The sequence below is a fragment of the Triticum urartu genome, chromosome 7A, assembly GCF_056163025.1.
Source record: "Triticum urartu cultivar PI428250 chromosome 7A, HENAU_Tu73, whole genome shotgun sequence".
Taxonomy (NCBI): Eukaryota; Viridiplantae; Streptophyta; class Magnoliopsida; order Poales; family Poaceae; genus Triticum; species Triticum urartu.
The window spans coordinates 730,943,810-731,087,988 of NC_141879.1; the positions used below are offsets into that span (position 1 = coordinate 730,943,810).

Below are 144,179 nucleotides of genomic sequence, written 5' to 3' on the forward strand. Positions count from 1 at the left end.
TTATGAAATGAACGAGGATACTTGAGAGAATTTAGATACAAGTGAACGAAGGGAGCCCGAGCTGATTTGAGAATACTTGAATGATGCACCGGTAAGATTTAGAGAATGAGAGCGGAAAGCTGAGAATGACTAATTATGAGATGATGGCCTCCAGAGAATCAAATTGAAAAGACTCCTGAATTACACCGGATGGGTGAAAAGGATTTGATGATCGAAAACAATTATGAGAGGATGGCCTCGAACTAGAACCACGAATCTCTGAGAGAATGGATAAGATATGGAGGTAAAACTCTTCTTCGTTCTTCAAATTCTGAGAATGACGATGAGAAGCACCACCATGAATTATTTAGACACTCCGGAAGAATCAAAAGCAAAGAGGTTGAGCCAACGATGAAAAGAATTTAACCAATCTTGGAGAAAGACATTTGACTGATGATAAATCATTCTTACGTCAAACTTTAGAAAGAATTTGAGAATAACTCCGGAAAGATTAGAAGAGTCAGGTAAGATACTGGGAAAAGACCTGTGGGTTAGGCCCACTCAAAAGAAACACCATTGAAAAGATTTAAAGAGAGGTTGCACCGGTTGAATTAAATGACTTGAATGAGATAACAACCTCGAAAGATCTTGAATGAAAGCATAGTGGAAAACACGAATCTTTGAGATATCTTGAGCACTCCGGAACAATTAAATAGAGAGAAGTGAATGAATATGAGGTGCACCGGCATGAGAAAGTACTTGAAACGAGGAAAAAGGATATGATCAACACCAAAAGCATGAATTGAATCCACCGGAGAAGAAAAGGAATGGGGAATGACGAACTAGTAGAACATCTTCTTGAGAACCACCGGGTAAGAATATTGACGGAAAAGAATGGAGAGACTTCTCATGACTAAAAGGATACTTGATTAAGACATCTGAGTCCTTGAAGAAAAAGGGTGGGTGGGAGGGAAAACAAAGGCAACTTGGGGACGGATGAAACAAACACCATTGAGAAGAACTGATAATTGATCTTGTGAATGTTGACAAGATTGGATCCACTTGAAGAGAAACACGCCGGTTAAAAAGGATTGACAAAAAAAATCTTGATGATCCAGAAGGATTGGTATTCACATCGGAGTATGAGAACACCATTTGGGGAAGGTATGGAATCAACATTTGACATTGAAGCAACTCGAATACCACAACTCAAAACAAAACAAAGGATTGGCTTGCAGAATAAGCCGGAACAAACATATGATAGAGATTTCGTCCGAAGTTTTCGTGGTGGGGCCTACACGGGCTCGATTGTACAACACCATCATGTACAAGGCAGTGCACATGACATACGAAGCGTCCCCGAGTCGGCATAGCCAAGGACTCTTTAAGACACAATGAGACCACTGTAAAACCAACCGTGGATAGGCGGACCACTAGACGTCGAACCCCAATTTCAAATCATACATCTGTCGGAAAGATATCCTAAGAGCTACTTGAATTCCCACTTATAAACTCCCGAAATTTTCCGGTTATGCAATCAGGTGTTGGGGATACAGGCGAAGCATAAAATCTCACCTAAAACTAACAAATCCTACATCCAGCTGTATCCATCCTTCAACACATAACCAAGAAACCTTTGAGAATCATCTACCTCAACCTTCGAAAAGCATCCGTTATACGAGTTATGGCAATACTCCCGAACTCCCTCCCCAGTACTGGGTGGCGTCGAGGTTATCTCACCAACAACTGCATAAAAGAGATTTTCGATGTCGGCGAACTAAACTCAGCTATTCCAGAACTGTAATGATAAAATTGTGATGACAACACCTCAGAGCTCAACTCCCCGGGACACTGCCACAACCCCTAAATGACAGGAGGCACCAAGAACAATGTTCTCGTCACAAATCGATCGAAACGATTCCAAGATACCCGCATGATCCTAAAAAATATTTAGTGAAATTTGAGAAGAGAAGAGCCAAAACTCTATGTCAGGATGCCTTACCAGAGCGATGAAGGGACTGGGGAGTAAAAAGAATTCCTAAACTCTCTGATATATAATTCCTAAATTACTCAAAACATTTTTTCTAGACTCAACAACGACAGCTAATTCGATCAAGCAATGGGGGCTCCTAAGGTCGGGGAAGGCTCTGATACCAACTTGTAACGCCCTCGATGCGGCTATATCTCCCATGTGTCAAAGCACGACTTAGAGGCATAACCGCATTGAAAGCAATGTCGCAAGTGAGGTAATCTTCACACAACCCATGTAATACAATAGGGTAAAAGATACATAGTTGGCTTACAATCGCCACTTCACACCAATACATAAATAAAGCATTACAACATCCAAATACAATCAAGGTCCGACTACGGAACCAAAATAAAAGAAGACCACCCCAAATGCTACACAGATTCCCGATCGACCCCAACTGGGCTCCACTACAGATCAGCTGGAATGAAACAACACAAATGACAAGATCTTCATCGAGCTCCTCCTGAGCTTGGTTGCATCGTGTGCACGGACTCAACGGCACCTGCAAGCTGGTTTTGGAAGTATCTATGAGTCACGGGGACTCAGCAATCTCGCACCCTCGTGATCAAGACTATTTAAGCTTATAGGTAAGGTAAAAGGTATGAGGTGGAGCTGTAGCAAGCGACTAGCATATATGGTGGCTAACATACACAAATGAGAGTGAGAAGAGAAGGCAAAGCACGATCGAGAAACTATGATCAAGAAGTGATCCTAGAACAACCTACGTCAAGCATAACTCCAACACCGTGTTCACTTCCCGGACCCCGCCGAGAAGAGACCATCACGGTAACACACGCGGTTGATGCATTTTAATTAAGTTAAGGTTCAAGTTATCTACAATCGGACATTAATAAATCCCCATCTGCCCATAACCGCGGGCACGGCTTTCGAAAGTTCAAATCCCTGCAGGGGTGTCCCAACTTAGCCCATGACAAGCTCTCACGGTCAACGAAGGATATTCCTTCTAGCGAGAAGACCCGATCAGACTCGGAATCCCGGTTACAAGACATTTCGACAATGGCAAAACAAGTCCAGCAACACCGCCCGAATGTGCCGACAAATCCGGATAGGAGCTGCACATATCTCGTTCTCAGGGCACACTCAGATTGTCCAAACTTCCGGTAGGCTAGCCCAGAGTTGCCCCTGGTGGCCACCGGCGGCTGACAGTTTGGACCAACACTCAGAGGAGCACTGGCCCGGGGGGGGGGGGTTAAAATAATGATGACCCTTGAGTCTGCAGAACCCAATGGAAAGAAAAGACTAGGTGGCAAATGGTAAAACCAAGGTTGGGCATTGCTGGAGGAGTTTTATTCAAGGCGAACTGTCAAGGGGTTCCCAATATTACCCAACCGCGTAAGGAACGCAAAATCCGGGAACATAACACCGATATGACGGAAACTAGGGCGGCAAGAGTGGAACAAAACACCAGGCATAAGGCCGAGCCTTCCACCCTTTACCAAGTGTATAGATGCATTAATTAAATAAGACATATTGTGATATCCCAACAAGAAAACATGTTCCAACAAGGAACAACATAGCCATGTTCCAACAAGGAACAAACTTCAATCTTCACCTGCAACTAACAACGCTATAAGAGGGGCTGAGCAAAGTGGTAACATAGCCAATCAACGGTTTGCTAGGACAAGGTGGGTTAGAGGCTTGGTTCAACAATATAGGAGGCATGATAAGCAAGTGGTAGGTATCGCAGCATAGGCATAGCAAAAGAGCGAGCAACTAGCAAGCAAAGATAGAAGTGATTTCGAGGGTATGGTCATCTTGCCTGAAATCTCGCAAGGAAGAAGAAGGAGTCCATGAAGAAGACAAACGGACGTAGTCGAACGGGTCCTCACAAACGCGACGTTAACGGAACTAACCTGAAGATGCAACACCGGAAAGAAGCAAACAACATGGTAAACAACCGTCACATAAACATGGCATGATGCACAACCAAGAATGATGCATGTCCGGTTTAAATATGCATGGCCTGGCAAAGAGCACAAACAACTCTACAAGTTAAGTGGAGCTCAATATGCAACGAGTTGCATATTGACGACATACCACATCAAATATTTAGTTATCTCTCAGTTAGATACTCAACAAATTTAAATGTTGGTTAACATGGCAAGAGGTGAAGCATATGAAAACAAACTAACTAGGCAAGTTTAAATGAGGCCGGAACAACAAACAACAATTCCGGAAAATCCTCATATGCATTTATTAGGTTTGGTCATGTTCTGCCCTAAACACAATTTTATAGTTGTTAAACATGCAAAGTGATGCCACCATGTTAAACTAGGCAAAATTCTACCCCATTTACATATAAAGTTTGTTTAAAACCGAGCTACGGTTAATTAGTTATGAATTAAACCGTTTTAGCATGGCATAAGGACAAAGTTACACAAACAGCATTTTAAACATTTTAAACATGCATTAAAATGACATATTAATAAACTAGATGAAAAACTAAGCAAGTTTCATATACAAAGTTTTTACATGTGATGCTTAGTTTGTGAGATATTAAATGCATGAAGGCTAAGGGGTTTTCTGTAAATCTGCAAATCCCTGGAAATTAGTAAATTCGCAGAACCAAAAAAAACATCCACTGGGCCGAAACTGAACTGGCCCAGCAGTAAGAAAAAAAAGGAGGGGCGCTTGGGGTGGCCTCACCGATGGGCTTCGGCCCGTTCGAGGAGGAGGGGTAGGCCGGCAGGGCACGCATCTGGCCTCGGGCGCTTGGCAGGCCGGCCCACTCGGGCGCTGGATGGATCACCCCTGCCGATCCCACTGGATCGAGGCAGGGATGGACGCGGTCAACGAGCGTGTTCTGCTCGCTACTCTGAAGAAAAAAAGGAACAGCAGCAGGCGCAGCGAGACTTGCAGCGGCAGGTTCATTGCAGGGGCGAAGCAAGGAACTTGACGGGCGACGCGGGCGACCTCCGGCGAGGGACTTGGCGCGATCCCGACAATGTGAACAAGGTGAGGAGGAGCGGATCCAGGCGGGGGCGTCCGGGAAAAGGGGCACGGGCACGGACGAAGCTCAGGCGTTGTGCTCAGCCATCCATGGCGGCGGGGTCTCCCTGTTCGAGGAAAAGGAGAGCGACAGAGAGATCGTGAGCGAGAGAGCACCAGAGAGGAAAAATAAGCAGGGAAGAGATAGAGGGAGGCGCATGTGAGGATGCGGGAGGCAGCTCGCAGCATAGGGGCGCTCGGGCCGCGTGCGTTGCAGGAAGTCAAGGGCGGCGGCGCTGGTGCTTCCGGTGACAAAAGACGGCGGGACGACCATTGGATGCGGGGCGAGACCGACGGGAACCGATTCCCGACAGTGGGCGGTGGATCCGGCGAGGCAAGGTTCTGGCGGCGGCGAACTTGTTCCTGCAGGCGCCATGGCTGACGAAAGAAGCTCCTGCGAGAGAGAGAGCGATGCGAGAGAGATAGAGAGAGAGAGAGAGAGAGAGAGAGAGAGAGAGAGAGAGAGAGAGAGAGAGAGAGCTGGAGAAGAAAAGACGGGTAGGAGGGACCGAGGGAGAGGGCGCTGGAGTCCTGGCCTGGTGCTCTGGTGGCCTGGAGCTGTGGTCGAAGATGCGGAAACTGCTGCCGCTTGTGGGGGTGCTCCAGGCAGGGGCTTGAGGACGGGCGAGGCAACGAGAAGGAGGAGGCCGGGAACGAGCCTCCTGCTCGATCTGGAGGCGGGCGCGAGGATGGTTCGAAGGGAGGAGGTGGAGGCTGCTGGCTAGCTGGCTGTGCAAGAGGAGGAGGTAGGTGGTTGGATGGATCGGGAGGGGATCCCGATGTGGAGAGGACAAGGGGGGTGGCGGCGCAATGGATGGGATGGATGGATGGGACAGGAGGCCTAAAAACTAGGGTTTAGGCTGATATATATACCCAAGGGATTAGGGTAGGGTTATCTGCACCCTCCGATCATAATCGGACGCCCTGGGTAAAATAGGCTAGGACGGTCTAACAAAGAACCAAAGATATTTAGGGGATGTTTGGGGATGATCCGGACCCATCGGTGATGACTGTTCGGGTCGGGTCCGGGACAGATTTCGGACGCGCGGGGGAGGAGGTCCGCGGACTGACGAGAGAGGTTAGGTAGGGCCTGGCGGTGAGAGGTAGATTGTGCAGACGGTCTCGAGCTGAGAGAAGAGAAGAGAGGGAGGCCCAGCGACTGTTTCCGAAGACCGAAAACGTCCGACGTTAGACCGGCTATACTGCCGCTATAGTTATCCGTTGGGGCATCAAACGATTTCCGAATGCGATGAAACTTGACAGGCTGTCTATCCACACTATAATAAGACCACACGTCAACTCTCATCCCATTCCGAGAACATCTCCCGACCACTTCTAAAATAATATTCGGACGTGCCGCGGGCGCGTGCAAGTGTGGTTGAGCTCAGAACGGACAACGGCCGGAACTCGAAGAACCCAGACGAATGCAAGTTTTAAAACATGATGATGCAATGCACATGATGACATGATAAGATGCAACATGCAAGCAAAAGACATGACAACGATAGCGAATAACTGGAAGACACCTGGCACATCGGTCTCGGGGCGTCACACCTCATCAAGTTCTACTTTCCTCCCACTCACTTCTTTCGAGAGAAACTCCTTCTCTAGAAAGGATCCATTCTTAGCAACGAATGTTTTTTCTTCGGATCTGTGATAGAAGGTGTACCCAACAGTCTCCTTTGGGTATCCTATAAAGACACATTTCTCCGATTTGGGTTTGAGCTTATCAGGTTGAAGTTTTTTCACATAAGCATCGCAGCCCCAAACTTTCAGAAACGACAACTTTGGTTTCTTGCCAAACCACAGTTCATAAGGTGTCATCTCAATGGATTTCGATGGTGCCCTATTTAACGTGAATGCAGCTGTCTCTAAAGCATAACCCCAAAATGATAGCGGTAAATCTGTAAGAGACATCATAGATCGCACCATATCTAGTAAAGTACGATTACGATGTTCGGACACACCATTACGCTGTGGTAATCCGGGTGGCGTGAGTTGCGAAACTATTCCGCATTGTTTCAAATGCAAACCAAACTCTTAACTCAAATATTCTCCTCCACGATCAGATCGTAGAAACTTTATTTTCTTGTTACGATGATTTTCAACTTCACTCCGAAATTCTTTGAAATTTTCAAATGTTTCAGACTTATGCTTCATTAAGTAGATATACCCATATCTGCTTAAATCATCTGTGAAGGTGAGAAAATAACGATATCCGCCACGAGCCTCAACATTCATCGGACCACATACATCTGTATGTATGACTTCCAACAAATCTGTTGCTCTCTCCATAGTACCGGAGAACGGCGTTTTAGTCATCTTGCCCATGAGGCACGGTTCGCAAGTACCAAGTGATTCATAATCAAGTGGTTCCAAAAATCCATCAATATGAAGTTTCTTCATGCATTTTACACCGATATGACCTAAACGGCAGTGCCACTAATAAGTTGCACTATCATTATCAACTCTGCATATTTTGGCTTCAACATTATGAATATGTGCATCACTACTATCAAGATTCATCAAAAATAGACCACTCTTCAAGGGTGCATGACCATAAAAGATATTACTCATATAAATAGAACAGCCATTATTCTTTGATTTAAATGAATAACCGTCTCGCATCAAACAAGATCCAGATATAATGTTCATGCTCAACGCTGGCACCAAATAACAATTATTTAGGTCTAATACTAATCCCAAAGGTAGATGTAGAGGTAGCGTGCCGACCACGATCACATCGACTTTGGAACCATTTCCCACACGCATCGTCACCTCGTCCTTCGCCAGTGTTCGCTTAATCCGTAGTCCCTTTGTTCACCTTGCTATCCTTCTTATCCGACAAATACTTGGGACAGTTCCGCTTCCAGTGACCAGTCTGCTTGCAGTAGAAGCACTCATTTTCAGGCTTAGGTCCAGATTTGGGTTTCTTCTCCTGAGCAGAAACTTGCTTGCTGTTCTTCTTGAAGTTCCCCTTCTTCTTCCCTTTGCCCTTTTTCTTGAAACTAGTGGTCTTGTTGACCATCAACACTTGATGCTCCTTCTTGATTTCTACCTCCGCAGCCTTTAGCATTGCGAAGAGCTCAGGAATTGTTTTGTCCATACCTTGCATATTATAGTTCATCACGAAGCTCTTGTAGCTTGGTGGCAATGATTGGAGAATTCTGTCAATGACGCAATCATCCGGAAGATTAACTCCCAGTTGAATCAAGTGATTATTATACCCAGACATTTTGAGTATATGCTCACTGACAGAACTGTTCTCCTCCATCTTGCAGCTATAGAACTTATTGGAGACTTCATATCTCTAAATTTGGGCATTTGCTTGAAATATTAACTTCAACTCCTGGAACATCTCATATGCTCCATGATGTTCAAAACGTCGTTGAAGACCCGGTTCTAAGCCGTAAAGCATGGCACATTGAACTATTGAGTAGTCATCAGCTTTCCTCTGCCAGACGTTCTTAACGTCGTCAGTTGCATCAGCAGCAGGCCTGGCACCCAACGGTGCTTCCAAGACGTAATTCTTCTGTGCAGCAATGACGATAATCCTCAAGTTACAGACCCAGTCCGTGTAATTGCTACCATCATCTTTCAACTTTGCTTTCTCAAGGAACGCATTAAAATTCAACGGAACAACAACACGGGCCATCTATCTACAATCAAACATAAACAAGCAAGATACTATCAGGTACTAAGTTCATGATAAATTTAAGTTCAATTAATCATATTACTTAAGAACTCCCACTTAGAAAGACATCTCTCTAATCTTTTAAGTGATCACGTGATCCAAATCAACTAAACCATAACCGATCATCACGTGAAATGGAGTAGCTTTCAATGGTGAACATCACTATGTTGATCATATCTACTATATGATTCACGCTCGACCTTTCGGTCTCAGTGTTCCGAGGCCATATCTGCATATGCTAGGCTCGTCAAGTTTAACCTGAGTATTCTGCGTGTGCAAAACTGGCTTGCACGCGTTGTAGATGGACGTAGAGCTTATCACACCCGATCATCACGTGGCACGATGAACTTTGGCAACGGTGCATACTCAGGGAGAACAATTTTATCTTGAAATTTAGTGAGAGATCATCTTATAATGCTACCGTCAAACAAAGCAAGATAAGATGCATAAAAGATAAACATCACATGCAATCAATATAAGTGATATGATATGGCCATCATCATCTTGTGCTCGTGATCTTCATCTCCGAAGCAACGTCATGATCACCATCGTCACCGGTGTGACACCTTGATCTCCATTGTAGCATCATTGTCGTCTTGCCAATCTTATGCTCCTACGACTATCGCTACCGCTTAGTGATAAAGTAAAGCATTATAGGGCGATTGCATTGCATACAATAAAGCGATAACCATATGGCTCCTGCCAGTTGCCGATAACTCGGTTACAACACATGATCATCTCATACAATAAAATTTAGCATCATGTCTTGACCATATCACATCACAACATGCCCTGCAAAAACAAGTTAGACGTCCTCTACTTTGTTGTTGTAAGTTTTACGTGGCTGCTACGGGCTTAGCAAGAACCGTTCTTACCTACGCATCAAAACCACAACGATAGTTTGTCAAGTTGGTGATGTTTTAACCTTCGCAAGGACCGGGCGTAGCCACACTCGGTTCAACTAAAGTTGGAGAAACTGACACCCGCCAGCCACCTGTGTGCAAAGCACGTCGGTAGAACCAATCTCGCGTAAGCGTACGCGTAATGTCGGTCCGGGCCGCTTCATCCAACAATACCGCCGAACCAAAGTATGACATGCTGGTAAGCAGTATGACTTATATCGCCCACAACTCACTTGTGTTCTACTCGTGCATATAACATCAACGCATAAAACCTGGCTCAGATGCCACTATTTGGGAACGTAGTAATTTCAAAAAAATTCCTACGCACACGCAAGATCATGGTGATGCATAGCAACAAGAGGGGAGAGTGTTGTCCACGTACCCTCGTAGACCAAAAGTGGAAGCGTTATAACAACGCGATTGATGTAGTCGTACGTCTTCACGGCCCAACCGATCAAGCATCGAAACTACGGCACCTCCGAGTTTTAGCACACGTTCAGCTCGATGACGATCCCTGGACTCCGATCCAGCAAAGTGTCGGGGATGAGTTCCGTCAGCACGACGGCGTGGTGACAATCTTGATGTTCTACCATCGCAGGGCTTCGCCTAAGCACCGCTACGATATGACCGAGGTGGAATATGGTGGAAGGGGGCACCGCACATGGCTAAGGAACGATCACGAAGATCAACTTGTGTGTCTTGGGGTGCCCTCTCGCCCCCGTATATAAAGGAGGGAGGGGGAGGTGCGGCCGGCCCCTAGGGGTGCGCCTGGAGGAGTCCTACTCCCACCGGGAGTAGGACTCCCCCCTCTTGCCTTGTTGGAGAAGGAAAGGGGAAGGGGGAAAGAGCAAAGGGGGGCGCCGCCCCCCTTCCTTGTCCTATTCGGACTAGGGGGGAGGGGGCGCGCGGCCTGCCCTGGCCGGCCCTCCTCTTCTCCCTTCCGTCCCATGTAGGCCCATTAACCCCCGGGGGGGTTCCGGTAACCCCCCGGTACTCTGGTAAAATCCCGATTTCACCCGGAATGATTCCGATATCCAAATATAGGCTTACAATATATCAATCTTTATGTCTCGACCATTTCGAGACTCCTCGTCATGTCCGTGATCACATCCAGGACTCCGAACAACCTTTGGTACGTCAAAACATATAATCTCATAATGAAACAATGATCGGGTGCCAAGCTAATGGAATGGGTCATGTCAATCACATCATTCTCCTAATGATGTGATCCCGTTTAATCAAATGACAACACATGTCTATGGTTAGGAAACATAACCATCTTTAATTAACGAGCTAGTCAAGTAGAGGCATACTAGTGACAATCTGTTTGTCTATGTATTCACACAAGTATTATGTTTCCGGTTAATACAATTCTAGCATGAATAATAAACATTTATCATGATATAAGGAAATAAATAATAACTTTATTATTGCCTCTAGGGCATATTTCCTTCAGGTTGCTGCATCAAAGCGGACACCGCTGTTTTGGTTGGTGCTATTTTGATCTTGGGCGATCATGTAAAATGTATTCCCATTTATCTCCTATCCTTTGTAAGTCAATACAATCGAAGATGGTTCCCTGGACAACGAGTATAGCTCATCACAAACAGTGTTGTCACCTCTGAGACGTGTTTCCAACCAACTGCTGAAAGGCCTGATGTGTTCACATGTAATCCAGTAGTCACACTGCTCCGGGTGTTTGGAGCACAGACTGTTCTTGTGTTCATCGACATACGGGGTCACGAAGGTAGAGTTATGTAGGACTGTGTAGTGTTCTTTAGACCAAGAATGCCCGTCCCTGCATATTATTGAGTCCCCTCCAAGCGTGCTGAGGGAGTCCTGGATTAGGGGGTGTTCGGGTAGCCGGACTATACCTTCAGCCGGACTCCAGGACTATGAAGATACAAGATTGAAGACTTCGTCCCGTGTCCGGATGGGACTTTCCTTGGCGTGGAAAGCAAGCTTGGCGATGTGGATATTCAAGATCTCCTACCATTGTAACCGACTCTGTGTAACCCTAACCCTATCCGGTGTCTATATAAACCGGAGGGTTGTAGTCCGTAGGAGATCAACTCCGTATACAACAATCATACCATAGGCTAGCTTCTAGGGTTTAGCCTCCTTGATCTCGTGGTAGATCTACTCTTGTACTACCCGTATCATCAATATTAATCAAGAAGGAGTAGGGTATTACCTCCATCGAGAGGGCCCGAACCTGGGTAAAAACATCGTGTCCCTTGTCTCCTGTTACCATCCGGCCTTGACGCACAGTTCGGGACCCCCTACCCGAGATCCACCGGTTTTGACACCGACATTGGTGCTTTCATTGAGAGTTCCTCTGTGCCATCACAATCAGGAAGGATGCCTCCTCCCGTCTTTAAAGACGGTGCCGTTGCTAAGGGAGCCTTGGCTGTCGGCCAAACTCTCCGGCTAGGTGGTTTCCTCATGACCGCCTGTTCGGCTGTTGCGCCGACGGTGACCTCTCGGGTCATCAAAAGCAACCTACACGTCAGCTCGGAGCTCGTCGAGCAGCTAAATCCAATGGATCTCTCTTCCATAAACGAGCTCTTGGATCGCATCGCCGCCCTGGGGGTCGCTACGGATTACGACCAGGTTGGGCTTAAACCCGATCTAAAAGAAATTAACTCTCCCCAAGCCACCCACCACGTTGCCGTGGTAGAGGCGCAGTGCGGCGACCCTTCATCTATTTTAAGGACTAGCTACGTCCGAATTCCCGACTCCTCCAATCCGGATACCTACGGAGGGGAGGATGTAACTCAAGACCTGAGCTTAGGATCAGGCAACGGGCTAGATTCATTGGACAACATCCAAGAATCCGAACTTCAGAGTTCGGAAACTCTTCGGCCTCCGAATCTTGGATTGGGTGAGGTTTCAGATTTAACAACACCCGCCCACCCGAACATAAGCGATCTCTCCCAAATTAGGCAGAGGCCCGAGGAAACAGTACATCATTACTGGGCCAGATTCCTCCTGGTTATGAACAGGATAAAGGATTGCCGCGAGGAAGACGCAATCTCAATTTTCTGCAGTAATTGCACGAACGAGGGAATCCTTAACGCCGTAAGTCGTCGTGATATTACACGCTTTGCTGACTTGGCGTCCATAGTACAAAAATACTATGCGATGGAAAGCGCCTGGAAAACCAATATAAAATTTTGGGATAATCCGGCCTTGAATAGTAATCCCGTCCGAACTAAGAGGGTGCATCATCATAGGACACCCGGGATAAACACCAAAAAGCCAAAACCCTCTATAGGGCATGGAACTGTACTAGAAAGGTGGCTTGATGGACCCTGTAGAATTCATAGTACAGAGGACGCCACACCAACTCACAGCCTTAGAGCATGTTGGATACTCCGGCAGGTGGCCAAAATTGGCGAGGACCTCCTAATTCTGGAGGCCGCAGAAAGCCAGCCCGAGGACACCAGTACCGTTCTCACAGTCTTCGAGACTTTCGCGTCAAACAATATGCGAAAAAGAACACTCCATAGCCTCGCCGAAGTCTATCAAGTTGCAACAATAAACCCATGGAGCGACACTGCTATTACCTTCAACGCAAGTGACGAACCTAGATTCCGAACAGCCCGAGCACCAGCCGCATTGGTCCTCAGTCCCATAGTGGACGGCTTTCGCCTCACCAAGGTGCTCATGGATGGAGGCAGCGGACTGAACCTCATTTATGAGGAAACCCTTCAAAAAATGGAAATAGACTGGAACCGCATCGAGCGAAGCAACACAACCTTTAGAGGAATAATCCCCAGTCGGGAAGCGCGCTGCACAGGAAAAATCACACTAGATGTGGTGTTCGGCACGCCGGATAATTACAAGTCCGAAGAAGTCACGTTTCAAGTGGCCCCGTTCAAAAGCGGATATCACGCTTTACTAGGGCGGGAAGCATTCACAAGCTTCCAAGCAATACCCCATTACGGGTACATGAAGCTTAAGATGCCCGGGCCGAACGGAATTATCACTCTAGCTAGTGATCCAGACATAGCACTCCGCGCCGAAAACAAGACGGCCGCATTAGCCCTTGAGGCACTATCCGAAGCCTTAGCGGCCGAGGAACTGACTGCGCTGCGCTCCACGGTTAACAGGGATGATGTGATACTCGACGAGAGATCCAAATCCACATCCTTCAAGCCAGCTGACGAAATAGTCAATTTCCAGGTCCATCCAACGGACCCCAATAAAACAGCTTCCATCGGGGCACGAATGAACCCTGATGTAGACGCCGCACTGCGAGAGTTCCTATGAGAAAACTGGGACATTTTCGCCTGGCACCCTTCAGACATGCCAGGGATCCCACGCAGGCTGGCCGAACACAGCTTAAATATCCTAAAAGGATTCAAACCTGTCAAACAAGCCCTTCGGCGTTTTTCCGAACGCAAGAGACAGGCTATGGGAGAGGATCTAGCCAATCTATTGGAGGCCGGATTCATTAGAGACATAAAACATCCAGACTGGCTAGCAAACCTGGTGATGGTACCAAAGAAGGACAAATCCTGGCGCCTGTGTGTCGATTTTAAAGACCTTAACAAGGCTTGCCCAAAGGATCCCTTCCCCCTCCCCCGTATCGATCAAATTATCGACGCCACCGCAGGACACGATTCGTTGTGTTTCCTCGACGCATACTCCGGTTACCATCAAATCAAGATGGCAGAATCAGACCAAGCCGCAACAGCATTCATCACACCATACGGCCCATTGTGCTTCAACACAATGCCCTTCGGGCTGAAAAACGCCGGCGCAACATATCAGCGCATGATCCAGACATGTCTGGAAAACCAGATCGGCAAAACAGTGGAGGCATATGTGGATGATGTGGTCGTCAAATCAAGACATGTCGAATCTCTAGTTGACGACTTGAGGCTTACATTCGATAACCTCCGAAAATATGACATCAAGCTCAACCCGGAAAAATGCGTCTTCGGCGTTCCAGCCGAAAAGCTCTTGGGCTTCATTGTATCCGGTAGAGGAATTGAAGCAAATCCAGCCAAGATCCGAGCTTTGTCACAATTGGATATCCTAAAGGACCTCAAACAAATACAAAAATTAACCGGATGCGTGGCGGCTTTAAGCCGCTTCATCTCCCGCTTGGGAGAAAAGGCACTACCCCTCTATCGCCTCCTTCGGCGCACCGAACACTTCGAGTGGACGGATGCCACCACGGCTGGACTCGATGAAATAAAAGCCATATTGGCAACAAACCCAGTCCTGGCCACGCCGAACACCGGCGAACCAATGTTATTGTACATTGCAGCAACACATCAAGTTGTCAGCGCAGTGCTCGTTGTCGAGCGGGAAACGGATGGACACAAATTCCCCCTTCAAAGGCTGGTCTACTACGTGTCCACTATCCTCACTCCATGCAAATCATGGTACCCCGCATTATCAAAATATTGCATACGCGGTATTCATGGCATCCTTGAAGCTACGACACTACTTTCAAGAGTGTTCCATAACAGTAGCCTCGGAAGTACCACTCAACGATATTATAAACAACCGCGATGCAACGGGCCGGATTGCAAAATGGGCCATCGAGCTTCTCCCGTTTGATATAACCTATAAGCCACGGCGAGCTATTAAATCGCAAGTTTTGGCCGACTTCGTCGCAGAATGGACGGAGGCCGAGCTCCCTAAAGAGTACGACACATATTCAAACTGGATTATGCATTTTGACGGCTCCAAAATGTTGGCCGGACTGGGGGCTGGCGTCGTCCTGACGTCCCCCACAGGAGACACAGTCCAATACGTGCTCTAGATCATGTACACGGATTCCAACAATGCACCCGAATATGAGGCCCTCCTACATGGTCTCCGGATAGCAGTATCCATGGGTATCCAGTGCCTAGAGGTACGCGGGGATTCAAACCTCGCGATATCCCAAATAAATGGAGACTTCGACGCCAAGGACCCAAAAATGGCAGCTTACCGCAACGCCGTCCTAAAAATGTCAGCTCGGTTCGAAGGGCTGGAGTTTCACGATATAGCCCGAGAAAACTATCAAGCAGCGGACGTCCTGGCACGCATCGGAGCAAAACGCGATGCAGTCCCCCCCCCCCCAACATCTTTTTGGAAAGATTGTTCAAACCATCCGTAGCATGGGAGGGGGAACCCGCAAATAACAGCCCGGACCCAGCCGCACCACTCGACGCCGAACAATCTGAAATAATTGGAGGCTCTGCCAATGAAATTACACCTTCAGCCCACGTAATAATGGCGGTTATCGCCCCGTGGACACAACCATTCCTAGCCTACCTTACTAGGCAGCAACTCCCGGAGGACCAAAACGAGGCCCGCTGCATAGTGCGGCGATCTAAAGCCTATAGAGTCCATGAGGGAGAGCTTTATAAGAAAAGCACTACCGGAGTCCTTCAAAGTGCATCTTCGAAGAGGAAGGGCGGAACCTTCTGGCTGAAATTCATGCCGGACTCGGTGGTCACCACGCCGCTGCTCGGTCCCTTGTTAGCAAGCCTTTCCATACAAGCTTTTATTGGCCGACGGCCCGGGCAGATGCTCAGGACCTAGTCCGACGATGCGTTGGTTGCCAACTTTTTGCCAACCAAAGCCATATGCCACCCACCGCACTCCAAAGTATACCCATCACCTGGCCTTTTGCGGTCTGGGGGCTTGACATGGTCGGACCCCTTAAAGGTGGGACCCATAGGAAAAAATACTTACTGGTCATGGTGGATAAGTTCACCAAATGGATAGAAGCCAAGCCCGTTAAAACGGCCGAATCCGGACCTGTGATAGACTTCATATCCGGGGTTGTACACCGTTATGGCGTCCCCCACAGCATCATCACCGATAACGGTACAAACTTTACCGCCGACGAGGTAAAACTCTGGTGCAAAAACATGGGCATCAAGCTCGATTATGCTTCCGTCTATCACCCACAAACCAACGGCCAGGTCGAACGTGCAAATGGTCTTATCATGAGCGGCATTAAACCCAGACTGGTGCGGTCCCTCAAGGAATCTAACACGCACTAGGTAGAGGAGCTCGACTCCGTGCTATGGGGGATGCGGACCACGCCAAATCGCACCACCGGATACACACCATTTTTTATGGTGTATGGCGCAGAGGTAGTTCTGCCCTGCGACATAATTCATGACTCACCTAGAGTGTGCATGTACGAAGAAAGAGAAGCTGAGCTCGATCGGCAGGACAACTTGGACGCCTTGGAGGAGGAGCGTGACGTGGCAAAAGCCCGTTCCGCATTTTATCAACAACAGGCCTGAAGATATCAAAGCAGAGAAGTACGGGCCAAAAATTACAATGTTGGCGAACTAGTTCTACGCCTGCCGGATAAGAAAAAGGACAAACTCAAGCCCAAGTGGGAAAGTCCATTCATAATCGACCAAGTCCTGACTAGTGGGGCGTTCCGCCTGCGAGATGCGTCGGATAACCGACTCGAGCCGAACCCGTGGAACGCCACCCGTCTCCGAAGATTCTATGCCTAGCGCCGGACTCTATGTTCGTCTCCTTCCTCTGTCCATTTTTTGCATTTTTCTGTCTTACATTTCTCTCCTTCCCCTCTTTTCTTTTATAGCCCTTAAAGGCTCATCTAGTGACGCGCCACTCGCGCTCATTAAACCTGGGGGCTTCTTTAACAGAAGCTTATTTATACGGGCTTCACGCCCAACACATGCGTCAAACTTCCGCATGTACCTTTTTCTTCACCATTATATGCATCGATATGACTTAAGTTTTGGCCAAGCTGGGTTGCCTGGCTCTTGTGCTTACCCCTACGTTCCCGATTGTTCGGCTAGGCGGTAAAGGGAGCACCTCTGCGATTGTTACTGCCGGGTCAGCCAGATGTGTACCTCAGACTGGGTGAAGCCGAAAGCTAGCGTTCTTAAGGGAATATTCGGTCGGTGAAATAAAAGATGATCTTTTTACTCATTTTATGCGCCCGCAGATGCTTTTTCTGCGTCTTTTCACGCAGTCCGGACATGCACTTTAGGGCATGCCTCCCAGCGAAAGGAACCCCTAACGGAACTATTCTCTCTGGAAGATGTTTCTTACTAACCATGTAATATAACATAACTAGTTGGGCACTTGTCTAATAAAGCACTAATGACCCCTACGCCTGGTCTCCACGCATACCCCGGTTCTTATATAACCGCTATGGTATTCGGACACACTCCGGACTGTCAGGTCCCGAGGTTGAAGCGAAAAGGTCGGCAACGACAAACGATCTACAATCCGGCTAGAAGGCATTACATATGTCAATTCAAAATTACATAGTCATTCTGACTGATTGTATTCCTCTTCTATACCATCTAACAGGCTGTCTAATTTACAGTCCTGCTGGGAATACTTCGCGGCCAACTCTACTTGGCCGTATACTAAGCTTACAGGGATCTCCTTCCCGTCAGGCCCCACTGGTCCGACCTCGGCCATGTGGTTTGGGTCAGACTTCGTAAAACGGGTCTTCACCATGGCCCAGGCCTCCCTAGCGCCTTGTTGGCAGGCCGATATCTTCCACAACCGGAAGCGCCGGCGAGCTCCCTTTAGCTTCTCCGCAAGCTCTCCAAGGCCCTCGGGCATGGAGTGGGCAGGCCATAAGGCTTGGGCAATGCCTCGCATCGCCTGCCGAATTCGCTCGTGCAGTTGCAAGAGTTCGGGAAGAAGGTCACCCGTAGAACCGGGCATCTCCTCTGCAGGACGACCTGTGAGTATACCTATAGACATTACTCTGTTAATCGACTTCCTCGCCGAACTCTTTTTTTCAAAGTTCGTTCAAGCACTTACTAAATATGCTGCGTCGAAGCCGCTGATTCTCCTTCGTGGAGTCCGACAGCTGGCCACGAACATCTTTAAGTTCGACGTCCAGCTTGGTGTTGGCATCCTGAAGATCATTCTTCTCTCACCTCACCTTTGTCAACGTACTCTCACCGGCCTTTAGCCGGCGTAAGAGTTGTTGCTTTTCCGGATCGAGTCCGGCGCCATCTGCAATATGATTTGTCAGATTTGCACCCACACTGCACAATACTAATCTTTCGAAGTGTATCTTACCTGAGGGGGTCTCTTTGGGCTCCCCTGCTGTGGCTAGTGCGGCCTCTAGTTGGGCCTTGCACTTTTCCAGCTCCTGGGACAGTACGGTATTCTTCTCTGTAAGAACCTGCATATTAAATGATCCTTAAATCAGTTGCTCTAACTGTTTCAAGTCTCGGGGGCTACTGGTATATATATATATTTGACCAAAATTTTCTTACCCGTATGTCTTTTACATACTGCTCCGTGGCTCTGGCTAAACCATTTTGAGCGGCACGGAGGTACGCATCTCCTGAATTAAAGGCATCTAAAGCCTCTTGGGAGAAACAAGCGTCGCGTAGAACTGTTCGACGACGCCTGTGGTTCATGGCACTCTCCACTTCAGAATTTGTGGCAGACAGCCTGTCCGCATCCTCTGTCGGAGGAGCGTCCGGTGCGCGCCTTGTGCTCGCCTCCGCTTCCTGGCCAGACGTTGGAGCCTGGCTGGTGGAGGCACGATTGGCAACCTCTCCGGACGTAGTCCGGCGAGGTCTCTTCGTTCTGAAGATAGCACGAACGTTAATATGCCCTGACAGAATAACACCAGGGAAACAGAGGGTACGCTATACCTTTGCGCGAGCATCTCAGTCCGGACTACATTCCTTTTTGCCCCACGGGGCCCTGCGGCCCCTCGTTGGCTAACCGCCGCAGGTTCGGCCTCCCGCCTTGGAAATCTCCCCTGCAAAACACGGTTGTCATCAGAAACACCGGAATACGTGAGAATGGAATCTCTCTCAAGGGAATGAGATTCCGGTTTCTGTCACCTGGGAGGCCGGGATTAACCCTGGGTAATCAGTCGTAATGGCTACCAAGGTATTGTCCTTGCTTAGCTGATGGAACACCCCGTCGATAAGCTCCACCGATATGTCCGGATCCTCTTCGGAGTCCAGATCGAGGGACCGTTCTGGGTCCTCGGTCTGTGGAGGGCGGCTGTTTATATCCTTTACCTCCTGTCGCAGTTCCTGCATTGAAGTCGTTAGACTACATATCCAACCGTGGGACTATAAAACAAACGGGCAAGCGCAATACCCAACTTGGAGGATCGTACATAGTAAATCCGGCCCGCGGGTTGACGCGGAGGAATTCCTCCTTTTCTCCCTTGTACAAAGAGGATAAGATCTTTAATAGGGCGGCGGCTAAGGCCAGCCCCTTACGACCGTAACGGGTGGCGTCATCCTCCCCGTTGAAATCCCACATGGGGTGGCCTCTATATTGAAGCAGCTGCACCCCCCGCATAATGCATGCGGCCATGACTCCAATCATGGTTAGTCCGGAATGAGCCAACAGTCTTATCCGGCCCATCGGGTAAAGGACGTCTCTGTCGCTTTCTCTCCGAGAGCTCCGCGGACGCCAGCTCAAGCGTTTCTTCAATGGAGCACTGTTTAACTCAGGGAGACCGACCCGGATAGGGTCCGGTAGTGGGACGTCATCTATGTAAAACCATTCTGAAGGCCAGTCCTCGGACGCCTTCTTTGGGGTTCCGGATAGGTATCCGGTCCCGGCGATGCGCCATACTTCGGCTCTGCCCACTTGGTATATAGACCCCTCTTCAGAATGGGGCACTAGGCAGAATAACCTCTTCCACAGCGCGAAATGAGCCTCAACGCCTAAAAGTAGCTCGCAAAGGGCGACGAAACCCGCAATGTGTAATACGGAGGCGGGCATGAGATTGTGCAGCTGGAGGCCGTAGAACTCCAGAAGCCCGCGGAGAAATGGAGGAATTGGAAATCCCAATCCCCTCATTAGATAGGGGACGAGGCACACCCGCTCTCCTTTAGAAGGATTGGGGGTGCTCTCTGCTTGTTTTCCGCCATTGTAGGTGGCGAGACCGGCTCGGACCGGGACCATGTATGCCTGAGGGAGAAATCCCTTGGCCTGAAGCGACACTAACTCGCTATGCGGGATGGTGCAACTCTCCCAGTCCTCGGTTTTGGGACCGAAGGGGCGAGGGGAGGAGCTGCGACGGCTGGTCATGTTGGAATGGACCTTTGCTGGAAGCGCTCTGATGATAACTCGCGGAGAGGAGAAGATGTGGTTTGGACCTAAATCCCCATCCCGTTAAATAGGCGGCTCGTTTATACGGCTAGGGGTGTGGATGTAAAAACGCCCCGGCTTTTCGCATTCGTTTGACACGTGGAAGACGGCCATTATCAGGCATGGAAGCCGAGGAGCACTACATTACAAAAATCGGACATTATTCCTACAGGTACACAGGATTTGGAGAAGAACCCGCCTTGCAATGCCGAACAATCTGCGCGCCGGACTCGTCGTCATTGAAGCCTGGTTCGGGGGCTACATTGGGAGTCCTAGATTAGGGGGTGTTCGGGTAGCCGGACTATACCTTCAGCCGGACTCCAGGACTATGAAGATACAAGATTGAAGACTTCATCCCGTGTCCGGATGGGACTTTCCATGGCGTGGAAGGCAAGCTTGGCGATGCGGATATTCAAGATCTCCTACCATTGTAACCGACTCTGTGTAACCCTAACCCTATCCGGTGTCTATATAAACCGGAGGGTTGTAGTCCGTAGGAGATCAACTCCGTATACAACAATCATACCATAGGCTAGCTTCTAGGGTTTAGCCTCCTTGATCTCGTGGTAGATCTACTCTTGTACTACCCATATCATCAATATTAATCAAGCAGGAGTAGGGTATTACCTCCATCGAGAGGGCCCGAACCTGGGTAAAAACATCGTGTCTCTTGTCTCCTGTTACCATCCGGCCTTGACGCACAGTTCGGGACCCCCTACCCGAGATCCGCCGGTTTTGACACTGACACGTGCCCTTTCCGGTCAGTCTCCCCTCATACCACGATTTAGGGAGATCTATCTTCTTAAGGCCAGGAATGAAGTCAACACAAAACCCAATTACATCCTCTGTTTGATGGCTCATGGAGATGCTTCCTTCTGGCCTAGCGCGGTTACGAACATATTTCTTTAGGAATCTCATTTACCTCTCAAAGGGGTACATATTGTGTAGAAATACAGGGCCCAGAATGACAATCTCGTCGACTAGATGAACTAGGACGTGCGTCATGATATTGAAGAAGGATGGTGGGAACACTAGCTCGAAACTGACAAGACATTGCACCACATCACTCCTTAGCCTTGGTATGATTTATAAATCGATCACCTTCTGAGAGATTGCATTGAGGAATGCACATAGCTTCACAATGGCTAATCGGACATTTTCCGGTAGAAGCCCCCTCAATGCAACCGGAAGCAGTTGCGTCATAATCACGTGGCAGTCATGAGACTTCAGGTTCTGGAACTTTTTCTCTGGCATATTTATTATTCCCTTTATATTCGACAAGAAGCCAGTTGGGACCTTCATACTGAGTAGGCATTCAAAGAAGATTTCCTTCTCTTCTTTGGTAAGAGCGTAGCTGGCAGGACCTTCATACTGCTTTGGAGGCATGCCGTCTTTTTTGTGCAAACGTTGCAGGTCCTCCGTGCCTCAGCTGTATCTTTTGCCTTCCCATACATGCCCAAGAATCCTAGCAGGTTCACACAAAGGTTCTTCGCCACGTGCATCACGTCGATTGAAGAGCGGACCTCTAGGTCTTTCAAGTAGGGTAGGTCCCAAAATATAGATTTCTTCTTCCACATGGGTGCGCGTCCCTCAAAGTCATTCGGAACAGCTAGTCCGTCGGGACCCTTTCCAAAGATTACGTGTAAATCATTGACCATAGCAAGTACGTGATCACCGGTACGCATGGCGGGCTTCTTCCGGTGATCTGCATCGCCTTTGAAATGCTTGCCTTTCTTTCGACATTGATGGTTGGTCGGAAGAAATCGACGATGGCCCAGGTACACATTCTTCCTACATTTGTCCAGGTATATACTTTCGGTGTCAGCTAAACAGTGTGTGCATGCGTGGTATCCCTTGTTTGTCTGTCCTGAAAGGTTACTGAGAGCGGGCCAATCGTTGATGGTTACAAACAGCAACGCGCACAGGTTAAATTCCTCCTATTTGTGCTCATCCCACACACGTACACCGTTTCCATTCGACAACTGTAAAAGCTTTTCAACTAATGTCCTTAGGTACACATCAATGTCGTTGCCGGGTTGCTTAGGGCCTTGGATGAGAACTGGCATCATAATGAACTTCCGCTTCATGCACATCCAAGGAGGAAGGTTATACATACATAGAGTCATGGGCCACATGTTGTGATTGCTGCTCTGCTCCCCGAAAGGATTAATGACATCCGTGCTTAAACCAAACCATACGTTCCTTGGGTCACCTGCAAACTCAGCCCAGTACTATCTCTTAATTTTTCTCCACTGCGACCCGTCAGCGGGTGCTCTCAACTTCCCGTCTTTCTTACGGCCCTCACTGTGCCATCGCATCAACTTGGCATGCTCTTTGTTTCTGAACAGTCGTTTCAACCGTGGTATTATAGGAGCATACCACACCACCTTCGCAGGAACCCTCTTCCTGTGGGGCTCGCCGTCAACATCACCAAGGTCATCTCATCTGATCTTATACCGCAATGCACCGCATACTGGGCATGCGTTCAAATCCTCATATGCACTGCGGTAGAGGATGCAGTCATTAGGGCATGCATGTATCTTCTGTACCTCCAATCCTAGAGGCCATACGACCTTCTTTGTTGCGTACGTACTGTCGGGCAATTCGTTATCCTTTGGAAGCTTCTTCTTCAATATTTTCAGTAGCTTCTCAAATCCTTTGTCAGGCGCAACATTCTCTGCCTTCCATTGCAACAATTCTAGTACGGTACCGAGCTTTGTGTTGCCATCTTCGCAATTGGGGTACAACCCTATTTTGTGATCCTCTAACATGCGATCGAACTTCATTTTCTCCTTTTGACTTTCGCATTGTGTCCTTGAATCGACAATGACCCGACGGAGATCATCATCATCGGGCACATCGTCTGGTTCCTCTTGATCTTCAGCAGCTTCCCCCGTTGCAGCATTACCGTATTCAGGGGGCACATAGTTGTCATCGTCCTCTTCTTCTTCGTTGTCTTCCATCATAACCCCTATTTCTCCGTGCCTCGTCCAAACATTATAATGTGGCATGAAACCCTTGTAAAGCAGGTGGGTGTGAAGGATTTCCCGGTCAGAGTAAGACTTCGTATTCCCATATTTAGGGCATGGACAACACATAAAACCAGTCTTCTTGTTTCCCTCAGCCACTTCAAGAAAATTATGCACGCCCTTAATGTACTCGGAGGTGTGTCTGTCACCGTAAATCCATTGCTGGTTCATCTGCGTGCATTATATATAATTATGTGTGTCAAAAGTAAGAAAATTAGACAAGTATCTATATAAAGTAAGATTTGTTTTTCTTTCGGAAAGAAGATAAGAACAAGAGGTTCACCACGATGGTGCCGGCGACGAGATCGGCGCGGGCGATCGATGGTGGTGAAGACGGGGACGGGGCGTGACAGACCGCTAAACCTAGACAAATCTCGGGAAAAATGGAGCTCGGAGGTCGAGCTTCGAGAGGAGAAAGCTTAACTAGTATGGCTCGGGCATTTTATCGAACACCTCATGTGCATAGGAGGTGAGCTAGAGCGCCCAAATGCGCTCCCCTCGCCGGCCAGAAAAAAGAGAGCACTGTGGAGTGCTCTGCCACGGCGACGGGGTATATATAGGCAACTTATTTGTCCCGGTTTGTGGCTGGAACCGGGACTACAGCTCCCCCTTCTGTCCCCGTTCGAGTCAAAAACCAGGATCAATGGCTGTGGGCCAGGAGCGCGGCCCATTGGTCCCGGTTCGTGCCAAGAACCGGGACAAATGGGCCCAGACGAACCGGGACCAATGCCCACGAGGCCCCGGCCGGCCCCCTGGGCTCATGAACCGGGACGAATGCCCCCCATGGGTCCCGGTTCGTGCAGAACCGAGACTAATGGGTTGGCCAAGCCCGAACCAAAGCCCTGTTTTCTACTAGTGTTCTCATAATGGGGCTGCACGCAAGGAAGAAATCAAGATTAGCAAGAGTTGCTTTTCAAGATTATGAGAAGATTCTCAAGATTAGCAAACAAAACCAAGTAAAAAAAAGTAAAACTAATCAGTCCACTTCCATGCATGGACCAAACCATTGAAAATAAGAACCTAAGACAACAAATGATGCTATTTTTTATATTTGCAATGCTTCAATGACTGTATTACTGATTGGATATGACTATGCCCAACAACATCGTTGTCGGGTGCAGCAAGCCGCACTTCCTACCTTCTTATTCTACTGCCCCTAAGCCCAAAAGAATGAGTAAGAAATACATATATCCCAGGAAAATAGGATTACACATCTGAAGAAAATAAATCTGTCTGATAAAATTCCATGCGCGACTTGCAAAAGTATTTCTCTTCCCTTTTAGAATTTCAGAGTGCACGAGTAGGATGTCTTGTTTATTGCGTTTTATGCCATAGATTTAAATTTAATTTTCAATCAGTGTTTTAATAAGCTAACCAAAAAAAATATAGTTCGTGAAGCAACGCTGCATTTATTTTTTATTTCAACTAGTAGAGAGAGAGAGAGAGAGAGAGAGCAGGACACAACTTTTTTTATCTAGTTGTGTTTCACGATGTCAGCTAGTAACACAGAGATAAATGTAGTAGGACGCAACCGTTTATTTATTTACATAGAATAAGTGAGCCTCTGCAGTAAAGATATATACTTTGCAGGCTCTTATTTATTTTATACTATTATTACTACTAGTCGTCAACCCGTGCAACCGCACGGGCTAGCAAATTTATTATTTGAGATACTATTTTGTAAAAAACCAAAATGTCAAACAATGATATGAATATGTGATGTAGATTATTATTATAACACATGCATGTGTACCTTGGTTGGACATAGGGTGTAACGAAGCTACATTGCTTTGACATTTTTGTGATTAGAATGTTTACATCCAATAATATGAATATTGTGATGTTGATTATTATAATAACACATGCATGTGTACCTTGGTCGGACATAGGATCAAGCGGAGGTACATTGCTTCGACTATTTTAGCATATATCTTCCTTTCTTATACCCTACCTAAAAATATAGACATCTACCGTTTGGTAATGGAAGCACCATACAATTATAGAGTATGTTTCTATATACACAATAATGGACACATGCATGCACGGCTTTCTGTCAACAGACGTGATATCATATCAAATAATATACATATTGAAATATAGATTGTTGTATATTCTCATTATATCATATATTATTAAGATTAGACGTTCATGCCTCAACCAACAATTTCTTTTATGACTCACGTGGATTGATTTTTTATATTCGCCATCAATATTTCACATAGACAATGATGTGCTTACATGAATCATTGTGGCGCATGATACATCCAGTTTATTCTACAATAGTAATATATATGATGTTTTAATTACTAACTTTTTCTTTGTTATAATCAAAAAAATAGATATTCATAGACATAGTATATATGCAAATACGTATTAGCAATCTGCATCTCTAAAGAAGCATACACGAATCGCATGCACATTAGGCAAAGCAGTTTATCTGTGGACAAATAGGATTAAGGAACGGAATTGGCCGAGTTTGAGTTGCTCTCCATTGGTGAACCATCGACGCACCTCCTATAGAGCATCGTCCATTGTGACTGGGCATGGAAACTGAGAATATTGAAAGAATCTCCAGTCAAATATGAATTCACAAATTAAATTCCTTAAACCACGAAAAAAAGTTTCTTAAAAAATCTGTAGTGCTCTCCTATCCGATCAAACCTCTACCACTTTCTATGTGTACATTCTTTGTTTCTATATGCACATAAAAGATCCAGACAATGCAACATCTGATTGGTGAATTAATCATGTTTGTTGTTACAGGAGAACACCCTTATTTTTTCTTGAAACCATGTTTTAATGGCCGTACACGGCGAACCATCCTGTGATTGGATGGTTAGGGGACAGTGTGATGCCCGACCCACCAAAATTCATGTCTTAGCCTTGACATTGGTGCTCGCATTTTTCTGGATTTTTTCGGACCTTCGGGAGATGTCCGTTCAATGGGAGGAGACATTCCGGTCAACAACGTAGGTGTCTGTAGGGATTACGTTAATCTCAAGATGATATGCCGGCTTAGTTTATAGGAGGTGCTCATAGGAGTTGGGTGTGCGTGTGTGTGTGTTCATAGAAGGATGAGTATATGCTCGTGTATGTGAACGACTTTTATTGTGCTATGCTAAAAAAAGGACGTACATATTGCCTTTTTTTTGCATGGGACCTTGTATTGTTTTTGTACACATGCCTTTATGCATGGACATATTTCTGTGTACACGTATGAGTAGTACTCTTTGTTCGATCTTTTTCTTAAATAAACTTATCACCTTGGACTTAAATCACGTATGCACGTATGTGTATTCTTTTTGTACACATGCCTTTATGCATGGACATATTTCTCTATACACGTATGAGTAGTACTCTTTGTTCGATCTTTTTCTTAAATAAACTTATCACCTTGGACTTAAATCACGGATGCACGTATGAGTTGTAGTATAGACGGACTCTTGAACCTGCGTTTTAACTTATCATGTGTTGGACTTGTATCACATATGATATTTAGCGTATCTTTTTTTTTTTGGCGAATGACAAATCGTACCATACATGGACTCCCTAATTTTAGCGTACAGACACATGCCAAAGCGCTCATTATGGACTTGCCTTTTTTAACTTATCAAATTTTACTTAAATCACATATTACGTTCAGCATATCTTAGTGAGGAAAAAGAAATCTTCACCTACCAACGTGAATATCTTTTTTTGAACCAATGGATGCTTTTTTTTCTTCACGGGAGAAGATGTTTTTTTTCCTTTATATTGCTAGAGTTATTATGAAAGGAGGATATCTTTTTTTATGGAGAGGATATTTTGTTAAGGCAACGATGGATGTTTTCTTTTTTTCACAGCAACGTTGAACGTGTCAGGACCCTTTTTTGACCATTGTGTTACGTAAGTTTCCTTTTTATCTCTGGCGTTAATTATTTAATCCAACGGTGTAATTAATTTTATAGATGTGGATTAATGAGAAGGCTTTAATGGTGCCTCCAATTAGTAAATATATATAATATAAGATATAAGATGTAAGATATAAGATATGTCAGCCGTCAAGTCAAGTCCTAAACTTTAGTTTATTTTATTATTAAGCCAGCAAGCCTACTCTTTCTACCCTAAATTTATGTTATTTTAGTAACCCAGAAAGATCAGGCCAACTTTTGGGAAAAATGGAAGGTTGATTCATGATATATCCTTGATGGCACACAGGATTAAGTCCAGACACAAGGAAGAACTACTACACTGGATTGCTTTCCTTCCCCCTTGAGTTTCCTTTTCTTTGCTTTCCCCATTAGCCTAGTTTAGCCTTAGCTTTTTCTTTTTCTTCCACCGCTTGTGGATTTGTTTATTTGTACATATGACTTTGTTTTCAGTTTTTATTAATAAAATGTTGTGGGGCCAAGCCCTGCAGTTTCCATGGTAAAAAAGTACTTAACCCAGATGCGGGGAAGAAGAAGAATATGATGGAGTAGCTAAGATGCAGTAGTACATCATATGTGCTGTACTGCTGGGCCGCGAGTGGTCAAAAGAAGTTTTCAATTATATAATTTTTGCTCCCGCCATAGTCGGTCTCGTTTGTTAAATTTATGGTCAAAGTTGAACCTCAGGGAACGCGGGTGCGCTATATTTCGGAACCGAGGTAGTATTAGAATTTCGGAGTGCACGAGTAGGATGTCTTGTTTATTGCATTTTATGCCATAGATTTAAATTTAATTTTCAATCAGTGTTTTAATAAGCTAACCAAAAAAAATATAGTTCGTCAACCAACGCTGCATTTATTTTTATTTCAACTAGGAGAGAGAGAGAGAGAGCAGGACACAACTTTTTTTATCTAGTTGTGTTTCACGATGTCAGCTAGTAACACAGAGATAAATGTAATAGGACGCAACCGTTTATTTATTTACATAGAATAAGTGAGCCGGTCTCTGCAGTAAAGATATATACTTTGCAGGCTCTTATTTATTTTATACTATTATTACTATATGTCAGCCGTCAAGTCAAGTCCTAAACTTTAGTTTATTTTATTATTAAGCCAGCAAGCCTACTCTTTCTACCCTAAATTTATGTTATTTTAGTAACCCAGAAGGCATGCTCTTGCTACCCTAACTTTAGTTATTGTTATTAAAGCCAGCAAGCCTTTTCTACCCTTATTTTATTTTATTTTATCAAGACAGCAAGACTGCCTTTTCTAACCTAACTACTACTGCTAAGTAGCACTGATTTATGTTCATTCCATGCCAATTTAAGTTCAATTTCCCACATATATATACATGTGTTTTTTTTGCGAAAAATATATACATGTGTTTTCAAAAAAAAAAGAAAACCATTATCCATTTACACTGTGGAGTCTCTTTGATTAGCTAAACTTATCACTCGAGATAAGATATTGTATATTGTAGAATTGTGTCGTACTTGATAGTAATACATAGGTGCCTTGATGTAAAATTCAACAGTGGAGATTGCAACGTCTTGGTACTAAAGAGAGCGGCTCTCTTTCCCCTACCAAGGAAGCAAGCATGACAGACTATGCTTGTATTTAACGAAGCAAGCAAGGTAAAAAAAAACCACTAGAGTATACTAAATAAGTTATTCGAGAGCGGAGTGGAAGCCGGCGGGTGGGTGCTTTTGATTCAGTGGCGGCCAAAGTCAAAGGTACCGCTCGACGTGGGGTGCCAGATTTCGGAGCAAAACTTGCAATTGTTCCTGCACCGAGCTGCATGCAAAATTGCAAATAACCAAGTGTGTCAACATGTGCGTGTGCGCCCAGAAGAGAGAAAGGAAGTAGGATTACGTACTGGATGGTCCTCCTAGCATGACACAGTGCTGCACGGACTCTGGGCGGCTGCTGCCGAGGATCTCGGCAAAGAAGAGCCTTGTCCCATGTGGCCCTGCATCAGCCCTAAAATTAACGTGGAAACACAGGCGGCCGTCGTCGGCATCCACCGAGCGGCAGGAGAAGGCGTGGCTGTCGACAGGATCCAAATCCTCGAGATCAACACCCTACATAACGTAATCATTCAAAGCATGGTCATCAATCATCAGTACTTAACCGAGATGGGAGGAGGAAGAAGAAGAAGAAGACGATGATGATGGAGTAGCTATAAGATAAGATGCACTAGTACTCCCTCCGTTTTTATTTAGTCTGCATATTAGGTTTGACCGAAGTCAAACTTTACAAAGTTTGACCAAGTTTATAAAAAAATATATAAACATTTATCATAACAAATCTATACGATGTGAAAGTACATTCAATAATGAATCTAGTGGTATTGATTTTTATTGTATATGTTAATATTTTTGTTTATAAACTTAGTCAAAGTTTACAAAGCTTGACTTTGACCAAAGCTAATATGCGGATTAAATAAAAATAGAGGGAGTACATGAGATGCGCTGTAGTGCTGGGCTGCCAGCCTGCTGCAGCGGTCCGTCTGGCTCTCACCACTAAATGCCATAGCTTCCCGGCCGGGCTGGTGTGGTGTGGTGTGGTGTGGTGAAGTGTAGTGCTTGTGATGCGAGAGCGCTCATCTCTGTATGTATATATACAATAGTAGGGAAAAGGCAAATCGACCCATCATCAGGAGCCTATGATCCACCCGGGTGCGTTCAATTCGTGTGTTTCCACCTATCATCATCCAACATGCATGCGAATTTGGTAGCCCATCAGATTAAAGAGAACCAGCATGCATGTCCAAGCATGCATCGGTGATGCCTGCCCGCATGTCCAAGCACGCACAGTACGTAGCATGCATTCTGCAGCTGATTTCCGTTTTTCTTTTTAAAGACAGCCCGAGCATGCGTTTCGGACATAGGAAATTGTTGCTTGATCCAAATGACGCTACGTACCTCAAGACCGTGAAGCGACATGCCAACCGTATGTGAGAGTGAGGGAGCCAAACCAAGCTTGTGAAACTGCTAGAGCACCTGCCGCCGGGCGCCTCAAACCGGCCCCAAACGTCCGGGCAGACGGATCGGTCACTGACATGATTATCGTCTAGTCTCCCCCGTCATGTACTAAGTTTCATTGTCACAAGATTATCGTTCAGTCTCCCGTCATGAACTAAGTTTCATGGTGACAATATTATCGTTCAGTCTCCCATCATACACTAAGTATCGTGGTGACAAGATTATGGTCCAGTCTCTCGTAATGTACTAAGTTTCGTAGTGACAAGATTATCGTTTTGCCTCCCATCATACACTAAGTTTCGTAGTGACAAGATTATCGTTCAGTCTCCCATCATGATACAAGTTTCGTAGTGACAAGATTATTGCTCTGTCCCAGTCACATACTAAGTTTCGTAGTGACAAGATTATCGTTCAGTCTCCCGTCATGTGGTTCCTCCAACATAACCTTTGACAAACTCATTCCTATTAACCGCGGATACAAACGAGAATTAGTGAGCACTATAGAGTGAAGAACACCACAAAAGATTCACCACTGGTATTAAGGGCGCATGCTTATCTTCTCCCAAAACTAAACCCTTCTTGGTATTCTAGGGAAATAATTTGTTTTGTATATAATAAATCACAATGTGGACAAGCTTAAGACAGAAGAAAAAAGGATGATCATTATGCTGTGGTGTTATCTTGACTGGCCCCGCGTCGTCCGCGTGGGCGACTCGGGCGGCAACTCATATCCCTTTTTCCCGGCAGTTTCCATTGCGCCCTTCCCTGGACGCCGCCGGGCTCACCCGAGTGGCTGACTGCGGCGGCGGGGTTCCATTCCCCTGGCGATTTGGATAGCATTTTGGCATGTATAGGTGGCGGCTTGGAGGTTGTGCAGGCGGAAATTGCAGCGACGGCAGCGGGGCGGTCCACCTAAGGCTTGATCCGGCTGATGCATGGCTATTGGGTGGTAACGGCTGATTTGTGGCTATTGCCGGCTACCACACATGAATGACATGGTCACCAACGGAAGCAACCACCTGCGGCAACATCAATTCTTCGGGAGGAGCACTACAAACGTTCTTGTCTTCCCCATCATGGAGTGAAGGCCCGCTCGCACTCGTGTGAATGATCGCTTCATGTGGAATCCGCCATCTAGGGCAGCCTAGCGGGTACTACCAAGCGTCTGACTCCATTTCTTAACAAAAGCAAGTCCTTTTTGTTAGGCACCTCTCATTTTTATTCTTCCGGATACTCCGGGTATTTGGACATTCAAAGATCTGATAGTTTGGTACCTTCGGATGTTTAGCGCACTTTGGTAAACTACAGCTGCTTCCCGTTCATTCAAATTTTGAAATCACTTCTGGTCTTATTTCTAGGTACGGTCGACAAGCTTTATTCATGTTCCAACGGTCAGATTTCCACCTTTTATGTAAATAGACGCCCACACCCTTGGTGGTAAGAGGTTTTTTTTATTGGGACCCATCGCTTATTTTTTTTATCTAAACTGTGTTTGATTCTTGAGAGAGAGAGAGAGGGAGGGAGAGAGAGAGATTTCAATGGGCTATCCAGAGTTGGTTGAAGATTTTTTTTTGGTTAGTTAATCTTGGTGACCTTGCTTTGCTTGTTATTCTTCGAGTGTGTGAGCCTCCTAGTCTGTTTGGTACTTGAAAGCCTTCTATGACCGGCCTCACACAATGTTCCATCCTTTGGGTGCTTCACGTCTTGTGGACATGCATGGCACAAACAAGAATAATTTCCTTGTCATAATAGACATCTTCGACGCCCCGAATCCCACCTATATACATATAAACAAAAATAACATTAGCCAACCTTGCATCCATCTCCTCGTGCCCAGGACATTTTAAAAACTAATTTAGACTCGTCGAATGCCAATACATTGTCAAGATACAACGAAAAAATATAGAGATACTTATCAAACCATTGGTGTAATATAAACGTGTGTCAAACATGATGTCATGAACTTCAGGATATATGAATTTTATTACGGCCAGTGGATCAAAGGAAGTTCATAAGCACATATTGGGGTTGACTGATTATTCCGCCCGACTCCGCCTCCTCCCGTTCCTCGGCGCGGATTTTTTTTAGATGATCTTGGGTGATGCTATGTCTCGCCTCATCCGAGAAAGTATTTTTTTTAGACATTATAAGTGGGCCGGCCCAGCAGCCATTCCTCGGGCTGACGCCATGACGAGGTCACACACGTTTCTTTTTAATTCTAAAAATACACACGCTTTTTCATTTGTTTATATTTCCAAAATATAAATTACATATATTTTACAAAATAATTAAGTTACTGTTTCTAAAGTATTTATCGCACATTAAAAATGTGTTCATGCGGCATATCAAAAATGTTGGCTCAACTTCTAGAAAATGCTTGTACAATACAAAAAAAATGTATGTGCCATTTAAAAAAGATTCACACTTTCAGAAACATGTAAGTGCCATTTTCGGCACATGTTATGCAATGTAAAAAATGTTTGTGTGATTTTTTTGAAAAATGTTTCATATGAAAAAAATGTACATTACATTTTTAAATATTCAGCACTTCAAAGTTATGTTTGTGACATTTAAAAACCTTTTCCCTTTTAATGTACATTGGACTAGTTTCACTTTAAACCTTTTCTATGTTGAATATAAACCATTGAAAACATCTATATTTATTGTTTTCAGAAAGATGCATGAGAAAATTGCAATTAATTTCATCCAGATGGTACGTATTGCACTCTTTGTTTTTTAATATAACAATTATAAGCGATTGGTGATACGATTGTAAAAATTATATTCTTTATGTTGCCTCTGAGTGCTATAATCTTTGTAAGACGTTGTGAAATTGGACTGTGTACCTAATGAACTCATATCAAATCTCGTAGTTGGCTATGCGCATCAACCGACATAGAGGCCGTAGGTGCTAATCTCGTTTTTCGAAAACGAAAAACTTCAAGCGGTGAGCCAATGAATGAACCCATCTGCTAAATTTTGTGGCTCCGCTCCTGTTTCTGCCACGGTCTGGGAGATGCCTATCATGTTGAGCCTTGTGAGCACCTCAAGCTATGGGTGGCTCTTGCCCAAGCCTTAAAAATCTCTAGGACTTTTGAGCCCATGCCCAAGCCTCGTGCCTCCCCTTCTTAGGTATAAGTCGATGTCCCTTTCCCTTTTTTTCTCACTCTTCCGTTGCACTTCTGTGGGTTGTTGGTAGGGTACATGCATCGATAGCTACACGAGGATGGGCTGCGGGATAGGAGGTACCAGACTAAGCCTGCGGTGGCTGCTGCTTTTGTCGTTGCCCTGCTGCCTCCTTCCGATGTGGGCCGGGCAGCGTGTGTATTGATACGGAGTGTCGATGCAGCCTAGGATGAGCAATATGGCACTGTGCGACATGTCATGTATGGCTCCTCACTCACGAGAAAATGGCTGGTCATCGGGATGCCCAGTCTCATGCTTTATGCAAACTAAATCAAAATTAATTGCAAACAAAACTTCTCCTGGGACTGTTGCTAGTTGGAGGCACTTGTTGTTTCGAGCAAGCCATGGATTGATGCTTGTTGGTGGAGAGGGAGTATAAACTTTTCTATTCTGTTTGAGAACCGCCTATAATGTGTGTAGTATGGAAGATATCGCCATCTCTTAGTTGTTATGTTGACAATTAAAGTATACCGCTCAAAATATTATTTATCTCTATTTCAAAACCGAGCTCTGGCACCTCTACAAATCCCTGCTTCCCTCTGCGAAAGGCCTATCTATTTACTTTTATGTTTAGTCATCACCCTCTTATCAAAAGCACTAGCTGGAGAGCGCAGCTGTCATTTGCATCCATATTGGGTATGACTATGATTGGATCTCTTTTGCCATGAATTACAATGTCTAGTCAGTCCTTGATCTTTAAAGGTGCTCTGCATTTATGTTTTGCGGTCTCATAAAGGGCTAGCGAGATACCATCTTGTTATATCATATTATGATTGTTTTGAGAAAGTGTTGTCATCCGAAATTTATTATTATCGCTCGCTAGTTGATTATGCCATTGATATGAGTAAACATGAGACCTGGGAATTATTGCAAATGTGGTTAGTTATGATCTTTGCTGAAAACTTGAATGTTGACTTTACATATTTACAACAACAAGAGCAAACAGAGTTTGTAAAAATTTTTCTTTATCTCTTTCAGTTTATCAACTGAATTGCTTGAGGACAAGCAAAGGTTTAAGCTTGGGGGAGTTGATACGTCTCCGTCGTATCTACTTTTCCAAACACTTTTGCCCTTGCTTTGGAATCTAACTTGCATGATTTGAATGGAACTAACCCAGACTGACGCTGTTTTCAGCAGAATTGCCATGATGTTGTTTTATGTGCAGAAAACAAAAGTTCTCGGAATGACCTGAAACTCCACGGAACATCAAGTTAAAAATAATAAAAAATCCTCGCCTAAGATGAAGACCAGGGGGCCCACACCCTGTCCACGAGGGTGGGGGCGCCCCCCCCCCTAGGGCGCGCCCCTACCTCGTGGGCCCCCTAGAGCTCCTCCGACGCCAACTCCAACTCTATATATTTGCTTCCGGCGAGAAAAAATAAGAGAGAAGAAATCATCGCGTTTTACGATACAGAGCCGCCGCCAAGCCCTAAAACCTCTCAGGAGGGCTGATCTGGAGTCCGTTCGGGGCTCCGGAGAGGGGGATTCATCGCCATCGTCATCATCAACCATCCTCCATAACCAATTTCATGATGCTCACCGCCGTGCATGAGTAATTCCATCGTAGGCTTGCTGGACGGTGATGGGTTGGATGAGATTTATCATGTGAGTTAGTTTTGTTAGGGTTTGATCCTTAGTATCCATTATGTTCTGAAATTGATGTTGCTATGACTTTGCTATGCTTAATGCTTGTCACTAGGGCCCGAGTGCCATGATTTCAGATCTAAACCTATTATGTTTTCATGAATATATGTGAGTTCTTGATCCTATCTTGCAAGTCTATAGTCACCTACTATGTGTTATGATCCGGCAACCCCGAAGTGACAATAATCGGTACCACTCTCGGTGATGACCATAGTTTGAGGAGTTCATGTATTCACTATGTGTTAATGCTTTGTTCCGGTTCTCTATTAAAAGGAGGCATTAATATCCCTTAGTTTCCATTAGGACCCCGCTGCCACGGGAGGGTAGGACAAAAGATGTCATGCAAGTTCTTTTCCATAAGAACGTATGACTATCACTAGTGCAGAACCGGGCAATAGCACCGGTTTGTAAGGCCCTTTAGTACCGGTTCAGCACTAACCAGTGCTAAAGGGCAACCACGTGGCACGAGCCAGCTCCGGGGGCAGAGAGCCCTTTAGTACCAGTTGGTGAAACCAACCGGTATTAAAAGGTTGGGGGGTTTTTGGTTTATGATTTATTTTTCATTTAATTTTGTGTTTTCCATTTAATTCTTTTTTGTTTGCTGGTATTTTACGATACTACACATTGTACACGTTATGCATATATATATATATATATAAATAGAATTTCTAGTAGAACCGATCATATATATATCATCAAATGTCTCACAAACCACCATATTAATTCACACATACACACATGTATATATATATATATACAATTAGCTAGCTATATACAATTTCTCCTACATGTTGCCTTCGGAGCCAGTGGCATTAGCCTAATTGGTGCCTTCAGAGGACGATGACAATTGGAAGTGGTTCATGGGGGCGGTAGCGGGTAATGGTATTCTCCCTTCGGATCTATGACCTGGTCGAGAAAAAATCCCGCTATTTCCTCTTGAAGTGCTTGTACGCGCTCCGTTTGTAGGAGCTTCTCCCGCACCTCTGTGAACTGTTAAGAAGGAGATCAATATGCATGTGTATTAGTTGTGTGACTAGATATCAATAATGGTGTAAAAATTGTGAATAGTGTTCTGACAAACGTACCCATTTCTGTCTTTGAGATCTGCTCCTTTCGGATGCCATCATGCGAATGTTCTCGCAAACGCAGTATGCACACAGATCAGTCCCCTGCGCCTGCTGAAGGGCCTTTACGAGAATGGAATTTGATCAGATAATAATTAATCAAGCATGATAATTAAAGAGATGGCAGCTAGCTAGCTAGTTAGTACTACTTAATTACTTACCTTGGGTCGAAACCATTTCAGCTTTCGTTTCCATTGGCCTGGAGTGACGCTGATGAACCTTGCCCAAGCCCTACCCGCCGACAAAGAAAATGAATAAAGGGGTTATTAAATAGTTCATATCAGGAAATGACGAACTAAATAGGCCGAGATATATAGTTAATAATGATTGAAATTACCTGTTGACTATCCCAAACAAGATGTTGTAGTCAGTTTTTATTTTGAGTAGTGAGTCCTGTATTTCAACTGTTCCGGCGTCAACTTTGATGATACACAAGATCCAGTGAAATCTGCATGCACACACGTTTGCATGTCTTAATTAAGCAGGCATATGTAAGCAAAAACATGTAGCTAGCTAGTAGGCAAAACAGAGAATTTGTAGTACAAGACAGTGTGACTCACTGGAAGTTGTAAGGAAGTAGTATATCGTCATTGCTATTGAGGCGCTTCAAGAACTCTAGTATGCTGTCCTCTACACTTTTTTCATGATATGCATCTATTTTCCATGTGTATTCATTAACGGTGTTTGGGTCAATGAACCCAATGCCATAGCGTCCACCTTTTTTCATTTCATACATCTTCATCCTGCATAATACCACAGAAAAGAATATAGTGAGGATAATTATAGGTAATGATTGATCAAAAGGATCACTACAGCTAGCTTGAGACTTAAATTACAGAAAGAAATCACTTATAGACAATAGCAACTGACGATAGATTTGTCGAGTGCGTCTTGATTGTATAACTGAAACAGTTCAGAATACTCAACGGACACAGCTTTCTCATGGTAGTAATGATCCTTCTTGACATCCACCATGAGGGACTCTCGATTGGAAATCTTGGTAATGTCCATGTACCATTGATGCAATTCATACATTCTAGTTGGGAGCTTCTTGACCTCGTCTGGCTCGACCAAAGGTTAGCCCCGGACATATTTCCGTTTTATTTCCTCCTCTCTAAGCAGAGGCATGGGCTCGATCTCGAGGAGTTGTCCAACAGTGATCTTGAGAATTTCAGCCTGTGTTATATGCTCCTCGGTTATTACCACATTGCCCACCTCGGATACGTTAACGGTTTGCCCACAATAATATTGGGCGCACGTACTCTTATGTGTTGTTGGCACAACAAGCGTGGGGATCGATTGCGCCGCCTGTTCTCCCAGCTAGGGAACGGTTTTCCCGTAGTTTTTGACAGCTGCTTGTTGTTTGCTCGAGCTCGAGCTCGCCTCCTTCTGTAGATGTGCTCGATTTAACTTCCTGATGTGGCGCTCATAGTCTGTGTCAACAGGCTTGGGAGTTGGTGGTTGAGCCTATGAATGAAGTGGTCAATCTTTTCCTCAGGCACTTTCTCCCTTGGCGGCGATGGTGGTTTCGGTGCAAAATGGGCTTCCACCTCGGCCTTCGATATGGCTGCGGTTTCCTCCTTAGACTTGTCATAAGGCCTTTGCGGAAGAGGCGCGAGGCTTCTTGGACCATATTTATATCGCTTGCCTCCGCTTGTACTTCCTGTACTACCTCGACTCATACCGCTACACACCAAGATGCGGCGTGTCTCTTCTGTGATTGCTGAGGCGGCGGAGACGGCTGACGTGGCTGAGTTGGACGAGGAGGAGTGGCCTGAAGCTGTGCCGGACTTGGAGGAGGAGTGGCCTGAAGTTGTGTCGGACTTGGAGGAGGAGTGGACGTCTGACGCTGTGTCGGACTTGGAGGAGGAGTGGCCTGACACTTTGCCGGACTTGGAGGAGGAGGAGTGGCCTCACGCGTTGGTGGACTTGGAGGAGCGGGAGTCTGCTGACTCGGTGGCGGACTTCGACGAGGAGTCGGGTGACGCGGTGTCGGTGGCCTTCGAAAGACGATGCAATCCTTTCTCCATATGATGACACGATGTATGGCCTCTCCCAATGTGTGCTCGTCGTCACCTCCAGGAATGTCAAGCTGTAGCCCCGAATATGGGTCCACCACCTCATCAACCAAGACACGAGCATAGCCCGTTGGAATCGGGTTGCAATGGAAGGTTGCCTCGGGGGGATTTGTAAAAGCAATGGCGTCCGCCACCTTCATGGATATGTTCTTCATTTTGAAGTGTAGCTCGCAGTTAGTGTTCTCAATGATGTCATCCACGGGGTATCTATCCAGCATTGCGTCGCCCGGGGCGGAACCCACGCTGCTTCTCGGCATGGATGGGCGGTGCTATCCAATGATGGATCATCCGCTAGCCGCTGCAGCTGTTGAGACCCCCTTTGCTGGCTAAGTGAGTCGATCTGCTCCTGCTGCCACTGGAATTTGACTGCCAAGTCCGTGTTCTTTGATTCTAGGCCTTGAAGGCGTTCATAGTCCAGCTTCCTCTGCTCCTCCTCCATCTTCCTCTTCTTCTCCTCCGCAATCTTCCTTCTCGCACGGGTTCTGTAGTCGGTGTTCCAGTCCGAAAACCCCTCATACCACGGAATAGCGCCCTTGCCTCGTGTTCTTCCTGGGTGTTCAGGATTTCCCAGGGCACGCGTAAGCTCGTCGTTCTCTCTGTTGGGCTGGAACACCCCTGATCGAGCCTCTTCTATTGCAACAAGTAGCTTATCGTCGGCTCCGTTCAGACATGCCTTCATCGAAACTTTGCCTGTCTTCGGCTCCAACTCCCCCCATGTGCATAGAACCAAGTCCTGCACCTGGGGGCCAGCTCCTAGTAACCGGAGTGACACTTGCATCCTCCATCTCTTTCTCAGACTTATCCCACTTAGGCATTGCCACCACGTAGCCACCTGGCCCCAACTTATGGAACTTATCCTTTTTTTCAGCATTCTTCTTTTTTATTCTCGACCATTCCTTAGCTAATTCTGAATCCTTGAATTTCACAAAATCGTCCCGATGAGCACTTTGCTTCTCTAGTGTTCCCTCGAATACAGGAGTCTTCCTTCCTCCCTTGACGTACTTGTCCCATACACGATTCTTGTGGTTGTTGAATGCAACCACCATCTTCCTAAGAGCAGCGTCCTTGACTTTCTCCACATCTGCATCTGTGAAATGATCTGGTAGGGTGAAATGTTCCATGAGAGTTTCCCAAAGCAGACCTTTTTGTCTGTCATCGACAAAAGTAAGATCTGGAGGTGGCTTTGCTGGCTCTCTCCATTCTTGAAGGGAGATCGGGAGTTGGTCCTTCACAAGAACTCTGCACTGACGAATGAACTTGTCCGCAATCTTCTTAGGTGCTAATGGTTCGCCATTGGGTTTGATGGCCTCGATATTGTACTTTACGCCCTCCTTCAACTTTTTGTTCGGGCCTCGTTTCGTCCTGTTGCCTGAAGATTTGCTCGATCCGGATGGCTGAAAGAAGAAAGATCGATTCGTTAATATATCTTCAAGTCATTTAAAACATGTGATGATCACCAGATGCCTACTTATATAAATATATATACCTCGCCGGTCTTTGTTGTTTCAAGATCAACATTTTCTTCGTCGTCATCATAATCATAGTTCATGACTTCATCAATTCGGTCGTCCCGATCGAATATCATATCACCCTCCCCGGTGTTGTTTAGAAATTCGGAGCCGTCATAATCTTCTTCATTATGATCATCATCTGGCCCGCGAGGATGGCGTATGCTATCGAACAGGGCATGTTCTCCCTCTCTGCTGGTATTGTCCGCCATAGATTTTATTTAACTAATCCAAAAGAAATATAAAACAATTTAGTATTCAAATTACATCGTCTCGAATAATAGATATAATCTCGAATACATCGTCTCGAATAATAGATATAATCTCGAATACATCGTCTCGAATAATATATAATCTCGAATACATCGTCTCGAATATTATATATCGAAGACATCACTGGCTAGTTAGCTAATAAAGATCGAATACTACAGAAGAATCTAGGACACTTGCGGTTCCTGCGGCGCGGGCGGTGGACACCCAAAGAGAAGGAACCCTCATAGGATCATAGCTCAAGTGAGATCCCTGAAGAACCTGCCAGGTATTGGAGAACATGCCGCCCTCTAACACAACCATGTAGCGATGGACGTGCTCGTCCTCCTCCCTGACACGGCGACGTACCACCTTCGGCGGGGCCGGCTCCCTCCGCACCGAAAGTGGTCCACGCGAACGCCACCAAAGGAGATCAGGGTCGATGACGGGACCCGGCGCCGGGTTCCTCATCAAGTGTCGCGCCCCTCCAGGCAGCACCTCCCAGTGCCAGCCTGGCGGAGCCCAGTCCCGGACATGTGTCAGTCGGACGTCGTCGCGGAAGGGTCGATGGTGAGGATGCGGGCCGGGCATCGTCGAGAACAAATACTATGCCCGTAAAAAGTAACATTTTTTTAATGATTGGATTTTGATAACTAAAATTTCTAACATTTCTATATAACACTAATTATGCTATCATTGCATATGTCAAAATTCTATATGCTATTTCATACTAATTAAGCATCTAACACTAAAAACAGAAAAAACAACTTCTATACATCCATTAAAAACAGAAAAACAACATTATAGAAAAAAATTCCATACTAACTAAACACTAATTATATCCATCTAACATGCATTCATACATATATACTAGTGAAAAAATAATAATCTAAAAAATCTAAACTAATTAAACATACAAAATACGTATATACTAATATATACATGCATTCATACATATATACGTGTGTGTGTGTTCATCATGCTTGTGTGTGTGTGTATGGGCTCGGGGAGGGGCGGTGCCCATGGTGGCCGTCGGGGGCGAGGGAGAGGGGTTAGAGGGGGAGAGCTCACAGTGGGGCGACGGCGACGGGGAGGCGACGGCCGGGGGAGGCGACGGGCCGGGGTGTGACGCGGGGGTGGCGACGCGGGGACAGTGCGACGGGGATGGGCCGGGGCGGTGACGGAGACGAGGGCGGCGATGGGGACGGGGGCGGCGACGGCGTCGATCGATCGGGGCGGGCGGTGCTTCAATGGGGAAACAGAGTGAGAATGAAATTTTTCGAAGTGTTGTATATATAGAAGGCACATTTAGTACCGATTGGAGCCACCAACCGGTCCTAAAGGCCTGTTTTGGCCAGCCCAAGCGGCGGGAAGCGACCCCCTTTAGTATTGGGTGGTGGCTCCAACCGGTACTAAAGACCCCACCTTTAGTACCGGTTGGTGCCACGACCCGGTACTAAAGGGGGTGCGCTGGCGCAGGTGCGGTGCGGCAAGTTTATTCCCAGCTCGCTAGCCGAGGGGCGTCCGCACTGGTTTATAAGCCCCCGTGCGGTAGCTCTCTCGAGCTCCTCTCCAAAGCAGGCCTACTGGGCCTACATGTTCTGTGCTGCCCTGTGGGCCTACTGGGCCTTTCCGGGCCTGCATCCTGGCCCAACAACACGTTGGGTTTCTAGTCGTATGCAGGCCGCTCTGGCCCAGTAGGCGGGCTTTTTTATTTTCTTTTTTTTGCTTTATTTATTTTTGTTTTATTTATTTTTGAGTTGTTTTTTTTCTGTATTTAGAGTTTCTTTGTGAATATTTTTGCTTTAGGTACAAAAAATTACAAACTTTCTGTTAGTGCCCATAGTTTTCAAATTTGAATAGTTTAAATTTTGAATAGTTTTCAAATTGTGAATAACTTAACTTTAAAAATCAGTAAAGGCATGAAAGAATTTGTTTGCACATAAAATTTCTTCGCGTTTCAAATGCCAAAACACATAACTACCCTAACTATTACAGAGATTCCCTCCTAGGTGTGAAACACAGAAGAAAGTGATCATAGTGAAGCCGATCACATCCCAGGTCTTTGGGTGTGAAACTTTTTCTTCGTGTGTGTACCTTTGCGCCGTAACCATGGAAAATCTTCATCATTTAACGGGATGCTCGGGTCAATATTCACTGTGAATGGAGCAATTTCATCAAACTTTTCATAATCTTCTGACATGTCTGTCTTGTCATCCACTCCCACGATGTTTCTCTTCTCAGAAAGAACTATGTGCCGCTTTGGCTCATCGTACGATGCATTCGCTTCCTTATCTTTTCTTTTTTCTCGGCTTGGTAGACATGTCCTTCACATAGAAAACCTGTGCCACATCATTGGCTAGGATGAATGGTTCGTATGCATATGCAAGATTGTTGAGATCCATTGTTGTCATTCCGTACTACGGGTCTTCCGTTACCCCGCCTCGTGTCATATTGACCCATTTGCACCGAAACAAAGGGACCTTCAAACCACGTCGATAGTCAAGTTCCCATATGTCCTGTATATAACCATAATATGTTTCCTTTCCCGTCTTGGTTTCTACATCAAAGCGGACACCACTGTTTTGGTTGGTGCTCTTCTTATCTTGGGCGATCGTGTAAAATGTATTTCCATTTATCTCATACCCTTTGAAAGTCATTATATTCGAAGATGGTAATTGGGACAGCAAGTACAGGTCATCTTCAATAGAGGCGTCATGCATGGTACGTGTCTGCAACCAGCTGGCGAAACTCCTGGTTTGTTCACATGTAATCCAGTCATCAGACCGCTCCGGGTGTTTGGAGCGTAGCAAATTCTTGTGTTCATCCATATACGGAGCCACCAAGGCGGAATTCTGTAGAACTATGTAGTGTGCTTCAGTGAGAGAATGTCCGTCCATACATATTATTTGTTCCCCTCCTAGCGTGCCTTTTCCATCCAGTCTGCCCTTATGCCGCGATTCAGGAACACCAATCGGCTTAAGGTCAGGAATAAAGTCAATACAAAACTCAATGACCTCCTCATTTTCATGGCCCTTGGAGATGATTCCTTCTGGCCTAGCACGGTTATGAACATATTTCTTTAAGACTCCCATGAACCTCTCAAAGGGGAACATATTGTGTAGAAATATAGGACCCAAAACATTAATCTCTTCGCATAGGTGAACTAGGACGTGTGTCATGATGTTGAAGAAGGATGGTGGGAACACCAACTCGAAACTGACAAGGCATTGCACCAAATCATTCTCTAACCTTGGTATGATTTCCGGATCGATTACCTTCTGAGAGATTGCATTGAGAAATGCACATAGCTTCACAATGGCTAATCGAACGTTTTCCGATAGAAGCCCCCTCAATGCAACCGGAAGCAGTTGCGTCATAATCACGTGGCAGTAATGAGACTTTAGGTTCTGGAACTTTTTCTCTGCCATGTTTATTATTCCCTTTATATTCGATGAGAAGCCAGACGGTACCTTAATACTGAGCTAGCATTCAAAGAAGATTTCCTTCTCTTCTTTGGTAAGAGCGTAGCTTGCATGACCCTGATGTATGCCGTCTTTTTCGTGCATACGTTGCTGGTCCTCACGTGCCTCAGGTGTATCTTTTGTCTTCCCATACACGTCCAAGAAGCCAAGCAGGTGTTGGAAATATGCCCTAGAGGCAATAATAAATTAGTTATTATTATATTTCCTTGTTCATGATAATCGTTTATTATCCATGCTATAATTGTATTGATAGGAAACTCAGATACATGTGTGGATACATAGACAACACCATGTCCCTAGTAAGCCTCTAGTTGACTAGCTCGTTGATCAATAGATGGTTACGGTTTCCTGACCATGGACATTGGATGTCGTTGATAACGGGATTACATCATTAGGAGAATGATGTGATGGACAAGACCCAATCCTAAGCCTAGCACAAGATCATGTAGTTCGTATGCTAAAGCTTTTCCAATGTCAAGTATCATTTCCTTAGACCATGAGATTGTGCAACTCCCGGATACCGTAGGAGTACTTTGGGTGTGCCAAACGTCACAACGTAACTGGGTGGCTATAAAGGTACACTACGGGTATCTCCGAAAGTGTCTGTTGGGTTGGCACGAATCGAGACTGGGATTTGTCACTGCGTGTAAGCGGAGAGGTATCTCTGGGCCCACTCGGTAGGACATCATCATATGCGCAATGTGACCAAGGAGTTGATCACGGGATGATGTGTTACGGAACGAGTAAAGAGACTTGCCGGTAACGAGATTGAACAAGGTATAGGGATACCGACGATCGAATCTCGGGCAAGTACAATACTGCTAGACAAAGGGAATTGTATACGGGATTGATTAAGTCCTTGACATCGTGGTTCATCCGATGAGATCATCGTGGAACATGTGGGAGCCAACATGGGTATCCAGATCCCGCTGTTGGTTATTGACCGGAGAACGTCTCGGTCATGTCTGCATGTCTCCCGAACCCGTAGGGTCTACACACTTAAGGTTCGGTGACGCTATGGTTATAGAGATATTAGTATGCGGTAACCCGAAAGTTGTTCGGAGTCTCGGATGAGATCCCGGACGTCACGAGGAGTTCCGGAATGGTCCGGAGGTAAAGAATTATATATAGGAAGTGCTATTTCGGCCATCGGGACAAGTTTCGGGGTCATCGGTATTGTACCGGGACCACCGGAAGGGTCCCGGGGGCCCACCGGGTGGGGCCACCTGCCCCGGGGGGCCCCATGGGCTGTAGGGGGTGTGCCTTGGCCTATATGGGCCAAGGGCACCAGCCCCAAGAGGCCCATGCGCCAAGAGAGAAAAAAAGGGGAGAGTCCTACAAGGGGAAGGCACCTCCGAGGTGCCTTGGGGAGGATGGACTCCTCCCCACCCTTGGCCGCACCCTTCCTTGGAGGAAGGGGCAAGGGCTGCGCCTCCCCCTCTCCCTTGGCCCTATATATAGTGGGGAAAAGGAGGAGCAAACCAATCTAAGGCCTGGCGCCTCCCTCTCCCTCCCGTGACACATCTCCCTCATCCCGCAGCGCTTAGCGAAGCCCTGTTGGAATCCCGCTACTTCCACCATGCCATCGTGCTGTTGGATCTCCATCAACCTCTCCCTCCTCCTTGCTGGATCAAGGCATGGGAGACGTCTCCGTTCCGTACGTGTGTTGAACGCGGAGGTGCCGTCCGTTCGGCGCTAGGATCATCGGTGATTTGAATCACGACGAGTACGACTCCATCAACCCCGTTCTCTTGAACGCTTCCGCGCGCGATATACAAGGGTATGTAGATCAAATCCTCCCTCGTTGCTAGATGACTCCATAGATTGATCTTGGTGACACGTAGGAAAATTTTGAATTTATGCTACGTTCCCCAACAGCAGGGTCACACAAAGGTTCTTCGTCACGTACATCACGTCGATTGCAGAGCGGACCTCTAGGTCTTTCCAATAGGGCAGGTCCCAAAATATAGATTTCTTCTTCCACATGGGTGCGCGTCCGTCAGCGTCATTCGGAACAGGTTGTCCACCTGGACCCTTTCCAAAGACCACCTTCAAATCCTTGACCATATCATGTACATCAGCACCAGTACGGTGGCGAGGCTTCGTCCGGTCATCCGCCTCACCTTTGAAATGCTTGCCTTTCTTTCTTACGGGATGCCTGCTCGGAAGAAATCGACGATGTCCCAGGTACACATTCTTCTTATAATTAGCCAAATATATACTGTCGGTATCGTCCAAACAATGCGTGCATGCGCGGTATCCCTTGTTTGTCTGTCCTGAAAGGTTACTGAGAGCAGGCCAATCATTGATGGTCACGAACAGCAACGCCTTTAGGTCAAATTCTTCCCCCATGTGCTCATCCCACGCACGTACACCTGTTCCATTCCACAGTTGTAAGAGTTCTTCAACTAATGGTCTTAGGTACACATCAATGTCGTTGCCAGGTTGCTTAGGGCCTTGGATGAGCACTGGCATCATAATGAACTTTCGCTTCATGCACAACCAAGGAGGAAGGTTATACAAACATAGAGTCATAGGCCATGTGCTATGGTTGCTGCTCTGCTCCCCAAAAGGATTAATGTCATCTGCGCTTAGACCAAACCATACGTTCCTTGCGTCATCTGCAAACTCCTTCCCGTACTTTCTTTCGATTTTTCTCCACTGCGACCCGTCAGCGGGTACTCTCAACTTCCCGTCTTTCTTATGGTCTTCTCTATGCCATCGCATCGCCTTGGCATGCTCTTTGTTTTGGAACAAACGTTTCAACCGTGGTATTATAGGAGCAAACCACATCACCTTGGCAGGAATCTTCTTCCTGGGGTGCTCGCCCTCGACATCACCAGGGTCATCGCGGCTGATCTTATAGCGCAATGCACCACATACCGGGCAAGTGTTCAAATCCTCGTACTCACCGCGGTAGAGGATGCAATCATTAGGGTATGCATGTATCTTCTGCACCTCTAACCCTAGAGGGCAGACAGCCTTCTTTGCTTCGTACGTACTCTCGGGCAATTCGTTGTCCTTTGGAAGCATATTTTTTATCATTACCAGCAACTTTCCAAATCCCTTGTCAGATACACCATTCTCTGCCTTCCATTGCAGCAATTCCAGTGTGGTGCCACGCAATTCGGGTACAACATTTTTTTGTGATCCTCTAACATGCGCTGCAACTTCTTCTTCTCCAAATCACTTGCGCAGTTTCTCTTTGCATCGGCAATGGCCCGACCTAGATCACCAACGGGCTCATCTGATGCCTCTTCTTCAGCTTCTTCCCGCATTGCCGGCTCAGCTTCTTCCCGCATTACCGGCTCAGCTTCTTCCCCCATTGTTGTATCATCGTATTTAGGGAACCCATGGCCAAGATAGCTGTCGTCGTCCTCTTCTTCTTCATTGTCTTCCATCATAACCCCTCTTTCTCCGTGCTTGGTCCAAACATTATAGTGGGGCACAAAACCGGACTTAAACAGGTGGACGTGAATGGTTCTTGACTTAGAGTAATTTTGACCATTCTTACAGACAGCACATGGACAAGGCATAAAACCATCCGCCCGCTTGTTTGCCTCAGCCGCGAGCAGAAAAGTTTGCACGCCATTAATGAACTCGGGAGAGCATCGGTCATCGTACATCCATTGTCGGCTCATCTTCAATACACAGCACCAAAAACACCAAATTAATACAAGTTCATACAACACTTAAATGCAACAAACAAATAACTCTCTAGCTAAAGCATTTAAATGCAACAACAAATGCGATCAAGATCGCAACTAAGGTAACAATTGATCCAGCAGCATAATGATACCAAGCCTCACTATCAATGGCATATTTTCTAATCTTTCTAATCTTCAAGCGCATTTTCTCCATCTTGATCTTGTGATCATCGACGACATCGGCAACATGCAACTCCAATTCCATCTTCTCCCCCTCAATTCTTTTCAATTTTTCTTTCAAATACTCATTTTCTCTTTCAACTAAATTTAACCCCTCGACAATAGGGTCGGTTGGAATTTCCGGTTCACATACCTCCTAGATAAAAATATCTATGTCAACTTGATGGGCATAATTTGTCATAAACACGAAATGCAACAAATAGTTTTGAAAGAGAATATACCACATCTAAATCATAACAAGGACGAGGGCCGACGGGGACGGATATCAAAACCATGGGACTATGTATAACAAACAACGTACGGGTAAGATAATTATACGAGTAACTATATATCCAAATCACACAAACATCAATTTTTTATATAAAATTTCATGAACAAGAGGCTCACCACAAGGTGATGCCGGCGACGGGACGGTGCGGGCAATCGACGGTGGTTACGACGGAGATTTAGAAGGCACTAAGTAAACCACACCTACATATGCAAACTAAGTGTTATTTTGACCTCAATATGCATATAAATCAAATACTACCACATATAATTCCTCCCAAATTACTAAAACCCACAATTAATCACTATATAAACCAATGCAAGAGCTAATCTAGCAATGAGAGATGAAAGGACAAAGTTCCTAACCTTTGTGATCATTTGAATGGATGGGGGCCTGCAAATCTTGACAAATTTGGGGCAAATTTTGTGATGAACTCGAGAGGAAGAAGGGAAGAACAGAGGAGAGGGAGAGGGAAAGGGGGAAGAACAGAGTGCTGGTGGACGAAGGGTTTATATAGGATGACCTTTAGTACCGGTTCGTGCCACGAACCGGTACTAAAGGTGTTGGAGGGGCCCCACTCTGACTACATCCTGCAACCACTTTCATTAGTACCGGTTCGTGGCACGAACCGGTGCTAAAGGTTCGCCACGAACAGGTACTAAAGAGCTCCTCCCGCCTAGCCATTGGAACCGGCACTAATGGACACATTAGTGCCGGTTCTGTTACAAACCGGGACTAATGGGTCTCACATTTGACCCTTTTTCTACTAGTGTATATTCGGAATACATCCCTACATTACATTCATGAATTGGAGCTAGTTCTGTGTCACCCTATGTTATGACTGTTACATGATGAACCGCATCCGGCATAATTATCCATCACTGATCCAATGCCTACGAGCTTTCCATATACTGGTCTTCGCTTATTTACTTTCCCGTTGCTATTGTTACAATCACTACAAAACACCAAAAATATTACTTTTGCTTTCATTACTCTTTTGTTACCGTTACCACTACTATCATACTACTTTGCTACTAAATACTTTGCTGCAGATATTAAGTTATCCAGGTGTGGCTGAATTGACAACTCAGTTGCTAATACTTGAGAATATTCTTTGGCTCCCCTTGTGTCGAATCAATAAATTTGGGTTGAATACTCTACCCTCGAAAGCTGTTGCGATTCCCTACACTTGTGGGTTATCAATGGGTCAGAGGACCGACAAGACCCGGAGGCCCAGAAGGACGGCTTACGTTATGGAATAAGGAATAATCTCCTACAAAGGAAGCAATACTAGGACTCCACTTGTAATAGAATAATCCTAATCCTACTAGGACTAGTCATGTAACCCGCCCCTCCAACTTATATAAGGAGGGCCAGGGCACCCCAAGGGGGACAAGTTGTACAAGTTAGGTTTAGACAGATAAGTCAATAGCTCTCGAGATAGAGCACCCTTGTAATCATGATCATCATCATCAATATCAATGAAGCAGGATGTAGGCTTTTACCGCCACCGTGAGGGGCTGAACCTGGGCAAAACCTCGCGTCTCTCGTCTCACTCAACCCCTCTCAAGCTACCACATAGATGTGTTGGCCTCGCGACTAAGTCCTGACACTAAGGACATCTACCGTGACAATTCCACGACAGTAGTAGTCACTAGCCAGTGTTTGAATGTTGTATATATCGTTGTTTTGAACTACTTATTGTCTCGAACTGCTAGTGGGTTAAATGAGGGCATCACCATTCTCCAGTGTTCAGAGTATATCTCCTTTTTTCAAGTTATAATTTGTGCTTAGTGTCTTCTCGATGATGTACACTTGTTTGGGCCAGTGAGGTGTCATTGAATATGGGCCGAGTAGTAACGCAATGCCAAACAGGTCATTTATGACTCTCAGGCCGGGCTCTCAAAACATACTCAAAAAAAGGCCGGGCTCTCAAAAAAAGGAAGAATTAGGACTCTTAGGCCGACATGTGGGCGCCACCGGTGTTTTCGTGCACTTGCGCGCCGAGAGCATATTGGCGTGTGTTCAAAATTCATGCTACCTTTTGATCCCCAATCTCCCGCCCCTCCCCGACCTCTGGAATCTCGATTCCTACTTCAATTCCCCCAAATCCCCCTCCTGTACTCCCTGTACTCAAGTGCACTATCATGTCGCTGCTACCTCTTGAGCACTGCGTTGGATTTCCCCGAAGAGGAGACACTACAAGAAATATGTTAATACGTGACGGTACTAATCTGTCATGGATCAGTGGAAAACTGTCATGGGTGCCCATGCATGACGGATTTGAAATTTGTCATGTATATCGCGTCATAATTTGATATCATACCGTCCTTGACGGTTCTTGACCGTCATGAATCTGCCTCAGGCATGCTTAACTGACATGCTTCTAACGACGTTAACATGTTTGCCACGTCATCATTTGACATGGATCTAACATGGCAGCCCATGTAGAAATCAGCCCAGTTAAAATTTGGCCCACCAATTTCGATTATATCCAGGAGTGACGGCCCATATAGCAATCAACCCAATTAAAACTTTGGCCCATTAAACTATGGTCGGTCCAAGGCCCACTAATTCACTACAAGCGGTCATGTCTCAACAAAAAACCCACCTCTAATCTCATCTCTTTCTCTTGGTCCATGGAAATTTTAATCCAACATGATTGTCAGAAAAAATACATGCTCATTTCATTAAATTAGACAAAGGTTACATAAACAAACCGGAAAATACACATCTACAGGAGCAAAAAATCCTGAAAAACTTAAAATTACGAACATCTCGTGGAGAAAACTAAGCTACTCTACAGCTCCTCAGGCGCCGGGGCGCTCGTCATATGTTAACTTTGGTTAATTCCAGTGTCTTTATGGCCACCAATTCGGCCGTACTCGCCAAAGTCATCGGAGAGAGACCCCATTTTTGCAACCATCTTGCCTCGAACCATGCTCCTGGAAGGCACTCTGTCTCCACCGACGAAGACTCCATAGAGCCTGTATTACCTGCATGTTGAGAAGCCCCAAGAACTTCTCGAAAAAACAAAAATGAACGGATGGAAAAGTCAAAAGCAACAGGCGGAGGTAGACCTGGTGGCCTGGTGGGACTACGGCTCACAGCCTGCCAAGGATCCTGCCGGTCCGATGCGGCGGAACTCCACCAGGCGCGTCGTCAGGTGGAGGCTGAAGCGGGACCTTGAGCGCGCCCATAGTCATCACGCCCAGCCCATCCAGCTTGTGCACGCCCACGAGGGACCTTGTCGCTCCGTGCAGCAAGATGGGCACCATCCGCAGCAACGGCACCGGCGCCGCGAGCACTAGGTCCGCCTTCAGCGGCGTCCTCGGCTGCGAGACGAGGCTAACGTCGCGGAGGCAGACGGCCGTTGCGGGATGCAAAGGGGAAGATGGTCGTGGATAAAGAGGTTGCAGCGGCAGCTAACGCGGCCGATGCGGGATGCAGAGAGGAAGATGGCCATGGACGGCGAGGTTGCGGTGGCTGCCGGCCTTTTTCTTGGTGCAGTGGCAGCGGCCATGGATGGGGAGGGCGGAGGATTGGAGGATCTGGAAGAGGCCGACTGAGATCCACTTCCTCCCAGGTGGAAGAAAAGTGGTCGTCTCGTGGGTGGATCGAAGGAAACACAAGAAAGAGGGGAGGTTTCGCTGCCGTTGGATACGGGAGGATCGGACGGTGGCTGCCTGCGATCCGTGGGAGGGTTGGAACAACCAATCAGAACGCAGGATTTGCCTCATGCCAGATACACTCTTTGTGAACCTTTAGTGGGCTTTTGTGTGATTCAGACCAGCGGAGTGAAGCCGGCCTTGATTTTATTTTTATTTTTATTAACAAATTAAGGTACCCTTGTAAAGTAACTTGCAACAAAAATTATCCTATATGTACCACAATACAATATTTACATGTAATATACTACTGATATGATATTCTATAGTTGTTTAATGTTTTTATCTGATTTAATATTTCTATACTTTAAATGGATTTACACATTACTATTAAAAATAAATCCATTCTGAACCACATGTAGCTGAAATAAGGTTTAAATTTCAAAAACAACTATATGTAAAGATGTATATTTTCATTTTAGCTTATGTCCTATAGATAGATGAAAATATAGACTATTTGTTAGGGATAATTGGAACTTGTATTTGCAAGCTATCGAAAAAAAGATCATAATATCTAAAATTGGTTAGAAATTTATGAAAACTAGTATGGGGCCCTATCCATACCTCATGTGTTTGTGTTAAAATTTTAGGTAACTTCAAAAAATGCGGACTATAGATTGCTCTGTAAGGCATGCACATTTTCGGAAGCTTAGAAACCGAACTATATTTTGGCCGGAAGGGCATGCAAGTGTAGTTGCACACGAGGTGGACAACAAACTAAAAAAAGCATGAGGGCTTATTTTCATTTGGATCTGGAATATTCTTCTTGGCATGCCTAAATAAATGTATAATAGGCCAATATTTTTTATGTTCTCATTAACATAGACTTGCATAAGGCCTAAACATAGACTTGCTAGCAAAAATATGATTTTTCAAACCAATTTTATAAACATTTATTATGGGTTCAAGCAATTTTTCTCGCGTTCCTTTTCTATCGGTTTCCTTTTTATTTTCCAAGTTCATGTCTATATTTGTTCTTGCTTTTATTTTTCCCCATTTGAAAAAATAAATATAATAAATTTACCAGTACCACAATAATACTTTAATAGAGTATTAGTGCATTTGAAAAAATGGTCAACATGTTTTTGGGAAATGTCTCATACGTATTAAAAAATTATCGATGTGTTTTCGAAAAATGTTCGCCATGCATTAATAAAAATGACAACGTGTATTTTTTATAAAATATCCAATGTGTTTTTAGGAAATGTTAGACGTGTAATACTTGTGCATGCTTTTGGTCCTGAATGAATATACATATATTTACACAACAATTTTTAATACACATTGAATAGTTTTTATTCATCTACAGTTTAGGAAAATTTCATGTTTGGCACTTCAAGGTACACAATAATGAAAATAAATAAATATTTTAAATACACAATATTTGCAATTTTTATATGAGAAAAAATAAATTTAAAAATAAGCACAAAGTTGGAAAGTAAAATAGGAAAAAGATAGGAAATCCACCAGGAATATCGGGCAAGTCTTTTTTTATTAAAATATGTAAACAACATAGTTGGGCTGGCCCAGTCATGTGCCCTGTCCGAGACGTACGTGGATTGTGCTAATCTCTACTCCTAATGTCTCAGTTGGTAGGTCGCGTTCCGGGTTTTATTTTCGTCCCACCTAACCCGGTCTATTTTGGTACTTCTTTGGTACTACTTCCCACCTCCCTCCTAACCACGGAAAACAAAAAAAAAACCCGCGATGGAGTCCCGCACCCGCACAACCTCCCATTCTTATCATCTGAGATGAACGCAAAAAAAAACTGAAAAACCGCTGGCCACAGACCATCGAAGATTAACCAGCGAAAAAAAAACGGCATTGGTCTCGAACGAGTACTCGTGCCCTCGAGCGAGGTCTCGTGTGGATCTTGCGAGTGCCCTCCTTCGCCCGCCGCCGCCCATCGGTCCTTCCCCGCCATCCCTCCATTGCTCCGGCGCTGGTCCGTGGCACAACTCCCCGCTGAGCGCTTCGAGGATCCGGCGCGGATCAAACCGCCGGTATCCATTGCGCCGGCGCGGATCCCCTTCTGGACCTGACGCTGGACAGGTCCAGGACGTGGCGCCAGCTTCAACGGCGTACAAGATCCGCCCTCCAGGTATCACATATCTGAAATTTACATCCAGATCTGGAACTTACATCCATACACAAAGACAATGGTATGAACCTACATAGCAGATCTGAAATTTACATGATTTCATATACACAGTCATCGCATACACACTGCCAGCACATACACACAGACATATCTGGAATTTACATCCATACACAAATACAATGGTATGAACCTACATAGCAGATGTGAAATTTACATGATTTCATATACACAGCCATCACATACACACTGCCAGCACATGCACACAGACATATCTGAAATTTACATACATACACAAAGACAATGGTATGAAACTCACAATATACAAATCAATAACAGAATAGATGCAAGCCAAAACTACTTCTGAGTAGCAAACCAGTGAACAACTATAAACCGTAGAACTTAGGGAACCACGGCCAAAAAAATGTGACTGCGTGTAAAAATAAAAGAAATATTTCTTTGCAGGTAGGACGTGCCAGAGTTCTTCAAAACATTTGATGCAGAAGATTTAGTGCAAAGGAGAATGATATATATTTCACTCTCAAAAATATAACCAAAGGTTATCCCAGAATCAAAAGCTCCCACTTGTTGTGGGGTCCTGGGAAAGGGAATTATTAGGTTCTTACCCAACATTTCCCTTGTTTGATTTTTTAAGGATACTGACTCAAACCCTGGACTTCCAGGATACAAGTGGAGATACTGCCATTCTCTTGAGAAACAAGCCCAATAATAAGGGTTTGGTTCTAAAAGTAATCCTGGACCTCCAGGACACAGATGGAGATAATTTGTTTGTTAATGATAGCTCAACGAGAAATTAAAAAATGATAATCAAATTAACGGTATAAATACGAACCTAGCGTTCCGTATCATGTGCTCTGGTACGGGTCCCAAAACCCTCTCCATCATTGCTATGTGTTCCAGGTTCTCATGTGTCTGAAACAATGTCTCCCCCTATAAACTTTAGGGTTAGGACCATATATCAAGGTAAAAGAGGAAAGACAGGCATCACAAGCAATCTAACCGAGCATAGCTCAACGAGGATGCAACCAACACTCCAAATATCACATGGCAAACTCCAGCCTAAGCCTGCGAAAGGAATATTCCGTAACATCAGAACTCAGGATTCCACTCTTGGAGTAGAAACATTAGCCACTGCTACAGCAGTTGGTCTAACACCAAGGAAAAAGGAGAAAAGATGATTTCTTATTCAACAAAGAAAGAACAGAGTTCAGTATAATCAATATTTATCGGTAGTTCAGCGGGGTAGAATAAGAGGATCATTGTGCAGGTTTCAGCTTGACATGTATAAAACGCACTGTACAATTTAGACCAATAAATACCCAGCTGTAGTAACCACTAACGGGCACTCTACATGTGCCTTTTGCTGAATGTGTTCTATGTTTAGATTAAAGTTCAAGATCTGCTTAAAGTTCAAGATAGAATAAAGTCGAGGAACTCAATGATTGACTGTTGATGCTTTGAATTAAAGTACCTTCTTATTCATGCCTTCAAGTTCGCCATATCTCTTGCGTTCATGTTGCATCCATTATATCCATCTGATCATCTCCCAGGCCTCAAAAACACCAGAGCCAGCGGTCATTTCATTTGCGAATGGGTAATGCAAGAAGCAAAGCCGGTGAACATGAACAAGAAGACGACATAGCTACAGGTGGTGTTCACTGTACTATGAATACTTGCTTTTCTGCTAATTACGCTTCTTGCATAATGTGTTGCAGATCAGACGAGCGTAAAACATGCTGAAGAATACAACGCAAACTTGATACCCGTTGATGAACAAGTAGATGCTATTCGCGCGATTGAACCAGGTATATAAACTGTGAAAATACTGTGATGTGATGCCTGACGTGCAAGTCCAACAATGACTTGTACCATGCTTAATGTCTTGCAGCACCTACGAGCATGAAAAAAATGAAAGATGGTAATCCAAACATCATATCCATAGCTGCAGATGTTGATCCTTTTTACACGACGGAGACAGGTACATGATTGATTGCGTGCATACCAGAAAAATATTGAAGTTGTATTAATGCTTACTATACTCTACAGAAGGACCGGAAAGGGTAAGGCCTGGGTACCATGATGATGGTCAAACATTAACACCTACGGCTAGCCTAACACTCCATCATGCCATTCATAACATGCAGCTACGAGATAATTCTCAAGGTATCCATAGGCATGATATCCACCTTCCCAGCCGTCGTTTTATTTGTTTTCTTATTTGTATTTATACATGCAGACGACACTGCTTTCGAACATCATGAAACTCTATCATTAAATAATGAATGCAAAAAATACGCGGATAATGCAAGGGCGGAGTACAATGCAAGGAAACGTGCAGCTTATCGGATTAAACGAAATGAGGATATTGTCAGCTTACAAAATGAGAATCAGCCAGTAGTTGCAAAATCTGGTAAGCTTGATGGACACTCTTAGTTTGATGTGCATACGTATGTTGCGTAGTAGGTAATATTGTGCTTATATCCCGGGTAACAGAATATATGATGCACAATAATTTGCCACTTATTAGATCATAGGGATCTTATCAACGCTCGTAGGCGGGCTGCTTATCGCAACAAGTTGTCAGATGTTTTGGGTAACCAACAAGTCATTGGGAAGTCTGCCCGTCGCCAGTCTCTATGTGATATCACAAATGTTCTCGAAGATAGGGAGAGAACTAAACCTAATGTCCAAGATGAAAATTCACTTGCCCTTCAATCATCAGGTAAGCTTAAAGAGTATTATCCATGATATTCGGTATGTCAAAACCATTTAGCTGACATGTGTTTGGACAACTTTTGTTCACCAGACAACCCAGCTAACTCTAACTATACAGCATTCTCGCATGATGCGTCAACGTTTTCTATTACAACTACGGGCCTTTCTGGTCTCGTTAATGAGAATGAAAGTCATGGTGATCATATTTTGAGTACTCATTGAATAAATTGCTCACATTTTTCTGTTATATTCTCTAACATTTGTGTTTCCCCCTAATGACATCAGATGCAGTAGCAAACCAGTATTACACCCAAGAAACAGAGGATAGAACGGAGGCAAAATGCAAGAGACCATAGAAACGCACTGAGAAGGGCCTCCTATCGGCGGAAAAAGCTAACTAATGTCCTAGATGAAATTGCAAAGACCCTTGTGTTAACAGGTATGGTTCAAAATGTTTTTAACATTATAGTTGGTATCGTCTTAACCAATTAGCATAATTTTGTTTGGTCAAATCTGGTTCACCAGACAACCCAACCAGCTCGGAGTCATTTCCAAGTTCAAATACGGTGTCATCTGGAATCATCTGTGACACCGAGCATCAAGGTGATCATAATGTTCCTAATCATCCACCAATTTCGTGGGCGTATCTGTTTTATTCTCTAATATTCGGGAATGTAATCTTGTAAGACACCCAAGAAGCAGAGCATAAAACGGAAGAAGAACGCAAGAGAGACCATAGAAACGCCCTGAGGAGGGCTTCCTATCGGCGGAAGAAACAATCTACCGTACAAGTTGAACATGCACACAACCTGCATTTATTAGGTATGCTATTAATGATTTAGTCATTATGTTAAGACCGGATTTTATCAATAAGCAATAATATGTCTGGACAACTTTTGTATGCAAGGCAACCACACTAGCTCTAACTATATATCATTCTCGAATGATGCGTCGGCATTTCCTGATTCAACGGAGGTCTCGACTGGGATCGTTAATGACATAGAGCTACAAGGTATTGTAATTTTGTTCTACTATAACAGAAATTGCTTCCATCTTAGTTCCATGATTTTTTATTTTCGGTAATGTTTGTAATGGCTCCAGACGGGATCTTGAATGACATACAAGAAACAAATGAAAGAACTGAAGAAGAAGAATGCAAGAGAGACCATAGAAACGCCCTAAGGCGAGCTGCTTATTGGAGGAACAAGGATAAGCGTATCCAGGATCAAAACAAACATGCATCTGCTACTTCAGGTATGCGCGTACGTTTAATATCCGTTTCTATGGCAGTCCCTGCTATTCTATATGTGACTCCTCCAAATCCGATAAATCAAAATTAACTAAATAAGAATTGAACTTATTTTTGATCCAGACGACCAAAATAGCCCTAGCGTTACAGAATTAACGAAAGAGGGAGCAACATGTCCCCCTTCAACTTTACACGCGTCTGTCATTCAGGACACTTTTCTAGCTAGGAGGCAGACTGACAATGAGCGGAAACGTAATTTAACAAACGATCAAAGGGAGGCGAAAAACGCAAGGAGCAGAGCATGCCATCAGAAGAGAAGTGACGAATTAACGTTCGAAGTCAAAGAAATAATGAACGAAAAAAGACGCGAGAGGAGCGTGCAACGCCGCAAAAGCATGTCGGCGAATGAGAAGGGGGAGTCAAGTGCACAGAGGAAGGCCAATTATGACCGAAGGAAAAAAACACCGTGCAAAGAATGCATCGCAATCCCCCTTACAGACCTAGCAAACTCAGACTCTGAATGTCTCACATGCCCAAGCCGCGCATCACCCGTCTCCTAGGCCGCAAAAGATGATTCATCTGATGACGATCCGGGGACGAATATGCCGACATACTCTGCCGGTGCCACTGGTAAGAATTTGCGAATGTCAGTTTCTTAAGCTCATTCTCAGCATGTCGTTCTAACATGATTGTGTCCGTTGTCACTATCTGTATGACGACAATGCAGAGGACATCGATGTTTTCCAAAGCGGCACCATGCGTCATGAGCAGGAAGCACATGAATTGATTGATGAGGAGTACTACATGTTTTGCAACGAAGGTATTGCAAACCCTGCACTATTGACACTTTGGAGCTCTATTGTTGTCTCATTTATTTGTTGTTAGTGAATTGTACGTGATTTTGCAACAAATCCCCATAGGGTCCGATAATGACATATTGGATGATGATGAGGAAGCGAGCAAGTCTACCGATAAACTTAGTGAGATTGATCCATTTGACACTGTCTACTCAAACATTCCAGACAGCACTCACGTCCTGAAACTCGATGAAAATTGCAAACACTGTATGGCCAGGAAGTTTGAATCTGAGACTGACGGCTTCTGCTGTCGCAATGGCCAGATCCAGCTTAAGCAACAGGAACCAATCCCAGAGCTAAAGAGGCTATGGTCCAGCATGGATGCAGATTCGAGACATTTTCGGGAGAACATACGGTTCTTCAACGGGCATTTCACCTTCACCACCCTTGGCGTCAGCCTTGATGAAAACTACACAAACATGAGGTCTGGGGTGTACACATTCCGAGCTCACGGCACCATCTACCACAATGTCCATTTGTTCGAGCCTAGCTCGCGTCCAGAACATCTGCAGTTGTACTTCTATGACGACGACCCTAACCTAGATCATCGTAAGGCGGCCACCAAGCAATTAGACCAAGATGTCGTGAAGAGGTTAGTAGACATACTCAAACAAAACCCATACTCCCAGCAATTTAGGAGTTTGGGTGCACACAAAGACAACCTCGATGATTATAGGATAGACCTAAACACCGATAAGAGGTTGGACCAAAGAAGGTATAATAGACCGGTGTCCTCTGAGGTCGCTGCAATTTGGGTTGAGGGCACTGACCTAGCAAAAAGGTTTGACCGCAAGGTAACACTCTGTGGTAACAACGACGAAAGGCATAGTATTCGTGTGACCTCAGGGGCATACGACCCGTTGTCTTATCCATTATTCTATCCAATGGGGGAGCTAGGTTGGCATCCGAAGCTACCCAAACGTAATGTTGATTGGGATGTTGTCCAAAATCCTCGTTTGTCTCATGATGATGAGGATGATGCAGGTATGTCATTTTGTGTCCCACTTTGTTAAAAATATCTTGTTGTGTTTAAAGATAATGCTCACGCGATCTAAATCAAACGTGTGCAGAGGGGAATAGCAAGTTATGCGTCTCCGTTAGAGACTACTACTGTTACATGCTGCAAACAAGGCCTACAATCTTCAATCCAATTCTCTGTGGAGCATGCCTACTATAGCAATGGGCGGTTGACATGTACATTAAGATTGAGAGCTGTCGGTTGAGGTGGTACAGGAAGAACCAGACGCAGATCCGTGCCGATCTGTATAAAGGAGTTGTTGATGCAATAACATCCGGGGAGACCCGAGCAAGCGCTGTTGGGAAGAGAATAGTTCTCCCTGGAACTTTCCCTGGTGGCAACCGCGACATGAAGAAGAGACATATGGATGCCATGGCAATTGTCCATACATACGGGAAGCCTGACATCTTCTTGACCATGACTTGCAACCCTAAATGGGAAGAGATAACAAATGAGTTGCTTCCTGGACAGACGGCGCAAGACCGACCTGATATTGTGGCTCGCGTGTTCTATGGCAAACTAGAGGCTATGAAAGATTTGTTGCTCAAGAAGATGGTCCTGGGTGTTGTTGTTGCTTATGTTTACGTAGTCGAGTTCCAGAAGAGAGGCCTCCCCCACGCACATTTTTTGTTGATCATGGATTCAAATTATAAGCTTCTTGTCCCAGAGCAGTATGACCGACTCATTTCCGCAGAGCTCCCAGACAAGCAGAAGTATCCGGAATTGTATGCAATGGTGGTAAAACATATGATGCACGGACCATGCGGTGCTCTCAACCCGAAGAATGTTTGCATGCAAGATAATGAATGCAAGTGCAGATACCCGCGGCCGTTCAATGAAAACACGATACAAGGCAAGGACTCATACCCAGTTTATCATCGTAGAGACGATGGTAGACGCGCTAAGGTTCGAGGGAAAATGTTGGACAACCGATGGGTTGTGCCATATAACCCTTACCTTCTGCGGATGTTTAATTGCCACATCAACGTCGAGGTCTGCTCTAGCATAAAGGCTGTAAAATACATTTATAAGTACATTTGTAAGGGCCATGATAAGGCTTCTTTCAGCATTGACCAGCCAGACACTGATGGTAACATTGATGAGATCAAGAGATACGTTGACGCAAGATGGGTCACCCCTCCGGAGGCTATGTGGAGGATATTTGGTTTCCCACTGTGTGCCAATTACCCGCCTGTCTTGCAGTTGCCTCTTCATCTCCCGAATATGCACAGGGTTGCATTCAATGCACAGGCTGACTTGAAGAATGTTGTATCCTCCGAGAATGCTTCAAAATCCATGTTAACGGAATATTTCAAGGCAAACGAAAAACACCCTTGGGCAAGGCATATATTGTACAAGGATTTCCCTGGAAGCTTCACGTGGGAGAAGAAGAAGAAGTTCTGGAAGAAGCGGATGGAGCGTTTTCAGATAGGTCGTATAGTGTCTGCCAATCCTGCCGAGGGGGAGCGATACTACCTTCGTGTGTTGTTGAACCATGTTACGGGGAAAACATCATTTGAGGACTTGCTCACCGTCAACGGCGTTGTATGTGGGAGCTTTAGAGAGGCCGGTGAAAGGTTGGGACTCATCGAGGCAGATAACACGCTCGGCGACTGTCTTACTGAGGCGGAGCAGTGGGCTATGCCATGTTCTCTTAGGAGGCTCTTTGCAACAATATTGGTGCACTGCGAGCCAGGCGACGTGAATAATGTATCCTTTTGGCAATATGAATAATGTATCGGATTATATATATGTAGGGAATAAATGCTTCGATGGCACCCTCTAGCTTCGTATTCGCTTCAACGTTGTCTGCTTGTTTTGGTTCTATCTATATAATTTTTCTTCTATGTATATTTTGTACTATAATACCCGTGCGGTCAGGAGCAGGTTTGTTGCTCCTGGTGAACTGGAGGCATTTTGAAGGTAATAATCTTTTTGAATGCCCATGCTGATCAGATGATCAAATGACATTTTCTGAATATTTTTAAAGTTTAAATAGTGATTAATGGTGGCATCCACTAGCTATGTTGGTTGTATATCTATCTTTCCTTCTATCTAAATTTTATGGTTGTAGACCAGACAGTTTGGACCAGGTTTGTACCTTGCATATATTCTTAAATTTTGAAGTTGTCCTTGATCTTGCTCTCTGGCCGTTGCCTTTAATTCCAGCTAGCGAATAAACGCTGATTATCTTTTATGTGCTCCTGAATAGAGTAACAAAAATGAGAGAGGAATAGTTTTTCTTATTGATCAGTACGTACAGTAAAAAAGTAAAACCACGGTAACAGTAGATATGTTAGTGTGCAGGCTGTGAATTTTAATGAGTTGCATACAAATCAATGATAACTTCATAATATAATGAGTTACATACACCACGTTGTAGAAAGCAAACACATCTAGAAGACCACATGTATATTAGTAGTAGAATAAATAGCATTTCTTGCGGACAAAAGCAATGAAATAAGTTGATATTCTTTATTCACTTCAGTGCAGATGCGTCCTTTGTGTGTGCTTGTGGGTGGTGAGATGCACCAACCTATTCAGCATATTCGAGAGAAGTGAGACACATAAGATGCTACATGAAAGCTGTAGTTTTTCAGCTTTAAGAGCTGCCCGTGCGTTCTTATGGGTAATAGAAATCATTTTAGACAAACGTGTTCTCATAAAATTATCAACAGAATACGGTTGACACTTCACCCATTTTTGGAGAGGTTGAATCTAAGACACAGAAAGCAGTGCAAACCAAGCAAGATAGTTTTACGAACTGAAAGAAGGTTATTCAGGTGAAGCTTGTGCTCTGAACGGGGCCCCATGTCGGCAAGTTGGCAAAGTCACTGGGATACGCAATATAGTAAAAATCCATGGAATTATGAAAAGGCAGAGTTATGAATGCGAAAGAACTGTTAAATGCATGCTATATTAGGCAGCTCGTAGACACTTGCCATATCAATCACCAACTATTATCTTTCATAACACAAGATTTGTGTAATATAGTTGTCCAGTACATGAAACTTGTGGGTAGACGAAGTAAACAAACATGTGGGTAGGCTCATAATTTAATGCCTCCGTGTATAATACGTCCTCAAACCCGTTGCAAGTTGTGAGCAAGTTAGCTAAATTCCTGAGCTAACCACTGACTGAAGAGGAGGATAGAGCTCTGGTGTTGCTAAAGAGGTGGTGAGACTCTCCAGTTTTGATACACTTACCAGCCTATAAGTTAACCAGGTTGGGGCCGTTAGCCACGGAAACAAAGTTTACTTTGGTAATTCCTGGTTTATAGGAAATCAGGAGTAGGGGACTGGGTGAACCACATGAGCCGCGAGATGGGCGAGAAGTTAGACTGCATCAGCCAACAGAAGCTTCACTGGTTTGGGCTTGTGCTTCAAGTCAATTTTGTTATATGTTATGCTATCAATATCCATAAGCACATTACAGAATGTTCCCTACTTATATCTTACTCAGTCTACTGTATAATGTTGTCAAAAATTTGATCCCAGTGTTGTGCAACAAGATTACGAGTGTGTGCATTTTATCTGATACCTGTGTCAACTGTACACCATAAGCAAGCTGGCATTTGAAAACTACGGTATTTTGTACAGAAAACAAATTAAGTAACCATTTGATCTCAACACATTTTGCCCGTACACTTTTGCAGGATCAATAGAAAGTAGTGGATATGAAAATTAGATAAAAAATGTTTTGCTTAGGTTTGGCCCCCTCAGACTTGTCCATCAACATTCTAAAACCATCAACCTTGTGGTCTTATCTGAGGTTAAGTGGTTTCAAAGATGACAGTGGCCTTGTATTTGACTCAGGCCGGGCTAAGTGGTTTCAAAGGGAACCTGGTGGGCTGGTTGCTGTTGTACTCACAATATCACAGACCCCCACACATATATAATCCCAGGCTTGCATATACGATGCAGTGATTGTTCGACATAAACTTGCGAGTACAGGAACCTACTACTACTAAGCTACTATACTAATCAAGTCACATTTTGTTCAATTTGCTACCATGTAGTTGTGTAGAGGATGTACCTAGCTGGGCAAAGTCGCTCGAGTCTGCTCTGTCTCACCATCAAAAATCACCACCGTGGCCGTGTCTTGGCCGTCGGGGATACGTCTTCGCCCTGGCCCTTCCTGTGAGGCCGGGTCATGGCTCCTCAATACATCAGTGAGGAGGATATCAGGTCATGGAAGCAAAAAGGAAGAATTTTCTTCAAGTTGCTACCAAGTGGAGGATGCACCTAGCTGGGCAAATTCACAGGAGTCTGCTCTGTCACAGATGGGCTGCAGCAGTTCCACGCCCCCTTGTCACCAACTATTGTGCAAACAACAAAATCCGAAGGCTGTTAATTGCCATCTTTCAGAAACAAAACATTTAAGATTGTTTGTTTGTTAATTTTACTTGATTTATAGTACATGTTGAACTGATTAGATACACATAAATTATATAGAAAGTTCATGTTTACCTCTTCAAATTGAACAATATTAAAAAAGAAAAAAAAATTAAATAGACTAATAAGATATTTCATTTTTATATCGGAAAATTTTATAAGAACTAGTAAGTAACTTAGTGGCATGCAATCAATGATAAGTTGTTTATTTAATTAATACAAAAATTTAATTCTTTAGTAAGTTCTGATTTCTGACATATTTTCAAATTTATTAAGAGGTGTGCGTTTCATGAAAAAAGGAAAGCTATCTGCACCATACATAAGTACATATCTGAAAAAGGAAAGATATCTGCACCATACATAAGAATATATCTGAAAAAAGGAAAGATATCTGCTACCCAGCCTTCCCCTGCATGGCCTACCTATATATGTTAACCTCATGTGCCATCCCTCATCCCCCTCCTTACTCTCCCTTCCCCCATCACAGATATCAAAGGATCAAAATACCCAGACTTGGAGGACAAATTCCCGAGGAGTACCTTCTGTAAGCAAGGGGCATCAAGAAGACGAGTTCCTCTAGGTATGCAAATTTCTAGATCTTTCTCTTCTGTAAAAGGGTAACAGTTATTATATTAGGATCATCTTTGGTCAGGCATACCATCAAATTCTGAAAAAAAAACACCAGTGGAGATAGTGCCATCTTATAAAAAGATCATAGCCAATACAATTGATTGTAGATCTAATCAAGCAGTCCTATTAGGTGGGCTGCAACTGAATACAAATAGTTCTTTCAGATATTATAGGCTAACAGTCTATTCTGGACATCGCACGTGTGTCATACACCTAACTTTTGAAGTCATGACCATAGCTGACTGCCTAACTTTTTAATGAAATCTCATATATATATTTCAGCCAGAAAAACAAACAAATAACTTATTAAGTGTTTCAACATGCCAGAAAACAAACAAATATAATAGGACTGCTTGAAGATATATATCATCAGAGTCATAATATTAAGTCATTACATGTAATAGAAATTGCTTGAGGACAAAATGCTTCGATGGAATAGTCTAAAATTATTCACAATGGATATGTAATACTCTAATACCAACTATATCCCTACTATATCAAGATAGAGCAAGTAATACAATGAATATAACAAATTGAGGACAGTGTCAAAGCACATCATCTGGACAAGCAAGCAATAAGAGCAAAGTTGGGCAGGAAGATCTGTTGCTTATTGATGCAGTACGTAGAAGGTTGCATAGTCAAATTAAAATAAACTACCACTGGTTTTGAACAAAAAAACTGTACAGAAGTCAAGGGGAGTAATTGTATATGACATAAATAAAAGAATATATAAGGAATACAGATTCAGGCATAAGTTCCAGGTAAGCATGGTACTAAAGTACAGAAAAAAAAAGATAATATGCTGCTCATAAAATTATATACAATTTGCCTGCTTTCCAATTCTTTGTGAACTGTTCTCTTCCTCTTTAAGTACTTTTTGAACTCTTTGTACAACAGCTCTAGCATTTTCAATCTCCATGCGTGCATTAGTTCGTTCTTCGTCAACAATTCTCCTAGCATCTTCAGAATCATGTGAACAATATAGAAAGAGTGATTTGTGAAAATGAAAAATGGGAATATACCAAGATTAAGCATACTTGATATGGATAAACGATGTTTATAAAAAATACTAAAACGACGCGCCAATCCAAGAGGAACTGGAACATGCTTTACTCACAAATCATTGCCAGCATGTTATTTTCTTAACCATGGTAAGAAAATCAGGCAGAACTCCTAAAAAATTGTTGTTCAACAAACTATCGGCAGGCCCCTAAAAGTTTGCTGTGCATTTGCAAGAAAAGAACACCATTTCAAATGTGTAGTACTGTTTGTTCTCTGTTTCAGAAGTCCCAACAAAGGCAAAACTTCAGCTTGGCTTGCTTAATCATGGCAGATAATTTACATTTAAAAACGACGGAACTAAGTTTTCCTCCAAAGCCAGTAGCAAGCAGGGAAAATACACATGACATTTGATAGTACATTGTAAACAGAGAACACAGAATGGATCATGGTACTAAAATGTGCTACTCATTATATATGAACATCACAGTTTCTTGTTTTCCCCTAATTTTGTGTTAGTACAATTATTTAAATTATGTAATGTCAATTATGTTTTCTATAGAGAAAATAGTGTGTTATTTTCACTACTATTTTTTCATATACTATATATGATTATATTATGCAGTAGAAAACATCATTTATATTTGCTCAGTGCAATCTCTTTCAGTCCTACCAATCCGCGTGTACTCAATTCTTCAAACACACAAGTGATCGACTCCCAGTAAAAATACAAAATCCATGACAAAGAACAAATCACCTGGTGTCATTTCCCTTGGCTGCAGCATCAGAGGACAATTCCTCTCCTCCAACTTGGAGATCTCAAAGCCCCTTCCGCTGCCTGCGAACAAAGAAACAAAATTCAATACGTATTACAGGCGCGACCACGCAGTAAGTAGGTAATTGAAGTGGTCCATGGAGTGAGCAACTGACGCGCACACCAGAGTTGTCGATGGGAATTAGCAGTAGTGCAGTCCATCTACCGTGTGTGGCGGTCACGGGAGCAGAGCAATGGCGCCCGAACCCTCCCGCCCCGCTCTTAGCATGAGGGTGGGGAGAGCGCGCGGAGAAGAAGCAATCGGCAATCGAGGAGACGAGCAAGCAAAGCAGTGCACGCAAGCGCGAGCGGGCGGGCGAGACCATACGCGACCCGCCAACCGATCGAAGCCGGCGACTGGGAGCGGCGCCGGGGCGGAGAGGCCTGGTCCGGCGGGTGGACAGGCGGGGCAGGAGAGGGCGGCGACTGACCTGGTCGCCGGCGGGCAGGACGGAGCCGGCTCCCCCGATCGCGGGATCGCCGCGCGCGCGGGTACGAGGAGGGAGCGAGGGCGCGGCGGGCGGGCTGCGAGGAGGCGCGCGGCCATACGGCGGGGGGAGGGGAGAGGGCCGAGCTGCTGGTGGGGGTGGAGAGGGCCGGTGAGGCCGCCCGGAGATTTGCCGCCGCATGGGATCCGGCGGTCGGCGGGTGGAGCCGCGCGAGCGCCATGCTCGTCGACGCACGCGGCGGGGAAGGGGAGACGGCGAGAGGAAATCAGTGAGTGGAGGGGAGTGTGGTGAGTGAGTGGGGAGTTTTGGATGCGGCGGGGGGAGGGGATAAGCCTAGGGTTACCAGTGAGTGGGGTTATGGTTTGGGCCCAGTGTGGTGAGTGAGTCGGGTTAGGGTTTGGGCCCAGACGCCAGCGTGCCAGGTGGGCCGTCGAGCCGGCCCATTAGGCAACCTAGGCCGTGGAGGCCACCACGCCTTCATGGCCGGTAAGTGCCGGCCCACTTGTCGTGTTATAATGTTATCCCTCAGAAAAAATATAATGTGGATAAGGTAATTAATTTTATAGTTATTTTATTATGGGGCTAAGTTTGGGTGCAGGTTCGGCCGTGCTGTGTAGCTAATTTGGGTCTTGTGTGCAAACTTTGCTCGACGAAATAAATGCTATACTTGCATGTGTAGGTTTTTAAAAGTATACATACCTCGCAGAACAATAAAAGTATATATATTTGTTAAATATTGTTCATAAAAATAAATATTTTTTATATTTACCTTTCACATATTAAGGGTACCACAACAAAACTTGGTTGATGTATAAATAAATCTACTAATTATAAATAATTATAATTATGTAATCTACCTTGGGTGCATGTTTTTTTTTCTTGAGGTAGACAAATTTCCATGGCCTATATAAATAATTTAAATAATTTTCATATGACTACTCATTATATATGAACATCACAGTTTCTTTTTTCCCCTAATTTTGTGTTAGTACAATTATTTAAATTATGTAATGTCAATTATGTTTTCTATAGAGAAAATAGTGTGTTATTTTCACTAATATTTTTTCAGATACTATATATGATTATATTATGCAGTAGAAAACATCATTTATATTTCATCATATATATTTCATCGTAGATACAAAGTGATGGGTTCTGTATGTATATTATACATGAAAACACGAAAGGATTATTTTTATATTTTTATTTTTTCAGAATATAGGAGACATGGATATGGACTTTGGAGATGCACAGAAAGTATCCATTGAGGGTTCATATGCGATGTTGCTGAAAGGGGACGAAAATTCACAACATAAAAATGTTGAAGAGGTTATATCTCATAACAAACCAAAAAAGGATGCTAATTTACATGTTATCCCATAAGGTATTTTTTAATATTACTATCAATCTTAATTTTGTGATGATATTGTCTTCTGTATTCAACTATTTTTGCTCAGTTTGATTGCTAAATTGGCTCATTTATTTACATATTCGACAGACTATGTTTGTACGCCTAGGGATATTACAGTCATTGAATCAATCAAGGCTGCCCCCAAGAATACCCAGTTTGTGGACATTGGAGATGCCTTATTATCAATCGATGATTTGGAATGCCTTATGAAAGATGATATGTTCTTACATGACGGTGTAAGACCAATTGCACAAACTTTATAATTAATAATATGAACAATATTTAATATCATAAAATGTAAATATAATCTAAATGTTGTTTACAGGTGATAAATGCTTACATATATTGCATGCTTGCTCACGACCATCTACAAAACAGAGCGGGTGAAAAGGTACACATTGTTAGCACGTTTGTATCTGGCCAGATAAAAGAAGACGGGGAAAGAGACATAGACCCATCAAAATATCACCGCATTGTGCATCATGTTAATACTTATGTACAACAAGACATGGTTAGTTTTTGTCTCGTTATCCATGCATATAATTATGGATTGTTTTTTAATTCATATGTATAATGATTTATTAATATTTATATCTAATTGCGACCGTGACTTGTATGATATTTACACCAGTTATTCATTCCGATTAACATGCAGGGCTACCATTGGTATCTAGCAGTCGCCAATGCCAAAAAACATGAGATTCAAGTACTGGACTCACTTGGTTCTCGGGTCAACCGCAATGACCTTGCTACTATGGTAACTATATTTTTTTTACTCATCTTAACATATGTTTTTGTTTGCGTTGATCCCTAATATTTCTTATATATAAAATAGTTACTAGGACTTGAGAAGCGTCTGAAACTTGTAGAGCATAGTCCGGATTTTATCAGAGATCATAAGTGGCCTGATCTCAATGTTACAAAATGGACGGTTGTAGAGCAGTTTCATGAGGCAATACAAACGATGGGTAAGAACTTGTTACAATGGTTTGTTCATTTGATTCATTTGCGTGATATTCTAAAGCATTATTTTATAACTTTTTAGCGTATCATGTGGACTGTTTATGCTAAATTATATGGAATACTGGACATCACATGGACTGTCAGACGAGTTCACCCAGGTATTACATCTTTATACATTATCTTGTTATTTTATCTCAAAAAATTATATAAATGGTTTTTATATATATTGTAGGTGGATATGAAACATTTTCGAAAAAAATTAGCTGTCATTTTGCTCGATTCAGAGTTGAATAAGCTAAAAGGAGGTCCCATATACCATCAACCTAAACCTACCGATGAAGAAACTTTAGCTGATTCTGATCTCGAGATCCTGGAGAATCCATCAGACGTAGTCAAAGACAAACGTCCTGCCCCAATCACTATCATACCCACGGACCAATGTGAATTACTTGCCGGCCTCTGCAACTACGTCATGTCGATCGATGATGTCGGGTGTTTGGAGTAAGTATCATGTATCAATATTTAATGTGCGGTATACTATTGTTCTTCTTACCGTCCAATTTTTAGGGAGGTATGGGTCCGGAGCTCGACAACCGATGCAATGGGCTTAAGTCTTAAGAAACTTCAGTGTGTACTTAACATGGACCAGTCCATGGACAATGATTGCTTCAACACCGCAGTGCGTATGCTGGCATGTGACGAGGGAGTACTGTTCACAGACCCTCCTGTAAACTACATGGATCTACGATTTTGTGTAAGTTATCATAACTCTTCATTCTATGTGTCATTAGTATATACATGTTGAAACAATATTTCGTTTTTTGCTTAGTCCATGATGCTAGAGTCAACACGAGGTCAGAAGTTTTGCGAGAAGCAAACTATCCAGACGTTAGCAACATTATTTGATAGCTGGCCTGGGATGGACAACGAAATCTCATCGTGCAACAAGGTAAGCAAAATAGTTTGTCCATTGTTATCATGGTTTATTGTTTTTTCTAATAGCCCCACTTGTAGATTTATCTTCCCTATGAATCTACAAGTGGGACTATCATACCCAATCTATCTTGTACGTCATCGACAAAGAGGCACGTCGTCTATATATTATGGATCCTATTCAAACATCACAATCGTTAGAGGAAAAAAATATGAGGCATGCACTGAAACTAAAAAGTTTTGCAAGGGATTTCAAAGAAGCGATCAAAATAAAGCTGCCTGGTTGGAATTATGATATATCTAAATGGCAACGTTTATTTCCGTTCGGTGTTCCAACGAGTATAGACGGGTAATGAATTCATAACAAAAACATTTACTTTTGTTATAACTATATTTTTTATATTAATAATTTAAAGTTTTACAGGAATGTGTCTGGCTATTTTGTTTTTCATTTTATGCTCTGGTGGAACGGTAAAGAATTGGTCAAGCCGATTTGCGCGGTGGGTATTGTCCGTTACATGTTTTAAGACCTTCGGCGTGAAATTTTCATGCTAACTACATGTATTGTTTGTGCAGGATGGGTATGAATTGAGGAAGCAGTTTTTTTTATATTTGCTAAAACATCGTGGGAATGAAGCTAAAAGAAACTTTCCTGACATTGTGAAAGAATTTCTTAGGCGCATCATCTAGATATTAATAGTTTTGTAATAGATGTTTAGTTGGAACATCGCTCAGTTTGTTACATGGACATGACATTAATTTTTCTTTATGTTATCAATTTAATTTGCAAAAATGGACTACAGGTATTAAATAATTGTGTTTGAGTTATATTCTTTGTACGTGTGAAAGACCTATTGTAACTCTTTTAAACTATATCAAGAGCCCGTGGCAACGCACGGGCACTCTACTAGTATATATATCTAGCTCAGTGTTATCGGTGATTGACTTGTAGTCTGATGGTTTGATGCTCACCAGGTTATTCATAAGGTCTCAGGTTCGACTCTCCATTGTGCCAATTAATTTTGCTATTATTTCTCTCAGTTGTAATGACATGTGGGACCAACACTTTATGCCCATTACTGTTTGCTAATGTGGCACACAATAGCCACGAGCGCATTTTTCTCGTATTACTTCCAAGGGCTCTACAAGAGCAACTGACACTAATATGTGGGCCATACAATGGGCACCCGCATGCACTCTGGCTGATTGGTTTGAACAACATATGGGTCAAACAAGGCATTTTTCTCGTATTACTTCCAAGGGCTCTATAAGAGCAACTGACACTGATATGTGGGCCATACAATGGGCACCCGCATGCACTCTAGCTGATTGGTTTGAACAACATGTGGGTCAAACAAGGGGAGCAATCTGTGATGGTCCGAATATACACTATATAAAGGAAAAAAGCTAGGTCCAACTAGTCGATCTGTGATAGTTTTTGTGACGGCATCTTGATGTCCGTCATGAAGTGGTCAATGTTTTCTGGGCTCATTCGTATCTTGCTGGTCGGTGACGGTTACCATGACGGATCAGAAAAATCGTCACCGACTGTGACAGAATTCTGGAACGTCACCGGAAATCCGTCATAGATTAACAGATTTCTTGTAGTGAGAGGATGATGCAGCAAAGTAGCGTAAGTATTTCCCTCAGTTTTTGAGAACCAAGGTATCAATCCAGTAGGAGGCCACGCGCGAGTCCCTCGTACCTACACAAAACAAATAGCTCAACGCAACCAACACGATTAGGGGTTGTCAATCCCTTCACGGTCACTTACGACAGTGAGATCTGATAGATATGATAGATAATATTTTTGGTATTTTTGATATAAAGATGCAAGATAAAATAAAAAGCAAAGTAAAAAAGCAAAGCAATAATAATGTGATGGAAGATTGATATGAGGAGAATAGACCCGGGGGCCATAGATTTCACTAGTGGCTTCTCTCAAGAGCATAAGTATTCTACGGTGGGTGAACAAATTACTGTTGAGCAATTGACAGAACTGAGCATAGTTATGAGAGTATCTAGGTATGATCATGTATATAGGCATCACGTCCGAGACAAGTAGACCGACTCCTGCCTGCATCTACTACTATTACTCCACTCATCGACCGCTATCTAGCATGCATCTAGAGTATTAAGTTCAAGAAAACAGAGTAACGCCTTAAGCAAGATGACATGATGTAGACGGATAAATTCATGAAATATGATAAAAAAACCATCTTGTTATCCTCGATGGCAACAATACAATACGTGCCTTGCTGCCTCTTCTGTCACTGGGAAAGGACACCACAAGATTGAACCCAAAGCTAAGCACTTCTCTCTAGTAGGCCAAACCAAACTGATAATTCAAAGAGACTTGCAAAGATAACCAATCATACATAAAAGGATTCAGAGAAGATTCAAATATTGCTCATAGATAATCTTGATCATAAACCCACAATTCATCGATCTCAACAAACACACCGCAAAAAGAAGATTACATCGAATAGATCTCCATGAGAGAGGGGGAGAACATTGTATTGAGATCCAAAAAGAGAGAAGAAGCCATCTAGTACTAACTATGGACCCGAAGGTCTGAGGTAAACTACTCACACTTCATTGGAGGGGCTATGGTGATGATGTAGAAGCCCTCCGTGGTGGATTCCCCTTCCGGCGGAGCTCCGGAATAGGCCCCAAGATGGGATCTCATGGGTAAAGAAGATTGCGGCGGTGGAATTAGGTTTTTGGCTCCGTATCTGATCGTTTGGGGGTACGTAGGTATATATAGGAGGAAGGAGTACGTCAGTGGAGCAAAGGGGGGCCCACGAGGCAGGGGGCACGCCCTAGGGGGGCGCGCCCTCCACCCTCATGACCGCCTCCTTTCTTTATTGATGGGGGTCCAAGTCTCCTGGATCATATTCGGTGAGAAAATCACGTTCCCGAAGGTTTCATTCCGTTTGGACTCCGTTTGATATTCTGTTTCTTCGAAACACTGAAATAGGCAAAAAAACAGCAAATCTGGGTTGGGCCTCCGGTTAATAGGTTAGTCCCAAAAGTAATATAAAAGTGGAAAATAAAGCCCAATATGGTCCAAAACAGTAGATAATATAGCATGGAGCAATCGAAAATTATAGATACGTTGGAGACGTATCAGGCATCCCCAAGCTTAATTCCTGCTCGTCCTCGAGTAGGTAAATGATAAAAAAGAATTTTTGATGCGGAGTGCTACTTGGCATAATTTCAATGTAACTCTTCTTAATTGTGGTATGAATATTCGGATCCGAAAGATTCAAGACAAAAGTTCATATTAACATAAAAATAATAATACTTCAAGCATACTAACTAAGCAATTATGTCTTCTCAAAATAACATGGCCAAAGAAAGTTTATCCCTACAAAATCATATAGTTTAGTCATGCTCCATTTTTTCACACAAGAAAGCTCTCATCATGCACAACCCCGATGACAAGACAAGCAATTGTTTCATACTTTAATAATCTCAAACTTATAAACCTGCACGCAATACATGAGCCTGAGCCATGGATATAGCACTATGGGTGGAATAGAGTATGATGATGGGGGTTATGTGGAGAAGACAAAAAGGAGAAGATCTCACATCAACAAGGCTACTCAATGGGCTATGGAGATGCCCATCGATTGATGTTAATGCAAGGAGTAGGGATTGCCATGCAACGGATGCACTCGAGCTATAAATGTATGAAAGCTCAACAAAAGAAACTAAGTGGGTGTGCATCCAACTTGCTTTCTCACGAAGACCTAGGGCATTTGAGGAAGCCCATTGTTGGAATATACAAGCCAAGTTCTATAATGAAAAATTCCCACTAGCATATGAAAATGACAAAACAAGAGACTATCTATCATGAAGATTATGGTGCTACTTTGAAGCACAAGTGTGGAAAAAAAGGATAGTAGCATTGCCCCTTTTATTTATTTATTTATTTTGGGCCTTCTTTTTTTCTTTGGCCTTTCTCTTTTTTTATTGGGACAATGCTCTATTGAATGATGATCATCACACTTATATTTATTTACAACTCAATGATTACAACTCGATACTAGAACAAAGTATGACTCTGCATGAATGCCTCCGGCGGTGTACCGGGATATGCAATGAATCAGGAGTGACATGTATGAAAGAATTATGAACGGTGGCCTTGCCACGAATACTATGTCAACTACATGATCATGCTAGCAATATGACAATGATGAAAGTGGCATGATGAACGGAATGGTGGAAAGTTGCATGGCAATATATCTCGGAATGGCTATGGAAATGCCATAACAGGTAGGTATGGTGGCTGTTTTGAGGAAGATATAAGGAGGTTTATGTGTGAAAGAGCATATCATATCACGGGGTTTGGATGCACCGGCTAAGTTTGCACCAACTCTCAATGTGAGAAAGGGCAATGCACGGTACCGAAGAGGCTAGCAAATGATGGAAGGGTGAGAGTGCGTATAATCCATGGACTCAACATTAGTCATAAAGAACTCATATACTTATTGCAAAAATCTACAAGCCATCAAAAACCAAAGCACTACGCGCATGCTCCTAGGGGGATAGATTGGTAGGAAAAGACCATCGCTCGTCCCCGACCGCCACTCATAAGGAGGACAATCAAAGAACTCCTCATGTTTCAAATTTGTTACATAACATTTACCATACGTGCATGCTACGGGACTTGCAAACTTCAACGCAAGCATTTCTCAAATTCACAACTACTCAACTAGCACGACTTTGATATTATCACCTCCATATCTCAAAACAATTATCAAGCATCAAACTTCTCTTGGTATTCAACGCACTCAAAAGAAAGTTTTACATATCTTGAATACCAAGCATATTAAGATTTTTAAGCAAATTACCATGCTATTTAAGACACTCAAAATAATCTAAGTGAAGCATGAGAGATCAATAGTTTCTATAAAACAAATCCACCACCGTGCTCTAAAAGATATAAGTGAAGTACATAGAGCAAAACTATAAAGCTCAAAAGATCTAAGTGAAGCACATGGAGCAAAACTATAAAGCTCAAAAGATTTAAGTGAAGCACATAGAGTATTCTAATAAATTCCAATTCATGTATGGCTCTCAAAAAGTGTGTATAGCAAGGATGATTGTGGTAAACTAAAAAATCAAAGACTCAAATCATACAAGACGCTCCAAGAAAAACACATATCATGTGGTGAATAAAAATATAGCTCCAAGTAAAGTTACCGATGGAAGTAGACGAAAGAGGGGATATGCCTTCCAGGGGCATCCCCAAGCTTTGACTTTTTGGTGTCCTTAGGTTATCTTGGGGGTGCCATGGGCATCCCCAAGCTTAGGCTCTTGCCACTCCTTGTTCCATAATCCATCAAAATATTTCACCCAAAACTTGAAAACTTCACAACACAAAACTCAACAGAAATCTCGTGAGCTCTGTTAGCGAAAGAAAACAAAAGACCACTTCAAGGTACTGTAATGAACTCATTCTTTATTTATATTGGTGTTAAACCTACTGTATTCCAACTTCTCTATGGTTTATAAACTATTTTACTAGCCATAGATTCATCAAAATAAGCAAACAACACACGAAAAACAGAATCTGTCAAAAACAGAACAGTCTGTAGTAATCTGTAACTAATGCAAACTTCTGGAACTCCAAAAAATCAGCCAAAATAGGACGACCTAGGAAATTTGTTTATTGATTAGAAGCAATTGGAATCACTATTTTATCGCGTTCTGGTGATATGCAACAATTGTTTTCGTGAACCGAAAGTTTCTAGAAATTACAGCAAGATCAAATAACTATCATCCAAGAAGATCCTATAGGTTTAACTTGGCACAAACACCAATTAAAACATAAAACCACATCTAAACAGAAGGTAGATGGATTATTTATTCCTAAACAGAAACAAAAAGCAAAAAACTAAAATAAAATTGGGTTGCCTCCCAACAAGCGCTATCGTTTAACGCCCTTAGCTAGGCATAAAGGCAAGGATAGATCTAGGTATTGCCATCTTTGGTAGGCAATCCATAAGTTGCTCTCATGATAGATTCATATGGTAATTTTATTTTCTTCCTAGGGAAGTGTTCCATGCCCTTTTTTAATGGAAATTGGAATCTAGTATTCCCTTCCTTCATATCAATAATTGCACCAATCATTCTAAGGAAAGGTCTACCAAGAATAATAGGACAAAAAGGATTGCAATCTATATCAAGAACGATAAAATCTACGGGCACATAATTCCTATTTGCAACAATAAGAACATCATTAATTCTTCCCATAGGTTTCTTAATAGTGGAATCTGCAAGGTGCAAGTTTAGAGAGCAATCATCAAAATCGCGGAAATCTAGCAAATCACACAAAGTTTTGGGAATAGTGGAGACACTAGCACCCAAATCACATAAAGCATAAAATTCATGATCCTTAGTCTTAATTTTAATAGTTGGTTCCCACTCATCATAAAGTTTTCTAGGGATAGAAACTTCCAACTCAAGTTTTTCTTCATAAGATTGCATCAAGGCATCAATAATATGTTTAGTAAACGCTTTATTTTGACTATAAGCATGAGGAGAATTTAGCACGGATTGCAAAAAGGAAATACAATCAATTAAAGAGCAACTTTCATAATTAAATTCCTTGAAATCCAATATAGTGGGTTTAGCAACATCTAGGGTTTTACTCTTTTCAATCCCACTTTTATCAATTTCATCATCAAGGTCTAAAAACTCCGAATTTTTGGAACGCCTTCTAGGTAAAGGAGGATCATATTCAGTCTCATCAAGATTCATATTGCAAAACAAAGATTTAATAGGGGACACATCAATAACTTTTAGATCTTCATCTCGATTTTCATAGGAATTGGAAGAACACGCTTTAATAAAGGCATCTTTCGTAGCATGCATCCTAGCGGTTCTTTTCTTGCACTCATCAATGGAAATTTTCATGGCTTTGATAGACTTATGGATATCATGCTTAGGAGTGATAGATCTAAGCTTTAAAGAATCAACATCAAGAGAAATTTTATCAACGTTCCTAGCCAATTCATCAACTTTAAGCAGTTTCTCTTCAAGCAAAGCATTGAAATTCTTTTGCGAATTCATAAACTCTTTAACACTAGTCTCAAATTCAGAGGGCATCTTATTAAAATTTCCATAAGAGTTGTTGTAGGAATTTCCATAATTATTAGAAGGATTACTAGGATAAGGCCTAGGATTAAAGTTCCCTCTATACGCGTTGTTACCAAAATTATTTCTACCAACAAAATTCACATCCATAGATTCATTATTATTCTCAATCAAAGTTGACAAAGGCATATCATTAGGATCAGAAGAAACACTCTTAGTAGGAAATAATTTCATAAGTTCATCCATCTGTCCACTCATAACATTAATTTCTTCTATCGCATGCACTTTGTTATTAGTAGATCTTTCAGTGTGCCATTGAGAATAATTAACGATAATATTTTCTAGGAGTTTAGTAGCATCTCCTAAAGTGATTTCCATAAAAGTGCCTCCCGCGGCCGAATGTAAAAGATTTCTAGAAGCAAAATTCAATCTGGCATAAAAAATTTGTATAATCATCCACAGATTCAAACCATGAGTAGGACAATTACGTATAATTAATTTCATTCTCTCCCAAGCTTGTGCAACATGTTCATGATCAAGTTGCTTAAAATTCATAATATCGTTTCTAAGAGAGATGATCTTAGCGGGAGGAAAATACTTAGAGATAAAAGCATCTTTGCATTTGTTCCAAGAATCAATACTATTTTTAGGCAAAGATGAAAACCAAGCTTTAGCATGATCTCTAAGCGAAAAAGGAAATAGCTTCAATTTAACGATATCATTATCAACATCTTTCTTCTTTTGCATATCACATAAATCAACGAAGCTATTTAGATGAGTAGCGTCATCTTCACTAGGAAGGCCGGCGAATTGATCTTTCATAACAAGATTCAACAAAGCAGTATTGATATCACAAGATTCAGTATTGGTAAGAGGAGCAATAGGAGTGCTAAGGAAATCATTATTGTTGGTATTGGTAAAGTCACACAATTTGGTATTATCTTGAACCATCGTGACAAGCAAGCAATCCAACACACGAGCAAACAAAAAGCAAGCGAAGAAAAAGGCAAACGGAAAATAGAGGGCGAATAAAACGGCAAGGGTGAAGTGGGGAGAGGAAAACGAGAGGCAAATGGCAAATAATGTAATGCGAGAGATAAGGGATTGTGATGGGTACTTGGTATGTTGACTTTTGCATAGACTCCCCGGCAACGGCGCCAGAAATTCTTCTTGCTACCTCTTGAGCACTGCGTTGGATTTCCCCGAAGAGGAGAGGATGATGCAGCAAAGTAGCGTAAGTATTTACCTCAGTTTTTGAGAACCAATGTATCAATCCAGTAGGAGGCCACACGCAAGTCCCTCGTACCTACATAAAACAAATAGCTCAACGCAACCAACGCGATTAGGGGTTGTCAATCCCTTCACGGTCACTTATGAGAGTGAGATCTGATAGATATGATAGATAATATTTTTGGTATTTTTGATATAAAGATGCAAGATAAAATAAAATAAAAGTAAAAAAGCAAAGCAATAATAATGTGATGGAAGATTGATATGATGAGAATAGACCCGGGGGCCATAGATTTCACTAGTGGCTTCTCTCAAGAGCATAAGTATTCTATGGTGGGTGAACAAATTACTGTTGAGCAATTGACAGAATTGAGCATAGTTATGAGAGTATCTAGGTATGACCATGTATATAGGCATCACGTCCGAGACAAGTAGACCGACTCCTGCCTGCATCTACTACTATTACTCCACTCATCGACCACTATCCAGCATGCATCTAGAGTATTAAGTTCAAGAAAACAGAGTAACGCCTTAAGCAAGATGACATGATGTAGAGGGATAAATTCATGCAATATGATAAAAAAACCCATCTTTTTATCCTCGATGGCAACAATACAATACGTGCCTTGCTGCCCCTTCTGCCACTGGGAAAGGACACCGCAAGATTGAACCCAAAGCTAAGCACTTCTCCTATTGCAAGAAAAACCAATCTAATAGGCCAAACCAAACTGATAATTCGAAGAGACTTGCAAAGAGAACCAATCATACATAAAAGAATTCAGGGAAGATTCAAATATTTCTCATAGATAATCTTGATCATAAACCCACAATTCATTGGTCTCAACAAACACACCGCAAAAAGAAGATTACATCGAATGGATCTCCACGAGAGAGGGGGAGAACATTGTATTGAGATCCAAAAAGAGAGAAGAAGCCATCTAGCTACTAACTATGGACCCAAAGGTCTGAGGTAAACTACTCACACTTCATCGGAGGGGCTATGGTGATGATGTAGAAACCCTCCGTGGTGGATTCCCCTTCAGGCGGAGCTCCGGAACAGGCCCCAAGATGGGATCTCGTGGGTACAGAAGGTTGCGGCGGTGGAATTAGGTTTTTGGCTCTGTATCTGATCGTTTGGGGGTACGTAGGTATATATAGGAGGAAGGAGTACGTCGGTGGAGCAAAGAGGGGCCCACGAGGCAGGGCGCACGCCCTAGGGGGGCATGCCCTCCACCCTCGTGGCCGCCTCCTTTCTTTCTTGACGGGGGGTCCAAGTCTCCTGGATCATATTCGGTGAGAAAATCACGTTCCCGAAGGTTTCATTCTGTTTGGACTCCGTTTGATATTCCATTTCTTCGAAACACTAAAATAGGCAAAAAAAAATAGCAAATCTGGGCTGGGCCTCCGGTTAATAGGTTAGTCCCAAAAGTAATATAAAAGTGGAAAATAAAGCCCAATATGGTCCAAAACAGTAGATAATATAGCATGGAGCAATAAAAAATTATAGATACGTTGGAGACGTATCAGTCGCCTGTCAATGCGGATCTCCGAGCTAGAGATCCTGAGGTCTGTCCTGCATTCAGGCGCTGCGTGCTGTTGCTCAACACTGGTATGGCGGCGCTTGACGACCACTTTGCCGGCAAAGTGTTGATGGTAACCATCAATGGCGACCAACCTCCCATCTCGCCGGACGACCTTGTCAAAGCTCTTGGCATTGCACATGGCATCCAAATAAGTGACTTGCTCATCAAAGTCTGTTCGCCACCGGCTGATTTCTTCATCAGGTTCTAGACAACTTTCGACTGCAGTCGTGTGTTCGAATCTTCCTGGCATTTGTTCTGCGATGGCGCGCTGGTGAGCTTTGATCGGTGGCACCCAGGATGGGGCTCGGTGCCCTCTGAGCTTGAGTTTTTAACAAAGCTTACCTTCCACGGCATGCCTCGACGTGCTTGGAACAGAGAGTCCATGAATGAGCTTATCAACGACCTTGGATGTGAGCTCGTAAGTATGTTTGTTCCTCCAGATAGCTAGGCTGTGACGGTTATGGCATGGATGAAGAAGCCGTCCACCATACCGAAGGTGATTGGTGTTGAGATATTGGTGCAGGAACCAGGGTTGTACTCTTCATCACCACCAAGGCCGCTGTGGACCACGTTAGGGATGTACCTGTATCGAGTGTTCATGCATGTCGAAGAAGTGGTCAATCCATCAATTGAAGTCCTACTGCCGCCGCTGGTGCTCGAGTCCGTCGACGACGTCCATTACAGGAGTCAACGTTAGACTTTCCCCGTGTTGCTCGGAACAATGGATGGCACAGGGCCTACTCCATCGCACGGCGGAGGCCATTGCTTCTTTGGGAGAAGAGGCAGGGCTGGCTGCCTGTATGTGCTCTAATTTGAGGTAACAACTGAATCTTGTCAGATACTAGTTAAATCCGAGCTATGGGTGTGAAGCACTGATGTGCCGGTACATTTGATTGTGACCTGTTCTATTTTTTAACCTGAACTTTTTTTAGAAAGGGTTGTACGTCAACTTAATGTTCTAGCAAAACTTATATGTTGTATTGTCTGTCTGTTTCTTTGCACAACATTCAAGATATTTCCCCATCATTGATAAAGACGATGAACCATTATGTACGAGTTCGTTGGTTTCAACATAGCCCTACCCGTAGCAATCCACTGCTTCCACCCTGATTGTGCCGCCTGCGTGAAATATTTGTATGCAAGTTCAGTGTGCTATGATGTTTTATATGATTGTATCAACTATTGAGGATGTGAACCTCAACAAGTACGAGCCATGGGAGCTACCGGAGAAGACGAAGATGGGGGAGAAGGAGTGGTACTTTTACTGCCGAAAGGATCGCAAGTACCCCACCGGGATACAAATGAACCGGGCGACGAATGCTGGCTATTGGAAGGCCACCGGAAAGGACAAGGAGATCTTCCACCCACCGCTCACACTCATCGGCATGAAGAAGACGCTCGCCTTCTACAAGGGCAGAGCGCCTAGGGGGAGAAGACCAACTGGATCATGCATGAGTATAGGCTTGAGAGAAACAAGCAGCTGACATCCAACCCGTCCACCGCAACCAACACCGTCACCATCACTAACGCAGCTTCCAAGGTATATAATAAATTTATAGTATATAGTAGTAGTCATGAATTCTTAACATGCCATTAGCTAGTTAGCCACCTTTTCTGAACAATCAGGGGGAGAATCCCCACTTGAATATTACTCTAAGTCGCCAATACATGGCAAGAATTACAAGGTTGCACCGATGCATGAGGGGAGATAAAGCGGCCATGACATAGTGGCCTCCTTTTGAGTAGGTTACTTGAATGTATGGGTAAAAAGAGGGAAACCATCAGTAATGTTCTTGATAGTAGACCGAGGTGAGTAAATACTGCAATGGAATGTCGTAGCGTCTCATGAGTCTTAAATATTCTAAAGGATGGAAAGGTCGACAGAGGCCAAATGTTGGAATCGAGGCCTAGGGGAGTCACTGTGTCCCCATTTCCAGAGGTTTGCACTTGGACAGGGCCGCCAAAATACCCAAGTTATGGGATATATGTGTTGGACGTGAGTAGTGAATGACAAAGTGATCGGCATATGTGACAAAAGAGTCACACCTGGGGCATGCTACTGATCATAGTTGATTTGCACTTATTTAATTTATGTATGCTTGTAGGAACAGTGGGTGGTTTGTAGGATCTTCCATAAGAGCGCCGGACTGAAGAAGGTGGTGATGCCGTCATATGTCATGCCAATGTCCATCGGAGCGGAAATCAGCAGGGGTTCGCCGACTTAGATACATTGCCTCCTCTCATGGGCTATGAGAAGTCGTCATCGCTAGCAAATTCAATGTTGCTTCCTACAACTTCTCCATACCAATTGCGCGACATCGGTGCTGGCTCATCGATAATGGGCAGCGTGGCGCTTCCTATTATGAATGACCACTACATCGGGAACCACCACCAGCAGATGATGTCAGACCCAACATCACCATTGTCGTTCTACCAACAACATCAGCAGATGATGATGTATGTGGGTGCAGATCGGGGTTTCATGGTCGGGGCTGAGCCTGGGTGTGGGCCATCGTCGATGGTGTCACAGGAACATGCTGTGACCGGGCTGAGCAACAACTACCAGGGGAACACCGCCGCAACAGCAGTTGGCAAGACCTCATCGATGAACATGGGTATGTATGACATGTGGAAGTACTAATGATCCAAGACAACATAGATATATGTGTGTGCGTGCATAGATTAATCATCCATCAGACGGTCTTTCGATATATGGCGACCCGTATATTGGTTTGCGCCGTTTTTAATTTCTCATTGTGGCCTCTAGAGAGTTTGCATGCAGGCATGCCTCTCTTGTGCTAGTTTTTCCATTGTGTATATGTGTATTGGCTTGTATATGCACTATCCGCCGGGGTTTACCTGGCGATATATGCATGTGTTTTAAAATACTGGCAGGTGTGCATCATGCATCTTTTAAACCTATATAAAATGAACTATTTTGTTTAATTATAATTTTTTCCATTATATGTTTGGGCGTGCATTGTCTTTGGAAAAGAAGTTTGGGCATGCATGCAGCGACCAAGAGGGATTGCCATCTACCACATACACTATGTTAAATGCGTGCTAATGAACTGTTGCTTACACTTTTAAATGTGCGCTAGTAATTTAATTCTAATACGTTTGGTCGAATGTTTGCGGCGGTGTCCAAGGGAGTGACATGCTCTACACCGTCAGTTTGAGGCATGCAACAGGTGGTATAGGCCCGGTCTACTTGAAATGGTAGCTTGCATCTCACAATAAATTTGTCATGTTGTAGTATTTTCCCCTATTTAATTATTTATCCGGTTTGATGGAATATGGGTTGAGACAAAGTTGTGAGTTTACATAGCAAAGATTTCAGCAAGTGTATCTTGCAAAAGTGGATAGTCTTACATGCTAACTCCGTGTATGTAAGATTATAAGTGATCAGATATCATTGGTCTGGCAAAATATTTAAATGTCCAATTGCCTTGGTTGAAATGCCACACCTAGCTTTCTCAAACAAAAAAAAATGCCACTCCTAGCAAGCAGCCACTCACAGTCAAACTCGTACCAACAAGATAATCACATAATCAGCAGGATCATATATATTCTTCTTCAACAATAGTGAAAAACAAATAAATAAACTGTACACTCTCTTTTAACACGAAACAACAGATTTTAACCGGTCTAAATACCAATACACCATGATGCATACAAAATGAGAAAAATTACGCCAGTCATAGAAGAGATGAATCAGAAGCACAAGCTGACAGTAAGGTCATAAATTATCTAAAAGCATATCCACATAAATTATCTAGTGACGGTAGCCTGTGCCACAACGGGGATCTGCTTGAGGTGTGCAAACCCCTTGGTTTTCGGGCACCCCTATTTCTCGCACTAAGCGACCCAGGAGTGACCCTTTGCAGAAGGGAACACCAGCTGGGCCGGCCCACGCACACAGAAAACAGCAGCCTGTTTTCTGTTTCGGTTCTTTCCATACTTTTTGCTTTCACTTTTTTATTTTTTATTTTTATTATACTTTAAAATTATATCTATATATATATATATATATTACGAAAAGCACTTTTCAAAGAAAATTTGAAAAAATGTTGAACAAGTATTTGAAAAAAATGTTGAACAAGTATGTGCAAAAATGTTGATCATGTATATAAAAATGCTGGAAAAGTATTTGAAAATTTTTGAATGAGTATTTGAAAAAATGTTGAACAAGTATTTCAAAAAATGTTGATCATGTATATAAAAATATTGATTATTTATTTGAAAAATATTGAACGACATATTTAAAAAATGTTGAAATAAGTATTAAATTGTTGATCAAGCAAAAAATGTTGAATAAGTGTTCGGACAATGTTGAACGTGTATACTACCTCCGCCTAGGTGAATAAGTCACTCGCGTAGTTCTACGTCATCGATTTGAGGAATTAAATATGTGTTATATGTCATGAAAAGTATATCACTAGATTTCTACACGGATGTAGTTTCTAAATATATATATTTTTTCACATATAATACATATTTAGATAGTTAAATCGTCAACCTAGAACTACGCGAATGACTTATTCACCGAGACGGAGATAGTACAAAAAATGTTGATCATTTATTAAAAAATTGTTTTCGACATATATGGAAATGTAGAGTGAAAATGAAAAAAACATAAGAAAAACAAAAAATGGAGAACCAAAATGCAAAAAGGAATGGAAAAATGGAGAAGAAAAAGAAATGAAATGAAAGAAAACAAAACAAAAAAATCCTTGGCTCAAATGGCCTCAAGTAGGTCGTGCCCCCTAGTATTTACAATGAATGGGACGTGGAGGAGTGGCTAGCAGCGCACCTCATCTCTTTTGTAAGAATTATGCGGTGCCTTGATGACCCTTTCCGCCCTTCGCGGTTACTCTGCATCTGCTGGCGCGCACATTTGTGGCGGGGGCCTTCCTGCTGGGAGCCCGACCGACTATCCCACTCGTGAGCCGGATTGTGATGTACACAGTTCGGACTTTCTTTCTCTTAGATATAGCTCTAGACTAGAAGGGTTAGGTGTGCTTTGCTGCACCGGTGGTGTTGTTGAGATTGTCAAAAAAAATTACTCATTTTGTTTTAAAATATAAGGTGTATTACTATTTTGGAAATCCAACCTCTTTAAGGTTGATCAAATTTATGAAGAAATATATCAAAATTCGTAATATCAAATTGATGTTATTAGATTCATCATGAAATGAATTTCCATAATTTTTTGGCTTAATATTGTGGATGTTGATATTTTTTGCTCTAAACCTTGGTCAAAGTTAAAGAAATTTGACATTACAAAGAACTAATACCCCTTGTATTTTGGAACCGATGGAATATCTAGTTTGGCGGATGGGGGAGGCGATGCAGTGTGTTTTATGTTTATTTATAATGCGGTTATTTGGTGGGCCTTTCATGATATGATTATGTGTTATGTGCTAATCAACTCATACTTTTGTGGGTAAATTTCTGCGTCGGTGGCTACATGTACTATATTGGTACTATAGTATCATCACATGGTGGCCCTTCTTCTTCTAGGTGGTAAGAGGGTGCACGGGGTTGATATGTTTTTCTAGCCGTTGGTGTTGATTGAATTGAAAAATCATTGGCCTGATCAAAATCGTAAATCAAACTCAAAATTGAATATCTTAGTCGAATAAAAGAGCTTCAAAATTAGGGAATATGGTGAATTAGAATAATTAAATGGGAGAGCTCCTTAAGAAGTTATTGACCCGGTCAAAATCAGAAGACCAAGTTCTAAACTGAAGATCTCAATTAATTGTGAGGATTTAAAAATTAGGAAGCATAGTGTATAGTATAAAAGAATTGGGTGAGAGCTTCGAGAAATTGTTGACTTGGTCAAAATCAGGTGACCCAATTTCAATTGGACACCTTAATCAATTGTGAGGACTTCAAAATTAGAAAGCATAATTTATAGTAAAAAAGAATTGAATAAGAGCTTTGAGAAATTATTGACTTGGTCAAAATCAGGTTCCCAATTCTAATTGGACACCTCAAATGATTGTGCTTAGTGATATAATAGATGCTGCATACAGTTAAACATCTTCAAAGATTTGCAATAACTTTTGACATACCTAAGTTTTTCAAGTAACTTATGCTATTATTCTGTGAGGACAGTTTACAAATACCGATTGGGATGAAATTATGTACATTTAACTTAGTTTCTGTTTGAAACACCACATATATAATTGGCTACCGCTTCATCTCTAAAATTGAAATACACCCGGCGATAATAATTCCACGCAATTGGATTTGTATCCCGTGTATTACAAATGCATTCATATCCATGATAAAAACTGCAAATGGCCACCGATTAGTACAACTGCCACTGATTTCAGATTCGCTCCCTTTTTACATTAGCTACTCCAGGAAGTAGGTGTCTGAAAGCTTGATGCTGCCCGAATTTATCTTTTTTCACTGCATTTCTACAATTGCATATAATATCTTTGCACTGAATTAGTGATTCCTTGAGCCAATCAGAATGCCACCGGCCTCTGCTGTTGCACCCTACCTGTTTGATGGAAAGCCCAGGGAGAAAGCTCCATCATTTGTTCCCTTCTGTGCTTCTAACTGGATCATGTATTGCAAGCTCCATCAGTGGAGCAATGAGATAATCAAATTATTAAGAAAATTCAAATATAGCATGTCAGTCTTGTGACAAAAATGGCGGCAGGTATAGTGAAAGTAAATCAACCCTGCTTGTACTTACAAACTCAATTGCTCAATGATATCTAAATCTAAAAATATCTTGTAGAAGGTACAGTACTGCATACATACGTAGTGCATTTTAAAAATGATGCATAGATACATGTACTTGTACTTCCTAATTAATCACTAGATCGATCCATCAGGCAGTCACATGATGGAGCAGGAGTCGCCGGTGCTCGGGGCGGAGCTGTACTGGTAGTAGTGCTGCTGCCGCGGCCGCGGCCGCTTGGACCGGTGGTACGGGTAGGCCGTGAATGACTAACTATAATTCAGAAGTTAAGTGAATTATTTGAAACATAAGATCAAAGTTAAGTGAACTGTTTGGCAACCTAACAGTGTGGTCAATAGCAAGGCCAACCACGCCCCGTACACTATATGAAGGTGCTTGTGCACTGTTTTTTTCTTGAAGACGTCGCTTTTAGAGAGCTTTTATGTTTTCGGGGTGTTGTCCTTGGTGGTGGTTTGTGTGTTGGTGCTGAGAGGAGTTGATCACTGTGGTGAGGCCTTTTTTTTTCTTTCTTTCTTTTCTCTTTTCGGGTTGTGTGCATCCTGGATGTCTTCGAGACATTTTGTTGGTGCAGAGGCCGGGTGTAATTAGTATCTTTCTGAAATTAATATATTTCTTTTAGAAAAATGTATGCCAAACAATCGACTAGATGAGTGGAGGACTAGCTAGGCGGTTCCGGCTCTGACCTCCCATTCAAGTCTCCAAGTCCTTCTCTCGTGCAAGGTGTTGTAGTTATGAGATTTGTTGTTAAGACGTAAAGGATAATAAGTGCGTATATGCTAACAACACAGAGGCGTGGGTATATATATATACAGCTCCTAGGTGGTTCTGTAGCTAGTGCAGCATGCATTTTAGCTTTAAGTTTTCTTCTTCTTTTCCTTTGTTTTTGCACTTGGGGATTAAGCTAGCTAGCCTGCGCCTGAACAAGATATACCCCTATCTATCATGTATCGATCCATCCATGTATATGTATGTATGTATGTTACCTAGATCATGTTGATGAGAAGAAAAGGATTCAGAAAAGTCAGATTATTGTTTTTGTTTTGCTCTGGTGAAGAAATAAGGGCGGCACGTGGAAGTGAGCCCCTCTGCTCTGCAAATTGCAGTGTTGCCTGCTTTATTTTATGTATTTTTGTTTTGGTTTTTGGCATGTGCATTGCAGATATGATCTGACATGAGCTGCTGCAGCTGACAACCACAAGACCAGACCAGACCAGAGCAGCTTCTTCTTCTTCTTCTTCTTCTTCTTCTTCTTCTTGGGCTGGTGATGGCACTGCATCGCATCGCATTGCATCACACAGGAGGAACGAACGAAGAAGGCGACCTTCCTTGCCGATCCCACGCTGGCCTTCTTGGTATCGTAGCTGTAAGTGCGTTTGATCCTTTTGTTTGGAGGATGGTTTCTTCTCTTCAGAGAGATCCCTTGCTTTGCTTGTACGGATGGATGGATCCTTGCTCCTCGCTCAACATTGCCTGCCTACCAACCTGCGTGCTTTTTTTACCTATTCCTTCTCTAATCTAATCCAATCCAATCCAATCTGCTACACATTGGATTGGGTCGGGTGATTCCTTTCAGTTTATATTACTACTATATTGGTTGCAGCACCTTCTACCAACATTGTCTTACCACTGCCACCAGTGTCAGGCTATTAATACTAGTACGTACTAGTAATCTTAACTCATCACAACCACCACCCTGCAGTCTTCTTCTTAATTATTATTATTATTTTTCTGGTGAGTGAGTGAATTAGCACTGCCACTGCAACTGCCATTGCCAGCCTATATATTAGTGCTAGTAATCATACCGCCACACAATCACTACCCTGACAGCTAATAACACTCTTGCCAGGCACTGCAAATCATAACCACCACTGTCTTTCTTCTCTTGCTTCCTTGCAAACTTCCATCGTATATATGCACTTCTGTCAGTTGCAATACTCAACTTGAATCATTCAGGCAAATTAACTCTTTGTTGAACCATGTATTTATTTGTGTCTCTCCTTCTTTCTTCTTCATCTAGTACATGATTGACACCAGCTAGTCCAAAAGTTACCTCTTGCTTGCTCTTTAATTTCCTGTATGCAAACTGCTCATGTATTATGTATTTATGTTAATTTCCTGTATGCAAACTGTTATCCACTACATGACAAGCCCCACTATGGCCACCAACCACCTTCAGCCACCAACAGCACACCCCTCAATGCCTCGACTATAAATTGTATCGACATCGATCTCAAGCCGTTCACAACACAAAAACACAATCACAATGGCCACCACCAGCAGCTAGGCTCTAGCTCTCGCTGCTCTCTTGATCCTGCTCACTGGCACCCACATCATTGTTGCGGCAAGAGCCCCGATCGCTGTAACCGGCATTGGTGGTGGAGGAGGCGGCTACGGTGGTGGTGGAGCTGGAGGAGAAGGTGGTGGAAACGCCGGCTACGGTTATGGCTACAGTTCAGGCTATGGAGGCGGTTATGTCTATGGCGGCGGCGCCCATTGGGGCGGCGGTGGGGGAGGTAGCGGTGACATGGGCTCAGGGTACGGCTCAGGTTACGGCTCCGGTTACGGTTCTGCTGGTCAACGTGGTGGGGGAAGGTAGTGGAGGAGGCGGCGGCGGTGGATCCGACTATGGTAATGGCGGTGGCTATGGTTCTGGGTATGGAGAAGGCCACGGGTCAGGTGGTGGCATGAACGGTGTCGGTGGAGGAGGCGGCGGTAGAGGGGGAGGTGGTGGTGGCATGAACGGTGTGGATGGAGGAGGCAGCGGTAGAGGGGGAGGTGGTGGTGGCATGAACGGTGGGGGTGGAGGAGGCGGCGGTAGAGGGGGAGGTGGTGGTGGCATGAACGGTGGGGGTGGAGGAGGCGGCGGTGGAGGGGAAGGTGGTGGTGGCATGAACGGTGGTGGTGGAGGAGGCGACGGTGGAGGGGGGGGGGGTGGTGGTGGCATGAACGGTGGCGGTGGAGGAGGCGACGGTGGAGGTGGTGGTGGCATGAGCGGTGGCGATGGAGGAGGCGGCGGTGGAGGAGGAGGTGGTGGTGGCATGAGCGGCGGTGGTGGAGGAGGCGACGGTGGAGGGGGAGGTGCTGGTGGCATGAACAGCGGTGGTGGAGGAGGCGGCGGTGGAGGGAGAGGTGGTGGTGGCATGAACGACAGCAGTGGAGGAGGCGGCAGTGGAGGGAGAGGTGGGGGTGGCATGAACGGCGGCGGTGGAGGAGGCGGCGGTGGAGGGGGAGGTGGTGCTGGCATGAACGCCCGCAGTGGACGAGGCGGCAGTGGAGGGAGAGGTGGGGGTGGCATGAACGGTGACGGTGGAGGAGGTGGCGGTGGAGGGGGAGGTGGTGGTGCCATGAACGGCAACAGTGGAGGAGGCGGCAGTGGAGGGAGAGGTGGGAGTGGCATGAACGGCGGCGGTGGAGGAGGCGACGGTGGAGGAGGAGGTGGTGATGACATGAACGACAATAGTGAAGGAGGTGGCGGTGGAGGAGGAGGTGGCGGCGGTGGAGGTGGAGGTGGCGGAGGTTATGGCTATGGCAGCGAGCATGGCCAATGAGCATCACTTATAGTAGTTGTTACCACTGTTTATTAACAGAAATTAAGCTGGTAACAGGGAGGAACAAACATGGTGACTAAGCCTGTGTAGATGAACCATCCTGACATGCATGTTAATATTTGTTGCCATCATACTGTATTGATAAGATGGAATCAAGCTTATTCAATTTGAATTCTGATTTCTACTTTTCTATCGTGCATACTACTACCAGTCTACCACTACATACACCTGAGAGCTTTCCCATATACAAGAGGCATGCAAGATCACGAGCATACCATCCATGTGTAAGATTTCCTTTTTTTTTTTTGCAGGAGACCCATGTGTAAATAGGTTACACGCCATCTCCAATCCTCATCTAATTTCACCCATTTTTCTTCAAAAAGGTTGGAATTCACTTTCCTCTTCCATCCAGAAAAAAATTATCCACCATCGCAGCCCACTGAAATCGTCTAATCTCTGCATCACGACTTTGCTTCTGATGTCCAAGCGATAATACTTTCCTGTTATCAATTTTACAAACATGCAGCAAAGAGATTTCACAACTGAATCATCGATGAATAAAGATTTCGAAAGCATGTGTGCAGTACCTCTCTCGCATGGCACAGCTATGAAGTCAAAGTCAACCCTGGCTGAAATCTTAATCCTGTAAATGAAGCTATTTTTGACAATCAGAGAGGATACTCACTGGCATATCCAATGCTCATAAGGAACACAATGGTTTCTACAAGGTCTACAGATAAAGAATGGATCGGTGAACTCGGCTAATTTGGGCCTAAGAGCTCATTGTTGGAGAAAGAGGCAACAAATAAAAAAATACAGAATACGATAAATCTTTATGCAAAAGAAGGAAATAAACATGGTAGGGTAAAGAGGTAGCGCCCGCAAAAAAAAGGGTAAAGAGGTAGCCACGTATCATAGTATAATTTTTCTAGACATATCTATTATATATTAAAAGTACATTACGGGCTAACCGTAGAAAAGAGAAATAGGTTAGAAGATCCCACAAAAATCTGAACACGAATTAAGAAAAAGAAACTTTGAGACCAAACTGAATCTCATATGTGCACGTAGCTAGCTGACATGGTGCTCTATAAAAACGTTGCTAGCGGATACGAAATAAGAAAAACAACTTTAAGACCAGACTGGCTATCTGAAAATCAAAAAATAAAATCATCGGCAGCAGCACACGTACACTAGCTGGCTAGGCTGGCTCTGCTCATGCTCTTGGCCGGCAGCAAACGTATGTAGATGTAGATATCGCAGGGACTTGGTCTTTCCGATGAGTTGCATGAGAGCATCTCCAACAGCTCCTCAACGCGTGGCATGCTAAAAATCAGTTTGCAGCATGCCGATCGCCTGGTTTAGCGCGGCGGGGAGCGCTGGCTCCAGCAGCCGCGGTAAAATGCAGCGCACGCGCGTAGCTTCAGCAGCGCGTAAAAATGCAGCGCGCGCGCTCTGGCACAAACAACATATGCGCTTCAAATACAAGCAAGAAGATCAAACACAAACAAAATTAATCAATCATAAATAGTTCAATTTTGTTATTACAACTCAAATAAATAGTTTATCTTTCAATACAAAAAATAGTTCAACAATACAATATCAAATGCACAAATCATGATGCTCTTTGTCGGTCATTCCAAGCCCACCACTCTTCAATGAGATCCTTCTGAAGATCAACATGCGCTTCGGGATGTCGAATGGCATGAAAGGAGGCAACAAAATGGGCCACCCTTTCAGCCCTCCGTCGCACTCGCACGGGATGTCCCAAGAGCTCATAGTGAGAGTAGTCTATATCTTGGCAACGCTCATTCTCGATGATCATGTTGTGCATGATCACACAAGCGTGCATGATGTACCAAAGCATCTTTTGATCCCAAAATCTAGGCGGTCCTCTCACAATAGCAAATTGGGCTTGCAAAATCCCAAAAGCTCTCTCCACATCTTTTCTAGCCACCGCCTGAGCATTGTGGAAATCAATATGTTTCTTACCTTTTGATTTTTTCAACGGCTTCACAAATGTTTGCCACTTTGGGTAGATGTCATCCGCAAGACAATAGCCATAGTTGTATGTATGGCCATTTGCTACAAACTGCACCGGTGGCAGTTCACCATTTGCAATCTTATTCATTAGTGGTGACCGGTTGACAACGTTGATATCATTCAAAGATCCAGGCATTCCAAAAAAACATGCCAAATCCAAGTCTCTTGATTGGCCACCGCTTCAAGGATTATAGTGGAATATTTTTTTTGGCCGTGGAATTGCCTATGCCATGCCTTAGGACAATTCTTCTAACTCCAATGCATATAATCTATTAAGGCAAGCATACCTAGGAAGCCACAAGCTTTGTTCATCTCCAAAAGCCTTGCGGCGTCTTCAGCATTGGTAGATCTCAAATACTCCGGGCCAAACACTTGCACAATTCCGACTACGAAGCGCTTGACGCACATGATGGCTTGGCTCTCACCCATGGCCAAGTGATCATCAACTAGATCAGCGGGGATACCGTAGCCAACATACGCAAAGCGGCTGTCACCTTCTGAAAGGTGCTATGCCCGAGCTCTCCGACGGCATTCCTCCTTTGCTGAAAAAACCGGCCATTGCTCGCTAGTTTCTCTGCAATGCGCCTGAACAACTCGGTGCTCATCCTAAACCGGCGACGAAAGTACAACTCGGGGTATGTGGGATTCTCCATAAAATAATGCCTCACCAATCTGTTGTGGGCATCAATCCTATCCCTCCAAATTTTCTGCCGACTCATAACCGAACCACCGTGCTTCCGGTTTTTATTGATGTGCATAGCTAGGATCATTGGAAGATCCTCCTCCTCTTCCATATCAAATTATTCTTCGAAAGAATCATACGACGAACTCATCTACAATGTTCAAAACTAGGCTATAAAAAACTACAAACAACATGCGCCAAATTCATGTAAAAAATGTGAAGTTGAAGCAATATATACCTTGCTGGCGTTTTGTCGAACACCTTGCAAGCGCCGAGCGGCAGTGGGCGACCGAGTGTTGTTCGCCGGAGGACTGCCGCGCGCGACGAGCGGCAGTGACTAGAGGGAGACGGAGGAAGCCGCGGCGGCGCGGGGATAGGCCGGGGAAGCGCCGGAACGGTCGCCAGAAGAAATGGAGTGGCGCGGGTGGCGGCGGCGCCAGCGGCTGGATGGGTAGGTGGAGTTGCGAGCGAGCGCTCGAGAGTCCAGCGCGTGGGAGCGGGTGCAGCAAATAAGCGGCGCTCGATGACGTTTCGACCCATGCGCTGAATTAGATATGCCGCGCGCGCGGTTTTTGCACCTCCGCTGGAGCGCCCGGAGCGGTAGCGCGCGCTAGAAGCACTAATTTTTCAGCGTGACTGTTGGACATGCTCTAAGTACAAGAGGCATTGTACGCGAGCTGCGTAAGTACACTAGGGAAAAATACACTAGTTGATCCAGTCGACCTATCCGGACACACACATGTTGTTGTCTATCCTAACTCTACGAGGAAGATCACAGAACGAGAGAAGACACGAGAGAGACAGAGTTGTATTTTGTGCCGTCGTACTGACAGCGTTTTCTATTATTCATGTCTATATCTCAAAACGACCACATAGGCTAATTATTTTTTATTTACATGATAATACGTGTTTCATTTATATCATAAAGAACAAAGTACAAGTCACGTAAAGACCGACATGACAAAACTAAAAAAATAGTAGAACATCTCTGAGCTTGACCCCAACGCCGTCACCTGCTTCCGGCATCACCATAGCAGCCACCGAAGAAAAAAATGACAAATTACCACCTCCCCTGAGCTTGACGCGGTTCCATCGTTGATATGCAGCTTTGCGGACCTCCAATGTGGCTCACCAAAAGTGAAGCCCTTGCCGTTGAACGAATCAGACCGGGGCAACACCTCGGACACGCCATCGAACTCCAGATCTGGCACCCCACCACGACTAAGACACCGAAGGAGGAAACCATACCTGCCATCCACGAACCACGAGCCCAGCAGATGTTCCGTCTTTCAGATGTCGTTGATGCAGACCACAATCTGCATCCGCTCCTGGACTACCTCTCAAGCTCTGCATCGACGCTGGAGCAAACACCGTCGCAACGGCGGAGCCCGGGGACACAGGTCCACCACGAGGATGCCGCCGCCGCCACGCCATCCTTGCTTGAACAAACTGGTTTCCAAATACATCCCCAACCATAGGACCGATTGCCTTGTCGAGGAAGGATCCGAAGAATATTTATTCAGCGCCGTCATCGTCGCCACCGAAGCAAAGATGATGAACAACCTAAAAACCTAAACTACGAGGGAGTAAAATCAATCCACACGCATGGATCTGACGACCCCCCACCGCCGACGACCGAGGTCGCCGGCAGAGGGAAGCCGCCGGAGAACGGCGGTGGAAGATCAGCCTCTTCTGGCGGCGGCTAGGGTTGCAGCCGCCAGGGAGAGAAAAAAGTATCGCTGCGTCTACTGCTATTTTGTAGTAATTTTAGTCTGTCCTATTTCCTACCTCATCTTAGTGCAGTCCCACTATTTTATTAGTTTTGATTCTTGCATCTTAGCTAAAGGGAGGTTCAATCAGCAGCTCTCAGATTTTGCACTAAAAGTTTTTTTGTTTACAGGTTTGTATGCTGCTATGTGTGTTACAGATTTACAGTAACTTCTGAAGTGTTTTTTGGGTGCCTTTTCAGTTACATGCATGTATGGGTCATATTTACTGCAAGATCACCTTATTCCACTTGAGTCCAACATGTACCATTTGCTACAACTAGATTCTCTTTAAAAATACTTGCATAGCATAAAGAGGCAACTTATCTAGCAGCTGTAAGATAAACTGGAGTGTGTTGTCTGTTACATTATTGTTGGTATTTAGGACTAGACCAACTATATGAGTTTATTGGCAGTGTTATGTTATTAGCATTTGGCAGATAACTTTTGTTACACATCTTTTGCGAGACAGACATATGGATTGAGTTACTTGGTAACTGATTCATGAAAAACGCACACATAATGCAGTAATTTTGAGTCTTTCGTTTGTGCGGAAGGCTGTTTGGTTCCAAGAAATATGTGAAATCATATGCATGACCTTGACATATGCTTCTATGCTTGATATTAACATATGATTTAACATTGTTTGGTAAATATATCATGTCGAGGGTACCTCGATGGCTTCGAAGCCTAAACATCCCAGAGCAAGTTTCTGAAAGTGTACAACCAGATGAAGAAAATTTAGAAGGCCCTCTAGAGACTGATGATCTAGTACCAAAAAAGCCTCCTGAATCTACTAGGCAAATTAAAATAATTTGTAAGCTCACTTTTCTTTTTCAAACACATATCTAGTGTGATGTATATGGTCCAGTCATATGCCACTGTGATAATCGTGCATGCAGGGCCAAATGGAGATGTGCGACAGATTATAGGGGAATTCCGAGGTAAAAATTTGTCGGAATTACGTGGGGGGAAGATAATTGTGGAGACTGATGGTAGTGGAATTCCAAATGGAAGGTCGGCTGCCATTCTCGTTCAGCATCTTACCTGGCTTGTAGAAAACTCAACATTTGCACCATTGCATATTCAGAGATGGGACAATGAATTGTTTCTTCAAAAACATGGGCAGATGATCACAGATGTGGAGGTAAAAATTTCATAGCACTGTTCAAGACTGTTAACTTCACATTGCTGATTGTCATCCTAGCTTTTCTTCGAGAACTAAGGAGGATTACACTGATTCATCTTTACCACACATGGTTGCTAAGGTGTGTGTGTGCGCGCATAAACTTCTGATTCATTGTCAAACAATGTCTATGTTTTGTGTATGTTTACTTGCAACTGAACTAAACTTCAACTATAGAAAACGCACATTGAAAAAATTGATAGGGTCAATCAAGGCTGTACATAATCAACTTTACCGGACAAGACTAACCAGGAATTGCATCCTCGCAATTGCGCAAGAACCAAAGAGGGCTGCACCAGTTTATCTTTACCACATGAACCCACGGTTGCTAAGGTGTGTGTGCATGCGCGCATAGATTTCTGCTGTGTTATCAAACAATGTCTATGTTTTCTATAAGTTTACTTACAACTAAACTGAACCTCAACTGTAGAAAGCACATGATGGTCCTGAAGCAAAGAATGACCATGCTGAAAATAACAATGCGACCAAGCAAGGTGGTCCTGAACCAAGTGTACAACTTCATCGCATCACTAAGAAGGTACATTGTATATATTTGAATGACAATGGTTAGAATAGTTAGTTAGTCTAATTCCATGTGCAATTGTCCCTTTCTGTGTAAAGTGAAATCTCCCATGGTTTGTGATAATGAATGTTCCATTTCTTGAAAAAATAGAATAAAATGAAAGTCTTTTTGGTTTCGTTGAACCTGAGAAGCAAAGATAAATTTGTGGCCGAAGGAACTTTAGTGAGTAGAGATAAAACATACGTAGGACTGCTGTAATGTGAATAGAGATAAAACAAGCCACCAAACATTGCTATCGTACATCATCAAAGTACATTTCTTCTCATAATAGTCTTAAAGCTATGTACTAAAATTTTCTCTGTTATCTTTCTTTTTCAGGGTAGTTCAAGATTTAGAAAAGGAGTGCATTGCAGGAGCCAGGAGCAACTATAGAAGAATTAGTCTTTAGATGGACAAATATTATGTTTTATATACATATTGTAGCTTTACAGGAAAATTTAGTTCTAGTTTGTATGATCTCTTCTTAATTATTTGCATTTTTTATATGAAGATCAGATTTGATTCAGTTGTGAACCTAAGGTGTTTATTTCTACTAAATGAAATTGTGCGAATGGGATGGTTGTGGATACAATCGATTATACGGGTGGATACCTTCATATAATGATATTTGTTGCTTACAAATGTGATTGGTGATATGGGTGCATGCTTTTATATAACAATATTTGTTGATCATTCTGCTCAAGCATACGGCATGATAAAGTTACTGGATTTGAAATGGCGAAGTTCAAATTTGGAATAAATCAAATATTATTTAAAGCAAAATATTACGTGGTTAAAAGAAGCTTTTGTATATTTAGAGGCGAATATAACGTCTATATATAGCGTGTATAGGAATGGGCCTAGGGCCTATGATGAATGAAATGGCTCTATTAGTAGAGACGTATGAGCGCGGCTAACATAACGACTCTACATATCAAAGACGCTTTTGAACGTCCAAATATAGCGTGTCATATCTAGAGACGCCTTCGTACGTCCCAATATAGCATCTCATGCCACGTACAGACGCTTAGCTAGCATGTCTATATGTTTTGAGACGGTCTGTGGGGAGACGCTCCAAAGACGCTTTACTAAGTCGACTCTATGGTTGCCTAGAGATGAAATAACACGTCTCTAACTTTGGAATATGACGTCTCTACATGCAGTTTTTGTTGTAGTGTAATAACCGAGGAGCATATTGCGCAGGCTGAATCGATCGGGATCACTGTTGAACAACTCTTCGATATCGAGCCCATGTCTCCGACTAGAGAGGAGGAAATAAAACGGAAATATGCCCGGGGCCAACCTTTGGTCGAGCCAGAGGAGGTCAATAAGCTCCCAACGAGAATGTATGAATTGCATCAATGGTACATGGACATTACCAAGATTTCCAATCGAGAGTCCCTCACGGTGAATGTCAACAAGGAGCATTACTACCATGAGAAAGCTGTGATCGTTGAGTATTCAGAACTATTTCAGCTATACAATAAAGACGCACTCGACAAATTTATCGTCAGTTGCTATTGTCTGTAAGTGATTTCTTTCTGTAATTTAAGTCTCAAGCTAGCTGTAGTGATCATTTTGATCAATCATTACCTGTAATTATCCTCACTATATTCTTTTCTGTGGTATTATGCAGGATGAAGATTTATGAAATGAAAAAAGGTGGACGCTATGGCATTGGGTTCGTTGACCCAAATACCATTAATGAATACACATGGAAAATAGATCCATATCACGGAAAAAGTGTAGAGGAAAGCATGCTACAGTTCTTCAAGAAACTCAAATACAATGAAGATATACTACTTTCTTACAACTTCCAGTGAGTCACACTGTCTTGTACTACAAATTCTGTTTTTCCCTACTAGTTATAGCTACATGTTTTTGCTTACATATGCCCGCTTAATTAAGACATGCAAACGTGTGTGCATGCAGATTTCACTAGATCTTGTTAATCATTAAAGTTGATGAAGGAACAATTGAAGTACTAGACTCACTACTTAAGAAAGCAAGTGACTACACCATCGTGAAGGGGATAGTCAACAGGTAATTTCAATCATTATTAACTATATCTCGGCCTATTTAATTAGTTCGTCATTTCCTGATAACAACTATTTAATAACCCATTTATTCATTTTCTTTGTCGGCGGGCAGGGCTTGGGCAAAGTTCATCAGGGTCACTCCAGGCCCATGGAAACAAAGTCTGAAATGGTATCGATCCAAGGTAAGTAATTAAGTAGTACTAGCTAGCTGCCATCTCTTTAATTATCATACTTATTATTATCTGATCAAATTCCATTCTCGTAAATGCCCTAAAGCAGGCGCCGGGGAATGATCTATGTGCATACTACGTTTGCGAGAACATTCGCATGATGGCGTCCGAAAGGAGCAAATCTCAAAGACAGGAGTGGGTACGATATCGATTGTCAGAACACTATTCACAATTTTTACACCATTATCGATATCTAGTCACACAACTAATACACATGCATATTGATTTCCTTCTTAACAGTTTAAAGAGGTGCGGGACAAGCTCCTAGCACCGGACCGCATAGAAGCAATTCAAGAGGAAATAGCGGAATTTTTGCTCGACCAGGTCATAGATCCCAAAGAAGAATAATATTACCCGCTACCGCCCCATGAACCACTTCCAATTGTTATCGTGCTCCGAAGGCACCAATTAGCTATAGCTTAATGTCACTGGCTCCGAAGGCACCAATTAGGAGAAATTCGATGATATATATATGTGTGAATTAATTAATGGTGGTTGCGAGACATTCGATGATATATATATATATATATATAATCGGTTCTACTAGAAATTCTATTTATATATATGCATAACGTGTATAATATGTAGTATCGTAAAATACCAGCAAACGAAAAATAATTAAATGGAAAACACAAAATTAAATGAAAAAGAAATCATAAACCCCAAAACCCCCTAACATTTTAATACCGGTTGGTGACACCAACCGGTACTAAAGGGCTCCCTGCCCCTGACGCTGGCTCGTGCCACGTGGTTGCCCTTTAGCACCGGTTCGTGCTGAACCGGTACTAAAGGGGGGGGGGGGGGCTTTAGTGCCTACATTTTAGCGCCGGTTACCAAACCGGCACTAAAGGGCCTTACGAACCGGTGCTATTGTCCGGTTCTGCACTAGTGTGGAGCCCAGGCCTGTCAGAACAGGTTTGGGAAGGCAGAAGGTTGAGGTTATGCGACCAGCAAATTGCAGCTGATAAGCAGTGGAAGCACTATAGCAGCCGGAGCTCTATGTTTTCCAGATGATGATGTCCGATTGTTCTGGGTTTATTGGTGTGTGCCGCCCCAATCATATTCCACATGATAAGAAATTCAGCTATGTGCGTACCAGATAGCGGTAGCCTTCTGATGTCATGAGTCCATTAGTGTGCTTATAGTGGAGTAAATTACAAAAACCACCGCAATTGAGGACCCTAATTCAAAAACCGCCAACATTTGGGTTTTTTTTTCAAAAATCACCAACATTGTGGTGACAGTTTTCAAAAAACACTGATTGTTCAGATAAACATTTATTGACTCTAAAACTGACAGATAGGTCCCACTGTAAGGGATGACATGGCAACAAAAACTAACAGCGTTTGACTCGAGTTTGATTGACCGTTAAAATAGATATGGGCCCGCATGTCAGTGTAATATTTCTCCTCTGATAAAAAACTACCAGTACATGGAAATATCCCGGTCAACCAACGAGTAGATCTCAGTCGCACTCGCAGTCGTCGTCGTTCTCCCGATCCACACGACAGCCCCCGCCGCCCCGATCCGGATGCAGGGGATCCCGCGCCGGAACGCCAGTAGCCGCCGGCGAGGCAAGCTGTTGCCGCCCCGCCGTTCTTTCTCCGCCGCTGCCGCCGCCCCGCCGTTCTTTGCTGCGCCTCCGCCAATTCCTGGCTCAATGATTCCGGAAGGAGCAGCAGCAATAGCAGGGTTGATGAGGGCGGGAGGGAGCAGCGGGCAGCAGCTGGAGGGAGCTGCATCGCCGGGGTCCAGAGCGCCTCGCCATGTGCAGCTGCACCGCCGGGTCCACGTCGGCCTAGCCGCGGACAGGAGTGGCCCGGGTCAAAGGAGCCGTCCCATCGCCTGCCTCCTAGATGCCGGTCTACCTCACCGTGCTGGGGCGCTCCACCGGATGGCCGGCGGCGATTTAGGGAGGTTTCTGGGCGTGCAAAAATCCGGCATGGCGGTGATGCGGATCCTGGGCCGCGGGGAGCCGCGCCTCCCCGTCTCCTCCAACTCTGACGAGACGTGGGAGAGAGGCGAGAGAAATAGAGGGGGGGGGGGGGGGGGGGGGGGCTGGAGGCGGCGGTGCTGGGATGCTCGTCCGCCGGCGGTTCAGCTGCCGGAGATGGCAGGGCCATGCGTGTAATGGAGGCGCGATGTGCTCCTCTTCTCTGGCGACTGCGTGTGGAGAAAAGGTTAGGGGAGACGGGGTTGACTAGTAGCGCCGTCTCGGCCCCGGGACACTTGGCACCTGACAGCGGGCCCCAGGTGTCAGGTTTCGAGTTAAACCGCTCTAATCCAGCTATCAGCATTTTTTGAAAACTGTCACCATAATGTTGGTGGTTTTTTGAAAAAAAATCGAATGGTGATGGTTTTCTGAATTAGGGTCCCTAAATGTGGTGGTTTTTTGCAATTTACTCGCTTATAGTGCGTCCTTAACTGATCGATATTTACACCTGGATCGTTTGAATAGGGACGTGCAACCATGCACAACAGTCAACAGCGCAGCACTCAGCCAGGAGGACTCCCAGAACATGGCTGTCTCGCTGTTTCCAATTGTGACTTTGGTGGCTGCCGCGAACAGGTTTTTGTCTTTCACATCGCACGGCAGTGCTGATCCAGTCCATGGCCTGTTAGGCTCAGTGCATGATAGCCATACCATCGAAGGCGAAGGGCACGTGCGAATTTTTCTGTGTCGTGGATGCGCAAACCTCCTAACTGCACCGGCGAGCAGACGGCGCGCCAATTTACCTTGCATTTTCCTCTTGAGAGATTCTCATCTTGTGACCAGAGGAAACGTGTACATATTTTATCTATATACTTGAAAAACCCTGGGGAACTTTGGATTGCATTCAGGGCAAAGATTGGGATTGCAGTGACCACAGAACGGACCAGGGCACACCGACCATCAGTAGTCATCAGTTTTCCTTTCCATCCTACTAAGTTTTCATTGATCTGATAGAAGATGAACTGTAGGTGCACTTTCCTAAATCTACCCAAGGTTATTGGCAGGCCCAGATATGTAATTGGAAAACCGACTCGACATCCAGCAAAACCCTACAACACCTGGCCCAGATTCAAACTTCGCAGTTGATGGGCGCTAGTAGATTTGGCGGGGTTTATTCTGAGACCTGTGGCCTCGCCAAAGTAATCCAGGATCTCCAGCAGGCAGGAGACACCACTTCTCTTCAAGGGGTTGGAGAAAACTATGGCACCGCATCATCACCATATAGGTCAGCCTCATCTTTGTTTCTCTGTCAGGTAGTGGACATAGGTGTTCCAGTGCAGTTGCCTTCTCAAGAAGCCGGTGTAAAGTGTCGATGGCCAGTATGAATAAAAAGGGGATAGGGGATCACCCTAGTAAAGGCCCTGCTTGTGCTCGATTGGATTACACTAGGCGCCGTCAAGCGGGAAGGCAGATGACAATGACCGTAATAAAAGTGAGATCCAATTTCGCCATCGAACACTAAAGCCAGCTTTTGCAGAAGTTCAAGCGAAAATTCCCATCATATAGAGTCAAAAGCTTTGGCAGTGTCCATCTTAAATAACAACACGTGCTTCTTCTTGCAGTGTAGGCTGCGACATAGTTTCTGACGAAGAGATAGCTGCGATATATGCACCTTGTCTTTAGGAACGCACTCTGTGTCGGTGATATCAGATTGCTCAACTTTGGTGCAAGGCGCAAGGAGAGGATTTTTGTAATGAGCTTTGTGAAAGAGTGGACCAAACTGATGAAGCGGAAGTGTCCAATTTCTTATGGGTCCGGCAGCTGTGATATGAGCACAACCGTTGCAGTATTAAGCTGTCCAAAGTGGTCACTATTTAATTTAGATTGTAGAACTATCCTAGGGCTTGGAGCAGGTCCACCTTGATTATGGACCAACATGTTCTATAGAAAATCCCTAAGAAGCCATCAGGGCCAGGTGAACGATCAGCAGGTGTTTGTTTGATTGCTTGTCATACTTCATCTTCTGAGAACAGCAAGTCCATCTTGTCAGCATCAAGCTGGGGTAACTGAAGCTCATCCCAGTTGTGAGCAGGCCCTCGTCCTCTTGGTCCCCAAGATATTTGTAAAATGGTCGTTGATTACTTATGTCTTCTCCTCATGGCTAGAGACAAAAGTACCACCTCTACGGAGGGAGTGGATGAAATGTTTTCTCCTTATTGAGTTGATCATTGCATGGAAGAAAGATATCCTGGCATCGCCTGACCATAGGCAGTTTGTTCGAGAGCTCCATCGCTCAATGGCCGCCAGGCCCAACAAACGCAGCTTCAATTTGTTTCGCAGCTCAGCCTCGGCCTCAGAGAGTGAACGGGTTTCTTGAGCGACAGCCAGCCGTAGGACAAGTTCTTGCGCCATGCGAAACTGTATCTTTGCATCACTGAAGAGTCCCTTGCTCCAAATTTTCAGGGCCTTATCAGTTCTCCACATCTTTATATGCAAGTTTGAAAGAATAGGTCGTGCGTACTGGCTGCCCACGCCCCAACCACCGTTTCTCTAAAGCCAGGGAATTTATGCCAGAAATATTTAATCATTGCTCTCCTTATTGGTGCACTTGCATTTGAAAGAATTAGGAGGCAGTGGTCGGACACCGAAGTGGATGCAGAATGCATGTAGGATCAAGGAGGGGAACATACTAACCCAGGTAGGGTTGCAGAACACCTGATCCAATGTGACCAATGTAGGCGGCTGCTGCTCGTTGCTCCAGGTAAATTTTCTATTCTTGCATGTAATCTCAAACAGCTCGACTTGATTGATGGTTGTGCGAAACTTTCCCATCAGTCTACGGTTGAGGTTCAGGTTGTTCTTGTCTTTTTCCTCTTAGATTAGGTTGAAATCTCCTAGAACTATCCAAGGGTGGCCGGCATGTGGAGCTGTGTTACACATTTCGATCAGGAAGGGCTATTTTTCCCTATCATCGTTTGGGCCATAAACCGGGATATACAGAAGTTCTGGTTGTCAGCTAGAGTTCTAGCAACTACAGGTAAAGAGAACTATTGGGTGTTAACGGCCATGATCTGAGCAAGGCTACTATTCCCGTACATGCTAATGCCACCTCTGGTGCCCGAGGCGGGTAGGTGCGAGGCCTAGTCGAGTAGGATGCTGCCAATATCCCTAACCAAGGAATCATCCTAGGATGATATTTTCGTCTCCTGTAAGTATATGATCATTAGTCTCAGGCTGCAGTGGCCTGATGGACTGCAAGTCTCTTTGCCGGCATATTGGGACCTCTAACATTCCACATAACTATAGTGCAGCTATTGCCACACATTAGGAAACATGGTATCCAACAGAGATAACATTACTAGTTGCAAACACATTACATAAGCATTGCTAGTAGGCAATGATGTCTACTACACAACCTTCTTCTTGTAGACGTTGTTGGGCCTGCAACTGCACAGGTTTATAGGATAGTAGCAAATTTCCCTCAAGTGGATGACCTAAAATTTATCAATCCGTAGGAGGCGTAGGATGAAGATGGTCTCTCTCAAGCAACCCTGCAACCAAATAACAAAGAGTCTCTTGTGTCCCCAACACACCCAATACAATGGTAATTTGTATAGGTGCACTAGTTCGGCGAAGAGATGGTGATACAAGTGGTATATGTATAGTAGATAATAGTTTGTATAATCTGAAATAATAAAAGCAACAAGGTAGCAAGTGATAAAAATGAGCGTAAACGGTATTGCAATGCGTTGAAACAAGGCCTAGGGTTCATACTTTCGCTAGTGCAAGTTCCTTCAACAATGATAACATAATTGGATCATAAAACTATCCCTCAACATGCAACAAAGAGTCACTCCAAAGTCACTAATAGCGGAAAACGAACGAAGAGATTATGGTAGGGTACGGAACCACCTCAAAGTTATTCTTTCCAATCAATCCATTGGGCTATTCCTATAAGTGTCACAAACAGCCCTAGAGTTCGTACTAGAATAACACCTTAAGACACAAATCAATCAAAACCCTAATGTCACCTAGATACTCCAATGTCACCTCAAGTATCCGTGGGTATGATTATACGATATGCATCACACAATCTCAGATTCATCTATTCAACCAACACAAAGGACCTCAAAGAGTGCCCCAAAGTTCTACCGGAGAATCACGACGAAAACGTGTGTCAACCCCTATGCATAGGTTCATGGGCGGAACCCGCAAGTTGGTCACCTTAACATACATCAAGTGGCACGTGGTATCCCATTGTCACCACAGATATCCACGGCAAGACATACATCAAGTGTTCTCAAGTCTTTAAAGATTCAATCCGATAAGATTACTTCAAGGGGAAAACTCAATTCATTACAAGAGAGAAGAGGGGGAGGAGAAACATAAGATCCAACTATAATAGCAAAGCTCGCGATACATCAAGATCGTATCATTTCAAGAACACGAGAGAGAGAGAGAGAGATCAAGCACATAGCTACTGGTACATACCCTCAGCCCCGAGGGAGAACTACTCCCTCCTCGTCATGGAGAGCACCGGGATGATGAAGATGGCCACCGAAGAAGGATTGGCCCCTCCGTCAGGGTGCCGAAACGGGTCTAGATTGGTTTTTGGTGGCTACGGAGGCTTTTGGCGGCGGAACTCTCGATCTATTGTGCATTCTGGAAGTTTTAGGTCACGTAGGTATATATGGGTGCAGGAGGTACGTCAGGGGAGCCACGAGGGTCCCACGAGACAGGGGGCGCGCCCTAGGGGGGGGCGCCCCCACCCTCGTGAGCACCTCGTTCCTTCCTTGACATAGGGTCCAAGTCCATCGGGTGTGTTTCTGTAACGCCCTCAATGCGGCTATATCTCCCACGTGTCGAAGCACGACTTAGAGGCATAACCGCATTGAAAGCAATGTCGCAAATGAGGTAATCTTCACACAACCCATGTAATACATAAGGGAAAGAGATACATAGTTGGCTTACAATCGCCACTTCACACAATTACATGAATAAAGCATTACAACATCCAAATACAATCAAGGTCCGACTACGGAACCAAAATAAAAGAAGAACCCCAAATGCGACAAGGTCCCCGATCGACCCCAACTGGGCTCCACTACTGAACAACTAGAACGAAACAACATAAAGGACAAGATCTTCAACGAGCTCCTCCTTGAGCTTGGTTGCGTCATCTTCCCGGACTCATCGGCACCTGCAAACTGGTTTTGGAAGTATCTGTGAGTCACAGAGACTCAGCAATCTCGCACCCTCGCGATCAAGACTATTTAAGCTTATAGGTAAGGTAAAGGTATGAGGTGGAGCTGCAGCAAGCGACTAGCATATATGGTGGCTAACATATTCGCAAAAGAGAGCGAGAAGAGAAGGCAAAAGCATGGTCGAGGAACTATGATCAAGAAGTGATCCTAAAACAACCTACGTCAAGCATTACTCCAACACCGTGTTCACTTCCCGGACTCCGCCGGAAAGAGACCATCACGGTAACACATGCGGTTGATGCATTTTAATTAAGGTCAACTTCAGGTTTTCTACAACCGGACGTTAACAAATTCCCATCTACCCATAACCACGGGCACGACTTTCGAAAGTTCAAATCCCTGCAAGGGAGTCCCAACTTAGCCCATGACAAGCTCTCACGGTCAACGAAGGAATAGACCTCCTCCCGAGACATTCCGATCAGACTCGGTACCTCGATTCTTCAAGACACTTCGACAAGTTAAAACCAATCCAGCAACACCGCCCGAATGTGCCGACAAATTCCGATAGGAGTTGCACATATCTCTTTCTCAGGGCACACTCAAATTGTCTTAGGTACGGGTAGGCCAGCCCAGAGTTGCCCCTGGTGGCCACCGGCAGCTGACAGGTGGACCAACACTCAGAGGAGCACTGGCCCGGGGGGGTAAAATAATGATGACGCTCAGGAGCGCGACTCCCAAGGGAAAAGAAAAGGCTAGGTGGCAAATGGTAAAACCAAGGTTGGGCATTGCTGGAAAAGCTTTAATCAAGGCGAACTATCAAGGGGTTCCCATTATAACCCAACCGCGTAAGGAACGCAAAATCCGGGAACATAACACCGATATGACGGAAACTAGGGCGGCAAGAGTGGAACAAAACACCAGGCATAAGGCCGAGCCTTCCACCCTTTACCAAGTATATAGATGCATTAATTAAATAAGATATATTGTGATATCCCAACAAGTAAAACATGTTCCAACAAGGAACAACATCTCCATGTTCCAACAGGAACAAACTTCAATCTTCACCTGCAACTAACAAAGCTATAAGAGGGGCTGAGCAAAGCGGTAACATAGCCAAACAACGGTTTGCTAGGACAAGGTGGGTTAGAGGCTTGGTTCAACAATATAGGAGGCATGATAAGCAAGTGGTAGGTATCGCAGCATAGGCATAGCAAAAGAGCGAGCAACTAGCAAGCAAAGATAGAAGTGATTTCGAGGGTATGGTCATCTTGCCTGAAATCCCGCAAGGAAGAAGAACGAGTCCATGAGGAAGACAAACGGACGTTGATGAATGGATCCTCACACACACGACGTTATCGGAACCAACCCGAAGAAGCAACACCGGAAAGAAGCAAGCAACATAGTAAACAACCAACACATCAACATGGCATGATGCACAATCGAGTATGATGCATGTCCGGTTTAATGAAGCATGGCATGGCAAAGTGCACAAACAATACTACAAATTAAGTGGAGCTCATTATGCAACGGAGTTACATATTGAAGAAAACACCACATGACTTATTTAGTTCTCTCTCGTTTATGTACCCAACAAGATTAAATGTTGTTAGCATGGCAAGAGGGTGAAGCAAATGAAAACTACCTAACTAGGCAAGTTTAAATGAGGCCGGAACAACAAGCAACAAGTCCGGAAAAATCCTCATGTGCATATTTTAGATTTGGTACTGTTCTGCCCTAAACACAATTTTAGAGTTATTAAACATGCAAAGTGAGGCCACCATGTTAAACTAGGCATTTTTCTACCCCATTTACATATAAAGTTTATTAAGTTCGGAGCTACGGTTAAATAGTTATGAAATAAATCATCTTAACATGGCATAGGAGCAAATTTAACCAAACAGCATTTTAAACATTTCAAACATGGATGAAAGTTGCATATTATTAAACTAGACAAAATTCTAAGCAACTTTCATACATAAATTGTTTTAATCCGATGCACGGTTATTAAGTTATTATATGCATGAAGTTTAGGGGCTATTCTATAAAAACTGCAGTCTCAGGAAAATTAGCTAAATTCGCAGAGCCTCAAACAAAAAAATTACTGGGCCGGATCTGCTGGCCCAACAACAGGAAAAAAGGGGTGGGGCGCCAGGAGTGTTCTCACCATGGGCTTGGCCCATTCGGGTGAGAGGGCAGGCTTGAGCTGGGCCTGGGAGAGGCTGCTTGGGATGCGGTCAACGCGCGGTGGCGCTCGCTACTGCTGCTCGAAGCAGGAAAACAAAGCACGCAGCGGCAATGGCCTCAGCCACGGGCGGCGCGATGGAGGGAAGGTGGAGGACGGAGGGGAGCGGGGCTCGGCGCTGGCCTAGCTTGGTGGCCGCAGCGCAGATCCGGGCCAGTTTGGGTCGGCAAGGTGAGGTAGCAGGCCGGCGTGGAAGAACTCAGGCGGTCATGGCGTCCGTTGGCGACGAACCCTGCGGGAGTTCCCTGTTTCAACAAGCCAGAGAGAGAGGGTGAAACACGGGAGAGAGATGGGGAAGAAAGGGAAGGAAAGCAGGAGAGAGGGCGAGGGAGTCTGGCCTAGCGATTCGGGATCGAGATCATATCGATATGGAGGTCGGGCGCCATGGGGCTGTGCGGGCTCGAGGACGGGGCTCGTAGCTGACGACGGGAGCGAGGAGTCCCGCGTGTGCTCGGCACAGCAGGAGACGTGGTGGAGCTCGAGGTCGGAGGGCTCGGGCGCAGGAGGGGCTCGGGTTGGCCGGCTCGTGATCCCAAGGTGGAAGGAGGCTGCAGTCAAGGGAATCGAGGAGATGGCGCTGGGAGATGCAATTGGATGGATGAATCGATTGAAAACAGTGGGGATTGGCCGGCGTTGAAAACAAGGAGAGTGGCGGCGGATGGGATGGATGGAAGGGACAAACTGCCTAGGATCTAGGGTTGGTCTAGTTTATATTGTGAGTGGGTTTGTTTAGGGGCTATATTGTCCCTCCGATCGCAATCGGATGATCGCGAAAAAAAAATAGCTACGGGGTCCAAATGAGAAAACGGAGACGTTTTGTAGATGTTTGGGGATGTTCTGGATCCAACGGTGACGACAGTCCGGTTCGGGTCCGGGACAGCTTTTCGGACGCGCGCGCGAGGAGGTCCGCGGACTGACGAGAGAGGTTAGGTTGGGTCTGGCGGATTGTGAAGAGCGAGTTGGTCTGAGAGAAGAGGGGAGAGATGCAGCCCGGCACGGTTTTTGGAGACCGAAAACGTCCGACGTTAGACCGGCTACTATTGCCGCTATATTTATCCGTTGGGGCATCAAACGGACTCCGAATGCGATGAAACTTGGCAGGCGGTCTACTGACAACAAAACAAGACCGCATGCCAACTTTCAACCCATTCCGAGAACATTTTCTGGCCACTTATAAAATAATATTTCAGACATGTCGCGGGCGCGTGCAAGAGTGTCTGGGCTCAGAACGGACAACAGAAGGAACTGGGAGACCCGGACGGATGCAAGTTTTTAAAACATGATGATGCAATGCACATGATGACATGAGGAGATGCAACACGCAAGCAAAGACAAGGAAACAACAGCGAATAACTGGGGGACACCTGGCACATCGGTCTCGGGCGTTACAACACTCCACCACTATGAGAGGATCTCGTCCTGAGATCTAGAATGGCATCGGAGGGAAAAACGGAAGAGAAAGAGAAGAGGTAAAGCTAAGTTGCTTCTTTGACAAACGAGAGAAACCACGAGCCTTAAGAAGTTGAACAAATTCGTGAAAGAAAGAATACAACGGAAATGAACGAAGTTGAAAGCACTCCATTAGAAAAGAGGGACAAGGGAGAACAACTTCGGGCAGCACTCCTTGATGAAATCACAACACACTGCCCCCAGAACTATTGAATGAATGGAACAAGGGTAAGAAAGATCTCAGACGGCACTCCGGTTGAAAAGAGGTGCAAGGCTTGATAAGGCGAAAAGAAATTGAGCAAAAAGGCACAACACTCCGGTTAAATAGGATAAGCATGAGAAAAACATGATCTTCACAATTCGAGATGATGATTGAAAAGAGCAACATCACAAGGCCTCCAGAAAAGAAAGAAAGAATGAAATGGAATGAACGAAGGGAAACAAGATCTTGACGGAGCACGCTTACAACAAATGCTAGAACGGAGTTGTTGGAAAATCAACTACGAAAAGAATAAATTTGGTATGGTCTTATGGACTACATCTCAAGTTATGATGTGACAACCTGCCACTCACGGGAAAAAGAATTGGATTGATAAGAACAAGGAGACGAGAAAGTTATTTCACCGGGAGGATAGATGAAGGACTTGGATCAAATATTATCACCATTAATAGCAACAAACCTTAGGGAAAGTTTTTGGTGAAATATAACCCAAGATAACTCCAATGAAGAGGTTGATGGATTTAAAATACCTCATACTTAACAACATGTGAATCATGAAACATGAATTCAAATTATCAAGAATGGCATAATACCACCTCCAATGATAAGGTAGAAAGAATTGCACTCCGGATGCAAGATGAAGAATGGTTGAGCTCCTCTAAAAAGAATCTTAAAGAACACTGCGAGAAGGAAATTAAATCCTTGATGAACCATCATGTAGAACCTTCATGAAGCACTCCGGTAAACAAAAAGAATGATCAAACAGACACAAGGTGAATCCTTGCAATGATTAGATAGATCTTTGGAATGATATAATTGAAATAACTTTGAACTCCGGAAAGAAAGATTAAACAAGTGAGACCGAGAGTTTTGATGAGGCTCCGGAATAAGGAATTGAATTTACTCGATGAAATAAGAATAAGAATTACATTATGCTTATCCTTCATCAATTAAATTGATGACAATCAACAGATTTGACATATTACTTATTCTCGTAGAAAAGGATTAAAAGAGATATATCAAAACTTGAGAAGGTCTTCAACGAACCACCCGTAGAATTGAAATAACGAATAAAAGATAACGAAACACCGGGAAGAATTTGCAAATGAATGAAGATGCTTGAGAGAATTTAGATACACGAGAACGAAGAGATCACGAGCCGATTAAGGATCACTTGAACAAAGCACCGGTAAAATTGGAGAATGATAGCTGAAAGCTGAGAATGAATAACCTATGAGATGATGGACTCCGGATAACAAACTGAGAAGACTCTTGAATTGCTTCAGATGGGCGAAAAGAATTTTCACAATCAAAACAATTAAGAGAGGGTGGCATGAAGCTAGAGCCATAAATCTTGAAGAGAAAGGAGCAAGATTTAGAGGAAAATCTTTTTCGGTCTTCAAATGTTGAGAATGACGATGAGAACACCACCAAGAATTGTTGAGGCACTCCGAAATGAAGAATGTAAAGGTTGAGCCAACGATGAAAAGAATTTTAGAAGATCTTGGAGAAAGACATTTGACTGATGATAATTCATTCTTACGTCAAACTTTGACAAGAAATTTGAGGATATCTCCGGGAAAATTGGAAGAGTCAGGTAAGATCCTGGGAAAAGACCTGTGGGTTAGGGCCTGTCGTGGTTCCGGCTCTGACAGTAATGTAGGGGGGTGAGTATGGAGAGGCTAGATCCTAGCTATTGGGAAGTTGTTACACGCGAGATTTACGAGTTCAGGCCCTTCTCGGAGGAAGTAATAGCCCTACGTCTCGGAGCCCGGAGGCGGTCGACTGGATTATGCGTGTATGGATTACAGGGGTGCGAACCCTTCATACTGAGGAGGGGGGTGGCTTATATAGAGTTCGTCGGCCCCCTCCTGCCCTCAGTAATGCAGGGTTTAAGGTACATTTAAGATTGGGCGTTATTGGTAACGCCTCTAATAAAGTGCTATGATGACCATGAAGACTACTTAACAGCTGACCGTTTGCCTACGGAGTGACTGTAGGTCTCCTGGCAGTCGAGTGATTAGCTTCATGGTCGAGTGGTAGCTTCTTGGTCGAGTGTCTTGAACCTGTCGAGTGGGGTACCTTCAAGTCGATTGATAGGTGATTTCTTCTAGGGATGTCCTTGGGTAGGGCTCTTTGGACGGGTCCGTGCCCCTACCCTAGGTACATAGCTTCATCATTAGCCCCCGAATGGATCGAGGTTAGAGTGGGGAAAGAGTTGGGGATCCTTTCCGACCGGTTCTTTGGGGCTGTATGAGTGCCTCATTTAGGGTCAGTTGTCACGGATGACGTCATCAACCTCTTTCAGTCGCCTTGATCCATTCCAGGCCTTTCGTCGAGTGAATATCTTTGCTTGCGACATGCCGAGTGTTGGTGTGAGCGGGATACTCTGTTTTTGGCAAGTGGTTCTGCGGCCCGCGGATCTCACGGGATTCGGATTTTGGGAAGCGCGCGGGACGGGAGCAGCCGCAGTAATCGGAAGTGATAAAGGAAAACTCCTCGATCCTCGCGTCGCCTTTTTCGCCACGTACTGCGCGCGCGTCTGCTGCGGGATTTGACTGGACTGCCTGGGCCTACCAGTCAGCCACTCGGGAGCGGCCCCTTATAAGTTGCTGGCTCGGGGTTTCCAAGCCGTGCGCTTCTCTTCTTCTTCCTTCTTCTTCTCTCCCTTCGCCAGCCCTCCCGTGACCTTCGGCCGTACCCTAGCGCTATTAGCCCGTGTGAGACCTCGCCGGCGACGATGGTGAAGGGCAAGACCACTGCTTTGGAGCGCGCGAAGAAGGTGGCGGCGGCGGGGAAAGGAAAAAGGTCTGCACGAGGCGGATCTTCCTCCCGGACCGCCCTGCCCAAGGGTTGGATTCAGGGCGACTGGATGCCATCGGTGCTCCGGCAGGAGGATCTCGACGACATGGTCGAGGGAGGAGCCATTCCCCACGAGGCCGCGCGTTTCCTGGGGGGGAGATCGAACCTCAACCCCGCGACGGTGAGTGCGTGCTCCTCGCCACCGACATCGACCGAGGGTTTTCTCTGCCTCCCCATCCATTCTTCCGGAGCTTCTTGAATTTCTTCGGAGCGCAGCTCCATCACTTTACCCCCAACTCCATAGTCTATCTTGTCGCGTTCATTTCCATGTGCGAGGCCTTCCTGGGTTGCCGTCCGCATTGGGGGCTTTTCAAGCATATTTTTACTTGCCGCTCTCAGTCGGTTAAAAAGGCCAAGTCGAGTGATGAGAAGACGCAAGTGATCCAGCTGTGCGGGGGCCTGGCGATCCAGACGAGGGGGAAGAGCTGTTTCCCCTCTATCACCTTCCCGGAGTCGGTCCGCGGCTGGCAGTCGACCTGGTTCTACTGCCAGGACCAGGCGACCCCCGGACAGTCGACTGGTCTTCCTCCTTTTTCCCTCGACCGAGCCGAGAAGCCTGTCTCTCTGAAAGTCACGCCGGAGGAAAGGGCCCAAGTCAAGGTATTGGCGGGTCGAGTGGTTGAGCTTGTCCGTGAGGGGGTGACTGGGATGTACCTGTTAGAGGTCTTTCTCCAGAGGCGCATCCAACCGCTCCAGGCGCGAGACCACCCGATGTGGCTGTATTCTGGCCTTGACGACACCACTCGGATCCACCCGGAGGAGGTCACCGACGAGATGCTGGAGGGGTGGCTGTCAAGCATCACGGGGAACAAAGACAACCCCCGAGGAGCCAGAAGGGTAATTCCACTCGACAACTCATATGAAGTGGATCAGGTATGTCTTTGTGTCGGATATCTGGCCTTCTGTATTGGTCTTCTTTGGGTAAGTCGATTGACTTTCGTCCTGTCTGTTGTCTTCCAGGCGACCACTGAGATGTACTCGACGCCCAACGGGGCACAAGGGTCGACTGAGGAAGGTGAGGGGAGCGGAGGCGAGAGCGGGGACGACCAGGGCGAGTGGGAGTCCGACGGTGAGGGAGAGGAAGGCGACGACATCTTCTCTAGCAAAGAGGAGGAGGAGGATGAACCCTCCCGCCCGGAGGGGCGATCCAAGCTCACCCACGATCCAGCGCAGGAACGTGGCAGGGTGACTGCTCCTGTTGGGCAGTCGTCGAAACGCCCTCGGACTTCTTCTCCTCCACCGACCGGGAAGGCTCCCAAGCACCCACGAGCGACGCCATCCAAGCCGCCCAAGGCCTTTCCCAAGATGAAGATAGCTGTTCCCACCATTTCCGGGTAACAATAACACTTGCTTTCCTTTGTCGACTGTGGACGGATCCTTGGTCGATTCACTGGGCCAACTGACTAACTTTCGAGATTTGCAGTGGTGCCACTTCTGAGGTCTCTGCCAGGAACGACGACCAACAGATGGAGGACGCTGTAACCTCCAACCCTGGTACGATCACTGACGTCCTGCTTTCGAGTCGACTGAAACTTTATTGCGACTCTGGTCGATTGAATGTTTTCCTTGCAGCTCCTCCTCATGTTATTGACCTCCCGGACGACGACGACAACGAACCACTGAGGGTGAAGAGGAAGAAGAAGGCGTTGGCTGGCAAGACTCCGCAATCCACTCCGGTGCCTGAGGCCGTAGTTCGGGACGATGGCGAACCCACTCGGGCTTCCGTGACTTTCGCTGTTCCTCTGACGAGTGTGCGGCCTTCAGCGTCGACTGCGGATCCGTCTTCGCTTTTTGCTACGTACCCCGTCCCTGAGGACCAAGCGGCTGCTGCGAAGGAGGCTGTACGCCAGGCTGGAATCATGATGGAACAGGTGAAAGTGGCTCGGGAGGCTTGCCAGGCGGCTTATGACGCAAGCTCGGCTCTTCAGAGCAATGTCCGGGTCAGTCGACTTCAACACTTGGTCCGTTTCGATATGTCCTTTGAAGAATCTCTTTTCCGAAGATCTTTAAGTTTGTACACCCACTGGGTGTGTTTGCCAATTCTTGGACAAGTGGGGGCACGCTAAGTGCACCCACTGGGTGTAGTCCCCGAGACTACGATGGACTGCTGGCAGTCGACTGTAGTCTTTAAATTGAGTCGTTGTAGTTGAGTTTCTTCGCTCTGTCTGATCGGGTCATGTCGAATGGAAACGGTATCCTGTCGACTGCGGGCAGTCGACGTCTTTCTCTCTTTTTTTTACTGTGGGGGCACGCTGAGTGCACCCAGTGGGTGTAGTCCCCGAGGCTACTGTCGAATGTTTCGCTTCGGCTGTAGTCTTAGAAACTCCATTATTGTCTCTTAGCTGCTCAGAAGCAACTTGTCTTGGACTCGACTTCAGGGGTCGGTCGGGTGGGATAGGAACCGGTGGGGGCACGCTAAGTGCACCCACTGGGTGTAGTCCCCGAGACTATGGTGGACTGCTGGCAGTCGACCGTAGTCTTAGTATTTATTGCCTTTGTTTTTTTACTGTAATGATAACTCCTCCCCTTTGACTTCAGAAATCTTGTGATCTTGGAGCCCGCTTGGCTGACTTGGAGAAGCAGCAAATTCAAATGAACCTTGATCTGGAGCTGGCCAGGACAGAGCTGCAGAGGGTCAGAGACGGCGCCGCAGGTAAGACGCCTTTGTCGACTGGTTAGTTTGGTTAGTTTTTAGGCTTGAGTATCTTTCTGCTATCTCCGACTCAATCATCATTTCTTTGCAGAAAAACTGAAAGAAGCTCTGGCGAAGAAGGATCAGGACTTGGCTGCTGCCCGTAAGGAGGCTGATGACAAGACCGCTCTGGCCGCACAGAAGCTGGCTTCGGTCGACCAATTAGAAGGAGAGAATACCAAGTTGAAGACCGCTCTGAATGAAGCCAACAGGGAGTGTTCGCGTTGGAAGAAGGAGCACCTCACCCTGAGCGAGAAGATGGAAGGCACCGCTCGCAGGAGGGACGACCTGGAGAGCTACTTGAGGAGCTTTGCCAAGAAGTTGTACATCAAGCTCGAAGGTGCGCATTCAGTTCCGACTGTTTTTTTTTGTGTCGACTCAGTCTTATGAAAATTGACTTATCCTTGGATCGTGTATGCAGAACTTTGCCAGAACTTTGAAGAGGAGGCTGGGCGGATCAAAACAGGTTTGGATCCAATCAACTCTCCGGTGAAAGATGAAGCTGCCATGAACCTGCTCCGACTGGAATCTCGTGTTGACGGCGTCGTGGATTACTTGGCTCGACTGAAGGTTGCCATGATGCGGATCGACCCGACGCTTTGGCCAGAGTCTACGCTCCAGAATGATCTCGAGTCTCTGATGACTCGACTCAACGGAATCCCTGACCGAGTGCAGGAGTGGAAGAAGTCTTCAGCTCGGTGTGGCGCTGACGTGGCTCTGTCTCTGGTTCGCGTCCATTGCAAGGAGGTGCGGGAGGAGAAGCTGGCCGCCATCCAAGTCGCCAACACAAGGAAGCACAACTTCCAGGACTTCATGGAGACATTTATTGCTGCTGCTACCCGTATCGCAGATGGGATCGACTTGGATGAGTTTGTCGCCCCTGCCAGTCCTCCTCCTCCTGAGGAATGAAAAAACTTGCCTCGGAATGCCGAGTGTATTTTGTAATCCGTTAAACTCTGCCTTAAATTTGCCTCGGAATTCCGAGTGGGGCTCGAGTACTTTGATCTGAGGTCTCTGGGACCTTTTAGGCTTTATTTGAACTTGATTTGTCGTTGAATTTCTTTGTGGATGACCCGTCGAGTGGAATTTGGTCTTCACTCGAAATAACTTTGTGTCTGTGGTGCAGCTCCGAAGGAGAAGGTAGTAGTCGATCTACACCCTGTTACTGCAGAGTGGGACGGAGCGCACATTGTATTTGTGGCGAAGCTCTCCAGGAGGAGGTGGCGGTCGACCCACACCCTGTTGCTGTGGGGTGGGACGGAGCTCACATTGTATTTGTGGCGAAGCTCTCCAGGAGAAGGTGGCAGTCGACCTGCCCCTCGTCGTCCTTGGGAAATGAGATGTTTTTCATACTTAGGCGAGCGCTGGGCTGCAGCTAAGCCTCCGAGTGGGAGGTTTGCTCTCGCTCGGTAGGATTTCAAACTTAGGCGAGTGCTGACTGCAGCTAAGTCTCTTCGTAGGAGAACTTAGGCGAGTGCTGGACTGCAGCTAAGCCCCCCGAGTGGGAGGTTTGCTCTCCACTCGGTAGGATTTTTCAAACTTAGGCGAGTGCTGACTGCAGCTAAGTCTCTTTGTAAGAGAACTTAGGCGAGTGCTGGACTGCAGCTAAGCCCCCGAGTGGGAGGTTTGCTCTCCACTTGGTAGGATTTTTCAAACTTAGGCGAGCGCTGGGTTGCAGCTAAGCCTCCGAGCGGGAGGTTTGCTCTCGCTCGGTAGGATTTCAAACTTAGGCGAGTGCTGACTGCAGCTAAGTCGCTTCGTAGGAGAACTTAGGCGAGTGCTGGACTACAGCTAAGCCCCCCGAGTGGGAGGTTTGCTCTCCACTCGGTAGGATTTCAAACTTAGGCGAGTGCTGACTGCAGCTAAGTCTCTTCGTAGGAGAACTTAGGCGAGTGCTGGACTGCAGCTAAGCCCCCCGAGTGGGAGGTTTGCTCTCCACTCGGTAGGATTTTTCAAACTTAGGCGAGTGCTGACTGCAGCTAAGTCTCTTTGTAGGAGAACTTAGGCGAGTGCTGGACTGCAGCTAAGCCCCTGAGTGAGAGGTTTGCTCTCCACTCGGTAGGATTTCAAACTTAGGCGAGTGCTGACTGCAGCTAAGTCTCTTCATAGGAGAACTTAGGCGAGTGCTGGACTGCAGCTAAGCCCCCCGAGTGGGAGGTTTGCTCTCCACTCGGTAGGATTTTTCAAACTTAGGCGAGTGTTGACTGCAGCTAAGTCTCTTTGTAGGAGAACTTAGGCGAGTGCTGGACTGCAGCTAAGCCCCTGAGTGAGAGGTTTGCTCTCCACTCGGTAGGATTTTTCAAACTTAGGCGAGTGCTGACTGCAGCTAAGTCTCTTTGTAAGAGAACTTAGGCGAGTGCTGGACTGCAGCTAAGCCCCCGAGTGGGAGGTTTTCTCTCCACTTGGTAGGATTTTTCAAACTTAGGCGAGCGCTGGGCTGCAGCTAAGCCTTCGAGCGGGAGGTTTGCTCTCGCTCGGTAGGATTTCAAACTTAGGCGAGTGCTGACTGCAGCTAAGTCTCTTCGTAGGAGAACTTAGGCGAGTGCTGGACTGCAGCTAAGCCCCCGAGTGGGAGGTTTGCTCTCCACTCGCTAGGATTTTTCAAACTTAGGCGAGTGCTGACTGCAGCTAAGTCTCTTCGTAGGAGAACTTAGGCGAGTGCTGGACTGCAGCTAAGCCCCCGAGTGGGAGGTTTGCTCTCCACTCGGTAGGATTTTTTTTTAACTTAGGCGAAACGGATTCGCGGCTAAGTCACCCACTGGGGGTTTTCGTATGTAAACAAAAGTGACAGCAATCATTGGAACACTCTTGTCTTTGATAAAAATGAACTGCGGAAGGAACTTAAGTGTAAAAGTGGCGGAGCAGCTCCGCGTTCCAAGCTCGCGGCTCGTCGATCTGGCAGTCAACATTGTAGAGGTGATACGCTCCGTTGTGGAGGAGTCTGGTGATGATGAAGGGGCCTTCCCAAGTAGGAGCAAGCTTGTGTGGTTTCTGTTGATCCACTCGGAGGACCAAATCTCCTTCTTGGAAGGCTCGACTCTTCACATGCCGGGCATGGAATCGACGCAAGTCTTGCTGATAAATGGTCGATCTGATTATGGCCATCTCTCTTTCTTCTTCCAGGAGGTCTACTGCATCTTGCCGAGCCTGTTCTGCTTCATCTTCGGTGTAAAGCTCGACTCGGGGAGCGTTGTGAAGGAGATCACTTGGCAGAATGGCTTCGGCTCCACAAACAAGAAAGAATGGGGTTCTTCCAGTCGACCGGTTAGGGGTGGTCCTTAATCCCCACAGAACTGACGGAAGCTCGTCGACCCAGGCACCTGCCGCGTGCTTGAGATCACGCATTAGTCAAGGTTTTAGTCCTTTGAGGATCAGACCATTTGCTCTTTCAGCTTGTCCATTCGACTGGGGATGGGAGACTGATGCATAGTCGACTCGAGTGCCTTGAGAGGCGCAAAAGGCTCTGAACTGGTCTAAATCGAAGTTTGACCCATTGTCAGTGATGATGCTGTGAGGGACTCCATATCTGAATGTTAGTCCTCTGACGAAACTGATAGTAGTGCAAGCATCGAGGTTCTTGATGGGTTTAGCTTCAATCCATTTGGTAAACTTTTCGACTGCCACAAGCACATGGGTGAAACCGCTCCTGCCTGTTCTCAGAGGACCGACCATGTCCAGTCCCCAGACAGCGAAGGGCCAGACGAGTGGAATGGTCTTCAGGGCTGATGCGGGCTTGCGTGACATGTTGGAGTAGAACTGACACCCCTCACACTTGTCGACTATCTCCTTTGCCATCTCATTTTCTCTTGGCCAGTAAAATCCCGCTCGGTATGCTTTGGCCACAATGGTCCGAGAGGACGCATGGTGACCACAGGTCCCAGAGTGGATCTCATCAAGGATCATCTGACCTTCTTCCGGTGTTATGCACTTCTGACTGATTCCAGTCGCGCTTTCTCTGTACAACTGTCCTTTTATGACTGTGAAGGCCTTGGATCGACGGATGATCTGTCGAGCCTCTTCTTCGTCCTCCGGGAGTTCTTTTCTTAGGATATACGCGATGTACGGTACCGTCCAGTCGGGAGTGATCGCCAAGACTTCCATGATTAGGTCGACCACGGCAGGAACTTCGACTCCAGTCGGATCTGTGGCACTTTTCGGCTGCGGGGTTTCTTCTGTGAAGGGATCTTCTTGGACTGACGGCGAGTGGATGTGTTCCAGGAACATGTTGCTGGGAATGGCTTCCCTCTTGGAGCCTATCTTTGCCAGATCATCAGCTGCCTGATTTTTCAGTCGGGGAATGTGATGAAGCTCCAACCCCTCAAATTTCTTTTCTAGCTTTCTTACTGCGTTGCAGTAACCGGTCATAGCCGGACTTCTGACGTCCCACTCCTTCATCACTTGATTAACCACTAAATCCGAATCGCCATAGACCATGAGGCGACGGACGCCGAGTGAAATGGCCATGCGCAACCCATACAAAAGTGCTTCATACTCTGCTTCATTATTGGAGGAATCAAAGTGAATCTGGAGAACCTATCTGAGCTTATCTCCTCGGGGGGAGACTAAGACTACTCCCGCGCCGGAACCATTAAGCATCTTAGATCCATCGAAGAACATGGTCCAGTGCTCCGAGTGAACTTGAGTCGGAAGTTGCTGTTCAATCCACTCGGCGATGAAATCTGCGATTGCTTGGGACTTGATAGCCTTCTTTGCCTCGAACTTGATATCTAAGGGAAGGAGTTCAATCGCCCACTTGGCCACTCGACCAGTTGCATCTCTGTTGTGCAGAATCTCTGACAGTGGGGCGTCGCTGACGACTGTAATGGAGTGGTCAGAGAAGTAATGTGCAACCTTCTTTGTGGTCATGTAAATCCCATATACAAGCTTCTGGTAATGGGGGTATCTTTGTTTTGAAGGGGTTAAAACTTCAGACACGTAATAGACTGGGCGCTGAACTCTGAAGGCCTTTCCTTCCTCTTCCCGCTCGACCGTAAGTACTGTGCTGACAACTTGTCCTGTGGCTGCAATGTAAAGCAGCAAAGGTTCTTTGCTGATTGGGGCAGCAAGCACCGGCTGGGTGGAGAGCAGAGCTTTGAGATCTGCAAACGCTGCATCAGCTTCTGGAGTCCACTCGAATTTGTCAGACTTCTTCATCAGTCGGTAAAGAGGCAACGCCTTTTCACCGAGACGAGAAATGAATCGACTTAAAGCGGCCAAGCAGCCTGTAAGCTTTTGGACATCGTGCACGCGTACAGGACGCTTCATCCGGAGTATGGTGCCAATTTTCTCAGGATTGGCGTCGATCCCTCGTTCGGAAACGAGAAAACCAAGTAACTTTCCACCTGGAACTCCGAATGTGCACTTTGATGGATTGAGCTTGATATCATACCTCCTGAGATTGGCAAAGGTTTCAGCAAGGTCAGCCCGCAGGTCGGAAACTTTTTGGGACTTGACCACGATATCGTCCATGTATGCCTCCACATTCCGACTGATTTGAGTGAGTAAACACTTCTGAATCATTCTCATGAACGTGGCTCCGGCGTTCTTGAGGCCGAACGGCATGGTGACGTAACAGAAGCATCTGAATGGAGTGATGAAAGCTGTTTTGATCTCGTCGGGCCCATACAGACGGATCTGATGGTACCCGGAATAGGCGTCAAGGAAAGACAGTCTCTCGCACCCCGCAGTCGAGTCGACTATTTGGTCGATGCGAGGGAGGGGAAAATGATCTTTCGGGCAGGCCCGATTGATATGCTTGAAGTCAATGCACATGCGGAGCGACTTGTCCTTTTTGGGGACCATGACGACATTGGCGAGCCACTCGGAGTGGTAAATCTCTCGGATGAACTCTGCTGCTAAGAGCCGAGCCACTTCCTCGCCAATGGCTTGCTTCTTCTGGACGGCAGACCGTCGAAGATGTTCCTTCACATGCTTGAATTTTGGGTCGACTCGTAGACGGTGCTCAGCCAGCTTTCTGGGAACTCCAGGCATGTCAGAGGGTTTCCATGCGAAGATATCCCAGTTCTCACGGAGGAGCTGGATGAGCGCTTCTTCCTATTTGGAGTCGAGCGTCGTCGAGATGTGAGTCGGAGCAGCGTCGGGGTCGGTCGGGTGAATGTGGACTGTCTTTGTTTCGCCAGCTGACTGAAAAGCTGATTCTGAGGCGGGCTTCTTGGCTCGCAGCAATTCACTCGGATCAGCAGTCTTTTGGTACTCTTTCAGCTCGACTACTGCCATCTGAGCGTCAGCGATCTTTGAGCCTTTCTGAAAGCATTCTTCTGCTTTCTTTCGGCTGCCAGTAACAGTGATCACACCTTTGGGGCCAGACATCTTCAGTTTGAGATACACGTAACATGGTCGAGCCATGAAGCGTGCGTAAGCTGGCCTACCCAAAATGGCATGATAGGCACTCTGGAAGTCCACAACTTCGAATGTCAACCTTTCCTTGCGGTAATTCTTTGAATCACCGAAAACTACATCAAGAGCAATCTGGCCGAGCGACTGGGCTTTCTTCCCAGGAATGACTCCATGGAAGCTCATGTTGCTGGTACTAAGTCTGGACATCGGAATGCCCATCCCTTTCAAAGTCTCAGAGTACAGTATGTTCAGGCCACTGCCACCGTCCATCAATACTTTGGTTAGTCGAGTGCCTTCGACAACTGGGTCGACCACCAAAGCTTGCCTCCCAGGGGTGGCAATGTGCGTCGGGTGATCCGACTGGTCGAATGTGATGGCAGTCTGCGACCACTTCAGGTAATTGGGTGTTGCCGGGGCAACCATGTTCACCTCACGGTTAATGACTTTCAGTCGACTCTTGCTCTCAACGTCAGCAAAAATCATCAGGGTGGAATTGATCTGGGGGTATCCGTCGTCACTGTCTTCTTTGTCTTCAATCCTGTCTGGCTCTTTTTCCTTATCTTTGGGCTGCTTGCCCTGGAACTGCTGGATCAGGAGCCGGCACTGTCGAGTGGTATGCTTTGGGTAAATAAAATTACCCTCTTCATCTTTCTTGGTGTGGATGTGACACGGTAAGTCCAAAAAATCATTCCCGTCTTGATCTTTGACCTTCTTGGGCTTCCAGGTGCCCTTGGGTTTCCCCTTGAATTTTCCCTGGGCAACGGTCAGGGCCTCCCCGGGAGCAGCTGGCTCGGCCTTCCGCTTCTGTTTCTGAGTGGAGTTTCCTCCAGTTTCTTGGGCGACTGCTTTGAGCTTGCCGCTTCGGAGTCGGTCTTCGTCTTCACCATTAGCGTACTTGGTGGCGATCTCCATCATCCGATTCAGAGACATCTCTCCAGTTCGACCGAACTTCAGATTCAACCCCCTGTATTTAACGCCCTCTTTGAAAGCGCAAACTGCTTGATGGTCTGGCACGTTCTCAACTGTGTGGTGCAGCGTGATCCACCTCTAGATGTAATCCCTCAGTGTTTCATTTGGCTTCTGCACGCAAGACCGTAACTCTGTGAGGCCTGCAGGTCGTTTGCATGTTCCTTCAAAGGTCGTAACAAACACTCGGGAGAGGTCCTCCCAGGTGTAAATGCTGCTAGGTGCCAACTGATTCAACCACGCTCTGGCTGAGCCCTCCAACATAAGAGGCAAATGCTTCATGGCCACTTCATCATTGCCACCGCCAATCTGTACAGCCACTCGGTAATCTTCGAGCCAAGTGTCAGGCTTGGACTCGCCGGTGAACTTGCTGACTCCAGTTGCCAGCCTGAAATTGGGAGGAATCACTGCGGCCCTGATGGCTCGACTGAAGCACTCTGGCCCTGAAACATGTACTCTGCTGCTGCTGGCAGGCGCATCTCCGTGGTGGCCCTCTCGATGAGCCATGTTCCTATCGACCAAACCTTGAACGAGGATAGACCTCGCATCAAAGCCTGGGTCTCTGGGGTCGACTGGAATCCTTTGCCCAACACTGTGAGGGCGTCTGTCATCTTGCCGTCGAGGCGCATATGACCCGCTCCTCGGGCAAGGGGTTGGCACTCGACGTCGATCATCTCGACCGAATCGATGATCATACTGCTCATTCCTCCTGTACTGATCATGCCGATCATCACGTCCCTCACGCCTCGGGGGCGATCTCGGGTTGTGGGCCGACTGGACTGTGTCTGCTGCAACGGATCGACTATGGATCCTATCCCGCGACTGAGAAATGGCGGAATTCTGGTTTCCTGCCGCCCAGAGCAATGCTCTGATCTGCAACAAGCCCTTGCCTGCCTCTGACTGGGATGGCTGAATTGATTCTGCTATACGGGCTGCAGCGGCCAAGTTCTGAACTGGGGTTCGATATACCTGAGGCGGTGAGAAGAGCCGGCGCTGACTGGACTCGGGAGCTAGCGGACGTCGACTGAACTCGGGAGCCCGCTGACGCGCTTGCTCGTCGAGTATTCGCTGGAGATTCTCCAGTCGAGTGCGCTCGGCCAGGTTAGCAAGGCGCACGTCCTCCAAGGCCCGGGCCTCGGGGGTTTCTCCGACAATAGGAGTGTGGAGTGCGTCCATGTTCCGGCGGCGAAGCTCCTCTCACTTTAACGACGTGAGAGGTTCGGGCAGATACTCATCGTGGGGACGCGACGGGTCGCCTCCGCCCGTAGCTCCGTCAGCGCGAGGGAAACCGGGGGGACTGTGTGCTCCATCGACCGCCAGAACCTCAGCCGCTGGGTCGCTGCTGTCGCACTTGGATGCGGTCCCCACGGAGCCAGTCGACAGGTCGAACAGGCCATAGAGGGACTCGACGGGCTCGATTGCCGCAACTTGTGGGGCTACTGACTGGCGGGCCACGGCGTGCCTCACCCACCACTAAAGTCTCGACCGACCGGAGCGCTTGCGCTGGTGGGAGGCAGGGCGGGGAGACGACGTAGGGGTCGACCGATACTGGGTCGACGGTTGCCGCAGGAGGACGCCACGAATGCATGCGCAGAAGTGCGTCACGCCACGGACGGGGAGCGCGTCGATGTCGAGTGGTGCCTCCTGAAGCCAGGCGGAGTCATCGGCGATGAAGGTGAGCGCGCCGAGACGGATCTCGCGGCCCTCCACCAAAACTCTGCAAGAAACCATGATCAAAGGGATCGGAAAAGATCGCAACTTCTCCAACTAAGTGCTAAGATTCCGGCCCCACGGTGGGCGCCAACTGTCGTGGTTCCGGCTCTGACAGTAATGTAGGGGGGTGAGTATGGAGAGGCTAGATCCTAGCTATTGGGAAGTTGTTACACGCGAGATTTACGAGTTCAGGCCCTTCTCGGAGGAAGTAATAGCCCTACGTCTCGGAGCCCGGAGGCAGTCGACTGGATTATGCGTGTATGGATTACAGGGGTGCGAACCCTTCATACTGAGGAGGGGGGTGGCTTATATAGAGTTCGCCGGCCCCCTCCTGCCCTCAGTAATGCAGGGTTTAAGGTACATTTAAGATTGGGCGTTACTGGTAACGCCTCTAATAAAGTGCTATGATGACCATGAAGACTACTTAACAGCTGACCGTTTGCCTACGGAGTGACTGTAGGTCTCCTGGCAGTCGAGTGATTAGCTTCATGGTCGAGTGGTAGCTTCTTGGTCGAGTGTCTTGAACCTGTCGAGTGGGGTACCTTCAAGTCGATTGATAGGTGATTTCTTCTAGGGATGTCCTTGGGTAGGGCTCTTTGGACGGGTCCGTGCCCCTACCCTAGGTACATAGCTTCATCAGGGCCCACTCAAAATAAACACCGTTGGAATGATTACTTGAAAGATATTGCACCGGTTGAATTAAATGACTTGAAAGAGATAACAACCTCGAAATAGATTGAACTGATCTTGAATGAAAAAAAGAGCCTTCTGAGATATCTTGAGCACTCCGGGACAATAGAATAGCGAGAGGTGAACGATTAAGAATTGCACCGGCATGAGAAAACATTGAAATACCGAAAAGAATATGATCAACACCGAAAGCTTGAATTGGTTCCACCGGAGAAGAAAACGAGTGATGAGAGACGAACTTGAAGCTCCGTTAGAATCTTCATGAGAATCACCGGATAAGAATATTGATAGAAAAGAATGGAGAGACCTCACATCAATAATATGGATACTCGATTAAGAGATCTGAATCCTTGGAGAGAAGCAAAAGGGAGGGAGGGTGGGAAAAAACAAAGACAATTTGGAATGGTTGAAACGAACACCGTTGAGAAGAACTGATACTTGATCTTGCGGTTGTAGAAATGATCTTATCCATTTGAAGAGAAACACGCCGGTGAAAAGGATTGACAAGACAATCTTGATGATCAAGAAGGATTGGTATCCACATCAGAGTATGAGAACACCATTTGGGAAAGGTATGGAATCAACACTTGACATTGAAGCAACTCGAATACCACAACTCAAAACAAAACAAAGGATTGGCTTGCAGAATAAGCCGGAACAAACATATGATAGAGATTTCATCCGAAGTTTTCGTGGTGGGGCCTACACGGGCTCGATCGTACAGCACCATCATGTACAAGGCAGTGCACATGACATACGAAGCGTCCCCGAGTCGGCATAGCCAAGGACTCTTTAAGACACAACGAGACCACTGTAAAACCAACCGTGAATAGGCGGACCACTAGACGTCGAAGCCCAATTTCATACCATACATCTGTCGGAAAGATATCCTAAGATCTACTTGAATTCCCACCTATGAAACTCCCAAACCTTTCCGGTTATGCAATCAGGTGTTGGGGATACAGGGGAAGCATAATATCTCACCCAAAACTAGCAAATCCTACATCCAGCTGTATCCATCCTTCAACACATAACCAAGAAACCTTCAGAAATCATCTACCTCAACCTTCGAAAAGCATCCATTATACAAGTTACGGCGATACTCCCGAACTCTCGCCCCAGTACTGGGTGGCGTCGAGGTTATCTCACCAACGAACTGCATAAAAGAGATTTTCGATATCGGCGTACTAAACTCAGGTATTCCAGAACTGCAACGATAAAATTATGACGACAACACCTCGGAGCTCAACTCCCCGGGACACTTCCACAAAACCCCTGATAGGAGGCACCAAGACAATGTTCTCGTCACAAAACCATCGGAACGATTCCAAGATACCCGCGTGATCCTAAAGAAAAATTTAGTGAAATTTGAGAAGCGAAGAGTCAAAACTCTACGTTAGGAAGCCTTACCCGAGCGATGAGGAGACTGGGAAGTAAAAAGAATTCCTAAACTCTCCGATATATAATTCCTAAATGACTCCAAAACATTTTTCTAGACACAACTCGGCTGCTAAAAACGATCAATCAGTGAGGGCTCCTAAGGTCGGGGGAAGGCTCTGATTACCAACTTGTAACGCCCTCGATGCGGCTATATCTCCCACGTGTCGAAGCATGACTTAGAGGCATAACCGCATTGAAAGCAATGTCGCAAATGAGGTAATCTTCACACAACCCATGTAATACATAAGGGAAAGAGATACATAGTTGGCTTACAATCGCCACTTCACACAATTACATGAATAAAGCATTACAACATCCAAATACAATCAAGGTCTGACTACGGAACCAAAATAAAAGAAGAACCCCAAATGCGACAAGGTCCCTGATCGACCCCAACTGGGCTCCACTACTGAACAACTAGAACGAAACAACATAAAGGACAAGATCTTCAACGAGCTCCTCCTTGAGCTTGGTTGCGTCATCTGCCCGGACTCATTGGCACCTGCAAACTGGTTTTGGAAGTATCTGTGAGTCACAGGGACTCAGCAATCTCGCACCCTCGCGATCAAGACTATTTAAGCTTATAGGTAAGGTAAAGGTATGAGGTGGAGCTGCAGCAAGCGACTAGCATATATGGTGGCTAACATATTCGCAAAAGAGAGCGAGAAGAGAAGGCAAAAGCACGGTCGAGGAACTATGATCAAGAAGTGATCCTAAAACAACCTACGTCAAGCATTACTCCAACACCGTGTTCACTTCCCGGACTCCGCCGGAAAGAGACCATCACGGTAACACACGCGGTTGATGCATTTTAATTAAGGTCAACTTCAGGTTTCTACAACCGGACGTTAACAAATTCCCATCTACCCATAACCGCAGGCACGGCTTTCGAAAGTTCAAATCCCTGCAGGGGAGTCCCAACTTAGCCCATGACAAGCTCTCACGGTCAACGAAGGAATAGACCTCCTCCCGAGACGTTCCAATCAGACTCGGTACCTCGGTTCTTCAAGACACTTCGACAAGTTAAAACCAATCCAGCAACACCGCCCGAATGTGCCGACAAATTCCGATAGGAGTTGCACATATCTCTTTCTCAGGGCATACTCAAATTGTCTTAGGTACGGGTAGGCCAGCCCAGAGTTGCCCCTGGTGGCCACCGGCAGCTGACAGGTGGACCAACACTCAGAGGAGCACTGGCCCCGGGGGTAAAATAATGACGACCCTCAGGAGCGCGACTCCCAAGGGAAAAGAAAAGGCTAGGTGGCAAATGGTAAAACCAAGGTTGGGCATTGCTGGAAAAGCTTTAATCAAGGCGAACTATCAAGGGGTTCCCATTATAACCCAACTGCGCAAGGAACGCAAAATCCGGGAACATAACACCGATATGACGGAAACTAGGGCGGCAAGAGTGGAACAAAACACCAGGCATAAGGCCGAGCCTTCCACCCTTTACCAAGTATATAGATGCATTAATTAAATAAGATATATTGTGATATCCCAACAAGTAAAACATGTTCCAACAAGGAACAACATCTCCATGTTCCAACAAGGAACAAACTTCAATCTTCACCTGCAACTAACAACGCTATAAGAGGGGCTGAGCAAAGCGGTAACATAGCCAAACAACGGTTTGCTAGGACAAGGTGGGTTAGAGGCTTGGTTCAACAATATAGGAGGCATGATAAGCAAGTGGTAGGTATCGCAGCATAGGCATAGCAAAAGAGCGAGCAACTAGCAAGCAAAGATAGAAGTGATTTCGAGGGTATGGTCATCTTGCCTGAAATCCCGCAAGGAAGAAGAACGAGTCCATGAGGAAGACAAACGGACGTTGATGAACGGATCCTCACACACACGACGTTTTCGGAACCAACCCGAAGAAGCAACACCGGAAAGAAGCAAACAACATAGTAAACAACCAACACATCAACATGGCATGATGCACAATCGAGTATGATGCATGTCCGGTTTGATGAAGCATGGCATGGCAAAGTGCACAAACAATACTACAAATTAAGTGGAGCTCATTATGCAACGGAGTTACATATTGAAGAAAACACCACATGACTTATTTAGTTCTCTCTCGTTTATGTACCCAACAAGATTAAATGTTGTTAGCATGGCAAGAGGGTGAAGCAAATGAAAACTACCTAACTAGGCAAGTTTAAATGAGGCCGGAACAACAAGCAACAAGTCCGGAAAAATCCTCATGTGCATATTTTAGATTTGGTACTGTTCTGCCCTAAACACAATTTTAGAGTTATTAAACATGCAAAGTGAGGCCACCATGTTAAACTAGGCATTTTGCTACCCCATTTACATATAAAGTTTATTAAGTTCGGAGCTACGGTTAAATAGTTATGAAATAAATCATCTTAACATGGCATAGGAGCAAATTTAACCAAACAGCATTTTAAACATTTCAAACATGGATGAAAGTTGCATATTATTAAACTAGACAAAATTCTAAGCAACTTTCATATATAAATTGTTTTAATCCGATGCACGATTATTAAGTTATTATATGCATGAAGTTTAGGGGCTATTCTGTAAAAACTGCAGTCTCAGGAAAATTAGCTAAATTCGCAGAGCCTCAAACAAAAAAAATACTGGGCCGGATCTGCTGGCCCAACAACAGGAAAAAAGGGGTGGGGCGCCAGGGGTGTTCTCACCATGGGCTTGGCCCATTCGGGTGAGAGGGCAGGCTTGAGCTGGGCCTGGGAGAGGCTGCTTGGGACGCGGTCAACGCGCGGTGGCGCTCGCTACTGCTGCTCGAAGCAGGAAAACAAAGCACGCAGTGGCAATGGCCTCGGCCACGGGCGGCGTGATGGAGGGAAGGTGGAGGACGGAGGGGAGCGAGGCTCGGCGCTGGCCTAGCTTGGTGGCCGCAGCGCAGATCCGGGCCCATTTGGGTCGGCAAGGTGAGGTAGCAGGCCGGCGTGGAAGAACTCAGGCGGTCATGGCGTCTGTTGGCGACGAACCCTGCGGGAGTTCCCTGTTTCAACATGCCAGAGAGAGAGGGTGAAACACGGGAGAGAGATGGGGAAGAAAGGGAAGGAAAGCAGGAGAGAGGGCGAGGGAGTCTGGCCTGGCGATTCGGGATCGAGATCATCTCGATCTGGAGGTCGGGCGCCATGGGGCTGTGCGGGCTCGAGGACGGGGCTCGTAGCTGACGACGGGAGCGAGGAGTCCCGCGTGTGCTCGGCACAGCAGGAGACGTGGTGGAGCTCGAGGTCGGAGGGCTCGGGTGCAGGAGGGGCTCGGGTTGGCCGGCTCGTGATCCCAAGGTGGAAGGAGGCTGGAGTCAAGGGAATCGAGGAGATGGCGCTGGGAGATGCAATTGGATGGATGAATCGATTGAAAACAGTGGGGATTGGCCGGCGTTGAAAACAAGGAGAGTGGCGGCGGATGGGATGGATGGAAGGGACAAACTGCCTAGGATCTAGGGTTGGTCTAGTTTATATAGTGAGTGGGTTTGTTTAGGGGCTATATCGTCCCTCCGATCGCAATCGGATGATCACGAAAAAAATAGCTAGGGGGTCCAAATGAGAAAACGGAGACGTTTTGTAGATGTTTGGGGATGTTCTGGATCCAACGGTGACGACAGTCCGGTTTGGGTCCGGGACAGCTTTTCGGACGCGCGCACGAGGAGGTCCGCGGACTGACGAGAGAGGTTAGGTTGGGTCTGGCGGATTGTGAAGAGCGAGTTGGTCTGAGAGAAGAGGGAAGAAATGCAGCCCGGCACGGTTTTCGGAGACCGAAAACGTCGACTCCGAATGTGATGAAACTGGGCAGGCGGTCTACTGACAACAAAATAAGACCGCATGCCAACTTTCAACCCATTCCGAGAACATTTTCTGGCCACTTATAAAATAATATTTCGGACATGTCGCGGGCGCGTGCAAGAGTGTCTGGGCTCAGAATGGACAACGGAAGGAACTGGGAGACCCGGATGGATGCAAGTTTTTAAAACATGATGATGCAATGCACATGATGACATGAGGAGATGCAACACGCAAGCAAAGACAAGGCAACAACAGCGAATAACTGGAAGACACCTGGCACATCGGTCTCGGGCGTTACAGTTTCCTTCCAAAAATAACTTCTCCAGTTGATTTCGTTCCGTTTCGACTCCGTCTGATATTCCTTTTCTTCAAAACACTGAAATAGGCATAAAACAGCAAATCTAGGCTGGGCCTCCGGTTAATAGGTTAGTCCCAAAAATAATATAAAAGTGGATAATAAAGCCCAATATTGCCCAAAACAGTAGATAATATTGCATGGAGCAATCAAAAATTATAGATACGTTGGAGACGTATCAAGCATCCCCAAGCTTAATTCCTGCTCGTCCTCGAGTAGGTAAATGATGAAAAAGATAATTTTTGATGTGGAATGCTAGTTGGCATAGTTTCAATGTAATTCTTCTTAATTGTGGTATGAATATTCAGATCCATAAGATTCAAGACAAAAGTTCATATTGACATAGAAATAATAATAGTTCAAGCATACTAACTAAGCAATCATGTCTTCTCAAAATAACATGGCTAAAGAAAGTTATCCCTACAAAATCATATAGTCTGGCTATGCTCCATCTTCACCACACAAAATATTTAAATCATGCACAACCCCGATGACAAGCCAAGCAATTGTTTCATACTTTTGATGTTCTCAAACTTTTTCAGTCTTCACGCAATACATGAGCGTGAGCCATGGACATAGCACTATAGGTGGAATAGAATGGTGGTTGTGGAGGGGACAAAAAGGAGAAGATAGTCTCACATCAACTAGGCGTATCAACGGGCTATGGAGATGCCCATCAATAGATATCGATGTGAGTGAGTAGGGATTTCCATGCAACGGATGCACTAGCGCTATAAATGTATGAAAGCTCAACAAAAGAAACTAGTGGGTGTGCATCCAACTCGCTTGCTCACGAGGACCTAGGGCAATTTGAGGAAGCCCATCATTGGAATATACAAGCCAAGTTCTATAATGTAAAATTCCCACTAGTATATGAAAGTGACAACATAGGAGACTCTCTATCATGAAGATCATGGTGCTACTTTGAAGCACAAGTGTGGAAAAAGGATAGTAGCTTTGTCCCTTTTTTATTTTTTTTTATTTGGCCTTTCTTTTTTTCCTTTCTTTTTTTATTTGGCCTTTCTTTTTTTTCCTTTCTTGTTTTATTTGGCCTTTTTTTGGCCTTTCTCTTTTTTGGGGGGGACAATGCTCTATTGAATGATGATCATCACACTTCTATTTATTTACAACTCAATGATACAACTCGATACAACTCTCTATCATGAAGATTATGGTGCTACTTTGAAGCACAAGTGTGAAAAAAAGGATAGTAGCATTGTCCCTTTTATTTTATATTTTTTTATTTGGCCTTTCCCTTTTTTTATTTGGCCTTTCTCTTTTTTATTTGGGACAATGCTCTATTAATGATGATCATCACACTTCTATTTATTTACAACTCAAAGATTACAACTCGATACTAGAACAAAGTATGACCCTACATGAATGCCTCTGGCGGTGTACCGGAATATGAAATGAATCAAGAGTGACAAGTATGATAGAATCATGAACAGTGGCTTTGCCACAAATACTATGTGAACTACATGATCATGCTAAGCAATATGACAATGATGAATGTGTCATGATGAACGGAATGGTGGAAAGTTGCATGGCAATATATCTCGGAATGGCTATGGAAATGCCATAATAGGTAGGTATGGTGGCTGTTTTGAGGAAGGTATATGGTGGGTGTATGGTACCGGCGAAAGTTGCACGGTACTAGAGAGGCTAGCAATGATGGAAGGGTGAGAGTGCATATAATCCATGGACTCAACATTAGTCATAAAGAACTCACATACTTATTGCAAAAATCTATTAGTTATCGAAACAAAGTACTAAGCGCATGCTCCTAGGGGGATAGATTGGTAGGAAAAGACCATCGCTCGTCCCCGACCGCCACTCATAAGGAGGACAATCAATAAACACCTCATGCTCCGACTTCGTTACATAACGGTTCACCATACGTGCATGCTACGGGAATCACAAACTTCAACACAAGTATCTCTCAAATTCACAACTACTCAACTAGCATGACTCTAATATCACCATCTCCATATCTCAAAACAATCACAAGTATCAAACTTCTCATAGTATTCAACACACTCATAAGAGAATTTTATTATTCTTGAATACCTAGCATATTAGGATTTTAAGCAAATTACCATGCTATTTAAGACTCTCAAAATAATATAAGTGAAGCATAAGAGTTCATCTATTTCTTCAAAATAAAACTACGACCATGCTTTAAAAGATATAAGTGAAGCACTAGAGCAAATGACAAACTACTCTGAAAGATATAAGTGAAGATCAATGAGTAGTTGAATAATTATGCAACCATGTGAAGACTCTAACATTTAATAATTTCATATCTTGGTATTTTATTCAAGCAGCAAGCAAAACAAAATAAAATGACATTCTAAGAATAGCAAACATCATGTGAAGAAGCAAAAACTTAGGACCAACCGAAACTAACCGATAGTTGTTGAAGAAGAAAGGTGGGATGCCAACCGGGGCATCCCCAAGCTTAGACGCTTGAGACTTCTTGAAATATTATCTTGGGGTGCCTTGGGCATCCCCAAGCTTTAGTTTTTGTTTCTCCTTAATTCCTCTCATATCACGGTCTCCCTAAATCTCAAAAGCTTCATCCACACAAAACTCAACAAGGACTCGTGAGATAAGTTAGTATAAACCATTGCAAAACCTTATCATACTCTACTGTAGCAAATCACTAAAATTATTATTCAACATTTAATACTAAATGTCTCTGCATATTTAATAGTCCTATCCTCAAATAGAATCATTATAGAAGCAAACATATGCAAACAATGCAAACATAACAGCAATCTGCCTAAACAGGATAGTCTGTAAAGAATGTTGCAACATCCATGCTTACCTAGCTTCAAAAATTATGAAAGAAAATTCCAACTGTAGTAAATTTATCAGAGCTTCATATGCAAAAGGTTTCAACATTTTATCACATTCTGACTTTTCTAGGGAATTATTGCAACAGCAGTAAACTTTCTGTTTTCAAACAGCAACATGAAGACTTCTAAAATAGGCATAGTAAAGGCTATCAATGCCACTTTTATTGAAATAAAATATGAAAAACATTGTTCTAAATAACAGCAAGCAAATCCTAACAAAATAAATTGACGTTCCAAGCAAAACACATATCATGTGGCGAATAAAAATATAGCTCCAAGTAAAGTTACCGATGAACGAAGACGAAATAGGGGATGCCTTCCGGGGCATCCCCAAGCTTAGGCTCCTTGGCTATCCTTGAATATTACCTTGGGGTGCCATGGGCATCCCCAAGCTTAGGCTCTTGCCACTCCTTATTCCATAGTCCATCGAATCCTTACCCAAAACTTGAAAACTTCACAACACAAAACTTAACAGAAAACTTGTAAGCTCCGTTAGTATAAGAAAATAAATCACCACTTCAAGGTACTGTAATGAAATCATTATTTATTTATATTGGTGTTAAACCTACTATATTTCAACTTCTCTATGGTTTATAAACTATTTTACTAGGCATAGATTCATCAAAATAAGTAAACAACACACGAAAAACAGAATCTGTCAAAAACAGAATAGTCTGTAGTAATTTGAATCAAACGTATAATTCTGGAACTCATAAAATTCTCAAATAAATTGCTGGACATGAGGAATTTCTCTATTAATCATCTGCAAAAAGAATTAACTAAACTAGTCGCCAACCCGTGCGTCGCACGGGCTAGTTAATCAATATTGCATTCTAATATATATTATGATCACATAGCAGTGTGTCTTATAAAATAACATATTAATGACCCATGTACTCAAACCTCAAAGATTTGAAACCTGAGGATTTGTTGGAGAGTGTATTTTCATAAATGTGTTAGTTGGATGCAACCACAATAAGTAATGAAATGACACCTAAAACAGCTTGTGGTAAGATAACGTGATATAATTTGCTAAATATAAGGAAATACGTTTATATTATTATTTGTCACATTTCAGTAGTATGCAAAGTCACCTAATTATTTCCTACTGGCTTAGACCTACTCATATGCCGAGCTTAGCAAACCTTATGTTTCCTTGATGGGCCAAAATACAAATTATAATTAGAAAATTTCATTAGTGGGTGAGCATTGTCCTTGTACAACTATTGATAACCAAAGGCAAGCAGTTTTCAATGACCAGTGCTCAAATGAGACTATTCTTCATCTAGTATAGAGACAAAGCAGAATTACTAAAACACATAATATTAAATTTACATGTAACGTTAAATATGAAGATATAGCTAATCAAGCATCGATCCTCACCTTGTATTGTGTTCATCTTTGGCCACTACATCTTGCAGGAAACAACTTTGTGTGCGCAATCACCCATATATGCTGAAGGGGGGGCGAGAAATTATAATGAAACATTGCAGAGACGTGGATTTGTAGCACATATGGGTACACTCTCAATAGAAAGTAGCAGTTGAAATTAAGGAGAAAACATATGGACGGCCTGAACAACCTCAACACAGCTCTAATTAAGGCTATAATGCATCTCCATACGCTTAGAATTGTCTAATGTAAAGTTTCTAATTATGTGTCTATACATACCTACAGTTGTACACATTGCCCTTTAGTCTTGACCAGTGTACGCATGACCTTGCTGCAGGTGTTTTTTTTTTGTGAAATTACCTTGCTGCAGGTGTTGATTGGTTGACGCTGGCGATTCCGGCGAATGTACAACCATAGATCATTGGTTGAATTTTAACTGACAAACCACGCATATATATACTGGAAAGAGAGAATGTGAACAAATTGAATAATTTATATGAAAAGGGATGTGTGAGATTTCCTTATGGATTACAATCATAGGCAAGCATTTTCCAAAGACCAACTCAATCGTTGAAATTATTCATTCTATTCTTTGCCAAAACACAGAGACAAAGACAAACAATATTAAATTTCATATGTAATGTTAAATACGAACACATACCTCATCAAGCATAAATCCTCACCAGGTTGTGTATTCATCCTTGGCCACGACATAGTGCAAGCAAAAAATTTGTGTGCTTAGAAATAACACAGCCCTGATGAAGGCTAACACATCTCCATATGCTTAGAAATGCCTAATGTAAATCTACTAATTATGTGTCTTTACAGTACCTGTAGTTGGACACATTGGCCTGGAGTCGACCCGTGTATGCACGACGCTGCTGTAGGCGTTGATTGATCAATGCTGGTGACTTCGACGAACATCCAACCATAGATCAATTGCTAAATTTTTGTCTGACATACCATGCATATATACTGGAAAGAGAGAATGTGAAAATAATAATATGAAAAGGATGTGTGAGATTTCCTTATGAAGAAGACAACAAAGAGACCAAAAAAAAGACAATGGATTGGAAGTACTCGATAACAATTGATATAACAAAAGTGCTTGATAATATGATATATGCTCCACATGTTGTCAAAGAGATGAAGATCAACAGATTGATTTGTTAATTCATCAACATCAGTAGGTATTCTACTTGAGACGCTCATTATCAGGCACAATGAGCTGGGCGACAAACCCACACAAAACTGCATGAAGGTATAGCATTGGTAATTAAGAGAGCCAATAAGAGAAAATACATGGACACGGCTTGAACAACCTCAACACAGCTCTAATTAAGGTTAACGCATCTCCATATGCTTAGACTTGACTAATGTAAAACATGCTAGTTGTGTGTATTTACATACCTACAGTTGGACACATTGCCTTGAGTCTTGACCGGTGTACGACGCTGCTGCATGCATCAATTGATCGACACTGGTCACTCCGGTGAACATCCAACCACAGATCATTGGTTGACTTTTTGACTGGCAAACTATGCGTATATACTGGAAAGAGATAATGTGAACAAATTTAATAGTTCATATCAAAAGGGATGTGTGAGATTTCCTTATGGACTACATCGATGATGGACATACGTGGCAAAAACTTACTTCCATGAGGTGCCCGGATGAGTGCCCCGGATTTTCCTCTTGTATAAATTGCTCTTGATTTCTTCATTATAGGAAGAACTATAACAGGGCTTGCCGGACAAAGCGGTGTTGCTGTTGCTAGCTTCTGTTTTCTTCCTGTCTTCCAAACTGAACTACAAAGGTATCATGCGATTGTCTATAAACAGTGGGATAAACCAAATTCCTCCAAGAGGTTAGGGAGAACGTCCAGGCTATATAAAACTACAGAATTAGCAACATGCAGGTTATTGATCAGTTGCTACAGAGTTCGAGTGCAGGGAATAAGTTTTGAAATAAAGACAACAAATTCACGTTGTTAAACTAAGCATCATCCTGCACATCTTGAACATTAGTAAAGACATATATTTTATCAAGCAAATGGTAATCCAACACCGCAAAGGCATGGATGCAGTGCAAACCAGCTGATAGTTGTTCATCGCATGTGGGTGAATTCCTCGCCGGAATACGGCTGGCCACCGACACCGGGCTGTTTACTGCAACTTCTCTGTACAATCTGTTTGTAAGAGGAAATCATACTCCCAGCCACATAAAGGCATGGATGTTGTGCAAACCTGATACATGTTCATCGCGTTTGGTTAGAATCCACGCCGGAATTGGCTGGCCTCCGGCACTGGGCCGTTTACTCGGCCTTCTCTGTACGATCCGTAGATTGGCAATTAAGAGGGGCTGGATGGAGCTGCAGGGAAAATAGGGCAACGCGAGTCTGTGAGGATACCGTGATGGCATAGGAGAAGAGTGGATCAACCGCTCGAGCTTGCTGAGACGAACCTGCTACAGATGGCGCCTGACCAAAAGTGAAAGGCAGGCATGGCGGCGCCATGAGGACGGCAAGCCGGCAGCCTCGCTGGGCCTTTTCATTAGCTGATCAACGTTGGGCCTTTTTCATTAGCTGATCAATTGGGATTATTCATCTCTGGAGGTCTTTTTAGGCATGGTTATATATTCATAAGAGATGACGTGAAGACGCAGCGGGGTCCACCACGTACCGATTTGCTAGAGAGGCGACTGTGAGGCGATCGCCAGGCGATTTCCTCCCAGCGCTAGGTTTAGGGTTTCGGCGGCGGGGGTGGTGTGGCTACGGTGGTGACGGGAGTGGCGACGGCGCCCTTCTCGGCACAGACCGGTGTTGTCTTCATCGCCACGGTGCGGAGCTATGGCGGAGAAGACAAAGGAGAAAACGGCAGGGACCCCGGCGACAAAGGCAACCCCGGCGGCAGCTGCGACCCTGGAGAAGACGGTGAGTGGGGGATCTTCCAAGTCCCCTACGGAGTGCAGGACGCCGGGTCCAACTGCAAGCCTCTCAGCGAGATTGGGAGAGATGGTACTGCTGGACAAGGAAGCGGAAGGTTTCGTCTTCGAGGAATCAGATCAGATCTTTCCCAAGAACATGAAGTGGTCGGTGGTGGGGAAGGCGTTCTCACCACGCCCTTTCAACAAGACGGTGCTGGAAAAAACTATGCAGAGGGCATGGGGTCTTCATCACGAAGCAAGATTCCGAGACATGGGCGACAACATATTCGCAGTCCACTTTGGCAGCGAGGGAGATTGGAAGCACGCGATGACGAACAGACCATGGCAGTTTAATTTCAACGTCCTGGTGCGTAAGGAGTATGAGAACAACATTAGACCCTCGGAGATGGTGTTTGACAAAGTAGATGTCTGGATTAGAGTTACAGACTTACCACCGGGGAAGAGGACGGAGAGTTTTGGCAGAGCCCTCGGCAATTGGCTAGGGGAGGTAATCAAGGTGGATGTGGACAAGGATGGGATGGAAAGAGGAAACCAGTTACGTGTTAGGGCACGAATCTCCATCTTTGATCCTTTGGTACGGGGCTTCTTCCTCAAGGCCACTCCGGAGGATAAGAATAGGACGTGGTTTAACTTTCACTATGAGAAAATACCACACTTTTGTTTTGAGTGTGGACGGCTAGTCCATGAGGATGGGAGGTGTAACCCTCCGGTTGATAAATCTGCACAATGGGGAGGTTGGCTGAGAGCATCCCGGGGAGGAGCACTGGCTCCAAAACCGATGTGAAAGCAGGGAAACCCAATGCTAGCAACAGCTTTGCCAACTCACAGTCGGAAGGAAACTCTAAGGAGTTTGGAAGCTCGACTAGGGCGAAAAATAATCCGACCAAACACAACTTAAAGGCGGATTTTGATAAACCAGAAAGCTCCCGCACTGGTGGGCAGCAAAAAATGGATAAGGGTGAGGTGAACAGCCCAAAGAAAGACCGGTTCAGAGGAGCATGGCCGGAGGAGAGGGATCTCAGGCATGAGATTGAACGCAAAAAAGAACGAGATCTAAGAGAACAGCTTAAGGAGCAGCAAAGGAGGAGGGACATGGAGCGAGAGCAGCATGAGAGGAGACTGTACAGGGAGTGGAATGATGCAAACAGACAAGTTCATGAGGATTACGCCTACAAACCCCACTACCCCGTTCACAGAAGAAGAGGATATTATGTTAGGAAGCCTCAGAGTGATCACGAGGATCATGGGAGAAGAGGAAATAGCCCCAGCGCTACACCAAATACAAGGAAGAGGAGGCCCAGACAGATGTGGGTAGCAAAGGAGGTTGGAGAAAAATATGATGATTTGGGCAACTTTGTAAGAGATACTAGACAGAAGACACCTTCTGTTTTTGATCGTATGTCTACGGGCGATGCATCGGCGGACCCTGCCAGGGCGCAGGGACGCCGAGAACAATGATCTTCTTAGCCTGGAACTGCCGAGGATTGGGGTTGGACTCGACAGTTGGCGAGCTTAGGGACCTGGTTAGGTCATAAAACCCAAAGGTGGTGTTTCTTTCGGAAACGAAGAAACGAGCGAGGGCAATGGAGAGGTTAAAATGGAGTTTGGGTTTCCATCAAGGTGTGGCGGTGGACTGTAAGGGCAAGAGTGGTGGACTGGCGCTGTGGTGGAGAGATCATGTTGATGTTACGGTGCGACCATGGTGTCAGTATTACATCGATGCAAAGATTGTGGCTGATGGGCTTTCCTTTAGATTCACTGGAATCTATGGGGAACCATGTGTTGACAGAAGAACGAAAACGTGGGAGGTTCTACGATATCTCAGGGCACAAGATGATCTACCTTGGTTATGCGCAGGAGATTTTAATGAAGCTTTGAGGCAAAGCGAGCAACAGGGGGGACACCCAAGAAACATGAGTCAGATGGCTTTGTTCGAGGATTGCCTGTCCGACTGCGGACTGGCGGACCTTGGTTTCTCTGGCTACCCCTTCACTTGGGATAACAAGCGTGATATGGAGGAGAACATTCAAGTTCGTTTGGACCAGGCAACTTGTGATGCGAATTTTGCCCAGTTGTTTCCGGCGACAGAAGTGCAGCATGTGATGACGGAAGAATCCGACCACCAAGCGTTGATCATTAAGGCAGCGACGGCACTAGCCGACTCGCGTGCCAAAGGACAGCGGCCTTTTATTTATGAGGCTGCATGGGCTCGTCATGATGAGTACGACGGAATGGTGGCCGCTGCATGGGGTGCAGCCCGCATAGCCAATCACCAAGGGGAGCAGTTAGGGGCGACATGTAGCAGACTAAAGGAAACGACCAAGGCCATGCAAGTGTGGAGTCGAAAGGTTTTTGGGTCAATTAAAAAACAGATTGGCCACCTCAAGGGGCAGCTAGTGGATGCGAAGGAACGAGCTGTTAGAACGGGCTATCGCCAGGAAGTTAAGGAAATTGAAGACCAGCTACATGAGCTCTATGAGAGAGAAGAGGTGTACCGCAAGCAACGGTCGAGAGTGGACTGGCTGACGGAAGGAGATCAAAACACAAAATACTTTCAAAACTGCGCCTCGCACCGCAAACGAAAGAACACGGTCAAGGCGTTAAGGAGGGACGATGGGACGAAGTGCACTGACGACGACGGGATGCGAGCGATGGCAGCACGGTTTTATGAGCATCTCTTCGCTTCTGAAGGATCACACAACAAAGAAGATGCTCTGCAGCACATACAGGGACTTGTTACGGAGGAGATGAATGCAAAACTAATAACACCGTTCTCTGACGAGGAATTACGCACGGCTCTCTTCCAAATGGGGCCAACTAAGGCACCAGGGCCGGATGGCCTTCCGGCCATGTTTTACCAACGCCACTGGGAGTTGGTAAAGGAAGATGTGTGTGCAGCGGTCAGAGAGTTTTTGGATGGAAAAGCGGCCCCAAATAGTTTTAATGATACGATCATTGTCATGATTCTGAAGGTGAACTCACCGGAGTTACTTTCTCAGTTCCGACCCATTAGCCTTTGTAATGTGTTGTATAAGATAGCGGCGAAGGCACTGGCCAACCGCCTGAAAATGGTGCTGCCCTTCATGATCTCTGAGGAGCAGAGTGCGTTTGTGCCGGGCAGACTAATAACAGACAATGTGCTTTTAGCATATGAGTGTGTTCATGCGATCAGGAAAAGAAAGCGAAAGAGGCCCGTGTGTGCAGTCAAGTTAGATATGATGAAGGCTTACGACATAGTTGAATGGGATTTCTTAGAACAAATGCTTCTGAAGATTGGCTTCTCCTGTCACTGGACGGAGATGGTCATGCGTTGTGTCAAATCCCCTTCGTTTGCGGTTAAGCTCAATGGGGGTCTATCCCATATATTTAATCCATCCAGAGGACTGAGGCAGGGGGATCCCCTCTCCCCGTACCTCTTTCTCTTCCGCGTCGAGGGTTACTCGGCTCTCCTAAGGAAGGCGCAGGAGGAGGCTGATATCAAAGGGGTGTCGTTCGGTCCAAATGGGCCAATCGTAACTCATCTACTGTTTGCTGACAACAGCGTGGTTTTTGTGGAAGGCTCTAGGGATAACTTTGAAGCACTCCGGAATATCTTGCAGCAGTATGAGGGTGCGTCCGGTCAGAAAGTGAACTTCCACAAGTCAGCGATTTTCTTCGAGAAAGGAACGGATGATACTACAAAAGAAGAGCTAAAGCAAGTTCTGGGCATCAAGGAGGAGGCATTGAGTGAGCGATATTTGGGGCTACCCACGGTGGTAGGGAGCTCGAAGGACGGAACTTTCAAATATGTAAAGGTGAGAGCAAGAGGGAAAGTCTCAGGATGGAAAGGACAAGGACTTTCAAAAATGGCTAGAGAGGTGCTTGTTAAATCCAGCCTTCAATCAACACCAACCTTTACTATGAGCTGCTTCCAACTCACAAAGAAAATGTGCGGGAATCTGTTATCTATTTCGTCAAACTTCTGGTGGGGTGAAGCAAATGGGAAGAAGAAAGTTCATTGGATTTCTTGGGATAAAATGTGCACGAGAATGCATGAAGGAGGTCTTGGGTTCCGCGACCCAGAGGCTTTTAACCAAGCCTTGCTTGCAAAGCAAGCTTGGCGCCTCTTCCAGGTGCCGACCTCTTTGTGTGCGAGGGTTCTGAAAGCACGATACTATCCGGACGGATCAATACTAAATGCAACATGTCCGAGTGGGGGATCCTACACATATAGGAGCATCTTACATGGGCGGAACTTGCTGCTAGAAGGCCTCATTTGGCGAATTGGAGACGGCTCAAACATTAAAATCCATCATGACAACTGGATTCCTAGGAAGGGTAGCCTAAAGCCACTGGGCCAAAGCTACATTCCGGGGATAGTGTGAGTTAGCGATCTGTTGGAGGCGGACGGGGCATCTTGGAATGTGAACATCGTACAGACTATGTTTGCTGCCGATGAAGCACAGGAAATCTTACAGATTCCGGTGGGAGGCGTCGGGATGGAGGATTACCAGGCGTGGAATTTCACCAAGAATGGGGAGTTTACGGTTCGATCGGCTTATCATCTTCGTATGAGTCAGAATCGAGCACGAGCTGGGATGCCGGAACCCTCATCGACTGTGGAGGATCACAAATCGTGGCTATGCTTGTGGGACACGGTGGCACCTGGGAAAGTTAAAACGCACATGTGGCGAGTCATAAGGAACGGTATTGCGGTTGGATCAGAGCTGCAGAGGAGGAAAATTAAACCGGGAGTCTTTTGCGTTGCTTATGGTAGAGAGGAAACAAATTATCACTGATTTTGGGGCTGCTACCACTCGGTTAAGTTCTGGTAGATAATGCATTCGGAAATGGGGGTGCCGGTGGCGATCCCGCCGGAGTCTTGTAGCCCTCAGGGTGCGTTGTCTAGATGGCTCATGTCATGGTTTGCGGAAGCTTCGGATGACGAACGCGCAGTCATGGTACAGGGAGTTTACGCTCTCTGGCTAGCAAGAAATAATGCTCGGGATGGACAGCGGGTGGAGGAAGCGGACGCGATAGCGAGGCGATTTCTTAACCTAATGGTGGAATGGCAGTCGATACATGGGCGCAAGAGCAAAGCCGGACAAACGAGGACGATAGAGAGGTGGAAACCACCGGAAGAAGGATGGGTCAAGGCCAACGTTGATGGGGCTACGGCGAAGACGGGTGATGGAGGAGCTGGTGTGGTTCTCAGAAACCACGACGGTGCGTACATCACAAGTGTTAGCTACTTTCTCCTAAGGTGTAATGATCCAGTGAAAGCTGAACTACATGCTTGCCGTCGAGCTGCCATCTTAGCGGAAGCTCACAATATTCCACGAGTGTTCATTGAGTCAGACTGCAAAGAGATTGTAGGCAAGCTGAGTAGCAAAGAGAAGGATCTGTCACCTCTAGGGCCGATCGTGGAGGAGGTCAAGAGGATAATGGAGGCTAGGGAGGAGTGGAAGATTGCATGGGTAAGAAGAGAAGCTAATCGGGCTGCTCATATTCTAGCTAGGGAAGCTGTTTCTAATAATCGTTGCTTGGAGTGGCCGGCTATGCCCCCAGACTTTATTTTGCATGTAATTTCGGACGAGATCTCCAATGGGGAGATTTGAATAATAAAAGTTTTGAACTTCAAAAAAAAAGAGATGACGTGAAGACATCAGCCTCTCCCTGGGCTTCTTTTTCTAATTCTCGGTGGTCCATTGAGATGAAACGGATAAATAAAAATTACCTTTATTTGTTATGATAACACATGACGTGCAAACAACATGATTGCATAGGCGAATAACTTTTGTACCTGACGTGCAAATAAACTGATGGCATGGGTGGGTAATTTTTAACTAATTATTTTATGGGCTAATCTCAACCGTAATAACTCGGCCCCACCAGATTAACGGCTCCTAATTACTGATTAACGTGGGAATTTCTGGGTAGTGCATAATTAGTATAGGTATAGATAGATATAGATAGCACTCTCCAAATAAAAATGGCAGCAATTCTTGTGAGCGCTAAAGTTTCTGTTTTTGACAGCTTGATCAACAAGACTTTCACCAAGTCTTCCCAAAGGTTCTACTTGGCACAAACACTAATTAAAAGCATAAAACCACGT

The 144,179-nt window shown here is 45.0% G+C and overlaps 3 protein-coding genes, 2 long non-coding RNA genes and 2 pseudogenes across 5 annotated transcripts; 4 read left to right on the forward strand and 3 right to left on the reverse strand.

The window, feature by feature from the left end:
- Window positions 1-42,472: 42,472 nt before the first annotated feature.
- LOC147962371 (uncharacterized) lies at window positions 42,473-47,863 on the reverse strand (annotated as a pseudogene).
- Window positions 47,864-50,724: 2,861 nt separating this feature from the next.
- Window positions 50,725-51,945, reverse strand: LOC125520542 (uncharacterized). Its single transcript, XR_007288727.2, has 2 exons — window positions 51,143-51,945; window positions 50,725-51,049 (listed from the first exon to the last, which is right to left on the reverse strand). It is a non-coding gene; the product is annotated as an uncharacterized LOC125520542 (long non-coding RNA).
- Window positions 51,946-54,344: 2,399 nt separating this feature from the next.
- LOC125521052 (uncharacterized) lies at window positions 54,345-55,453 on the reverse strand. Its single transcript, XR_015610772.1, has 2 exons — window positions 55,321-55,453; window positions 54,345-54,761 (listed from the first exon to the last, which is right to left on the reverse strand). It is a non-coding gene; the product is annotated as an uncharacterized LOC125521052 (long non-coding RNA).
- Window positions 55,440-56,399, forward strand: LOC147962372 (uncharacterized). The gene is made up of 5 exons (XM_087535438.1): window positions 55,440-55,497; window positions 55,565-55,654; window positions 55,738-55,827; window positions 55,896-56,012; window positions 56,086-56,399. Exons 1-5 carry the CDS (start codon window positions 55,440-55,442, stop codon window positions 56,280-56,282), a joined length of 552 nt encoding a protein of 183 aa, XP_087391564.1. The 3' UTR covers window positions 56,283-56,399.
- A 2,016-nt stretch (window positions 56,400-58,415) lies between these two features.
- LOC147962373 (uncharacterized) lies at window positions 58,416-59,683 on the forward strand. Its single transcript, XM_087534772.1, has 3 exons — window positions 58,416-58,443; window positions 58,541-58,633; window positions 58,734-59,683. The coding sequence occupies exons 1-3, from the start codon at window positions 58,416-58,418 to the stop codon at window positions 59,681-59,683; spliced, it is 1,071 nt and encodes a 356-aa protein (XP_087390898.1).
- Window positions 59,684-59,862: 179 nt separating this feature from the next.
- On the forward strand, window positions 59,863-61,422 carry LOC147962374 (uncharacterized). The gene has a single exon (XM_087534175.1). The coding sequence runs from the start codon at window positions 59,863-59,865 to the stop codon at window positions 61,420-61,422; it is 1,560 nt and encodes a 519-aa protein (XP_087390301.1).
- Window positions 61,423-67,453: 6,031 nt separating this feature from the next.
- On the forward strand, window positions 67,454-82,890 carry LOC147962375 (uncharacterized; annotated as a pseudogene).
- The last annotated feature ends 61,289 nt before the right edge of the window (window positions 82,891-144,179 follow it).

What these genes read in the sequence shown, in the direction of transcription:
- LOC147962372 (XM_087535438.1), top strand. Translation starts at nt 55,440, where the DNA reads ATGGGTAATGCAAGAAGCAAAGCCGGTGAACATGAACAAGAAGACGAC. An exon ending in TTTTTACACGACGGAGACAG is followed by an intron (nt 55,828 to 55,895) that starts GTACATGATTGA and finishes TATACTCTACAG; the next exon opens with AAGGACCGGAAAGGGTAAGG. An exon ending in GCTACGAGATAATTCTCAAG is followed by an intron (nt 56,013 to 56,085) that starts GTATCCATAGGC and finishes TTATACATGCAG; the next exon opens with ACGACACTGCTTTCGAACAT.
- LOC147962373 (XM_087534772.1), top strand. Translation starts at nt 58,416, where the DNA reads ATGCCGACATACTCTGCCGGTGCCACTG. An exon ending in ATACTCTGCCGGTGCCACTG is followed by an intron (nt 58,444 to 58,540) that starts GTAAGAATTTGC and finishes ACGACAATGCAG; the next exon opens with AGGACATCGATGTTTTCCAA. An exon ending in CTACATGTTTTGCAACGAAG is followed by an intron (nt 58,634 to 58,733) that starts GTATTGCAAACC and finishes AAATCCCCATAG; the next exon opens with GGTCCGATAATGACATATTG.
- LOC147962374 (XM_087534175.1), top strand. Translation starts at nt 59,863, where the DNA reads ATGTACATTAAGATTGAGAGCTGTCGGTTGAGGTGGTACAGGAAGAAC.